The sequence below is a fragment of the Urocampus carinirostris genome, chromosome 3, assembly GCF_059441175.1.
Source record: "Urocampus carinirostris isolate Australia breed hairy pipefish chromosome 3, RoL_Ucar_1.0, whole genome shotgun sequence".
NCBI classification, from domain to species: Eukaryota; Metazoa; Chordata; class Actinopteri; order Syngnathiformes; family Syngnathidae; genus Urocampus; species Urocampus carinirostris.
Window position 1 is genome coordinate 53,476,857 of NC_142351.1, and position 144,179 is coordinate 53,621,035.

General features: G+C 39.6%; 8 protein-coding genes across 10 annotated transcripts in view; 4 read left to right on the forward strand and 4 right to left on the reverse strand.

Moving 5' to 3' along the window:
- Positions 1-13,266: 13,266 nt before the first annotated feature.
- b3galt4 (beta-1,3-galactosyltransferase 4) lies at positions 13,267-18,586 on the forward strand. The gene has a single exon (XM_088332468.1). The coding sequence runs from the start codon at positions 13,586-13,588 to the stop codon at positions 14,693-14,695; it is 1,110 nt and encodes a 369-aa protein (XP_088188594.1). The 5' UTR covers positions 13,267-13,585; the 3' UTR covers positions 14,696-18,586.
- On the reverse strand, positions 17,778-30,384 carry wdr46 (WD repeat domain 46). The gene is made up of 14 exons (XM_088332467.1): positions 30,260-30,384; positions 29,822-29,977; positions 28,695-28,778; positions 28,512-28,621; positions 28,354-28,441; positions 28,196-28,257; positions 27,855-27,959; positions 27,480-27,630; positions 24,583-24,818; positions 23,529-23,682; positions 22,695-22,842; positions 19,560-19,750; positions 19,370-19,483; positions 17,778-19,279 (listed from the first exon to the last, which is right to left on the reverse strand). The coding sequence occupies exons 1-14, from the start codon at positions 30,314-30,316 to the stop codon at positions 19,160-19,162; spliced, it is 1,776 nt and encodes a 591-aa protein (XP_088188593.1). The 5' UTR covers positions 30,317-30,384; the 3' UTR covers positions 17,778-19,159.
- A 5,240-nt stretch (positions 30,385-35,624) lies between these two features.
- Positions 35,625-45,517, forward strand: LOC148370124 (cytosolic sulfotransferase 3-like). The gene is made up of 8 exons (XM_088330062.1): positions 35,625-35,666; positions 38,352-38,498; positions 38,604-38,732; positions 41,759-41,859; positions 41,927-42,053; positions 42,126-42,223; positions 43,990-44,164; positions 44,244-45,517. The coding sequence occupies exons 2-8, from the start codon at positions 38,360-38,362 to the stop codon at positions 44,354-44,356; spliced, it is 882 nt and encodes a 293-aa protein (XP_088186188.1). The 5' UTR covers positions 35,625-35,666; positions 38,352-38,359; the 3' UTR covers positions 44,357-45,517.
- A 212-nt stretch (positions 45,518-45,729) lies between these two features.
- On the reverse strand, positions 45,730-81,289 carry LOC148370125 (proline-rich transmembrane protein 4). Its single transcript, XM_088332469.1, has 4 exons — positions 81,003-81,289; positions 62,722-63,412; positions 61,736-62,026; positions 45,730-50,137 (listed from the first exon to the last, which is right to left on the reverse strand). Exons 2-4 carry the CDS (start codon positions 63,356-63,358, stop codon positions 48,180-48,182), a joined length of 2,886 nt encoding a protein of 961 aa, XP_088188595.1. The 5' UTR covers positions 63,359-63,412; positions 81,003-81,289; the 3' UTR covers positions 45,730-48,179.
- A 17,616-nt stretch (positions 81,290-98,905) lies between these two features.
- ogg1 (8-oxoguanine DNA glycosylase) lies at positions 98,906-105,471 on the reverse strand. The gene is made up of 7 exons (XM_088332472.1): positions 105,245-105,471; positions 103,231-103,568; positions 101,487-101,666; positions 101,222-101,400; positions 101,001-101,148; positions 100,875-100,924; positions 98,906-99,214 (listed from the first exon to the last, which is right to left on the reverse strand). The coding sequence occupies exons 1-7, from the start codon at positions 105,364-105,366 to the stop codon at positions 99,002-99,004; spliced, it is 1,230 nt and encodes a 409-aa protein (XP_088188598.1). The 5' UTR covers positions 105,367-105,471; the 3' UTR covers positions 98,906-99,001.
- A 3,541-nt stretch (positions 105,472-109,012) lies between these two features.
- qars1 (glutaminyl-tRNA synthetase 1) lies at positions 109,013-118,250 on the forward strand. The gene is made up of 23 exons (XM_088332470.1): positions 109,013-109,221; positions 109,781-109,931; positions 110,260-110,366; positions 110,437-110,512; positions 110,599-110,663; positions 110,804-110,857; positions 113,053-113,113; positions 113,190-113,264; positions 113,347-113,432; positions 113,502-113,588; positions 113,660-113,759; positions 113,834-113,912; positions 113,998-114,237; positions 114,310-114,402; positions 114,484-114,621; positions 115,138-115,225; positions 115,303-115,449; positions 115,748-115,849; positions 115,913-116,005; positions 116,079-116,206; positions 117,156-117,222; positions 117,307-117,432; positions 118,039-118,250. The coding sequence occupies exons 1-23, from the start codon at positions 109,111-109,113 to the stop codon at positions 118,087-118,089; spliced, it is 2,325 nt and encodes a 774-aa protein (XP_088188596.1). The 5' UTR covers positions 109,013-109,110; the 3' UTR covers positions 118,090-118,250.
- Positions 118,251-120,697: 2,447 nt separating this feature from the next.
- Positions 120,698-134,486, forward strand: LOC148370128 (transcriptional regulator QRICH1-like). Its single transcript, XM_088332473.1, has 12 exons — positions 120,698-120,936; positions 123,524-123,806; positions 123,876-123,953; positions 124,031-124,168; positions 124,228-124,980; positions 127,128-127,305; positions 127,390-127,544; positions 127,618-127,732; positions 127,901-128,009; positions 129,334-129,482; positions 131,558-131,648; positions 133,971-134,486. Exons 2-12 carry the CDS (start codon positions 123,552-123,554, stop codon positions 134,155-134,157), a joined length of 2,208 nt encoding a protein of 735 aa, XP_088188599.1. The 5' UTR covers positions 120,698-120,936; positions 123,524-123,551; the 3' UTR covers positions 134,158-134,486.
- The window catches only part of LOC148370129 (receptor-type tyrosine-protein phosphatase V-like), a 15,151-nt gene continuing 4,354 nt past the window's right edge, over positions 133,383-144,179 (reverse strand). For all 3 annotated transcript variants that reach the window (XM_088332475.1, XM_088332474.1, XM_088332476.1), the window contains 9 exons: positions 143,981-144,080; positions 143,752-143,842; positions 142,498-142,571; positions 142,278-142,412; positions 140,505-140,627; positions 140,269-140,429; positions 140,071-140,206; positions 139,143-139,204; positions 133,383-139,056 (listed from right to left, as the gene is read on the reverse strand). In XM_088332475.1, the coding sequence (XP_088188601.1) occupies positions 138,876-139,056; positions 139,143-139,204; positions 140,071-140,206; positions 140,269-140,429; positions 140,505-140,627; positions 142,278-142,412; positions 142,498-142,571; positions 143,752-143,842; positions 143,981-144,080 (1,063 nt within the window). In that variant the 3' untranslated portion in view covers positions 133,383-138,875. The remainder of the gene's footprint in view (positions 139,057-139,142; positions 139,205-140,070; positions 140,207-140,268; positions 140,430-140,504; positions 140,628-142,277; positions 142,413-142,497; positions 142,572-143,751; positions 143,843-143,980; positions 144,081-144,179) is intronic.

Genomic DNA, 144,179 nt, shown 5'->3' on the forward strand with positions numbered 1-144,179 from the left:
AAGACATATCTTTTGGTGCTCCACAAAAGAAGTTAATTTTAAACATTATAACCCCAGCTGACAAATCTCTCACCATGCATAGTAATGTGATTGATATTGTCAAGCTGTTTAGGTTTATTTTTGTTTTGTTTCTGTTTTACTAAATATTAATTCCCCTTGTAGAGATCAAAGAGATCAAACCCAGCAGAAAAAGCTAATGTTGTGACTCATCCATTTGCAGGTAAATTGTACCCATTTTTATACTCATTATTGTTTTTATTCCTATTTTCTTATATACATTAAAAAAGGATGATGTTGGTTCAAATTCAGACTAAAGAAAAACATGTTGAATTCATTGTAAACGTTAAAAATCCACTATACGATCTCTTGTTAAAAGTATCTTGTTAAAATGTAAAGATGTAAAAATGTATTGTGATATTCTAAAATGTATTTTCTGTAAAGTGAAAAGAAAGCTCTTTGATATGCTTTGTTGTTAGTCTTACTAGAGAGAACTACCAAGAGATCAAAGAGATCAAACCCAGCAGAAAAAGCTAATGTTGTGACTCATCCATTTACAGAAACTGTAATAATAAAAACCTCATCATCCAGTCCAGCGTGAATGTGGATCTTTGGTGGGAGACGTACACCGCGGTTACATTGGTGCCGTGACCCGTGACTTCTATCAAGCTCTCCGAACCAAGGACTGTCCTACCTGCCACATCATTTCATGAAGCCATCAGCTCACAGTATTTAAAACTGCTATACAGTGACGTGTTACGCAGGCGATTTTGACTTACTTACATCTTTGAAACATGTTTAATCAGAGCACAAGTGACGTTTCTGAGGGTGTAGCTGATCAGATGACAAGTTTTATTCAGGAGATAGGACATAAATTGGCTGATAACATTTTCTCACGTATACAGTCACACAATATAGTAGCTCCTAGCGCTGCTGCCACACAAGATGTAGAAAAAACGTTGAGTAAGCCTGGTCATGTGTCAGATGAATCACAGGTTCAGGTGGTTACACAGAGAAAGCTCAAAGAACCACCATCATTTATTGGGGATGGCTCAGACTCAATAAAAATACATGAGTGGGAAGATCTAATGAGGACATTTATTAAAAAGAGTAATGTGAGACTTGAAGAGCAAGCAGAGGAAATCCTTATGCATTTGAGAGGAAAAGCTAAAGATGTAGTTAGGTTTGGCATTAGAAACAGTAATATAGACGCCTATACCCGCCCTGACATGATTTATAGTCTTCTCAGGAAACACTTTAGCTGTACCAAGTACTCTGCTGTCCCTTTAGCTGACTTTTATTCAACTTTGCCCAAAGACCAGGAAGACCCCTATGACTACTGGCTGAGACTAAACAGAGCAGCTGACCTTGCCTCTGACTGCTTGAGTGAGCAGCGCAAAACATTTGACAACCCTGAAATAGAGGTTACTCGCATGTTTATTAGGAACTGCCCTTGCAAAGAACTGGCACTCACTTACAGATCTAAAACCATCGATAAGTGGTCAGCATGTGAAGTACTAGAGGTGCTGAATGAATACCACGCTGAGAAGAGCTACAAAGCAGCTTCCCTGCAACAACCTGCGAATAGAGCGGAAATTGCCGTACACAAAGCTGAGGTGAACCATGGTCCAACCCTCATGCACGAGCCACCTCAGACTTCGAGCACACAGTATGTCCCTCTAACGGACGTTATAAGTATGTTGGAGAAAGTTCTGATACGTGTTACCTCAAACCAGTTACAAGAGAGAAGGCGAGCTCCAACTAGGCGACCTGGAGACAGAATGAATGGTTTCACTGCCAAGCCATGTATCATTTGCAAAGAAGTCGAACACAGTGCTCTCTCTCATTGCCGAGACAAAAACCCTTGCTTTCACTGCCATGCCCCAGGGCATTCTCGACGTGATTGTCCAGTGACGAAAGTTGTCCCACTGCCTCAGGGAAACTAACTGATCTGCGCTTAGGGGAGAACAGTGCAGATCAACTGAGTATACCTCCCACCACTAATGTGATGCCTGACATGCAAGATAATAAATCACTTTATGAGTTGTATAGCAACACGATACCTCCATCGAAGAAGCTGATCTTTCAGGGGTTTCAGAGAATAGCGGAGACTGACGAACTGTTTTACACACCTGTACTTGTGCAAGATGGCCCCACTTTCAGAGCGCTGTTAGACAGCGGGTCGATGGCTTGTACAGTAAGTGAGGCAACTGCCAAGTCCCTGCTGCAGCACTTCCCTGACATGATGAGTTACAAAGCCGATAACTATGTCATTGTAGGCTGCGGTGGACACCAAGTTTCTCCCAGAGACATGTACGACATTCACGTCACAGTTTACGGATGCCAAATGATAATGCCAGTAATGGTTGTGCCAGGCCAGACAGAACAGATGATCCTTGGCAGCAATGCCATCAAATATATGTTGACTCAATTGAAAAGTACTGACGGCTACTGGAGATTAGTTTCCACTCCTGACAACGGTCTGTCCGATAACCACAGTCAATTCCTGTCAATGCTCTCTAACACAGAGAGATGGAGAGGTGATTGCATTCCAGACAAGGTAGGGACAGTAAAAATCAAGAGTTGCGTGACGCTGAATCCACGGACCGAGTACGTTATTTGGGGCAAGTTACCTGAGTTGGCCGGGACGTCAGCGGGCAGCACAGTGGTCGTTGAGCCAACCCAATCTAAGGCTGGGCCCAGACAAGTCCTTGTCGGGCGAGTTGTTACTCCACTCTGGGGAGATGGATGGGTGCCTGTTAAAGTCTTTAATCCCACGGACAGAGTTGTGGTGCTGAGAAGAAACAGAAAAATTGCAGATGTGTCTCCTTGTATCGCAGCGGAAGACCTGCCCAGTGCAGAGGAGGTCAAGTGCAACATGCAGAGTGTACAGAGCAAAGAGGTCCAACCCAGGTCAGAAGAGGACATGATGCGTACATTGGAAGCTCTGGGTCTGCAAGACATTGACCTGAAGTCATGCGAGGTTTCGCTGCAGTGTAAAGACAAGCTCCTTCATATCATCGAACAATTCGAATCAATCTTTTCTCGCCATAAGATGGACTGTGGAGAGGCCAAAGAGTTTGTACATCGTATCCACCTTGTTGATGATAAGCCGTTCCGTCTACCCTACAGACGTATACCACCAAGTCAGTATGAAAAACTGAGGACGACTCTGAACGAGATGGAAGAGAAAGGAATTATTCAGAAGTCGGCTAGCGACTATGCATCTGCGCTTGTCCTCATTTGGAAGCGGAATGGAGAACTAAGGGTATGTACTGATTTCAGAAGGCTTAATGCGAGAACCATAAAGGATGCCTACCCACTTCCGCATCAAGCTGATGCTTTGGCCGCACTTGGGGGAAATGCCTTTTTCTCCACGATGGACCTGACGTCAGGCTACTACAATGTCCCCTTGCACCCTGATGACAAAAAGTACACGGCATTCTCATCACCCTTCGGGCTTCACGAGTACAACCGGCTTCCTCAGGGACTTTGCAACAGCCCAGCAACGTTTATGAGGATGATGATGTCGATATTCGGTGATCAGAATTTCATGAGCCTATTATGTTACCTCGACGATCTGATGGTGTTTGCCCCCACAGAGGAAGTTGCACTCCAACGCCTGCAGATGGTGTTTACTCGCCTCAAGGAACACAACCTCAAACTCGCACCCAAAAAGTGTTTTTTCCTCAGACGGACTGTGAAATTTCTTGGGCATGTCATCAGTGAGGATGGAATTTGGACTGACCCCGAGAAGGTGAGAGCGATAAATGACGTACAAGTCGCTGACCTAATGGAGTCTGACGGAAAGACACCGTGCCCTAGTAAAATAAGATCTTTTCTAGGCATGGTCATGTATTACCAAAGCTTCATTGAAGCATGTTCTGCGAAGGCAAAACCTCTGTTCAGGCTCACATCTGAATCTGGTGCCCAGCATAAGTGCAAGAAAGGCCGCAAACTAGTGAGGAAAGGTCAAGTGAAGCTGACGCCTGCTGATTGGTCCGATGCATGCCAGAACGCATTTGAAACACTGAAGCACAACCTCGTGACAGGTGTCACTCTGGCCCACCCAGATTTTGATGCGCCATTTATTCTGGCTGTCGACGCATCCTTCGATGGGATTGGAGCAGTCCTGTCACAGCTGCCACCTGATGGAAAAGTAGCCAGACCAGTCGCCTTTGCAAGTAAAACGCTCTCTCGCTCCCAGCTCAACTATCCTGCACACCGGCTCGAATTTCTTGCCTTGAAATGGGCGGTATGTGATAAATTCAGCCATTGGTTGAAAGGAAGACACTTCACCACGTGGACCGACAATAATCCGTTAACATACATTTTGACCAAACCAAGACTTGATGCGTGTGAACAGCGGTGGGTAGCGAAGCTAGCTGCATACAATTTTGACCTGAAGTACATTCCTGGCCCAAAGAACATCGTAGCTGACGCTCTAAGCCGTGAGCCATTTGTACGGTCATGTGTGGGTCATCGCCTTGTTAACGAGCCCTATACCTCGCTCTTGGACCAAGTCAACAGGGTGAACAACAGTACTGTGCAAGAGGTGTTCAGAGTATCCAACAATTGTCACGCTGTTGTAGACGAGAGTGCTGGGACATCAGATGAGTCAGTAAAAAGGGCAATTCCATCAGGCTCCAATGGTTCTGTGACATCAGAAGAAGTTGCTGCTGTCCTCAGTGCTCAGTCCACTGGTGGCGTGGGTCAAGTGATGGGAACGGATGCCAACTTCAATCTTCTGCAGAAGGGAGATCAGTCAACGGCACTCCCACAGAGTCAGCTTGTTGGTTTACAAGAACAGGACAACACAATAAGCAGAACCATGTACTTTGTGCATAGACACAAGAGACCTACCAGGCGTGAGAGAGCTGTCGAGTCGCCTAGTGTGATGAAACTACTGAAGCATTGGAGCAGACTCACCATACAGAATGGCATGCTCTACAAAATAAAGAAAGATTCTCACATGGCCAAGAAAATCTTCCAGTTTGTGGTGCCTGATTCATTGAAACAGAAAGTCCTTCAAGGTTTACATGACTCAGCAGGTCACCAAGGCCAGAACCGTACTTTGTCTCTGGTGAGGCAACGATTCTTCTGGAATGGCATGGAACGTGATGTTGTGAATTATGTAAAATCCTGTCAGCGTTGTGTAGTAGGAAAAACACCGGAACCACACAACCGTGCACCACTCAAGAACATAGTCACCTCTGAGCCTATGGAGTTGGTCTGTATAGACTTTTGGACTGCTGAGCAAGAGAACAAGTCTGTAGATGTCCTGGTCGTAACTGATCATTTCTCCAAGATGGCACACGCCTTCCCTTGCAGGAATCAAACCGCCAAACAAGTTGCTCGCCGTCTGTGGCAGGATTTCTTCCTTGTCTATGGTTTCCCTCGGCGTATCCACTCTGATCAGGGAGCCAATTTTGAGAGCAAACTGATCAAAGAGCTTCTAGAGATGGCAGGGGTGCAGAAATCCCATACGACTCCGTACCACCCTATGGGAAATGGTATCGCAGAACGATTTAACCGAACATTGGGAGATATGATCAGAACCCTTCCCCCTCAGCCCAAAGCAAAGTGGCCACAAATGCTGCAGCAGCTCACATTCTGCTATAACTGCACAGAGCATGAGACAACAGGGTTTGCACCGTTTTACCTAGTGTTTGGTAGGATCCCTCGTCTCCCTGTCGATGTCATGTTTCAACATGCTAATACCAATGATGCTGTTGTCAGCTACTCTGACTTTGTAAGCCATCTGAAGAAAGATCTACATGAAGCTGCTCAGATTGTACAGAGGAATGCTCTCAGAGAACAGACTCGCCATGCCAAGCTGTACAACCGTAGGGCCAAAGGATCACCCCTCGTCGTGGGAGACCGGGTGTTGATCGCCAACAGAGGTGTCCCGGGGAAACGCAAAGTTGCAGATAAGTGGGAGTCGACCCCGTATGAAGTCATATCAGTCAAGCCTGATCTCAATGTCTATAGAGTCAAGGATTGCCTGACGGGCAAAGAGAAGGTAGTTCACAGGAATTTGCTGCTCTCTGTTAGCTTCTTGCCCTGTGAGGATGATCTGGCCAGCGAATCTGAACACTCAGGGTGTGACGCTGCTATGCATGGAAGTGATGTATGCCCTGATTTACCTGACGCGGTTGAAGACAGTGATGTCCGTACAGTAAACTGGGTGATACAGGCAGGTGAAGAGCAAGTTCATCCAGAGGTGGAGGATAACTCACTAGACAGCAGATCTGATGCCCAGTCTGACTCTCTCACAGTTGATACATCCAGTCGAGGAAGTCAGCACATCCCCGAACCAGATGTTGACCATACTTCAAGTGACAATACGGAAAGCCCATCACAGTGCTCTGAAAACATGATCCCTTTGGGTATGGGCCCACCGCACACTGTCCTCCCAGACGAGACCCCATTGAACACTGACCATCCGGACACAGACTCCCCTGATACTGACTGTTTAGACTTGACTGTCCCAGACCTTCAAGCTCAGGTTATTTGTGCTCAACCTAACCGTTATGGTCTTAGGGTCCGCCAGTCCATCAGGCCTCCCAGTCGTCTTATTTGTCAGATGAATGACCAGTTTGTAGGTGACAACTCTGTGTCCGCAATATCTGCTAGTTCCTTGTTTAGGTTCTTTAGAGATGCACTTTCAGTTTGAGTAACAAAGCTTGAGCAAGAAACAAGAATTGTGCCTATGTGAGCACTTACAACTACAGGAACAATGTTTGATATTTCAGAGATGTAACAGGCATCTTTGAGTCTGTGCTTAGTTAGGAGTTTGATCGCCTCCTTTCTTTTCACACTCCTTTTTGGGAGAGTTTTAGAACTGACATGCACTTCAGTTTGTTCCTTGTAATACTGTACCAGTTTTCGTGTCCTCTTTTTCATCAGTATTTGCCTTTTTGGCATGTGATTTTTTTTTCTGTTTAGTGTAGCACTCCCATATTTAGCAGAATTTCAGGGGGGTGTATGTAACGGGTGTAATAATAACTTTTGTTTTATTGAAATTCCTGCTGAAATATGTGTATAGTTTTTGGTAAATGTCCTGCAATGCTGAGTCCAACAGTGCCATCTGCTGGTATGGGGTGGGGTTTGGTTTTGGCTTCTAACATGTGACCAGGAGGCGGGGTTTGTTGTTAGTCTTACTAGAGAGAACTACAAAGGTAAGACATATCTTTTGGTGCTCCACAAAAGAAGTTAATTTTAAACATTATAACCCCAGCTGACAAATCTCTCACCATGCATAGTAATGTGATTGATATTGTCAAGCTGTTTAGGTTTATTTTTGTTTTGTTTCTGTTTTACTAAATATTAATTCCCCTTGTAGAGATCAAAGAGATCAAACCCAGCAGAAAAAGCTAATGTTGTGACTCATCCATTTGCAGGTAAATTGTACCCATTTTTATACTCATTATTGTTTTTATTCCTATTTTCTTATATACATTAAAAAAGGATGATGTTGGTTCAAATTCAGACTAAAGAAAAACATGTTGAATTAATTGTAAACGTTAAAAATCCACTATACGATCTCTTGTTAAAAGTATCTTGTTAAAATGTAAAGATGTAAAAATGTATTGTGATATTCTAAAATGTATTTTCTGTAAAGTGAAAAGAAAGCTCTTTGATATGCTTTGTTGTTAGTCTTACTAGAGAGAACTACAAAGAGATCAAAGAGATCAAACCCAGCAGAAAAAGCTAATGTTGTGACTCATCCATTTACAGAAACTGTAATAATAAAAACCTCATCATCCAGTCCAGCGTGAATGTGGATCTTTGGTGGGAGACGTACACCGCGGTTACATATATATATATATATATATATATATATGTGTGTGTATGTATATATTGCCTAAAAGTAGAAAAAAACAGTCTTCATATCTTATTTCCCATGTTACTTCTTTTCATTGCACTGTTGTTCTCGTGCACTTGCAACTCAAGCCAGTCCAAGCATCTTGTAAATGTTTTTGCCTATAAGGTTTGTGTTTTGATCATTTTTCATTCATTTTTCAAAATTAAAAAAAGAAAACAATAATTAAAAAAGATGTTCATTGAGATTAAATGAAACAAAGCAAAAACAAAACAAGTCAGTAAAATTACCAAGGGAAATAAAGTTTTGTATGGTATGCGTTTTAGTGCTAAGTCACACCTTGTTTTTTTTCTTTCTAATTGTTTTCCAATGTTGAATTCATCATTTGAAATGTGAATGTTGTATTTCAGAAAGCAAACTTTGTAACCAAATCAATTACTGAAAAAAATGATGTGATTGAGCATTGATAAAAAAAATGAATCTGATCTAAGAAACAAAAATATTTAAGGGGACAGTATGTATTACTTAACCAATAGATGACAAAAACTAATTTCTTGACTACAAGTAGTTTAAAAAGTCAAGTCAAGTCATTTTTATTTGTATAGCCCTAAATCACGAAGAGTCTTAAAGGGCTTCACAGATTATTACACTATATTACACAGAGTATTTTTCAGCCGACGAGAAGAGTAGGTTATTCATATGCTATGGAGTAGAAGTGAGTTTTGAGTTTAGATTTAAACATTTCCACTGAGGTTGCAGATCGGATCTCAGGGGGAAGAGCATTCCACAGCACCGGTGCCCGGATGGAGAACGCTCTCGAACCAGCAGAACACTTCTTTGCTCTTGGGATAACCAGAAGACCGGCACTCGCAGATCGTAGGCTTCGAAAAGGGACGTAGGGGCAAATCAGATCTGAAAGATAAGAGGGAGCAAGTCCATGTATGATTTTGTATAATACTAAGAGAACCTTGAAATCACATCTAAGGCTAACTGGGAGCCAATGCAGGTTAGCCAAAATCTGTGTTGTATTTTCAGAGTTAAGACGCAAGAAATTGAGTGACATCCACTCTTTTATCTCAATGAGGCAGGCCTCCAAATTTCCACAGTTTAGTGTGGGAGATTCCTCCAACGGAAGATATAGTTGAGTGTCGTCTGCGTAGCAGTGGAAGCTGATATTGTACTTGCAAATAATATCACCTAATGGAAGCATGTAAATGCTGAAAAGAAGGGGGCCAAGCACTGAACCCTGCGGAACACCGCAGGTAACATTAAAGGGCTCAGATGTCATTTCACAATATTTAACACAGTGCGTCCTATCTGAGAGGTAGGATCTGAACCACGAGAGGACGGTTCCTGAGAGACCAATCCATTTTTCCAACCGTTCTAGTAGGAAATTGTGGTGCACTGTGTCAAAAGCAGCACTAAGATCCAGCAGCAGCAAAAGTGATGAAGCGCCAGAATCCATTGCCAGTAGGAGATCATTTGTTACCTTGATCAGAGCTGTCTTAGTAGAGTGGTTAGCCCTGAATCCTGATTGCATGGATTCAAAAAGGTTATTCTCTGATATGAAAACATTCAGCTGCTGTGCCACTACTTTTTCAAGTATTTTAGAGAGGAAAGGTAGGTTTGACACAGGTCTATAATTACTTAAGATTTCTGGATCAAGGTTGGGTCGTTTCAGTGTGGGTTTAATAACGGCGGACTTAAAAGCCGCTGGAACTACACCTGTGGAGAGTAATATGTTTATAATATTTAGAACTGAAGGTCCAAGGACGCCAAAAAGACTTTTAATTAGTGAACCTGGGAGCGGGTCAAACTGGCAAGTTGTCGGTTTGGCCGCATTCACCACCTGTTTGAGATCATCAAGTGACAGTTCACTAAAACCGGACAATTTTCCAGGACAGCCACCCTGTCGTGCATCTGTAGATTTCATCCCTTTAATATGTGTGGTATTAATAATTTCTTTAGCAATTTCTTCCTGCATGCATTGAATCTTCTTAGTAAAGAAGACCATTAAGTCATGAGCAGAGTGCGTCGAACTATATGCGATAGTCTGTTGCCTTGTAAGCGATGCTACAGTGTCAAAAAGGGCTTTGGGATTGTTCTTTTGAGACGCAATCACCTTCGAAAGGTAGGCCGATTTTGCAGAGGCAAGGGCCGCTTTATACTTTAACAAGCTGTCACACCAGGTTTGATCATCAGTAAACCAAGGCGTGCATCTTTTAGGACGTGATTTTAGCTTTATGGGCGCTATTGAATCCAGGACACTAGTCAGGGTGGTATTGAACTCATTCATGAGTGAGTCAATCGAGCCATTGTATGAAGGAAAGGACGAAACTGCTCCAGGAAGGAGTTCAAAGAGCTCAGAAACTGTGCCAGTGCTTATATTGCGTCCGCTAAATCCTTCAGCTTTTTTAACACTACAATTAGCTAGCACCTCAAATGTAACTAAATAATGATCCGAGACAACGGTAGTACACTGTAACACCATAATGTTTGAGGTTAAAACTCCTCGAGTCAGAATCAAGTCTAGCGTGTTCCCATCTTTATGGGTTGGTAAATCAACCAGTTGATTAAAACCAAATGCATCAATTAGAGACCTAAACGCAATAGTAAGTGAACTGAGTGGGGAGTTCATATGAATGTTAAAGTCCCCCATAATTATAATTTTGTCTGCATAGGTTACTAGTTCAGACAAAAGTTCAGCAAATTCGTCTAAGAAAGTTGTGTATGGCCCAGGTGCGCGATAGATAGTTATTACATAAATTGACAATAGAAAGGACTGCATCACAAGAGCCTCAAACTCCTTGTAATTATTAGAGGTACGAGGATTAAATTTGAGCAATTTTTCAGAAATGAGCGCGACACCGCCACCCTTTTTCAACGTGCGTGCTACATGGCTACTCGCGTAGTGAGGGGGTGAAGCATAATTTAGCGCTAAATACTCATCCGGGCGTAACCAAGTTTCACAAAGACCCATACAGTTAATTTTAATATCACGAATAATGTTATCAACAAGTAAAGCTTTAGGAGCAAGCGATCTAATATTAAAAAGACCAAATTTTAGCTTTGCTGAATCATTTGACTTAGCTGAAGTCTTTGTAGTCTTTGTAGAGATCTTCAAAAGATGCCGCCGTTGTGGCTGTTCGTGTGCGCTGAGTGTAAAGCTTCGGTTGTCCGGCGAGGAATGAATGGTGGAATTAGTTGCATTCTCGCGTCCTTCTTGCTCCTTAGACTTCGCACGCTTCACACATCTACCTGCACGGCAACCACGTTTCTGTTTTCTGTCCTTACGGCGCCGTTGTCGTCGTTTATTAGGAGGAATAGCTGTCCACAAGGATGCCGGATCTCTTTGAAGTTCGCTCGGTATATCATAGGCGGTATAAAAAGTGCCCGAAAAGTCAAAATTTAGACGCCCACCCAACCGAATAAGTTCGTCCCTACTGTAAGTATTTTTGGCCACACATGTGTCCAAAAGTGAAAGCAAAAAAAGACAAGAGAACGGCAATAAATAGAAGATTCGCTGGAGAGCAACTAGCCGCATGCATGCATCCATGCGCCGCCATGATGAAAAATGCACATCTATATGATATTTCATGTACCCTGGTTTATTATTTAAATCAAAATAGGTTTTTATTAAATTATTGTTTTACCCATGACAAATCATGGATCTCATCCTGATCTGACTTATACAGCACCTTCGTCATCTGGGCGCTGTTGTTTTTCCGTGTAAAATGTCATCCTGCTCTTCAGAGATGAGCCGGATTTTGGCATTGACGAGCAGCGGCGTGTGTTACAATACTGGTACTAGATCCTGAATCACTGGGGGGAAACTCTTTAGTGCCGAAATTTAGAGTAAGCCCGTTTTGTTCGTGTTCATATTGAATAATAAGCAATGAAAAAAGGACGAGAAACACTGCTATTTTGGAATAGTGATTACGTCGATGGTTCACGGATCCTTTCACTGCCAGGATCATCGTGGCACCACTTTTTGTGTTGTGTCTTGGGTAAGTACAGCCTGGCGGTGGCCATCCGTATGTCTTTTGGAGTAGGAGGTTACATGATTAAACATTTAAGTTTTTTTAATAACATGCTAGATATTAATAAATACTGTACATACCTGCCAACAGTGCAACTTTATGCGTTGGTCAAGTCTGTTTATTTAATCACAAGGAGTCTCAAAAGGCTGTCTAGACTACAGACTATTATTACACCATCCACTGATCTAAAACCTACAAGAGGACAAGGAAAAACTCAAAACCACAGCATGAAGATATCAAGAAATCTTGAAAAGTGCCTCACATGAGGTAATCCCACTTCCAGGATCACCAGGCTGCAATGTATGTTGTAAGGCCATCAGCAAACAATACAGTCATCATAACATGAAATTAGAACTTCTCATTGTCACACTCTCCCTACCCGCAGTGCCAGAAACACTGACCTGCACAGTGCATTCCAAAATGATAAAAGGGACAGTGTGTAATATTTAGTGCTTCTTAGTGGTACAAAAAAACACATGTTCAGTAAAAAAAAAGAAACAAACAATGATTTGAATACTAGGCAAAAATACCTGAACTATCATACCAATGTTGATTTTTATATAAAAAAATCATAGGTTTCGTTCGCATTAGACAACAGTGCCATCTAGTGGTAGAATATTACATACTTGGGCTCTAAATAGTCTTTCCACTTCACCGACGAATGAAATGATAGGGAATGGAGAAAAGTCTTTCAACCAAATACTAAACACGCTTGTTATTAATCGGCAATGTTATTGACACTCAAGTGAAGAAGTGTCGAGATTGTCTAACCACTTAAAAATGTACAAGGCAAATCAGTGCCTCCCGCCCCTCAAAAACGCTTACCAGTTTTAAAAACAAAACAAAAAACCGAAAACAAAAGTTCAAACAACAACAAATCTTGACTCGAACCATGTATTTTAGTCTACGGCTGCTTTATTTTGAAGCGAGACTAGGTCTTTGTGCATAAACAAATTCTTCCAACGAACACATTCGATTCTAGTTTTTGGTAAGATTAGACATGGCACTCACGAGTAAACAGGAGATAAAAACTTCAAAGAGAAAAATCCAAAAGCCAACCAGGATGAATAGGCAAAATATTTACATCGTAGTGCTTAGAGACTGGCCAAAGTTTTACTAATAGTGCCATGAAAAAGAATACTGCATCGTAACAATAGTACTATGAAGGAAGCAGCAGAAGAAAATCCCCACAAAAGTATTATTTTATTACAGATTTGAGCAATAACATTTAATAGCAACCACAACAACAACTGTAAAAACAAGTTGCGTTCTTCTGTTGAAGCAGTAGTTAATTTACCTTATTGTACAACGGTCAAAAACTCTGTGTTGAACAAATTATTTATGAGACAAGTCTGTTCAATATATTGGATGTACTCTCCCTGCAGTACCACAAATGTCCTCTGAGCGTGTCCAGGGTTCCAAGAATACCGTTTGTGTCAAGATGTTTTTTCCTTTCTCTTTCTCCGATCTAACAGGGGTGCATCAGACAAATCCAACACTCGGATTGGCTCCAGCTCGATAACAAAGCCTTCGACTTCCGACAGAACAATCTTCTCCGTTTCCCCCCCACCAAAGGGCGTTGGAGTGAAATTCGCACTTTGGCCTTATTCATTAAATGATGTCGCAATCGGCATTTCATTACGATCATGCTGGGCGACAAGTGAGCGTTGAGGACGCGCTGCTACAGCATCCGCAAGACCAAAGAGTAGCGCGGTGAGCGACGATGGCAGCCCGGGGGCTGTTGCCTTGCGCGCCCCGTGCGGGGAGACGAGCGGCTCGCTCCAGGATTCCGTCTTGCCTCTGCGTGATGACCGCGAGCGTGGCGTTATTTTGCTTGCTTTTCGTGGACGCCGTCGAGTATTGGATCACGTCCATGGGGATGAGCAGCGCGCTCCAGCTGCACGCCGGCCTCTTGCTCCCGCAGAACGTCCCTCCCACCAGACCCGAAGAGTTCCTGCTCATGCCCAGTCCGCTGGTTTGTCAGCGGGCCAAGCCCTACCTCATCACCATGGTAACCTCGGCCCCTGCACACTATCGGGCGCGCCAAGCGATACGGGACACTTGGGGTGGGGAAACCCACATCAAAGGACTCAGGGTCATGACCCTCTTCATGCTGGGTGTGTCATCCGACCCTGGAGTGTCAAAGATGCTCATAGAGGAAGCCAGGGAGCAAGGGGATTTGGTCCAAGGCCGTTTTCTGGACTCGTACTCCAACTTGACCCTCAAGACTCTATCCCTGCAGAACTGGGTTCGCCGCTTCTGCTCACAGGCTCACTTTGTAGCCAAAGTGGACGACGACGTACTATTCAACCCTGAAGCGCTCCTTCAACTCCTGAACAGGAGCCGCAGTCCGTACGAAGAAGCTGATTTGTATCTGGGCAGGGTACATCTCCGGGTGGCTCCAGACCGGGACCCCGACAGTAAGCACTACCTTTCAAACAAGGACTACGCGCAATCCATTTTTCCAGACTATTGCAGCGGAACGGCTTATGTCCTATCCCGTTCGGCATTGCTGAAAATATCTTTGGCAGGTTCTACGTCACCTCTACCTAAAGCTCACCCACCTGAGGATGTTTTTGTGGGTTTGTGCGCTCGAGCAGCAGGAGTGCGGCCCACCCACTCTCCTCTATTCTCTGGGGGTCCACCTGTGCCGTACGGGCGCTGCTGCTATCAAGCCATGGTGTCGGTGCACCATATCGCACCTCGGGATATGATTCAGTACTGGGCTGACGTGCACTCATCAGGGATGTGCTTTTGGTTGAGCACCAGGGCTTCGCTGGTGATGTGCAAAGTCAGGGCCCTGCTGGGACCAGCTCTAGGCTTGGGGACGTAAGCGGTAATCAATGAAAAGTCAGACAATTGCAGAAATTCAGTGGGAAACTATTGTAGACTCAAAATGTGCCAGTTGGACAGTGGACTTGTGTGACAAGTACCCCAAAACTTCACAAAAGGTTTCGCAAAAGAAAAAAGGTGCAGTTTGGTCACTTTGGCTGTCCATAGTTTGTATTCCTCTTTATGCTTTCAAAGCACTTGTTTTGGGTGGCACAACACAATACAGCGACATCTTGTGGTCAAATAATTTTTCCAATCAAACGATTTTGACATCTTTCTCGTAATAATGACTAAAGTCCCTTTTAAATGGGAAACCATTTTGAAATCTTTTTCTTATTTGAACAAAGAATGAGAAATGTTATCAGACTGTCTTGTTAGGACAAGAACGTTTGTCATCGTAATGCCAAAAATGATTGGAAATGTTTCTCATCTTAACATGATAACTTCCTCAAATGAGAAAAAACCTGACATTTTTCAGAGCGGGAGTCATTGAATAGTTAGTGAAAATGGCGGAAGTTCTGTGGGGTTCTTGCTAAAAATGACTACAATGAAACTATTGTAGACTCAAATTTGCCGGTGGAAGACTATTTGTGTGAGCCACAAAAATCTTATTAACGCTTCAGTGATTTGAGAATTATTCTTGTATATAATGTTTCTTAAAAGGACGCTGTGTAATATTTGACCATTAATTGTTGCTGCATTGCGTTGTGTAACCAAAAACAAGGGTTAGAAAGCTTAAGCATGAATACAAACTTGACCAAATCACATTTGTTTGCTCATTTTTTGCTGAGATTTTCACAAGCTTTTTGTTTCCTTTGGGAACCCGTAGCGGAAAGATAGTCAACCATCATGTCAGCTCCGTGCATGTGTATGGAAATTTATCGATTTACAAGTATTTAAAAATTATGAGATGTTTATTTGTTTTCGCCTTGTTAAATTACAAACAAATTGAAATATTTTATTCATTCAAACAAAAAAAGAGAAATCTTATTAAACGCTTGTTAGGACAAAAATATTTGTCATTGTAATTACATTTGAAATATTTATCTTCCTAACAAGTTAACTAACCTGAAATTTTGCTTCTTATTACTAATTTAGTTAACCTCATTTTTTATAGAAACAGTAAATTGCTCCTTATGTCAACAAATCCCAGGTCTGAGAATCAATGTTGAAAACATACCTTATAGGTGTTTTTGTTAGAACCACACCACGCCTGCCATCCGGGTCAATCTACCCAAGTCCTGTCTCGTCCCCTCTCAGAGGACACGTTTTCTCAGGGTTTCATTGGACACTGTGTCTCTGTTTGCAGCGTGGTGGACATTCTCCGCGTCTTTGAGCTCTTTTGAAGCGGCAGAGTGTTGCCCTACGCCACGTATTTGCGGCTTATGGGCAGGGATCTGAATTTTCCGCGGATTTGCGGATTTCCGCTGTTTTTAAACCCCAAAGGTCGTTCCCGTAAATCGTCTAAATTCGATGAGAAAATATTTTGGGGGGGTGAGGTATGATACGTGACTGTTTCATCACCCCAAGTAAGCAGTTAGAGATCGCGAGCGCATTAGATCTATAACACACAACGTGGTTTAGCTAACAAATAGATCGACTCCTACCATTGGTCGATTGGTTATCAGCGAACCTATCAGCGGAGCTTTTGTTCAGAGCATTGGCTTTCTCAAACATGGCGCTCCTTCCGGTCTTTTCAAACAGTGAAATGAGTGTTTGAAAAAGTAAATACTAAAATACTAAGAAAAGAAGACGAGGCTTTTGTCTCCAAGATTGATAAAGGAATCAAGAATAAATTTAAGTGGTCATGGCTGGAGAAGACTGTCACAGTAAACGTTAAAATCTGCGCAAAGATCGAGGAAGTTACAGAAACTTTGAGCCAGTTCATCGCAAAGTGTGATGTTCCAGGGAAAGCAAAGTGTCTGTACTGTGTCGATCTGATCAATTATGGTACGCGAGGTTGTGTGGCACTGATCGATCATGCTAAAATGAACAAGCACAAAGCAAAAATAGCTTGCCGGCGATCAAATTATGCACTCGGATCCGCATTTAAAATCGGCAGTGAAACTAACAGTAACACCACCGGTTCAACCTTATTGGCCGTTCCAAATCCTTCCACTTCAAATACTAGCAGCAGTCAACCACTGGTTCCCCTGTGTGACAGAAAATCCCAATCTGAGGTATTTATAAATCTATTTATTTATGAAATGATTTTATCTTTTGTGTTTATACAATATTTAGAACAGGATAAACAAAATTTAAAATTTGTTATAAACATGATTAAAATAAATTATTTTGTATCATGATCATGTTCAATATTACAAATGCTTTTAATGTCATTATTATTTTTTTAATTTATATGTATATATATATATATATATATATATATATATAATACATGGTTTCTGTTCTGTTGGATTTAATTCATTCTAGTGCAATTTTCACAAAGCAAATAAGATAAATGCTGTTGGCTTCAGGGGGGCTTAACCCCCTAAGCCCCCCACCGGGCTCCGCCCTGGACCTGGCCGGGGCCTGCGGCCCCTGGCTATTTCAGCTGAAAATGAAAATCTCCATTCTGATCCCTGTATGGGCAAGCTGACCTCGCTGCCAGCTACTTCTGCTTGGGTGGCTGATAGCTTTTTGGTATGCATTTCTCGAGCTGCGCATTGCTTAAAGCAGTGTCTCTGGCATTTGTACGGGACTCATAGAAGCATAATCTCATTTGTAACTTTCGCTTTTCTGCACGATAAAATAACCAGTGTTAACATTCGTAGATGTATGCATGTATTGTGTTGACTAAGGTAGTGCTAAACTGCAAACTTCCAGTAACAATCAGATTGTGATATTTGCAGGGCACAAAATATAGTCCAACCTGTTTCTCAACTGTCAAAGCACAACTTGTATATTTTAGATAATTAAAAACGTGTGGGTGTGATGAAGTGAAGGCCATTTGAAGTATTTGTTAAAAAATTGATAGACTGTAGGCTGAAGGGTAAAGGCTGTTCTGCTTCATGTCCTAAACCAGACACTCTGTTCATGATCTGATCAGAATATTGACAGTATTTTAACACTTGTAGCAAACGTCCAACATCTTGAATAAAGTTTATTCAAAATTTATTTAAATATAAATATTTCTCTAAATCACAATCTTAAATGTATCACTGCTCTCATGTTCATAAAACCAAAACCTTGGTACTGCATTGACTTTGGATTCAAACAAATTGGTATTCGACACAAAATTTAGTAATCCAAACAAAAATCAGATTTCACAAACCTGAACACACACTTCAACGTGTGGCCATGTGAGATGAGCATCTATCTTTGCTACTTGTGTTCAAACAGAAATATACAAATTCTGGTCTAGTACCAAGCGATCAATATATATAATCATCAGATGCATTATACTCATTGATTTTTTCCTGCTATAAATTAAGTTTTCTTGGGAAACGGAAAAATTGTATAGCTTAATTTCTGCCCAATAACGGGTGGATTGTGCTTTTATTTTAATTAAAAGGGATGTGATGTTTTCTTTTGTGAAACAGAAAATATTTCTTCTATTTTCTTATGCCGTTTATGATGGTTCATGTATTTTGGCTTATTTGAAATCATTGTTTTTCAAACACTATGAGCTGCTGAATAATAGCACTGTCCATTTAAATGTTCTCTACCTTTAAAATCTACAGTATTGAAGTATCAGCAGGTAACGAGTAGAATATGTCTTATTGTAAACTCAAGCAAACTAGATATAGACATAGTATTTGTATCCTACGATGAGTAAATATTGCCTGAGGATTGTGACAATTCAAACTTTACAGTTGCACCCTTTGCCACGGCACTCTTGGGAAATACTATGAATGGCATGTGGTTTTGCAATAAAGAAGTCTGAAACCTTCCTTGATGCCCAACTGCAGTGTTGTCAGCAGTCAAAGTACACTGCTTGCATGAGCACTAGACAAGTGTAATATTTAACCATAGGCAGAAAAAAAAGCCACAAAGGAGATAAGATTGAGGCTGACAATTTCCTTTTTTGTGCGACATTTTGACTGAATGATAAATTGAAGTTGTGAAGATGTATTAAAAACAGATATGTTTGGAGCTGTTTTTTTTTTTTAATTTAAATTCCTTAGCGGTTTTATGTAGGTGTGGTCTACAAAAGTATTTGTCAAGCTATAAACCACAACACCACTCCCTTTTTGAGCCAATCAGGCTGGCATTTGACTTGATCCTCCAATCATAAACACATCTTTTTAATCTCATACACACATTTGGACGTTTATTTGACCAGAAAAAAATGAGCATGAGAGAGTTCAGGAATATGTCTTTCTTAATTTTGTGTACACAGGAAATCGTTAAGCTATTAACAAGATGCATATACAAAATAGAATCAATTCTACACAAGTAATTTCTTCTTTTGGGCTTTGTTGAGTTGTTATAGGCCTGAATGTTGGATGCTTTTAGAAGCACTTTATTTTTTAAATCTACCAAGAGCCGACTTTGTGCTGGCGATGTCTGACTTCGTCTTGTCCCTCGCTTTTCTTTCTTGCTCCAGTTTCATTTTCTCTTTCATACTTTCCACTATCACGTCCTGAGTGGTGAAAATAACGACATCATGAGCACCGAAGAAACATGAACCGAAACCAGTTTGATAGGCAACTGGTTTAAAGTTGGCGCTTACCCTCATGTCAGTATTAGCCACTTGTCTCTTCCGCCTTTGCACGTTGCCAGCAGAACTGCGACCTTTTTTCTTATACTTTGGGACAAACTTTTCCTTGGCAAGAGGATCATAGCCCTAAAAACGAAAATAATATTGATATGGTTTCAGAAAGGACTTAAAAAAAAAATCATACTGGGGTTCTATAACTGACCAGGGCTTTTACTCGGTCTTGGTGTCTTTGCTCGAAGGTGCCAACATCAACCTTCCCGAGAGAAGTGGGGTCCAAGCTGATGAGCTCTGGTTGGATCTTTTCCAACAGTGCCTTAACTTCCCATTCCTGTCTTTGTTTGGCGCTGCGGTAGGGATTCGAATCCAGGCCATCAAAATTTGGCTCACCCGCTCCTGGAAATGAAAAAAAGCTGCCCAGTGTTATGATTAAAAAAATTTATTAAATAATATTTTTAACTTTTAGTACGGCAAAGCCCAGAGTACCATACATTTAGAGCACACCCGATTAAAAGCTGCATTCTTAAATTAAAGAATGAACTCATCTTAGTTTTAGTACAAGCCGCACCACATTTTAGGTGAAAGGCTTCAACTGCCGTAAAAATGAATTCATTCATGTACATTTCTTACAATAGTTTAAAAAAAATCAGCGGGGAAATTTCTCATACAGAAAAGTAACACATTGTGCCGCAACAAAGACACTTGTTTGCAGACTCTGTCTGGAGCTGTCAATCTTAATCAACTAGCACAACAGTCAATTTTATTCAAATTTGCATTAAGATATACGCAGGAATATAACAAAAACATTCTCAAATCAAAACTCAATGTACAGTACTGACTACAATTCAGAAGCTTCATACGATCACACCAGGTTGTAGATAAGCAGAACCGACTGATCTTAAGCTCTGTTATCCAGTGCGCGGACAACAAATTGAAAAAGAAGACCAAGTAATGCAACCACTACATAAAACAATTCAACATAAATGCTTGGAATCTTTCTAACAGGTATCGACGGCTGTGTGAATATTTTAGTGTAACAGCAGGTGAGTAATTATCGGGTATATTTGTCCGATCGAGCCGAAAAGTTTGACGTCATTTTAAGCTGTTATAATTCCAACAAACGTCATCACGATAATTTTCATGCACCCCCACCTTAGTTGGGATAGTATTCAGTGTTTCCAATAGACTTGTGAGACCCTGGTGGATGGACAGACTAGGAGGTTCCGGGGTCGTGCCCACATTCAGGTACAGAAATTGTTATCTGGTGTACACTATTTGAAATGATCAAAAACGTATAAAATATGGGAAAAACGTATAAGTTGATAAGTATGTTATTGTCAAACGGAACTGGGTATTAATGTCTTTCAGCTCAAATTTTGCCTTAATAGATATTCTACTAATAATAATGTAACAACATGCAAGACATGAATAAACAAAATGTAACGTACTATTATGTTATAGTAGACTTTTTGTCAAATGATGACAGATCTTAAGATCCGTCACATGCCTCTTCACGTCTAACAGGTCTAGAGTCATGTTTTTCACATTTTTTATTGTCGTACTCCTGCGTATATGTTAATGCTAATTTAACCAATGTTCAAAATGTAGGAATAAAGTAGCATCTTGTAGTCTGTAATTTAGGATATTTCAGATGTGGGTCATTAGTTTTACTTTGACTCATGGGCAAACATTTAGGATACGAGCATGGGATGGTTTCAGGGAAAAGTAAAAAAATAATAATTTTCATTGTCATTTGGAGTCACTTGCTTGCATGTCATTTTTGTTTCTCTGTTAGAACTCAGAGAAATAAAAAAACAGCAGCTACCTTCACTTAACTTTTAACTAAAATTGTCTAGAAAAACAAGACAATCCTTAAAATGAACATAGTAATTTGATATGGAATGTCATTTTCCTCTTTAAAGGGTCTTTTATTTCAACCAAAGAAATCTAGTATCGACACTCCTCACTTTTGTGAAAGATAATCTACCGTATTTTCCGCACTATAGGGCAGACCGGGTTATAGGGCGCACCCCCAAAAACTAGTTTTTGGTCCTATATCTTCCATACATAAGGCGCACCGGACTATAAGGCGCTATAATGGTAACGTCGACAAAACAGTCAGATAGTTCAGTCAAACTTATTACCCGCTTAACATTCCAAAAGCTTGCAAAGAAGCAAATACGTGTCGTAGACAAGTGCGGATGCGGTGTCCGTACGATGTCACTCAAATGCATCGTTCCAAATATCATTCTGAAGGTTAAAGTTTTGGGATTCAAGAAATGCCAACCATTCCTTAGTTTCTATTTTCTTTTTCGCTCGCAACTTTACTGTGCATATGACAAGAAACACTTGGAATTTAGTTTAATTTAAAAAAAAGACCCATCACAGAAACATCAATATCACTCTGAAACAAGATACTGGGAAAATATATAGCCGGAGTAGCTCATTGAAGTCGTTCAACAATAATGTGCAACCATGGTCCTCTTATATCCGAGAGTGTAGTAAATCCAGGAGAGTAAAATATTTACAAATACAGAATGGTAAAACATGTTTCCTCTATGCCGTAGACAACCAAACTTGCTATTCACATTCATCTTTTTCAGCCAATTGCAGGCTTTGTTTTGTCCCTTTAGCCAATGCAAGCCTGTAAATGATAAAAAGGATCCACCCCCTTTACCTCCGAATAACTTTAGCCAATAGTGATCGATTCAAGTGATAATTGACACATATATAAATCCCAGCATACATCGCGGACTACTTCGCCTTCGGGGGAAAATCTAGTCGGCGGCTGCTTGCATTAGTTGCAAGACTTTGCGACTTAATATTGATCCATATATAAGGCGCACTGTATTATAAGGCGCATGGTCAGCTTTTAAAAAAAATCAAGACTTTTAGGTGCGCCTTGTAGTGCGGAAAATATGGTAGCAGATTTTTAAACAATTTTCTATTCTTAAAATGAGCCTATTATCCAATGTCAGATGGTAGCTCATTTTGTGATTTTAAGAATTGTTTCATATACAGAGCTGCCAAACATTGAAAATCCTACTTCAGAATGGGAAAAAGGAATTTTCAGATTTTTAAACCTTTTTTGTCGTAACATTTAAGAGCTCCATTTTAAGTCGAAAGTGGTTCTTAGATGATGTTCAGTTAAAAAAACGGACAGCAAACCTGCTATTATTGCAAGTGTCCAGCAGATGGGAGTAATTCACAATAAATGATCAACGTTCAAATAACATTTCAATAGAAAAATATTCATTGCTTGATCTCTCACTGAAACGTCAACAAGCACCACCCCAGAAAAAAACACACTAATGTCATGAAGGTAAATCTGTTCACACACCTGGTACTAGCATGCTCGTGAATCCTCTTGCGTGGCTGACCCCGAGGGCATCCTCAAAAGGACAAAAAAGTAGCTCGCACGCTGCGGCCTGGGCCCTATGCGCCATGTAGGGTTTTCTGACTGGAGTGCTCCACACATCCCTGTAGACCTATAAGAGGTATTTACATTCTCAGAAGAAACCACAAAAATAGTTTTTTTAGAATATGTACTGTGGATCACATAAAAATTGGGAAACAAATCCCAGCTACCACTTTTATGTTTGGTGCAATCAAGTTTTTCTCACATTTGACATGACTCATCAGATTCAGGTCGACTTTTTTTTAATTTTGGCTTTTCTGGCAGACACAAATTGAAAACAATACCGACACAATCAAAAATGAGGAAGAGGTGACATGATGAGGGCAGAAAAAGAGTTGATGGGGAAAAACAGGACAGATATCCAGTCATTTAAATTGATTAGTCCAATTTTTGTACAATTATGTTGTATTAAATGATGTGCATGAAATTACAATCCTTTATTTTCTGATTTTAATGAAGTGGTCAAGATTATCTTGTGTGATTAGATGTGATTCATATCACAAATAATACCTTGTTATGATAATCTGATGACATGATTTTATAAGTGGGAAAAGTATTCAGACGGTCATGGGGAAAGGACTAAGATAAGCTCTGGCCTTTTCTGTCAGCTTTTTCCCCTTCTGTTTTGAAAATGGTTTGTTTGTTTATTTTGGATTCATTGTAAGCTTGCATCTGCCGACCGGTGATAAAAAAAAAAAATCAATCAATCAAAAAAGTGCAGATTCCTATTTAGCCATCCAAGATTATGTAACTGACCTGAACGACATCCCCCGTGGCAGCAGCTAGCAGCCCTCGTTGGCTCAGCGACAGACAGGAAGCTCCGGCCGGGAGGAAGTAAGACTTGAGCAGTTTGAAAGTTCTGACGTCAAATACTTTCATTTTTTTGTCCATGCCTGACGTCACCATATATCTAAAAAAGCACACAGGTATATTAAAGTAGAGTCCTCTGGTGGACGAAACAGATTTCCCTCATTTTCCTTTCCCACTTGAACGGTGTGCAGGAATGTGTGTGCAACAGTGATAGGTTGGTGTAGGCTGTCAGTATAACAGCCCGGTTGGGCAGGCACACAAGTGAAATGAAATGATCTGCATTTATATAGCGCTTTTCAAGTCAATGACTTCCCAAAGCGCTTTACAATGTGCTCCACATTTCCCAATAGCGGCCTTGCAGCCATGTAAGGCGCTAACCTGCTTATTGGGGGTCTTAGGGGTTCAGTGTCTTACCCAAGGACACTTCGACATGTAACACGGACGAGTCGGGATTCGAACCGGGATCACTTGATCCCAAGACGAGCGCTCTACCTCCTGAGCTACTGCCGCCCAAGTCAAAAAGAAACGGTTCACCTCTTCTTTACACTTTACAACAACCGTATTGAATGGATGCAAAAGATATTAAACAATAAACATGTCTAAGTTATTAGCACACTGGAGATACAGTATAGAATGTTTTCACACAAACTAGGATAAGGAACGTGGATTTCTTCTTCAGGGTGAATGCTGGGTGAGCTCTCACAGCGCCACACGCTGGTAGCGGCGGAAAGAAGCACTACAGTAATGTCCTGTGCTCGGAAAAAGGTACACTCAATACAAAATCGAACTTACAGCAATCTCCGGATATTTTTCGACATCCCCAAAAAAATGATCGTATCTACCGTTTTTCGTACTGTATTATCAAATTCAAATATGTGAATAGCCCTAGTAAACTGAGATGCACTCACTGTTAGTGATACATGACACCTGTCAGTGTTTTGACAATTATACACCGTTAAATGGATTCATTTAAAGTAAAAAGTATTGAGTTTAGACTCACGTTCCAGTTTTGTCCACAGCGACTGAGCGGACTCCCGCTTGGTGACAGAGCATTTTGGCGAGAGGCTCCTTTATACTCGGCGCCCAGAGGCTGACAGTGCCATTGGAATGGCCAAGGTGGATAATCGCGTTGTAAGCGTTCTGGCACATCACGTCTAGACGGCCCTTTTTGGTGCAAATGGCCGCCACCTCTTTCCCCACTGACACGTCAAGATATTGCAGGAAACCATTGGCGTTCTACAATAGGAGAAAATGAATCAAAAAAACAAAAAAGGAAGCTTTCAAAATGCTCATGTGACACTGTGTACTTGTGTGTACTGTAACTCAATGCTAAATGTATTCCACCCTGGTCATCCAAGAAGGGGGATTACCACTTGTGAGGCCCCTTCTCAAGGTTTGTTTTTCCCCTCACACTGAGGTTTTGAGTTTTCCTTGCCCGCATGTTGGTTTAAGATCAGGTAATGGTGTAATTGTAATCCTGTGCTGTCCTTTGAGACATTTTTGTGATTAAGGGCTTTATAAATGTGACTTGACTTGACACATCCATAATGGGAAATGCAACAGCAAATTCCAGTGTACAGATCCATTCCATGCTTTCCTAAATAAAGCTCATGAGAATAAATCTTATGTAAAGCACAATACATGCATCGGCTCGCTACAGTTTAACTGTACGGGTCAAGTGTATCGACATTTCGTTCTGTGTGCATGGTTACAAAAAATGACAATAAAAGTAAATTCTATTGTATTCTATAAATGTATTGGCATAGATCAATTCTAAGTTTTGCAAAAACTAAATGATATATGAGATTTACAAATGTTATTTTTAATCTTTCATGTACATACATTATAGATCTTGAGTAAATTTCAAATACATTTGTGGATCTAAACAATGTATTTGAGACAAATCTCTCTCCAAACAAGTGGGGGGTTAAAAATAACAGTAATATGTAGCTCACATTTTCAGTTGCAGGAAGTGCTTCCAATTACAAAATTACCACTGGGAAACTACCATATTTTAACAACAATAAGGCGTACCTAAAAGCTTACCATCCCCCTTATAATAAATACAGTGCGCCTTATATATGGATCAATAATTGAGACGCAAGGCCAAGCAACTAAGGCAAGCAGCCACTAACTAGATTTTCCCCCATTGGAGAAGTAGTGCGCGGTGTATGCTGGGATATATATACACCGGCATTCCATTTCCCTACCAACGTGTAAATCATCATTTGAATTGGTCACTATTGGCTAAAGTTATTCGGAGATAAAGGAGGTGGGTCCTTTTTAGCATTTACAAGCTTGCATAGGCTAAAACGGGGCAAAAAAGCCTACAATTACCCGAAAAAGATGTGAATCACACGTGTGGTTGCTCAAAGGCCTGGAGAAAATATTTTTGCTACTGTAGTCTGTATTTGTAAACAGGAATTTTGGGGCTAAACAGACAGCTAGCAACAAGTAACGTCCATCGATGCAGATGCTTCTAGGCGTATTTTTTCTTTTATGTGTCGGCATTATTGCGTGTTTGAGTGTGTTCATATTTTACACGGTTGGATTTACTACACTCACGAATGTAAGAGGACCATGGTTGCGTATTATATTTGAACGTGATGGCTGCAAGACGACTTTGGCGAGCTACCCGAGCTCTATATTTTCTCAATATCTTGTTTCAGACTAATCTTGATGTTTCTTTGATGAGTTCATTTTAAAACTCAACTTAATTTTTAGGGCAGCACGGCGGCGCAATGGTTAGCGCTTGTGCGGCACAGTTCATGTCATGGGAACCTGTCGTGGGTTCAAATCCAGCTCCAGACTTCCTGTGCGGAGTTTGTATGTTCTCCCCGTGCTTGCGTGGGTTTCCTCCGGGCACTCCGGTTTCCTCCCACGTTCCAAAAACATGCATTTCAGGTGAATTGCCCGGTCCAAATTGTCCCTAGGTGTGAATGAGCGAATGAGTTGTCTGTCCCTGTGTGCCCTGCGATTGGCTGGCAACCAGTTCAGGGTGTCCCCTGCCCACTGCCCGGAGATGGCTGGGATGGGCTCCAGCCCCCCGCGACCCTAATGAGGATAAGCGGTACGGCTAATGAGATGAGATGAGAACTTAATTTTTTATCGTCACACGCACAGTAAAGAACCAAGTTTCCTTGCACAATGAAATTTTTACTTTGCGGTCCACACTGTTACCAGCGAAAAAGGAAATAGAAACCAAGAAATGGTTGGCATTTCTTGAATCCCAGAAGTTTAACCTTCCTAATGATATGTGGAATGACACATTTGAGTGATTGGTGACATCGTACACACACCGTGTCCGTATGTGTCTGAGACAAGTATTTGTATCTTTGCGGGCCGTCGGAATGTTAAGGGGTTTGACGGAACTATCTGACTGTTTTGTTGACGTTCCCACTGTAGCGCCTTATAGTCCGGTGCGCCTTATTTATGGAAAATATAGGAAAGAAATACATTTTTGGGGGATGCACCTCATAACCCGGTGCGCCTTAGTCCTGAAAATAGGGTACTTTCATTTTTTGAGTGGCTAATAATAGATACGTAATCCGTGCACCAATACACTTTCATAGTGCAAAATGCACCTATCCTCCTGGGCACCACCTGTAGGAGTCAATGACTCATCATAGGACATTGCCATACAAACTAATGCCAGCTGGAAAGAACATATGCAATGGCAAAGCGGAGCCACCAGAGAGAAACATCGGAGTCATTTTTAAGCAGACCCGTTGTGAAAAAATGACAACAATTTCAAGCATTTACAATCACTTTACCCAGAATGCAAGCCCTTTTTAATTTTTGAAAACACATTAAAATTACAGCATTTTCCAGAATTTCAAACACCTGTACCAACCCTGTTAATCATCCCCAAACAAACATGTAAACACCTCTACTTACAGCTGTAGCCAATAAAAAGTGGAAAGGCAGAAACTGCATGCGAAGGACATCGTTGAACTTGCGGATGCAGTGAAGTTCGATTCCGTTTGAGTCATACATATACAGCCACTTTTTTTGAGCCACTGCAAACATGTGCTCAGTGTGGAGCCACCTGAAAGAGCAATTTTTTTGAATGAGTGCATAAGGATGGAGATTTTGGTTATTATATATTGCATCTCAATACATCCCATATTATATATATGTATATATATATATATATATAATATATTGCAATGACACGCCTAAAAAGTAAGAAAATTCAATTGTATGATCTGAATTAAGTGCCAGAAGTGAAGTTGGACACGCATTTCTGGGTTGCTATTTTTTTGAGTTTACCGGACATCATTGATGGACTCCATCACGTTGATCTCACACATCAGCTGTTTGGATTGCCAGTCCACACAAGCCACATGACCTCTCCCTCCACCGAGTAAGAGGTGCCTAAAAGACAGAAACATTAATAGGAACTAGCATTAGCTAATCTATTAACTTCAAATCCTCTGCAATTGAAATTAGATTACTTTCATATGATCGATTGAGCATTGACTGACTGTAAATGACAGATAAATAGGGAGCATTCTTATTTTACTATTCTGACAAGCAAATTGATCAATAACTGACTATCTAATGATCATAACAACAAGATCAAAGAAGGGACTGGAAAGTGGGGCACTCACCGTCCAGTCTTGCTGTAATCTAGTCGATAAGGTCCAAATTGACACAAATTCAGATCAAAATACTAGAACAAAGTTTAAAAACAAGGAATGGTATGTCAATTGTATTATTACAAATACAAGAGAAGCACTGATCATCCCAACAAGATAATATTGCTAACCTTTGTGGCAGCTGTTATATCCACAGCATCTGCAATATCTTGCTGTGAAATTGTACACGTGTCTTCATAGTCGTCACCTTCTAGAAACCTGAGGAAGTCAACAGATGAGGTAAAAATGAAGCGGCACTTTCAGACCATGCCGCGAAGCAGTATCTTACCCTGCTTCTTCTGGCAGTAAAAGGTCAAACCGGGCAGCTTCTTTTTGGGCCATTTCTGAGGCTTCATCAGAACGAGCAATGGCTTCTTTCAGCTTTACACTACTGTAGCTCTGAGAAGTAAAAGGTGCTTGTTCTGCTCAGAATGTCTATTCTAATACTGAAGAACTTTCTCAAATAGCTTACCGCTTCATAGATTTTTCCTTTTCTGGTGAACTTTTGTATCTTGGCTTCTGGAATCCTAGCAGAGCCCTCGAAAGTGTCCCGTTTCTGGGGGAGTGACAATTATTTGATAAAGCCCAGCGCACGACTAACGCCAACAGCATGGGGAATTTGGCATTGGCAACATTGGATGCAAACCGCCAACAGCGCTGTCACCTCCACACCCGTTTGCAGCTCTACTTAAAGTAGTCTGGGTCATGTGTTGTCATGATTCAAGCCACAGGGCTGAAAATCAATTTAAAAGATGAGTACGTATTTACAACTGTCCCGAAGGAAAAGCCAGTTTCGCATAAAATGTGGAGTAAAGCCCAATATTTTAGATGACAGCTTCAGGTCACTTTTGATATCCCCATATAAACTAATTGTGGAGAATAGCACTGGATTGCAAAAGAGACGAAATAAGTCTTCGTCTTGTCTTTTACTGCTGTTGTCACTATATCGGTGCAAATTGCATTAGTTTGTCATCGTTCCTTGAGGATTAAAGGGAACTGTAGCATGCAACATTCCATGCTGTTGAATTTGGACGTAATAAGATTTTGCTTGATTTTAGAGTTGAAATATCCTGAGAACTTTGTTAATATTTTTATTATATTATACTGTTTTACTCCTCTTATAAATTATATGGATAAGGTTGGCAACAACAACAAAAATCAACATATATCCACCCAGATGGGGGTCTGAAATGTTTTCACAACCTTACATTGGTGTTGTGTATTTAGAGCGCATGTGTTGCGGAAAAGATCAGTTCAACAGTTTCCCTGCGCCTCACAGAATTTAACGATCAAGCGTCAAAACTATTAAACACTTATGATTCTTGACACCTTTGACGTAGCGCCATTTTTCTCTGCTAAGTGCCCCTACAGAACTACTGTAACGCCAATAGAAAAATTCCTCTCGCCTGTAAGCATTCACAGAAGAAATTGAATGACAAAAACGTCATTTCTTCAGTTTTGACAATCACAGTACAATGTTCACGGTAGCAATACACGGAGTATATAGTTTGAAGGTGGACTGTGTTCTTTTTCATAATTAGATATTAATGAAGTTGTGCAAATGGCCCAATTGCATTCTCAATGTTTGGCATTTCTTACCCCAGATATAAAACGATTATGTCGTTCGTCTCTCGTATGCATCTTCCTCTTCCTTCCCGATATTTTATTCTCCTTCTGCGAATGTCCGTTTGCATCAGCACCAAGTTTCCCATCGTTGTTCTCATCTTTCTTCTCGTGCCAGTATCGAGTTGGAGGCTGCCAGAAAAAAAAGCGTCATTCTAAATGTTTTGATACCGGACATTCACCACCCGCTCTTTTAATCTCAATACATTTAATTCCAAGCCTGTCCCAAAACAAGCATGTTTCCCTGATTCTTTTAAAATAAATACGAGCCCTATATTGAGCTCTGTAACAGAGGATCACTGTTGAGTTGATAACACTTGTTCATAAGTTAAAATGCCGTACATTTAGTGCGAGCTCAACATCCACACAATTTCAGCAGTGTATAAATATTATCCTACAATTCTAATAATTTACCTTTTTCTTTTTACCCACGTGTGGATTTTTCACTGCTTCTACCGAGGCATCCGCCATTTTTAGTGTGTACCTCACAGCTTCGTTTTCGTGAGCGACGTCACTTCCGTCATCGTCACTTCCACGATGACGGGTAGACTGTGCCCATTTTTACAACATAAAAAAAACGTTATTATTACATAACATTTCAGCGAATTTCTTTGGGTTGTAAAATACAATAAGTAATTTTATGATTTCAAGTAAAATATTTATCCAACTGCAAATTATATATTTTATTTCTTATTATGATTTTCTCTTTCGTGCATATTGATTATAAACAACCATATTTATTTTTTAGCTATTTCTTTCTATCTTTTACAAATCCAGACACACCAACGATAGCACTTTATGTGTTGGACCAGTGGTTCTTTACTGATCCGACCTCAGGATCCACCATTGGACCCCAATTACAAGCCTCAATTTCAAATCTAACAAAAAAAATCAAATTCACAAATGTATTCACCGAAAGGCAGTTTAAACATGAGCCATCAGAATATATTCACATAACCAAAACCAAAATGACTTAAAGCACATGTGTGTGTGAGTGTGTGTGTGTGTGTGTGTGTGTGTGTGTGTGTGTGTGTGTGTGTGTGTGTGTGTGTGTGAATGGGAAAGTGTGAAACACATTGTAAAGCGCTTTGGGAGGTCTTCAGTGACTTAAAAAGAGCTACATGAATGCAGACCATTTACCATTTACCATAAAATTGGTGTCCATAAATTCCAAATATTCTACTTGCTGCCGCCATTTTCTGTCTGAAATCATCATTGCAGCATCTTCCAAGGTGCTTCTGTGGTGCGTCCACATTTATGTTTCTCTTAGACACACTCACACAAACTCTTCTTTTGTCACCTTTTTTGGGCTGGCATTTGGACTGTATTTGAAAAACTCATGTTCCTACTTTCCCCATTTTCATCCTACATTTAAAGAAAACCTGAGGCATGGGCAAAAATTCACTTGACTATTATAATCGATCCATTATCCCTGATCGCTTTCAAGGTTACATGGATTTATCTTAAACCAAATATGTATTTTTTATATCATGTTAATTTGTCTTTATTAGCATATTTTGTATTGGAGTAATCCAAAAGTAATTGGAGGTACTTACTTACTTACTACTTATTGCTCCAGCGAAGGTCGGGGGGTCCCGTCCCTGTTCGTTGAGCCGACCAGATGAACCAGGTTTTTCCAATGCTGGCGGTCTTGTGCCAGCTGTTCTGCATCCTCTACAGCAACTCCGTGTTGTTGGAGGTCGCCCGCAACGACGTCGAGCCATCGAGTGCGGGGTTTCCCTCGTGGTCGTCTCCAGCCTGCGGCCTTTGGGTCAAACTGGAGAATGGCTCGTGTCGGATGGTCTGGTGGTAGACGAAGGACATGGCCAAACCAGCGGGTGCGGCGTTGTGCGACCAAGGAAGATGCTTGGGGCTGGCACGTGCGGGCTCTGAGCTCTTTATTGGAGACTCGCTGGGGCCACCTGATGTTCTCGATGGTTCTGAGAGCCCTGCTATCAAAACCATCGATTCTTGTGGCCAGGGTGTCGTTCAGGGGCCATGTTTCTGAGCCATAAAGCAGGATAGGGAGTACGACGAGGTTGTAAATGCGGAGCTTCGTCTTGCGTGCGATGGTCTGGTGCCGCCAGAGTGGTTTCCAGAGAGACTGCAGAGCAGATGCTGCCAGGGCTCTTCTGCGGAGAATCTCTGGTTTTAGGTCCCCATTGTCTGTCACCATGGACCCCAGATATACAAAGCTCTTGACAGGCTCTACGATGTCGCTACCAATTTGGATGGGAGGTGGATCTGGTCCATCACCGACATACATGAACTTGGTTTTCGTCCAACTCACTTGCAGGCCAAGCCGCGCTGCCTCTTCGCTGTAAATGCCCAGAGCGTCTCTCAGCTGGCTGTAGGAAGTGCTGAGAATGATGGTGTCGTCAGCATACTCCAGGTCAGTCAGGTGGTAGTTGAAGAAAGACACTCCAGGGATGCGCTCACTAACCCTGAACATCAGATGGTCGATGATGCAATTAAAAAGGTCGGGAGCAGCCACGCAGCCTTGGCGAACGCCGCTGGAGATAGCAAACCAGTCGGAGTCAATGCCGTTGATACGGACACAGCTCTCTGCGTTGCTGTAGAGCAGCTTGAACAGGGCTATGATCTTGAGTGGTGCTCTGAGAGCTTGGAGGATGTTCCACAGTGAAGAGTGGCAGACGGTGTCAAAGGCGGCCTTCAGATCAATGAATCCGATATATAGATGGCGATCTTTACGGAATTCACGGGTCTTTTCTATCAGCAAACGGACGGCAGAGATGTGGTCCGTTGTGGAGCGGTTGGGCATAAAGCCAGCCTGCTGGGGACGGCGGCAGCTTCTGATTGCTGGAAGGGCACGGCTGAGCAAGATCCTGGTAAAGACCTTGCCCGGGATGGAGAGTAAGGTTATGCCTCTGTGGTTTCCACAGACAAGCCTGTCACCCTTGCATTTCCAGAAGGGCAAGATGAGTCCTCTGGTCCAGTCGGTGGGCAGCTGCTCCGATTCCCACACCTGGTTGAATAGGCGGGTTAGCCACTCCACCATGCCATCACCGCCGGCCTTGAGCATCTCGCCGGTAATGGCACAGATGCCGGGGGCTTTCTTGGTGTTCAGCTTCTTCAGAGCAGCTCTCACTTCCTCGGGTGTTACAGGGTCTTTGCAGCAGGTGTCGTTAGGAGGTGCTGTGCTCGCAGCCCCTAGGAGGGTGGGATCAGCCGGGATGGTGCTGTGCTGCAAGAGGAGGCTAAAGTGCTCCTTCCAGCGCTCGAGGCAGTTGGCTTCTGTCATGATGAGGTTGCCGTCTGAGTCCTTTACCAGGGCTGTCTTTATGTGTGGGCCGCTACGGGCTTGGCGTAGTAGACTGAATACGCGGCTCATGTTGTTGTTGTTGGCCGCGGACTCAAGCTGTTGGGCTTCTGCCTGCCAAAACCTCTCCCTATCTTCAGCAATGGCCACATTGCGCAGGCGATTCAGTCTCCGATACTCTGTGAGGTCGCCTCGGAGTCGGGCCTCACGCCGCTGGTCTATGATGTTTAGTGTCCTCTCTGATATCCAGGGCTTTCTCGGGGAGGATCGCGGGCGTCCGAGGACATTGTGAGCAGACTGGAGGACACTTTCCTTGAAGGCCGCCCAGTCTGTCAGCTTGTCAGGAGCCAGGGTATCAAGAGAGCGGCGGATGGAGCAACTGAAGTCTCTGGCGATGTTGGGGTCGCTGAGTCGGGAGGAGTCGGGGCGAGGCAGAGTCTTGTGCTGGTTGGCTCGGAGCTTTAGCTTGAGCTCGGCCACCAGCAGACGATGGTCTGTGTTGCCAAGCTGTGCTCCTCTGAACACCCGGCAGTTGGTTACAAACGACTTCCAGCGTCGTGATATCAGGATGTGGTCCAATGCCTTCCTGGTTCTGCCATCTGGGCTGTACCACGTCCAGTGATGGATGCATTTCCGGGAAAACCAGGTGTCAGCAACACAAAGGTTGTTTTGGTGGCAGAGGAGGAGGAGGCGGTTGCCATTGTCGTTTGTTGTGCTGTCAACGAAGGTGGTGCCGACAGGTGAGCCGGGGGACCGATCATTGCTGGATAGAGTGGCGTTGGCATCAGTGAGGATGATGGTGACGTCGTGTGGTGGGGCTTGGTTGACAGCCTGGTGGAGTTGGTCAAAGAACGCATCCTTCGCATCCTCATCAGCGACATCGGTGGGGGCGTAGGCGACGATCACTGTCATCTTGCCGTGATGGTGGAGGAATCGAGCAGACAGTAGTCTGTCGCTTATTGGTGTCCAGCTGATGAGGGACCTCCGGAGGGCTTTTGGAATGGCAAGAGCCACACCGTAAAGGCCGGTCCGACTCTCGGGGCCACTCCAGATGTAGCAATGGTTGCCAGCTGTTGTTTCACCATTGCCTTGCCATCGTACTTCACAGAGCCCTGCCATGGTGATGTTATAGCGACAGAGCTCTCGGGACAGCAGGGTGGCAGCTCCGGGGCGAAGGAGTGTCTGGACATTCCAGGTGGCGACACGGGTCTTATGACGAAGATCGATCCGTACTCGTTGGTCGGGGGCAGGCTGGGGTCCGTTACCGTGTTGGTCAGTCCGGCTTCTTTCTCTGGTCAGTTTCGTAACAAAGTGTGTTTCTCCTGGGTGAGTTGTTAGCCCTCCGCAGGATAGTCGGTTGGTGGGGCTGCCACCTCACAGCGTACCGACACGCTGGGGTCTTTGTTTGTCTGGAACCTACCCCGGAGACCGGCCCGCCATGGGTGACCCTACCAGGAGCAAGCTCCCGACGGTATCGCTCTCCAGGGTCACTGGAACACGCAAGCCCCCTCGCCGCATCAAGGCCAGACCCATCCGAGGGGGTAATCAGAATAAATTACTGCAATATTATGGTATTTGGATTACATCACTGATTACATGTTTTAACAGGTAACTGGTAATTGTATCGGATTACATTTTTAAAGTAACTCTCCCAACCTTGTTTACATGAATGGGTCTCTTTGTGAGTGGGCACTGTCAATTCAAGTCAAGTAAAGTAACTTTTTTACTGGATGAAAACATTATGTACCAATAAGAGGCCCTAAATATTATGCACTGTCCCTTTAAAGGCTCTTTGAACTCAGTTGGGCATTGTTAACACATTGTAGAGGTTAGGTCTGGCCTAAACAAATCCAGCAACCCGACCGACGAACTTATTTTGAAGGGTCGGGCCGAAAGTGAACTCGAAGCTCCACTCGGTGCCGTACGCGCTTCGGCCGAAGTGAAAATATTTTAAGCTTTTTAGGACACCTCAAACCATGCAAACCGCAAATATGTTTTTACTATGGCAATATTTGAAACAGGGCTGAAACTCCAGCAGTATTCTGCCGGAGGCTTTATTTACATTCCCTCCTGTTTATAAGTCTGTCAGTAGGTAGCATAGTAATGGCTTTGTAACAAATCATTTGTTTCAGTCCTTCATAATCTTAACTACAACCAGGATATCATGGGGCCCACTTGCATCCTCCCCCATAAAACAAGACTAGAACTGTTGGACTCCCTAAAGCGGTAAATTTAGAACAAAACAACACTGCCACAGTATACTCTCATTAAAGAGTACAGTTGGAAAACATATAAGAAACACCCATTCCCCTTGCGGCACCCCCAGGGTTGAGAATTTCTGGCATAGGGGGATATCCTGTTTCGTTTCTTTGTCAACAGATGGGCCACTTTAGAATCCATATGGCTTTCATGGTTTCTGGGAACTGGTTTGTACGACATTCCACCAGGGGAAAGAGAGTGACGTAAAAGCCAACCAACATAACATGCTCTCACATGCTTGTGCACTTATAGCATGTTCCGAGACATAGAAGGACCAACAGTGTGAGTAGCTCCATGATTTTCTTCTCTTCTTTGGCTCTTAAATTACTGAAAAGAAATGTTATTTTCTGTTTAGGCCTTTTTCCCTTTTGTATTACAATTAGTTGTAAATGGAAATAAATGTTTAATTGGTTTTGGGTACACTGTCATTTGCATGTTGGTTCATGAGGTACCTGGTAAGTCAGAGAAAAGAATTAACTGTAGATACTTTAGAGTACAGTATATGCGGCAATATTGATCATCATTTTACATTATTTGCATTACATAACATCTAAAATAAACTGGCTTGGGCATTATTAAAAAAAAAGCTGTCTTTATTCAAACTATTTTATATTTGTCAACGAAAATTTGCATTTTAAAATAAATTGTAGAGTGAAAAAGAAATCGTCAAACGAAGTTACTGGAGTCATTTTGGAAGATTCACATACTTTACGGAGCGATGTCAAATATTTTTCAAAAAGCACAGTGCTTGTGATCAGTTGAAAATATTTACAATATAATCCAATACAAACCACTAATTATGCGTGGTGAGAGCATAGAAGTGAAGTTTTCTAAACCTTCTCCCAATTGTTAAAGGCACAGTGTGTATTATTTACCGCCTCCTAGCTGAAGAAAAAACTTAATAAATAAACTATTTTGAGTAAAATATTAAGCAAAATTACATGAAATATCATTTGAGCGCACATATTTTAATAATCATAGGTTGAGAAGTGTATATTTTTTTACATAACGTGAGGCTCACTTGGAGGGAGATGACATGATTGTCCACCAACTTGCTGCTAAATACCAAAGACCAAAAACCCTGTGAAAGGCATGGCACAAAAAGGACAAAAACAAGTGCTTTTTGGTTACTAGTTTGTAGTTTGTATTCTTCCTTGTGCTTTTTAGCAATTGCTTTTTTGTTGCAAAATACAATACAGCAACATCTCGTGGTCAAATATTACATAGTGTCCTTTTAAAACAAAACTTTAATTTACAGCCATGCCCCATTAATATAAATATGTTTGAAAATTAGATGTGAAAAACAAAATATACTACATTCGATAAAAGGGAGTAATAATGTAATTATTAAATCTCTGCTAACGGCCAATCACGGTTCAGGGTCTAATACCTGTCAACCTCAGTCAATTGCTCCCCTTATCAATGATTGCAATATCCCTTATTAAGCGATAATAAACATTACAAACATAACACGGCACCTATTTACTCACATTAAGACGTAATATGTAGAATAAAACAAATATGATTTGAGATTATTTCATTTACAAAGTTAACAAAACAAACACATATTTGAGCATCTGTCTTAATTATTTTCTTGTTTTTTATTCTGACAAATGTTGTTGCAAGAAACTTTAAAAATATATACCTTGCGACTTTTTTGTGTGATTTTTGTTTCTGCTAAATGTTATTGCACTTCTCATCGCACTATTGTTAAATGTACTATTCTTTTTTATTCATAAACATTGCACTTTTATTATAACATAGGTCAGTCTCTAAGCACTATGTGGTAACAGTTTTTTGGTTATTTATACTAATAGTCTTTTATATGATTTTCTCTTTGAAAGCCTCATCACATGTCTACCCTAAAGTGCCATGTCTAATCTCATTGGATATACTGGTTTCACAACATCGATACCAATGACAATAAAGACAAATTCATCCCTCCATCCATCCATTATCATACCTGTCAACCTGTACGTTTTTGCCGTACAAAGTACGTTTATTATGCATTTTAAGACGTGTACGATGTACAAGAAAATCTGTACGGAAAAACGCAAATTTGCCAATTATGGGTACCATCCGGTAAACACCGACTATCACGAAACGGCAAATCAATCAAGTCTAACGAGTTTGCTGCGGAAGCCTCTATCTCTGTATCGTTTTTTTCGTTGCAAACGAAGCGATGCTATTGTGCGCATGCGCCTGCCGCCTGGGGATTTCCAATCAGGCATCATTCCGAAAAAATTGGTGTACGATTATTTTGTACGGGAAAATACGACAGGTTGTTACGGGCATGGAGCCGTGGAGGTTGACAGGTATGCATTATCTGCACCGCTTATCCTCAGTAGGGTCGCGGGGGTGCTGGAGCCCACCCCAGCTATCTTCAGGCAGTGGGCAGGGGACACCCTGAACTTGTTGCCAGCCAGTCGCAAGGCACACAAAGACCGACAACTCACTCGCCCATTCACACCTAGGGACAATTTGGACCGGCCAATTAACCTGACATGCATGTTTTTGGAATGTGGGAGGAAACCGGTTTGCCCGGAGAAAACCCACCCAAGCATGGGGAGAACATGTAAACTCCACACAGGAGGTTCGATCTCATGACCTCAAAACTGTGGTGCTAACCACTGCGCCGCCGTGCTGCCCACTTGCAATCATCCTAGTGTTATTTATCATAAATAGCAGTATATATAAATTTTTCCCCGTACAAAAATTGTTATACAGTGTCAACAATTTAAAAGGATCGAAAAACGTGTAACATACGGAAAACGTATACGTTACCAGGTATGGTGTCTTCCCAGAGCAACTTTGCTGTCATTTTGGCAAAAGCGCTGCTGCCATAGACTAAACACTGTTTAAAATGATCCAAGAATGTAAAGTTAATTTTCAACGTTTGGACCCGTAGGGGCATATTCAACATTGCGTTGTTCAACAAATCTTGGAATTTACTTTTCAATAAATTAGGAGAACTCATGGAGGCGCTACCTCGACCAGAACTGTTTGACTTCCACGGAGTTCCCATGACGAAATATTTCTCAGACAACTGGGAAAATGTCAAGAACTTTGAAGCCAAACCTGATGACATCGTTATAGCCACCTATCCTAAATCAGGTAAATGTCGGAAGAAGCATTTCCGAACAATTTGATTGTCAATAAAACTACGGTAGGTACTTTGCTTGCAAGAGATGTCATTACTTTATTTTGTTCTGAGCTCAGGGACCACATGGGTCTGCTACATTTTGGACCGCCTGTATTTTGGAAAGATGCAGCCAGAGAACGAAACATCTCGGCCTTTGTATATGAGAGTTCCGTTTCTGGAGCAAAGCATCCCTGGTCATCCTAAAGGTAGTAAAACAAATAAAGGAATAACTAAGTACGACACATTCATACCTGCTCTGCAAATAGTCAGCCTAGAGGTATGTAGTAAAATAATTAGTCACCATTCTAGATAATTTGTTTCCCTCTTTCTTGTTTTTCTTGTTCTTCTTACTTCCATAGTATTGCTCAGTTTAAAAAGGTGTGTTATAAGACAAACCTTCAAAAAGTAGTAATTCATAAATGGTTAACATTTGTAGTTACGTTTCATTGTAATTATGCACATTTTATTTTGCGTATTTTCTGTCCTACAAAATGGACTGGATTCTAAGGCCATCCATCCATCCTTCCATTTATCCACCCATGCATCCATCCATTCTCTGCACATCTTATTCACACCTGGAGCCCATCCCAGCTATCCTTGGGCAGTGGGCAAAGAGACACCCTGAACTGGTTGACATCCAGTCGAGTTATAGGAATTTCTGGCAAGATTTAGGGGTTTCATGTGCACCTAATAGTAATGAGTATATTGTAAACCTGTTTTTATTTTATTTACTTATTTAATTTTATTTTGGTGCAATTTTTCCCGATTTAAGGTATATTCTTCATTTCATTTTATATTTTCTTTAGCAGTTAGGGGTCTGGTGCACCCTCTTTCACCAGAGGGTGCTTAATGGGTCTGGAATTGGGCAGGTGTATCCAATCACCACACACCTGTCCATAAGTACAACAAGCCCTCATTAGGACATTTTGGACAGAGCCCATTGTTGGGTCATCATCATTTTCCACCATCTATACCATCATAACCTTCTTTCAATTCACCTTTGTTTCTGAGGTTATGTTTTTGTCTTTTGGTTTGGATAGTTAAGTTGTTCATTGACCATTTGTTTGTTACTTTGTTGATTGTTTTGTTTTTAAATACCATTGTTTTTGAGCACCTTGCAATGGTTCCTGCTTTCTGAGTTTGGGTCTACCACAAAGTCACAATAAGAATTATACGTCATACCCAATGTTAAGTATTTTATCGATATACCAAAGCCATTTCCTCTTGGGAAAGGTGGCTAGAGTCAAGAACACACTTGCATTCACCAAACATTCATTCCACTTGCCAACCTGACACGAAACATTGAGCCCACAGCACAACCAAGGGTGAGTTGCTGTGCCATGCAACCCTTTATCTGAAGAGAGGCCCGACAGTATACACTGGTTCGATCACACCTCGGCCCCCCAGGTGGCTGAAGCAGGCTGTATCGATATTAGACATTCTTAGTTTTGCCATTAACATCAATCTACAGCACACACTCTTGTATCAATTAAATTAACCGACCTCACATCCATAGCATGTTTCACCCCATGCATCCAACCATATTTGGCCCTTCCTCTCATGCTATTCTGCTCCACATACTCTCTTAGTCAAACAGCCTTAATTGATTATATCCATATGTCCAAACCATCTCAGAACATTTTGATCAACCCTCTAAGCAAGTTCTCTCACAACACCAGTTCTTTTCATTTAAAGTACTTTTTAAATTTAACAATAAAATAATGATCCTCAAGTGGTCAAATAAGAATTTAAAAATATATTAAAATTATTTTTGCTTATTGTAAGTATTTTTTTTTCAGATTCTAGTAGTAAACAGGTTGAAAATAGAGCGATTTTGTTTACCTTTCTTCTTTTGATACATTGCAAACTTGATATCTCCTAAAGCACTGTTTTAAATACTTTTAAAAGCTTGTTTTTCTTTTCTTAAAAAAAAACAATCTTCTTGACAAGGCAGATGGCATATGATTTTTCCCAAATAAAGTATCATTTAAGACAGCGACACTTTAAATGTAGCTCATTTTAGGTTTAAAAAAAATTCTTAAGTGGAAAAATTAAATAAAAATACTACTTTTGAAAATCACTTTGGATCTTCTATATTAGGTATTTTTGCTTATTCTATAGATTCAGTCCCACTTTGGCAGAAACCGCAGGAAATTTTGATTAATATTTTTGTTTTACTATATTGAACATGTGTTATATTACTTGTCGTCTACATACAGTCCTAGGCATATTTGCTTATTTTAAGAATTTATTTTCCTATTTTAGTATAAAGCAGTTTGAAAAAGATATTACTTTTGTTGATTACGTTTCTTATTTTACTATACTTCCAACTTTTTTTCTTTTACCTTTTTTGTGTGACGAAAACAAGTTGAAAATCCAATAAAACATATTATGTAATACCTTAGAAGAAAATCGGTTATAATTTTACTAAAATGTAAATAATACTAAGAATGAATCATTGTATTCTTATCGTTTTGCTGGAAAAACAAGTTAAAATATACAGTATTTAAATAAAAACAGTAGTATTACATACATTACTAAAATCTATAATATATTAAGCATCAATTATTTAAATAATATTGTTCTTTTAAACAAGAACCTTGCCCTCATGTAGGTTTTAGATCAGGGGATGGTGTAACAATAGTCTGTGGTTTGCAATAATCTGTGGTCTGTGCAGCCCCTTGAGACTCTTTGTGATAAAGGGCTATACAAATAAACCTGACTTGACTTGACTACATACGAGTGGAACACAATTTTTTTTTCTGTGTTTTAAAAATACATCAGATGCTGATGGATTACTTTACATACATTCAAACTTCTGGATGCTATTGTCTTTGAACATTCATCCATCCATAATCTGCACCGCTTATCCTCAGTAAGGTCGCAGGGGTGCTGGAGCCCATCTCATCTTCGGGCAGTGGGCAGGGGACACCCTAAACCGGTTGCCAGCCAGGCACACAGAGACAGGCAACTCACTCATTCGCTCAAACACACCTAGGGACAATTTGGACCGGCCAATTAACTCAAAATGCATGTTTTTGGAATGCGGGAAGAAACCAGAGTGCCCGAGGGTAACCCACGCAAGCACAGGGAGTACATGCAAACTCCACACAGGAAGGCTGGTAGCTAGATTTGAACCGATGACCTCAGGACTGTTCTGCGAATGCGCTTAACTCCCAGCTCCCGTGCCGCCTTGGCTATGAACAACTCATTTGTTTCCTTCTTCATTTAGGAAAAGACTTAGCTGACCAGCTCAAGATCACTCCTCGTCTCATTAAAACGCATCTTCCAATCCAGCTTGTCCCTGGGTCATTTTGGGAGAAAAACTCAAAGGTACAAAAATGGACACATCTTCATACAACCAATCCAGAGTCCAAGTTGCATCTTTCCTTCCACACAGGCAATTTACGTGGCCCGGAACCCCAAGGACATTGCGGTGTCCCTCTTCCATTTCACTCGCATGAGCAGGACGCACCCGGCACCAGGAGACTGGGACGGTTTTCTCCAAAGATTCATGGAAGGGAAAAGTAAGGTCAAATTGAGAATGAGGGATTTTCATCCATTAGGTTCTACATTGATGTGATCTTCTGTGTTGTCAGTGGCATATGGAGCTTGGCATGAGCACGTGGTTGGCTGGTGGCAGAAGAAGCAAACTTATTCGAATCTGCATTATATTTTCTATGAAGATCTGATAGAGGTGAAATGTTAGCGAAGCTGTTATTTTATCTGCATAGCAAAACATACAAAGAAAACAAAAAGGGCGAACATCAATTGACAGTTCTCGACTCTTATTTTGGAAATATGTTGCCGCTAATGTCAGTGATGTGCAGTGAGTTTGGTGTCGGGTGAGGCTCATTTACACTTAAATGAACCTACATTTTATTCATCATTTGATTGACGGATCAAGAAAGCAATATATGAACGGTAGCATAGAAAAATAAATTTTATTGTCTTATGTTACCTTATAAATGAAGTCTATGTGTTGATTTTGAAGAGAAGCATCAACAGATGGCAGTGGCGGATCGTGTATTTCACACCTAAGCCTTCAGTAATGTAACGTCTGAATCAAGCCAACCCTCAATAACTATTTTATGGCTATAAAACATTCACTTTACTACAGCTGCAAGGCATATTAAAAAAAAACATCAATAACAATCTTATTAAATTGCACTACTAGGAATATAGCCACATTTTACTCACCCAAAATACTTTTTATTTGTTTACAAAATCCTTCCTCCTTATTTAACCTTTAAGATTTCAATTACTCAGTCATACAGATTTTCTGCCCATTTCAGTTCCATTTAGAAGTTATTTTCTATTGCCATCGAAGCTAATGCCGAAAGTATGGCATGTCCTGTTGTATTTCTGGCACAAATTTTATTTGATTTAGGGCTGAAAATGTCTCTTCAACAGAAGCAGTTGATTAGAGGATTTTTTTTTTGTTCACACTTTCGTCTTAATACTTCCGTTACTGCCCCCTAGCCAATCATAAATTGTGAAACCAACAACATTTCCCAAGACCCGCTCTCAGGTGCTTATTCTCCAACTCGGAATCTACTTGGCTAAACCAACAGCTTTGTCGAACACTGATGTTATGCTTCAAAGCCTGCAAATCTCATTCTGAAGGCCTCTGGGCATATTTATGAGCCTGGCCACAAGTAATGGATATATAAATACCCAAATCTGTGGCACATTCAGCTGCCAAATACCTCCTTTTACGACTTGGAAAAACTGATTCAAACACTCAGCATGTTCCTGATACCAGCTTGAGCAACGCAATATAATTTGCCTCAACCTCCAATGGCTAGTTTGCCGCAAGGCATTTTCACAATGAGACATCTATTTTTTTTCTAAATTCCTTTAAACACCTACTCCTAACTTTATAATCCATCTCTTTCTTACATGCACATATTGACTGTTGTTGAGGTGCTCTTAAAGCAACAATGCAAGTATATGGATTTCTAAAATAACAATTGATCATGTTATTACTATGTTGTTACTCTGTTATTCCCTGGTTCTAATTATTAGAAGTTGGTTTAAGCTAGTCAGTAAAGCACTAAAACATCACGCCAGTTCCTGGAGAATCAGATTGATCCATCACTGGTGGGCTATTTTCAGAACATGTACATGGGCTACTCAGGTGTTCTTAGGAGGCTCCCTGGTGCCCGTGAGCTCTACGTTGGAGACCCCTGGTTTTGACTGTCTGAGCCTTGAAATTTTGGAAAAAATTGATGGACTGTTTGAAATGAGGGGCTGTGAGAAACAAGGGACTACAGTACAATGCCTTTCTTTTTTGGAGCCATATAACGAAGCAAAAGGCCCCATTCATTTTTCTCTCAGGTTTACAATTATCATATCCAAAGGTATTGCTTCCATTTATAAGACCACACGTATACCGAGCATGTCCGGTGACTTCAACTGAAAGTCTTTTAACAAATCTGATCAACCCTTCCTTGTGTGCAGAACTTGGGGCGCGAGTTTGACAAGCTATGCAATTTCCTCGGTGTGTCTCCTTCGGCTGAAGAGAAGGAAAGCATTATGACTGCTGTGAAATTTGACAATATGAGAGACAACAAACTGACCAACTTCACCAACGCCCCTTTGATGAATCTGAAGGTGTCTCCTTTCATGAGAAAAGGTACCTGACATGTTGGTCAGTGGTGTCGTATGCTTATGAATTGATCAATTGGGATTCTGTCTATTTTTTTATTTTGCAGGTAAAGTTGGTGATTGGAAAAATCACTTCACTGTGGCCCAGAGTGAGCAGTGCGATGAGCACTATCAAAGGCATATTCAATCCCCTGGATTGAAGTTTCGAACTGAAGTTTAAGTGTTGAACTGATGAAACAAACAAGTTCCTCTTTCATGATGTGAAATTTGTTATTTGGGTACGTTTACATGCAGGCAATAATCTGATTGGAAATTGAATATTGTCAGTGCAGTAATCCAGTAATCGGTACACCTTTAACGGTCGCAGAGCTTTACAGATTTTCATCATGCATTTGTTCTGCATTCTTATTTACTAATCAGTCCCTAGGAATTTAGGTGTGCATAAAACATTGAATACATGTTTACAAGTACAGTACACAGTAGTTTAATTTGTTTTGAATGAATGTTTGGCCCTGTAAAAAGGGTTTGTTCATCTGATTGTAAAATAATTGCAAAAAAAAAATGTTTGCACTTCAGGGAGTTCGCTGATCACGGGTTATTTTTGGAACGAAACCCTCATAATACAAAAGAGGTTTCACTGTACAGTATTCAGATTATGTAGAGCCACGTAAACAGGTACATAACCTGTTTAACGTCTTAATCCGAGTGAGAATGCCGATTGAAGTTATTGGAGTACTTCTGTTATTTTCCGATTACGTGTATATGTTTACGCATTGCGGTAATCCGGCTGCTTACCACACCCGCAATTTCCTTCATCTGGGAAACACACTGCCGCAAAGCACTGTTGAACTTGTATTTTAGAGACATGAGATGACACAAACTCAAGTTTAATCGCTCAGAAAAGCCTCGTGTATGGGTTGATTTTTTTGCTAAAGCTGTACCCACCTTTATATGGTGTTGCCACTCTTGTATATGTAGTGGAATTCTTTGCATTTGGCTGGCTACAGCATATCTTGTAAACACACGGGCCGCAGCATTTGATCCGATTGGAGCAGAAGAAACAATATTATACGTTGTGAATTTGTTAAATTCAATTAATTAAATAAGTTATTTAATGTCAAAAGGCAAATGGGCAAACACCTTCTATTTACTTAATGAGATCGCTCCAGCTTGGTCCATGTAATCGTAATCTTTGCAAACGCTATGTACATGGCGTTACTCGGTTTTTAGCGACCTAATGCCAAAACCGTGTATGTTGGTGTGACACCCTGACTGTAAACTGTAGTTAAGAATGATTCCTATCAATACGGAACCAAACTAAATAATGTTTGTGTTGCTCTGGCTTTGCATGTACCAAAATCCGGATGTAGTCATCTGACTAAGAAACACCACAGAGAGATGTGCAATAGATATATTTTGTCTCCGGCCATGTGTACTTATGAAAATACCCATACATGGCTCGCGAGCCATAGATTTCCGAGACAGGTAGACGATTCATTCAGATTGTTTCTGATCCTAGCCGGACTATTTCCTGCATGAAAACATAATAAAATTTAATATTTGGATTATGAAATCGAATGAATTCAAACACAATGAATTTTGATCATTTTATGCTTTCTTTTTTTATTAGAGTTCAAGCATGAAATCCAACAAAATAAAATAACACATTTGAAATGGCCCAAATAAAGCTTTGCAATCGAGACGACACAGCACCGTGGATTCAGTTTTTATGGCACGGGTTTGTTGAAAGAGCAACGCTCAACACAATAGCATGTCACACACTGATTTATGTGGAAAAAATAAGAGGGAACAACAAAAGTCTATCGGAATGTAGACCACAACACAATGGCATTGGAAAAAAACCTCCCATGAAAAACGTTTGCAGCATCACTGGGAAAACTAGACATCATATGATATATTTATTATTCCTGTAATTCTTTGGAGAGTCCCATTGACATCTGGAATAATCAGTCTGTTCACATATAGAAAACCAGGAAACAAAGGAGAATTAAGTTTTTGAAGTGGTGGAGCTAGAGCTCATTTTATTACAATTCTATATCTGTCTTGTGATTCCATTTGCTGCACATCCTCAACAAGGTTCAGTATATGCAAAAATATCTCAAACCATTGTCAAGAGAATATTGCCTCTCGTCTTTTTCAAATGAAAGATATTTAATCTTTGAGATGGTAGAGTCTAGAAGTATTTGATTACAACACTATTGGAAAATATCTCTCAAATAAAACAAATATTTAAATTTGCTAGCCAACACAATTTGATTTATTTTCAGTATGATTTTGTTAGTTAATTTGATCAAATACTTTAAAAGGGCAATCTTTCCTGCCACGATGTTGAGAATTAACTATTTCACTGTGAGCAATATTTTGCACAATTAGACAGGAAAACTATCAGTTTTACTGTATTTTCTACTAAAATTATGTACATTTTAAAATAGCCATATCAACATTTCAATTCTTGTACAACCAAGATATCAGAAGAAGACGTTTGATTGTCTCTCACAGAGACAAAAATGACTGTTTCAAATATATATTGACTCAAGATCAAATAAAAGTATTTACATTGTTCTTTTGATATAATGATTTAAAAGATATCTTAATCTCGTATAGTAAAATACTTGAGTCAAGTTCGAGGAAAAGTTAAGAGCTACATAGGTGAGTTTATGCCAGATGCAGACCCGGAAACTTGTGGCAGGTCGAAGCTCACCTCAACAACGTCACCCAATACTGAAAATCGCCAAATGCTCATCAAAGGGAAACATGCTGTAGCAAGTGCCATTGTGGTTTGGGTTGACTTTGCTACTTTAATATTACACCAGGTAAAAACAAAAAAGTGAACTGGACTTGTGCAGCCACGATCCATTCGCTTCAATTTCATAATGTATTTAACAGCTGAGCTAAATGGTGAGTTACCCTGTTCAACCCCTCATTTATCGCTGTTTATTTTAAGCGGAAAGAACGGAAAAAAGAGCTGCCACTCGTGACAAAAGTTTGTTCTCTCAGCCCCGTCTCAGCAGTCGTTGACTGGGGATAATGGATCAACGGCCGCCAGGCCTGACAGAAGTGCTTGCAGCAATAGGCAATCAGGAATAATGGATTGTGGCCGCACAAGTGCAGTTCTCCTTTTGGTGGACGAACCGGCAAAAAAAAAAAAGAGTCGCCAGGCCTGATAAAACTAGATCCTGGCCACAATTGTGTATTTCATTTTAAGCAGGCCTGAAAGGAAGTACGGCACCTCGCAACAATAGTGCCTTCTGCCGGCCCTTACTTGCAGCAATATGAGATCAGTGATAATGGATCACAGAATATTTTAAACCTGAAAGGTACTTAGATCGCAAAGTACAAAGCACGAAGTAGCAAGGGATAACAGGATACAAATAATTCCAACCCGCAAAACACATATGGCCCATTTTGACACAAACTCATTTCAATGAAAATGCCCAGGACCATAATAACAAATTTCGATATGTACAAAGAAAAAAAAAATACAACAAAAAACACGACAGAACAGTTTTCTTTCTCAACCGCGATGGCCACAGCTTTCAAAATAAAACAATACAACAATTGAGCAAAATAAATAATCACCAGAAAGTTTAACAGATTCCATTTCTCATTATTCTGATTGTGTTGTAAGTTTAGTTCTAGCTTAACGCTATCTTGGTTCAACAGCTGTAAACAACTCGCCAACAGCAGCTGCCAGTCAGCTTTTTTAGTTGGTCACAGTCGCTACTGGAATCTCCTCTGGGTCCTGCATTTATAATAGCCCATAAAAAATTATTAAATCTAAACTTAAGCACTTTTATCAAGCTAAATCAAAGTATTTAGGTCTGGTTTGGGACTAAAATGTTAGGCAAATGCAAATGTTCCAGATAATAAATCTCATTGTAAATTAAGATTTTGAATAACTTCTTAGTAAATCCTAGAACACAATTTTCATGACTTCTTGCAGCCTATAGGTTGTACTAATGTAAAATGGTGGCATTTTGATTTGAATATAGTAACAGATGTATGCAAGCTCCTGGTTTGTTTCACAAGTCAATAATCTCACTGCTCACAGAAGCTGAGTCGTCATGTCGGCTGACTTCCAGGTAACTGCGTGAACCAACAGGTCTGGAAACCCTCCCCCGCCCTCGCTCGGAGTCCGGCGTGATAAAGGGCCGCGTGTCCTCAACTCCGTCCTCCCCTAGCTGTCCTGATGACATTCTAGAGGGGTGAAGTGACACAGGGCACGACACCGAAGCGGGTACACTTCCAGCCACGTTCCCAGCCCCCCTGTGACCCTGGTGGGATGGTGTGGGTGGAGCAGTCACCTGTCTGCTGGGCACGCTGCTGAGAACGCTGCCCCTTAGGGGCATGGAGGATTCTGTCGGAGCCTCGCTGCTCTCAGAAAATGGAGGGTCACTGTTCCTGCGCAGCCAGAGTCCCGGGCTGAATCCTGATCCCGGGGAGGGTGACGGCGAAGTTTGGTTGAAAGGGTAAAACAAGCTGCCTCCTTCGAGCAGGTGTTCTCGGTGCAGGGCCTCATCAATGCTGCGAGTGAGGTTAATGGGTGACGGTGGGCGAAGATCAAACTCACACATGGAGAGAGAAGTGTCCCTTTCAGTTTCCAGACTTTCCCTGATGGAATGCCTGGGACCCAGCCCGAGCGGCTGCATTCTCACAAGGGAACTGTCAGATGCTTTGCGGTCCCCCGAACGACATCCGTGGCTCTGGACTCGGTTGCTGTCTTTGACACATTGGGGTTGGGCGGCCGCATGTTCCTGATTGTGGTTCCTTATGAGGCTCTTTGTAATGTCCACTCCAGATCGTTCCTGGCCGGCCCAATTGTTGGGCATCTCTGCTCCTACGCCGCTACTGTCAGACTTTTTGCAAGGTTTGCCAGTCAGGCTCTGGACTATCTTGGTCCAGCATGTGTGCGTGTGGGAGGAGCTTCCAGAATGTTCCGGAGATGGCATGTCCCCTGCCGTCCTCCCATCTCCTGCTCCCCTTTCGACTCTTCCTCTGCAACATTGAGGCCTCCAGAAAACCCACGAGGCCAAGAGAAGGAGGCACAATCCCCAGGCCAACTCCATGAGCCTAGCCCAAAAATGAACCAGCCACCAGCCCCAGTTGAAGCTCGCCCAGTCACCGAGAAGTCCATAAAGCCAAAGGGTGGAATGCACATGCAGCCCGCAGCAAAGCGCTCCGAAAACTGCGCAAAACGCAAGGACTTTTCCAAAAAAGATCCCTTCTCTTCTGCTCCCGGTCCAAGCTTTTCTCCCGACTTCTTCTGCCACTCTGGGGTGAGAAACCGGAGGGCAACGTATTTGAGGGAAAACGTAAAAGAGAAATCCTAAACAAATACCCAGACCCCAGCAGAGTGCAAGAACCTGCAGGGTGACAGGCACTACGGGTGACAAGGCCGGCGACAGCAGATCTACTGCCAGCAGCAGAGTGCTCTGCAACACAGCCAGCACGGCCACCAGGGGTAGACGCTCTAACGTCGAAGGGAAAATTGTCACGCCAACCACTTTCAAAGACAGTAAAGACAAGGCGGCTTGTGTCCACACCAACATGTGAAGTGGCAAGTTGTAGATGGCCGCCACTGCTGAACGAGGGATGATTTTCTGGGTCCCATAGGGGTCAATAAGAAAGAGCGCCGCCCTGAGTCCTCCGACCAGAAACAGCAGAGTGTTGGCCAGGGCCAGGGCCCCCCGATGAGGGCAGTTGGAACCCGGAGACAGGACCAGTCCGAGAGCAGAGCCGGCGAACAAAAGCAGAAAGAGGCTCGCTGACCCGTAGATGTGCAGCTCCCAAGCAAAAGTCAGATTCTTGCTCAGGTCACCCCAGTAGATCGAGCTTCCGTTGGAGGCGGGCTCTGCGCTGTGCGGAGGAGACGACTTTGAAGCCAGATGAGGATCTACTAACAATACTGAGGAATTCTTTGGATCGACGAAGCTTGTTTGGGTGACTGTTGCAACGCTGGTGGTCAAGAACCAGGTTTTATCTGCAAATGATGGGAAAAAATAGCATTAAAAGAACAACGTGTAATATTTGCCCACTAGATATCGCTGTATTGCAGAGGTTTCAAACCTTTTTCAAGCTGACAGATACTTTTTGTTACAAATCAGCATAAAGGGCTACCAGTTTTTTATGCATTTCTAAAATAACAATTTGTCAGGTTATTACTATGTTGTTACTATGTTATTATTAGGTTAATCGTTGTATGTAGGGTTGAATAGACTCAGTCAACCACTAAAAAATCTTTTCACTAGAAATGACAAAGCACTGGTAACCTTTATTTAGAACAGGTCTGCGGGCACCTAAGCAGACGTTAAAAGTGACCAGACCGCACAATTTTTCTTTGAATTTCTTCTTCTTAAATAGTCAAAATACATCTGTTTTTGTCTTATAACTAAAAGATAAAATTGAATGAAAAAGAAGATTTCTCTTTCATTTGCTTTTTTTTCTTATTCATTTATTTTCAGAACACAGGTCTGATGGGTATTTCATTGGGAAGTACCAGAGAGCAAACATCTGCCTTTTACCTTTGGTAGTTTCTGACTATTCGAGTCAGGTAAGAGTGGGAAATCTGCAGGAATGGCAAAGTTCTATGAAGATTTATACAGAAGACCCACACACACACACACACACACACACACACACACACACACACACACACACACACACACACACACACACACACACACACACACACACACACACACACACACACACACACACACACACACACACACACACAATTTCCTACAGAACACAAACGAGCAATAAGCAATGATTCTATGTGAGGAGATACACTGAGCTCCCAGAAGTAGAAAACCAAAACAAAACAGGGAAACACTGTATAAGGGCCTGAAATGACAGCAATGGTTGTGGTGGGTGGGATGTGCCATGGCGACTTCTGTACCTTCTTTGCAAACAAACCTTGTGTTCAAGAAGTCTTTGGGCAAAAGTGATAGGACTGAAGAAAAGTCTCGCCCAAGACACGGGAAAAACTGCATAGTTTGTGGTTTTGTTTACAAAAGGATTCGTCCCATGACCCCCGTACATATGAGCATTGAAGCCACTAGAGGGTGTATTTCACCATAACTAGAACAACTGAGGGCCATCTGCTCTAATCAAGTTTTATTACACTGCAAATCCATTAAGCAAAGACAATCAGTCCAGATTTCAACAGGAATTTTACCCAGGAAGTAGGTAATCTAATGAAACCTGCAAATTGGTAATAATTGCAAGCATCTTTATATAACACAATTATACACTTCACAGGGACATGAAAACATATTTTTAGACACAGCAAGGCCTTTTTTATAGTCATTCATCATTTAATTTAGGTGGAGAAGTCAACCAACAAATATAAATTTGGATTAAATCAATGTGAAAATAACGTTGTACTTGTGAGGCTTATTTTGTGTTCTAACGATGTTGTTACTTTTTTTCTTACCATGTTATTACCAATGAATTAACGCAATAATTAGAAGTACCGTAAATTCCGGACTATGAGCCTCTACTTTTTTCCCAAATATTCAGCCCTGCGGCTTATTCAGTGAAGCAGCTAATTCATGGAATTTTTCTAACGGCCACCAGCAGCGCAGGAGATTTAAAGGTAAAACTCAGACCAGTAGAATATGTGCGCCATGTAAGACTGCAATCTCTAAATCTTAGCATTTATTTTCTGTAATGTTATGGTATGTACCATTAATGAGGAAGATGCCCTTAATAGCGACAGTTATGAGGAGGAAACTGGGGACAATCTTTCACCAATTTCACAAATACGAGATGCATATTATTATCAGGTACGTTTGAAACATTGCGAGCGTGATGCTACTAGCGTATTGGTACCTTTCAAAGGCATGGTTTGGGATGAAAGTTATATTATTATTATTAAAGCTTTGAAAACTCTCTCGGTGTACCGTCTTTCTTCGTAAATATGTGTAACCATGTATAATATGTATTTGCAACTGTATATTTTTGTAATGTATTTATTTTAGAGCTCTATTCTGTTATGTGTTCTATGGACGAATCAAAAATAAGGGGCGGAGCAAACGCGGGCTGATGGGAAATGTGGTAAAGCTGAGTTACCAGTAGATCTGTCTGTTGTCGTAGCGGACAATAGTGAATAAATATTTTTCCCACCCTTAACTTTGGAAATATACATTTTGTTTCCTTGGATTACTTTCAACGGGACCCCGACTGTACAAGTCTGCATCATACCTTGATTACGGGTAAAATTTTCCATTTATGTTGTCAACCACGGCTCTAGAATTGAGAACCACCTATGAAGTCACAAATGTGGAACTTACAGCCTGGCTCTGGTTGAGCGTACGACCGTATCGCAAGCTTTACTTTGGATGCCTGTGGCCAATACATGGGTGCGGCTTGTACAAGTACAAAAGTGTCAGATCACTCAAAAAGTGGTGAGTGCGGTTCATAGTCCGGAATTAAGGGTGGGGTAATATAAGATCAGACAACCACTAAAAGTTCATTCTTGATAATATATCATTTATAAACATAAATTACAGGCTATATTTAAAGAATTGATCATGGATTTAAAGGTGGTGTCTGTAACTTTAAATGTTCTACTTGCTGACAGTCAAGTCAAGTCACATTTATTTATATAGCCCTTAATCACAAAAATGTCTCAAAGGACTGCACAGGATTACAATGACACAATTACCTGATCTTAAACCAATCTTCTGGTTGAAATTATCATTGCAGCCTACTTCAACGTCCATGTGTTGTACGTGCAAGTATGTGAAATTGGTCCAATAAACTTTTCCTTTTTCAGGGTTTGGGTTGGCATTTGGACTGTAATTCAAACATTTATTTTCTTAATTTCAACATTTTCATAATAGAACAAAATAAAACCGCAAGCAAGCGCTTGACATCACTCACATGAGCATGAGCTATTCAAAACTGGTCTGTGGGCTACTCGAGTGTTCTTAGGGGGCTACCTGGCCCGCTGAGACCATGTTGGTAAACCCGTGATGTAATTAGTATGTCTTTGTTTGTTTTTATGTGGAAGGAAAATTGAGAATAGATGGATCGTGGAGGGCCAGTTATAAGAAGAGTGTGAGGGAAGAGGTGCAAATGTGGCCACAGCATAAAGACCCTTTTTCCGGGACTGGACCTTCCCTTGCGGGCTGGGATCTGACGGTTGACGGAAAGCCAAGGACTTAGAGAATCGTGAGTAAAATGTATTCATAACATGGTGTGCATGTAGATAACCGGTAAAAGAAAATGTCTCGCGGGGGGTAGATTCTTAAAATTTAAGGATCCTCCGTCGAAAAGATAGATAACCAGTAAAAGTAAATATCTCGCGGGGGGTAGATTCTTAAGGTTTAAGGATCCTCCGTCGAAAAGTAAATGTCTCGCGGGGGGTAGATTCTTAAGGTTTAAGGATCCTCCGTCGAAAAGTAAATGTCTCGCGGGGGGTACATTCTTAAGGTTTAAGGATCCTCCGTCGAAATGTAAATGTCTCGCGGGGGGTAGATTCTTAAGGTTTAAGGACCCTCCGTCGAAAAGATTAAGAATCCTCCGTAGAAAAGGAAAATCTACGGGGGGTAGATTCTTAACAGAAAAACCCTGACAATTCTAGACTCTATCAGGTAAACAAGCGATCTAAGAACGTGATCACGATAAAAAAACAAGACGTCTGTGTGATTGAGAGAGAGCGAATGAAAAATAAAGTTGTCTCTAGGCAATTGTATTTTATAAAAATAATAATAATAATAATAATAAATACTCGATTAACTCCAATGTGAAGACTGGAGAGTCGTTTATAGGGAAGATCCAACCGCAATCGAGCCTCTGTGTTACTGGATAAGAGTGAGAAATTTAGGAAAAATATAAATGAGCTATTTTAGATGCGTTGAATCAAAATAATGCCAGAATAATACCGAAAAAGATAAAATATTCCTGTTTTCAGTTCAAAAAATTGGTAAAAAAGGACTGGGAAGACTAGGAAAAATCGAATTGAGTGAATTGGAATAGATTAATTTGAGATAAGGGCATTTTTATACAAAAACATTTTGAAAAAATTGTTTATAAATACTTTTTTTTCAATGAAAATGGAAAAAATTGATTGAGTGGAATTCAAATGAGTAAGATAACTCGTAGATCAATACATGCCATTCTCACATTAAATAGGTGAAGCTAAAATAGTAGATTTAATTGGTTTAAAGGAAAAAAACAAAAAAGAAAGAGAAACAAAGGGGAAAGTTAATTAAATATTAAAAGAGATAATTTGTTGAAAATTAAGTGAGACTAACCTTAATACAATAGATTGGGACAAATAACCTTACTTTTTCAACATTGAACTGTGTTAAAGTAAATGGGTGAGAGTGGAGCAAATTATAGAGTGCTTTTGGAGGTCTTCATTGACTTGAAAGGCGTTGTATAGATGCAGACCATTTGCGATTCATGGCATTACCTTTGTGGAAATGCCGTGGTGTATCATAAAAAGGAGTGTTTTCAGAAGATAACGAGGAACTGATTGATCCTGAGTAGGTAGGATCATAGAAATTTAAAAATAGCAGATTATTATCTTGAGACAGATCATGAGAGTTTAAAAATATATCTGCATGGATAAAAAATAATGTCTACATGGCCATTTAACTAAAAAAAAATTTTTTAAAAAATGGTTCTGTGTAAAAAGTTGTTAGAACACACACGGGTGGATTGGAGAATGACGGACGTTTGGTCTGAGATTAATGGTCATTGTGCAAGGTTGCAGGCGCAGTTAATTCGCGGGATCAAGAGTGAGTAAATCAAGAAGGAAAAGGAAGCTAAAATTTTGGCGGATCCCCGAGAAATGAAGGAGGATCTTGGTCATAGCGACGACCTTGGCAGTGATTAATTAAAAGGGAGGACAGTGATAAGAGAAGAAGAAAAAGGGAGTATTTTTCTGGGTTGAAGAATGGTTTTAGATGTAGAAGGGGAGGATTCACACATGACACCTGTGAACATACAGTTGATCGAACAGGCTGTGAATAATAAAAAAAAAAAAGGGGGGGGAAGCTGCAACGAAGTGTAGAGGTGAAAATGAGGGCGCAGGAAGTAAGTGGACACTAAATTAAGGAGAAGATAAGGTTATAGTTATAATTGATACAATATTTACACAAAAATATTTGCATGTAAGATGTTACATACAGGCAGCACGGCGGCGCAGTGGTTAGCGCTTGTGCGGCACAGTTCATGTCATGGGAACCTGTCGTGGGTTCAAATCCAGCTCCAGACTTCCTGTGCGGAGTTTGTATGTTCTCCCCGTGCTTGCGTGGGTTTCCTCCGGGCGCTCCGGTTTCCTCCCACATTCCAAAAACATGCATTTCAGGTGGATTGGCCGGTCTAAATTGTCCCTAGGTGTGAATGAGCGAGCGAGTGAGTTGTCTGTCCCCGTGTGCCCTGCGATTGGCTGGCAACCAGTTCAGGGTGTCCCCTGCCCACTGCCTGGAGATGGCTGGGATGGGCTCCAGCCCCCCCGCGACCCTAATGAGGATAAGCGGTACGGCTAATGAGATGAGATGAGATGAGATGTTACATACAGTTGAGATTTGTGTAATATGCATTTGGTAAAAAATAGTCATCGTAGTAAATGAAAAAAAGAAAAAAAAAAGTTGTCAGCATTGTGCAAAACATGTAACAGTATTTTTATAGATAAGCTATAAAAATAAAAGAGAATTATTTAAAGGATGAAAATCTATTTGAAGGCAAATGAACATAGACATAACATATTGTTTTGCTTTAGAACAAGAAATGAGAGAAATGCAAAGTATTACAATAATATAAGTTTGACTACAAAAATACTGTAGTGATACTATACAAACACTACACTATTTTGTTGCCATAATGGGAAATATTATAGACTACAGGAATATTATTAGGGAACTATCGTGAAAACACTACGAAGGAACTAAGGTAAAGTTTGATTTTACAGCAAAAGTGTTGCTCTAACGATGTTTTTGAGTCTTAGAATTTTGGTTCTTGTCTCATTTAGACTCAACAACCCGCTGAGGAGAAAATGGGATCAGGGAAAGGTAGCACTAATAACGATGATGAAGATATTACATGGGATGAACAATGGTAAGTGAAAACTATACAAAAAGGGCTGAGAACACTTATAACATATTAACGTCAACTGTAGGATAAATATATGTATATAATTCCAACAAAAAGTGTTCTGGAAAGAAGTGAAAAGAGTAAGAAATAGTGAGTCCGAAAGGAAGAGAAAGTAAAAGATAAGGATGTTAGATTGGTGATTAGTGGTAGTGCAGTCAGGACTAGATTGACTGAGTATTTTGAGGAGTTGCTAAATGTGGAGGATGGGAGAAAAGTGAGAGTCAAGTCAATCGATGGTATGGAGAGAATACCCGTGTTGGGTGATTTAAATGTGAAGCCTGTGGAAACATGGGAGCTGCAAGAGGCAGTGAAAGAAATTAAAGGGGGAAGGCACCTGGGTTGGATGGTTGTACTGAATGCCTAATAAAGGTGACACAGGTGGGATTGACTGGTTAGTACGCTTGTTGAATGTATGATTTTTAAGTGGTGTGGTTCCTGTTGATTGGTGTAGTGCATGTATGGTGCCATTGTATAAGGCTGAACGTGATAAGTATGAAAGAAGCAATTCGAGAGGTATCAGTTTGTTGTCTGTAAGCTGTATGGAAGAGTCTTGATTAAGAGAGTGAGAGCAAGAACAAATGAGGTGGTGATGGAGGAGCAGGGTGGTTTCAGGAAAGGAAGAGGATGTGTGGATCAGGTGTTTGCAGTATGGCAGGTGTGTGAGAAATATTTTACAAAAGGTAAGGATGTTTATTTGGCTTACATGGACTTGGAAAAGGCATATGACAGAGTTGATAGAGAGGCGTTGTGGCAAGTGATGGTAATGTATGGAGTGGGTGGAAAGTTGTTGGAAGCATTGAATAGTTTTTATGTGAACAGCAGAGCATGTGTAAGAGTAGGGAGTGAGACAAGTGAGTGGTTCCCTGTGTTGACTGGTGTGAGACAGGGGTGTGTGATGTCACCATGGCTGTTTAATGTGTACATGGATGGCGTGGTGAAAGAGGTGAATGCAAGAGTATTTGGCAGAGGCGTAGAGATGATGGATAACAGTGGAACGGTGTGGCAGGTAAGTCAGTTGTTGTTTGCAGATGACACAGCGCTTGTGGCTGATTCCGAGGAAACATTGAGAAGGTTGGTAACGAAGTTTGGAAGAGTATGGAAACGAATCGTGAGGTGTTGTAAAAGAATAGTGGGATGTTTGGGCGCGTTCCAAAGGATTGGCAGGGCACCTGTATGTTGCGGCGGGGGTAAACCAGTGAAAGCTGTCAGGCCCTGCTGTTGAACAAAAGAGTGTGTTGTGTCACCCTGACCCGAGTGACATGGCCACTTTCTTGTGTCCCGTTTCATCTGGAGGGACGAAAGCATGACCAACTTAGGTGCCGAGGTGCCTAACTTGTTTGGGTGTTTGAGCATTTGGGTTGGCCATGGCCCAAAGATTTTTGTGTGTGTTTTTTGCCATTTTTTCCCTTTTAATTTATTTGTTATTGTATGTGTTTGTCTTGCTGTCGGTCACCCCTCTTGAGGGATATGACCAAGGTAGATAGACAGATAAATAAATTATTTGTTGATAGCGTGTTTAAAAAAAAACACCTTTATTTTTTTATTTTCCTGCATGGGGAATTTAGAATGAGGTTTACCCGTCACACTAGTCTACTGTTATTCCTTGTTTATGACTGTGTTATACGGATCGAAACACCATGCGATATGCATGCGCACTACCAGCTCCCGCTGGCAGCAATTGCCGACCAGGGATATTGGAAAGCAGCCGCATAGTGCTGTTCACATTAAACGAAAAGGGAAAAAAAGCCGCCATGATTGACGCAAATTTGCTATCCGAGCCGCCAATCTCTCTTTTAGTTTATAGGGGTTAATGGATCGCAGTCAAAACAGTGAAGTTCATTTTAGGAATGCTACAATGGAAAGCTTCAGTATTCTGAACAGAAACAAGTGGTCTGCTGGCCCCTGCTCTAAGCAAAAGTCAACCGGGGATAATGGATGACGATCACAACCGTGCGTTTCATTTTAGCGGGCCTTGACTGCACACCACCTGACAAAAGTGAATTCTGCTGGTCTGCGTGCACAGAAAAATGGGATTGGGGATAATAGATCGTGGATGCATAAAAGCTTTTCATTTTAGAAAGAAAGACAGGAATTACACAAATTTGCTCTTAGCAATAGTCAACTGTATATTATTGCACAACCCTTACGATACCAACGGTATCACGACAACACTGTATGTAACATCCCACATGCCGACATTTCTTGTGTAAATACCATGTAAATTATAACTATAGCCTTATCCCCCTTGTTTTATAACCTTATCTTCTCTGTTCCTTTATCTTCTTGGCTCATACCTCACTGTGAATGTGTAAAACTGGAGTGTCATGCCCAATTTCGTTGTCACAATATGTTAACCCATTTTGTAACAATGACAATAAAGGTATATTCTATTCTATTCTATTCTATTCTGTACTTAATGGATTAAACAGACCCGTTCATTTTGGGAAAGCCACATTGGCACACTTCAGCAGCCCCAACTGAAAAAAAAAATGTGATTTGCCTTGCCCTGCTCTCAACAATAGTCACCAAGGATAATGAATCACGGACAAAACTGTGCATTTCATTTAAGGCAGGGCAAAATGGCATACCTCCAAACAAAAGTGCCCTCTGCTGGTCCCCACTTGGGGCGACTTAGGGTTGTCGATATTGAATTGTGGCAGCATGAGTGCTTTTCATTTTAAACGTAATTACAGTAATGGGAAAGAAATAGCCGCCAGGCCCAGCTAAAATGCACTCGCAGCAAAATGCAATTAGGGAGAATTGATCACGGTTGCATGAGTGCAGTTCACTTATTGGTGAGACGAATGGCAAAAACAGCTGCCGGGCTAAAAAATAATGCTAACAAATAATTTGACCCCCGCTAGAATTCATATACGATCAGTGATAATGGATTGCAGATTATCTTTCAATGCGCAATGCACTCAGTAGAGAGGGATTAAAAAATTTGAGACTCATTATACCAAGTTCAACATTTTTGGAATAGTAACCGGTATGGCAAGGCCCAATGATGTAGCCGTTGTTAAATTTTTCTCGAGTTTTTCCATTACTTGTAAGCTAACGTCTTTGTTTATCAAACGGTCTGACTTCCTTCCTTCAAACTTTTCCTCACAGGGGTGTGCTCACAGTCTGGACGCATTCCACAAGGCACAGCTGGGTACGCTTAACTCACCTCAACCCCGAGTTTCCCTAAAGCGCACGCTCTGATGTCAGATATATAATAATGCACACATGTGGCAAGAGACTGATTCAAAACGATTGCTGTTACCACCTTGCACCATGTGTCACACTTTGCCTTTTTCGTGTGCTTTTCCCCAAAGGCGGATTGTTTTCTCTACATCTGCTTTCCATCACCGACTTCATTCTCTTACTTTTCAGAGCTTTTCTCCTTTACCACACGATCACCCAACCCATTGCTTCTGTATTCCCAATAGTCCCTTTTTCCCCCTTAACTCACGTTCCTTTTGAGTGATTGTTTGCCAGGGATTCCAAGTATTTACCTCCCTTGATTCCACCCAGTCCCTTTCTTAGAAGTTCTCTGGGTAGATCTCAAAACAGTCTTCCCAAGCTTTTGAAGTTATTTTTTTCCTTAGCTGTCATAAAACCGGAAAAAAAAAATGTTGTTCCACTGGCAGATATTACTAAGTACCATATTTTCTGGACTATACGGTGCACCAAAAATGCCAGAAACAAAAAGTGCATCTTTAATTTGGTGTGCCTTAGAGCAGTGTTTTTCAACCAGTGTGCCGTGAGCCCTTGTCTAGGGTGCCGCTGGAATTTGCCCAATTTTATCTTTCCAAAAAATCAGGCCATTATTCAGTATTTTTGCTATCTTCAGACGAGGAACTGTAATAGTCATCTAGGTGGCAGTATATTTTTATATACTCTTTATATACTAATTATCTGCTCATAAGGTAGCACAGTACATTTAATAACTTAATTTGTTTAACAAAGCGGTCTAAGATTGCGCTGTCAGAAATAAAAACATAAACAAAGCACATGATTCTTTTTTTATTCTAAGTATTATTTTCTTCTTTTTATATACTAATTATCTGCTCATGAGGTAGTACAGTGAAATATGTGACATAACTTCATTTTCAAACATTTTTGACGGACGGTGTGCCTCGGAACATTTTTATAAATAAAAGTGTACCTTGGTTCAAAAAGGGTTGAAAAACAGAGTCTTAGAGACCCGAAATATAGTACCAGTAAATACAATTGGAAATGCATAATTACAATTAAATGCTACGACTACATGGGTGACCTTTTATGAATAAAGTACATGTATTTTCTCGTGATTCCAGATTTCACAATATGTATGTTCTATGACATATGTTTCTTTTACTGTGGTTTTAATTTAATGCACCTTATAGTGCTGTGCGCCATATATATGAAACAAATAGCTCAAAGAGAATTATTTTAAGGGTGCGCTTCGGAATCAAGTGTGCCTAACAGTCTGGAAATAAGTGTATTATTTGTTCCTATTTGACTAATATTTTAAACGTATTGTTTTTTAAGTATGTTTTGTATTATTTTTTTCACCGTTTTTCTCGTGAAACATTCTCAGTGATTATTATATGATATTTTACTCATTTCCAAACCTATTACCTATTGTCAGCAATATTATATTCTCTATGGTAATATATTATTATATATTCTTAGTTATTATTATTATTTTTAATTTTAATTATATATTCTAATACTTTTTTTCCTTGTTTTGTTATTTCATTATTTTTCTATTTAAACAAATTTATTTTAAATCCCATTTTCTACTATAATTTAAACTTGTATAGGTAATAAAACAGTTACAATTTGCAAGATTATTTTGAAATTTTTATAAATGGCTGTTATTTTATGATCACTTTTAGAAATGAATATTGGTAGTAAAAATTTAATTTTCTCATTTGATTTCTATTTATTTTTAATTTTTTTGCTTGCACTCCTTTACATCGAATACAATTTTTGCATATTTTTGGGGGTTCTGATCAGGGCGGGATTACAATATTTTGTTAGTTTTGCTTTTTTTCGCCTCTTATTTATTAATTTTCTGATTCCTTATTTATATTTCATTTCAATAAATGCTTTTCTGATTTTTAAAGTATTTATAAAAAATATTGATGTCGATATTTTTTTCCCATTGCATTCTAATTGATTTATGTGTGTATTTATTCATTCACCCACTATAATTATTTAATTTCTATGATTATTTTTGATATTTTAAAATTAACCCAAAGGTTTTTTGGGAGTAAATTCTTTCAAAAAATCCAAAAATGATAAATAATATTTTATACTAACAATTATTCAAACGATTAGTAAAATAGGAAAGATAATAGATAAAACAAGTAATTTAACCGATAGGCCGGTGGAACCAGAATGTTTTTTGCCATTTGATTTACTGATTTTTCATAGCATATGTATAAAACCCATTGGATAATTAATGTGGTTTGCTTGGAGCATATTCTTCAAGTACCTTTTGTTGTTGGCTGCACAGATGCCCTTGTTGTGTTTCTCTCCAAATGTACAGTTTTGCTGGTGTTATTTGTTGCTATTGTTGGTGTTTTCCCATCCGACTTGGAAGTCGTAAGAATACTTGCTATAATCGTTGTTGAAAGTGAAATCTTCTTGTTTCGATTGGAGACTGGTTGTCCTGCAGCATCTATTTTTCCTCTAAGGGGGCCAGCTGTGGTTGCAGTGGGAGGTCTGTTTAATGTCAACGCGGTCTTGGAGTCCTTTTTTTTGTCACCAGGAATAGCTAAGTCACCTGAGAATTGCAAGAAAACACACAATTGTGAAACAAAAGTATTGATTTGAATACAAAAATACCTTGCTCTGTCACAGTTTACCTACTGTACACGCAGTCATGATTAAAATATTTTATTGACAACGTAAACTTTGAACATAATACCAAAACAAATTTTACATAAATTTAAATTAATTTATTATTAGATACACCAAAAAGGTGTTTCCTTTTTTGTGCTTTTTTTGCATTTACTGTATATCTTTCAAGACGACTTTCTGTTTTCTCCATTCCCTAACATTCGTCTCTGATATTGTGTATAAATATAGTGTGATAATGGGATAAAATCTAATACCTCTTCACATGTCAACTGGTGGCCAAGTGGTTAGAATTCGGCACTCTCACTGCCATGACCCAGGTTAGATTTGAGTTGCATTTAAAATTTTTCAATTGTGGTCAGCGATATTTTTCGACTGATCAATCATTGCACAAATACAGTAATAAACCTCGTGTATAACACATGAGTAAATACGGTACTTTTATGTGTTGAATAAATGCCTGAACCTGTAAATTGAGTTTTTCTTCAACTTCAATGTATAATAGACTTTTAAATAAATATATGAAAGTTTTTACTCTGTGTGTTTTGACTTTCGCAAGACCTTTTTGGAACCGAACCACCACAAAATAAACGAGGTGTTACTGTAAACAGAGTTCCTCACCTGAAAATGTGGTCTTTGTTGTCGGCAAAGATGGCGTGGCTTGTAATATATTTCGTTTTGTCGGTGCCAATACTTGAGGCTTCAGAGTCAGAGTGTCCACTGATTGATTGTGCTTGGCCTTTTTAGTCTGGGTTTGTGGTTGATACTGTGCCAGTTTGTCGGTCGTGGTTGGCACGGGAACAAGCAATTCCTCCTTTCCAAGGATCAGTGTGTTGCTTCCAGATCCGAGGCCTTGCAAATCATTTGTATCCTGAAGAACGCTGTTAGCCGAAGTCAAGACTATTTTACTCTCCAACGTCCTGCCGAGTGGCGGCGTCTTGGCCCTGGAGATGCTTGTCCGAGTCACGTTAGTCCCACGATTACGAGAAGCAAGAATCGACATCGTGGAGGTGGGCAAATGTGTTCTCGGCCTTCGGAGAGTCATTTTTGTTGTCAGCCGATCCCGCTCTGAAACCTGAGCCGGCACAACGCCAGGGGACGGAAAGGACCAGTTCCCATCGGTGTGCTTAGTGGGCGGAGAGTCTTTGGGGAGATCTAGAAGAGAGAAAGCGGTCGACGTGCCAATGAAGAGCTGGGCATCTGAAGGATGGAGGGAGGAGATGATGACGCTCACTAGAAGGATTGGCATAGAAGCCATGGCCTGAGCGGACAGCAGTGCCGTGTGCTGTTACAGCATCCTCACAACGGGCTTCTGTTGACACAAAAAAGGGCAAATATTTATAAAAAAATACATGAATAACATTTGTTTTTTGAAAAACATTTATACAGGGTGCTCATTGTTTTGTAGAAAATAAAATGTGTTTGGACATTTAACAGTACATATTCAATAACCACTACAGTAGTGCCAACTACAGGCCAGAGGCTATTAGAGGCCAATCGGCCCACAGCATGATGTGTATTAACATTATATCAGGTGCCAGGCCTGACAGAAGTGCGCCCTGCCAGTCCCGGCTAGCAGCTATATGCAATCAGGGATAATAGATTGCAATTGCGCGAGTGCAGTTCAATCTGACAAACAGAACAACAAGATAAAGCCGCCACGGCCCGACAGAAATGCGCTCTGCTGCACCCACCCGTAGCAACATGCGATTATGCAAGCAAGAAAGTAGGGAAGGCAAGCATAGGAGATGTAGGGGGCAGAGTGATGAGATGAAGTTGACAGCAGAGGTTGGATGCAGGGCTAAATCTTAGCGGGGAGAACAGGAGGTTTAAATTTAGAGCAGATAGTTAGGGGCAACATTGGTGCGTGCCAACAGTATAATGCAATACAATATGAAAATACAGCTGCAGATATTTTTTCTACATAGAATTGTCTTTATTGTAAATTTTTAACAAAGTAGTGAACATTGTGTGATTTCACATGGCAATCCTGGATAAACATGCCATAAAAAATTAAAAAGTTAAAAATAGTGCAATGATATTAATGGCAACATCTTACCAAATTAAGAGTCGAGAAACAACTATATGAAGACTGATTTTTCTATAGATAGGCAATGACTAGTTACATACAAAAATATTTTTTAAAAATGTCTACAGTAATATAGATATATACATGTAGTATCATGTGGCCTAAGGTCTCAATTCTTAAGCCTTAACTCTAAAGTAAATGCAATATTGTTTTACTACAAAATCAATAAATCAATAAATAATAATACTACATTAAAGATAGCTGGACAGCTAGATTGCTAGCTTGATTGCTAGCTAGATTGATAGCAAAATACTTGGATAGATAGATAGATATTATGTAGCGTGGGTGTAACCAGCGCGTCTCTGGGGATGCTTAAGGATCACCCAATTCCACCCAAGCACCCCCAAAAATGATAGCATTTTTAAACCTCTCTTCTCCTTAGTAAAAGGACAGGATAGGCTTAAATATAATGAAAAATGTGAGCTAAAATATAAAAAGAAGTAAAATAAAACAAAAATGTGAACAACACAGTATTGGAAATACTCCAGTGCCTTTAAACGGTTGAGTCTATTTTAATCCCTAACACCGCTCTCACTCCCTCCCCAATCCTCCACTCTGCTAATGTCACCTGCGGCAAAGCGGCGGAGTCTGTGGAGGCTCCGGCGTGTTAGGGTTAGACAATGTTATAATGGAAGCCCAAGGGTGCTATAATTCCATTTTAAAAAAGAAAAATCAATTAATAAAAACAGCTTTATACCAAACATTCAATCAATAAAAATGGCCTATAAAATACAAAACCCTGTTAGCTTTTAAAGAAAAAGGGGGCCTAGACCTACCCAATATTAAATATGACTATTGGGCAGCTCAAATTAAAGCACTTATTTTGTGGATTACTACAGACAAAGATACAATATGGGTGGACATGGAGCAGCGATCTTGTCCAAATATGCCTGTGGATTCGTTACCATACATATCAGTCATGAGGTGGAAGAAGTTAAAAATGCAGAATGAATGGATTAAGGGAACTATTAAAACTTGGTCAACAATACAAAAAAAAATAAAAATATCAAGATCTGTGAATAAGGCTACAAAAATAGCGAAAAACCCAGACTTTAAACCTGGGGTTATGGAGGTAGGATTTAAAAAATGAGCCCAAAAAGGAGTGATGTTGATTACCCAAGTATTCGAAGGACAGGCAAAGAAATCATACTCATATTTCTATAAGGAGCCGATGCCTCAATTTCAGGCAATTTATTAAAAGGACCTTCAAAAGTATTTGCACATCTGGCCAATGTACCGCTACACATAGAAGTGAAAATGTAAAAAACTTTAGATATGATGACCAATATATTTTTCCCGTATTTTATGTTCATTGATGGGTTTTTTTCATTGTGTAAACCCTACATTATGTTTATAGTCCAACCCGAGGGTCTCCATCTTGGTGCCCCCTGAGGACAGCTTAGGTGCCTGCGGACCTGTTTGAAAAATAGATCGCCAGTGATGGGTTTTAAAATGTTTAGGTAAAGTGTCTGTAAATGCTTGAAATTGTTGCCATTTTTCTGAGGTCAGGTGTTGGGCTAATGTTAGGAGCTAATGTTTGAGCTTCAGAACCGGGCGGCAGTAGCTCAGGAGGTAGAGCGATCGTTTTAGGATTAAGGGATCCCAGTTCAAATCCCGGCTTGTCCGTGTTACATGTCGAAGTGTCCTTGGGTAAGACACTGAACCCCCAATTCCCCCAATAAGCAGGTTAGCGCCTTACATGGCTGCACAGATCACAGCCGCTATTGGGAAATGTGAAGCACAATGTAAAGCGCTTTGGGAAGTCATTGACTTGAAAAGCGCAATATAAATGCAGATCATTTAATTTCATTTCAAATCAGGGTTTTAAACGTATTTAACAGTTCCAAAATAGGATTGGGTCTAGGGTTAGAAGCTAAGGTTTAGGCTTTTTATTAGGATATTAAACTGAGATTAGGGTTCTGAAATGGGGTTGTGCCTGGGGTTAGAGCTAGTTAGGTGTATGTTTAGAGTTGGGAATTAGGGTTTGAGCTCCGTATTATGGTTAAACTGAAGGCAGGAGGCAGGGTTCCAATATAGGATTAGGGCTGCGTTATGGTTTGAAACAGAGCTAGGATTCTAGCTTGGGTCAGGTGTAGGGCTATAGTTAGAAGCAAAGGTTTCAGCTGCAAGTTAGGGTATTAAATCAATTTTACGGTTCTAAATTAATGTTGGGCCAGAGTTAGGGTTAAAACTAAGGTTTGGTCACCTGATTTTTTTCAGCGGTTGACAGAGTCTGTTTAACCCTACTTCCAATAATTAACCTGGTAATAACATAGTAACAATGTAGTAAGACTAAGATAATTTGTTATTTTTTGAGAAATGTATATTAAACTGGGTGCCCTTTACGCTAACAAGTAACCAAAAAAAAATGTTCTCAGCTTGAAAAAGGTTGGCAACCTCTGGTCTAACACAACAGTCTGAAATATTGAATGCAATGTTTTTAAATTTATTTCTTATTTTATTGTGTAACTATGCTGAAAATTACCTCCCGGTTAATTGATAAAAAGAAAATGCATCCAAAGACTTCTGACTGTACTGTATGTTGCTACAAAACAAAAAAGTTCCATTTCAACCTTCCACTTAGCTGAAGTTTCCATTAAGGTACACACGGGCAGACAGCCAAACATAAACAGTTTCACCATTGAAAAGGGGCTTTTAATAAAACCATCAATGTTCAGCTCCAGCGCACTCAAGCTTGCACTAACCCACATATAATAAGTACACAAGCGAGATAAATGAGTCTTGAAAGAACAAAGCTTCAAGAATAACAGACGTGGACCTACAGAATGTTTTTGTCTGGATTTTAGCAAACGTATACTGTAAAGCCCTGTACACTCTTGGCGCCATTCTGTAAGTGGCGATCGGCATTTTGCTTTTGGCACTTTTTGAAGGACAACGGCACAGCGCCAAAGGTGTCAAGTGCCAGACATGTTTGATCATTTTGGCTTTTGGTTGCTAAATTTCTATCTTGTGCGGGCACAAGGGTTAATGGCGAGCTGCTCTTTTTTACAATGCCTTAGCTGTAAATACAAAACGCCTTCTTGCAGAAAAAAAATACTGACGTTTTTGTCAACATTATTCACATAATTTATAACAGAAGCAAAATAGCCGGTTTTACAGTACTTTATTCAATATTTACATTGTGCTTACGATAATTCAAGTTTTTTTCCCCATAAATCAAGCAAAATCCTCAGTTTACACATCTGAATTGACTAGAAGGAGAGGTCAACACGCAACAATTCTCTTTCGTTTTTTGATTCTTTTGGTATTAAAAACTGAGAAAGTGTGTGAGATGAAAAAGAGATCAAAAACAGGATGCAAAGAAAGAAAAATAATTTATATCCATATATTGAATTTGTTTTGTCTTTTTTGCGTGATTGTGTTGAATCAGACGCTGTGATGAGACATGAGAATCTTTATATTTTTATTTTTCGCCCCCCAAAAAAGTCGTCTTCGGGTTCCTACGTAAATGGTCTCCTTATTTTCCTTATAGTCTATCCATGTTTCCCGTTTAACTATGAATTTAGTCTCCTGTATTCTTAAACGAAATGGTTCTCTCCATTACAAATATTTCCTTTAAAGAGCACACCCACTGCTTCACGGTGGAGAGATCTTGTTTCTGCCATAATCTTGTTGTTCCTTTTTGCTAGCTGTCAGTAAATTTTCAACCAGGCCTTTCTCTGTAATATTTCTCCTGTAAGATGGCCTAAATAGAGCACTTTGAATGTTTTAGGTTATCCATATCCCAATATTTTCTATGAAGCAAACCATAATTTTTCCCAGTGATCTTGAAATCTTTGGCAAAGCCAAAATATATGTATGTGGTCAACATCTACCTCTCTACATGTTCTCCAGCATGGTTAAACCTGGGAAAAACCTCTCCTAATTTTGGGGTTAATAAAAAAATCTGACGACATTCTTCCAGTTGAATTTCCTCAGATTCCGGGAGCTAGTGAGTGTGCACAGTGTGTGTTTTACATATATTCCACCACTCATCTTCTGTTATTTTTTAATCTCTTTCATTTTCCCATTTTATTTTGATATAAAGGGATGAATGTCCCCTACATGCTATCAAACAATTATACATATAGGAAATTTATTTATGTTTTACCTTTATAGGGTCTTTCATTTCAAATATTGATGACCTTAGGACTAGTCCCCAGTTTTATTTCTTTGTAATAGTAGTCTTTTAATTAAATGTAACAAAAATAGTCACCTCCAGGTAACCCAGATTTATTTTTCAGTTCCGCAAAACTCTGCAGCTTGCCATTTTCAACCATCATACATACTGCTGTAAAACCTTTGCAAGCCCATTTTGGGATTTTTTTAACTTGGTTGAACGGAAGAAAAAAAATTGATGATGAAAAAACGAGTATGGAACCTCACATCGGCTTCTTTGTGTCACCAGAAGACGCTGTAGCCAGTCTGACTATTTTTATCATGTTAGCCCCTCGGGGGCCAAAGGGCACACCATTCTGCTCATGCCCATTCACTTGCATGATGTGCAGATGTCGTCACTCTCCCTTGCACAATATGTTCTTTCTCCCGAACAGGAAGCGCTTAAGGACAATGTGGAATAGTATAGAGGAGAAAGACAGAAGACTAGCAGGTGCTTATCTCTGAATCAACATAGTAATGATTTCATTAACGGGAGCAATCTATGTGGGTTCATCTGCTAGCAAAACTGCAGACAGGGTGATAAGGTTTGTGTGGAAAATGAAAAAGTGAAGAAAAAAAACAAAACACTTCAGTATCCAGATGGCCTGGCAGCAAAATGTATTTTCCTTTTCCTTGAGAGAAGGTTTCTTAGGACGCGCATCAAATGCACTTAGTAAATTAATCTAAACTGTAATTATACAGCACTTTCTGGTATTTTTCACTTCATCACTGAACACAAAACATTATGGGTAAAACAATTTGCAGTAACCCTGTGCATAAAATTGTCTAACTGCCAAATTTACTGCATGTCAAGACATTTTTGTAATCTTTCTAATGAAGTAAACACCCAGGGTTTTGTGTGTAGAACTTCTTGAAAGGGAAGGAAGGAATTTGAAAGCCTACATCAATCAGCAGATTAGTGATTTAATTTCCACTTCGTGTCACATTTCTAGCGAATAAACTGTAAATTGATTGGGGAATCTAAACTATCCATGGCCTAATGAAAAAAAAAAATGCATTACTTTTCTGTATCATCATAAATTACAGGACTGGTTTTAGTGATACATTCAAATGCTGTTCTCTGTAATAGGATATGCTGTAATCGCTAATTTATCACTGTTAATGGAGACAAAAGTCTCCATGATATGCGAAAATCTACAAAGTAGCACCCCCCTTTATTTCTGTCTCGCGCTCTGCTGACCACTGCTTATAGCGATAATAACTGGGGATAATGGATTGAGGCTCCATCGGTGCTGTTCATTTTAGGTGTAAAGAATGGGGGAAAAAAAGAGGCACCACGCATGACACAAATTTTCTCTCAGTCTTTTCTCTTTAGCAGTAGTCAACCTGGGAAATGGATTGCAGCCAAAACAGTTAAGTTTATTTTAGAGGGACTAAAACGGCACGCTTCAAAGGTTCGAACTGAGAAAAAAAAAGCTCTGATGGCAATTTTCTCAGCAGTCAACTGGGGATAATGGTTCACAGCCACAAATGTGCATTCCATTTTAGGGCCAGAATGACACATTTTCTGACAAAAGTGCCTTGTGCCCGTTTCCGTTCGTAGCAATTTTGGATTGGGAATAATGGATCCCAACCACACGGGTGCAGTTCATTTTAGGCGGTAATACAGTAGCAGCAAAAACATTTTCCTTTTCTGAAAATGTATTTGTTCTAGAAAAGTCTTAACGATTGCACTGATTTTTCCTATAGTAATTTTCATTATTCTTTTTTTTTAAATTTATAACAGGTTATTGTGTATAGTATTATTATGCCAACGGCGTTCCTCCGACCTATTCTACTCTAGTTTTGTTATTTACATATTATTTCTTTTTAAACTATTCTATATAATTACCTTGTATTATACGCTACAATATCTTTTTTACTCTATTCTTTTTATTCTTTTAAATCTATTATTTTATCATTATTGAGTGTTCACGTGTCAAATGATTTCTTGTATATATTATGTTTATGGTTTATACTGTCTGAATAAAATAAATACAATACAACACAATACAAATATTTCAGTTGCATAATGTAAAATCAATTTTTTTAAATCAATCCTGTCAGTTAAATACTGCATTTTTAGATGGTTTCACAGACTATTTCAAAAAAGGAAATGTTGGATTATATAGTATGCTCCATTTAACACACAGAAGCAGATGGCTGGCTTGATTTATCCCATGAGAAACGTAGTTTCATGCGCTAGTGAACAAATGTCTATTTGAGTCAACCCCCCCCTTAACACTGTATTCAAAACTGAGCATAGCCATGTTCATTTCTGAGCTATGTGTAATATTAAATTGAACGAATAGATAAGAATTGCTGGGGAAGACTAGAAAAGGACCATGTAGGTGTTTTAAATGGGAAAATGTTATGTCCCAACAGGAAAATTGAATGAATAAAAAATTCCTACTGGGCCTTCCACTTTCCAGTCTTCACACCAGTATACTGTACAACTTGTTTGGATTTCCTTCGTAGGTGGACTTATGGGGGAAGGGGTGTTGGGGGGCATTTGTGCGGTTATCTTGGTATGCGGAGTAGTGGGAGGAGGGGAGGGGTCGCAAGTATGACCGTTAAAAATTCCCCACCTTGGAATAACATGTGGATTGCCTCCATGATATTTCCCTTCATGCTATGCTGTTTAAAGGGACAGTGTGTATTTTTTGACCACTAAATTCGCTTTATTTTGTAGTGTTAAACTCATTTTCACTAAGGGCCAAATTAGCGTAATGGCTAACACCAAAATGCCTGATGTAACTTATAAATGTAAAATGTGATTAAATAGTACTGTATGTAAAATTAAAAAAAATACTTCTTCACAGCTTATAAAAATGAATTACTAATTCAAGTCACAAATATTAATACCATTGGAAAAACTGTAGCTACGAATTTATATATTTTTTTAATAAATTTAAATTAAAAAACTAAAGATTGACTCAGTTCACAACTAGTTCTGTTAACTCTTTCGTAATTCTAATAGGAGAAGTTGCCTGTCTTTGAACAATAAATACTTTTTACCATCCTTTGATTGTGCTCTGAATAAAACAAACAAAAACAAAATGCAAGCATTGTTATTTAAAAGAATGTATTCTTCTTGATTAAATTACATTGAATTACAGTGCCTAGCAAAAGTATTGCCCCCCCCTGAATATCTTTTTGTCAAATTGCCACATTTGAGGCTTCAAAAAAACTGAAACTATTTTAAGAATCAACAACATGTGAGGTACAATAAATTTCCTAAATCACGATCAATTATTTAAACATTCTCTACTCGACGCCCCCTACTTTCGAACAGTCAAATTACGAAAAACGGGAGATACGAAAATTTCTTTCGGAATGTCCAAAAAATAGTTGAAAGTTAGATTTTGTATTGTGTGCACCTTTTCCGAGTAAAGGACATTACTGTAGTGCTTTTTTCCGCCGCATGGCTCTGTGAGAGGTCACCGAGCATCCACCCCCAAGAAGAAATCTGCTTCCTCTTCCGTTCTATACTGTATCGCCAGCGCGCTAATAACTTTGACATTTTTATTGTTTAATATGATGTGCATCCATTCAATATGGTTGGTGTAAAGTGTAAAGAATAGGCGAGCTGTTTCATTTGAAATGAAATTGGAATAAGAAAACTTGATGCCGTTGAGAAAATGATTGGATTGCTTTTTTCCGGCCACTTTTTACCACGAGGAGGAAGTAGCCAAACTCTTGAAGCCCATCTTCCAAAAGTAAGTTAAACTTAACTTTACTTATCTTTATAGGGCTTATTATTTTACAAAATGTTTATTTATTTTTTTTACAAAACAAAACACGGTTACTTATACAAGCCTTAAACGTACTTATATAAACCTTAAACATACAAAATATAGCACTGAAGCAATTTACGAACAAATTCAACTTACGAACGATCATCCAGAACTTGTTTGTAAGTAGGGCAGCCTCTGTATATTCACAACTACAAACCTGAAAAAAGGTTTTGCAAAAATACTGACCTCCTGTTTTCTCAGTTTAGCCAACTGACTCCAGAAGTTCCTAGTCTGGCCCCTGTAAGAATGTTTTCTTCTGCCATGTGGCCCCCAAGCTAAATGAGTTTGACACTCCTGCACTACGAAATGTTAAATTATACACACTGTACCTTAAAATCAATAACAACAAACTTGGATGTAATTGATACAACTGATAGCCAACTAACCCCAAAGCTGCTCGCTGAGCTTTAAAAACGATCCAAAGCCGGGTAAAGACGCTTTCTCGCATCCTAAGCAGGTGTTGTATTCTTACCCTGTCGACCGGCAAGGTCATTGTGTACGGTAACCCCAAACACGAGCTGTTGCGGTTTGTTTTCGAGCCTGAGCCAGAACGAATGTCCAGCTTAAAAGTGCTGAGCCCTACGACATCTTTTTTGACTGATGTTGCGCTCTTGGATCAAATGTCATGGAGGGTGAGGGTGTTGGTACCCTCAGAAGCCCCCCTCTCATAGCACAAACTACATGGCTTGCAAATATTGACTCATGACAGTGGCCACACAACGTGTTTCTAGAACCCTTCATTGTCTACTGGGAGGGGTGATAGGGGGATAGGATCAGGTTCTGGAGTGGACCATAATGATCAACTCCACTGTATAGTGGCCAAAGGACCAAACGAGTGGGGTTAAAACACCACAACAGTAAACCCTTTCTGCATTTTATAAGTATAATCAATGCAATATAAATAAATAAATAAACAGAGGTGGCAAGGTGGGTGACTGGATAGCACACTTCACATATTCGAGGTACAAGATTTGATTCCAGTGACTCACCTCTCTGTGCAGTTTGCATGTTTTTCCTGTACCTGTGGGTTTTTTTTTCGGGTTCTCAGTTTAATCCTAATTCCAAAAACATACCTGGCAGGTTAAATGGTGACTCCAAAATGCGTGTGTAAATGGTTATTTATATGTGCCTTGTGATCGTTTGGCAATCAGTTCTGGGTGTCCCCTGCCCTCGAACTGGGATGGGCTTGAGCATACACGTGACACTAGTGAAGATAAGCAGTTCGGTGAATAAATAAATGAAACAAGAGATATAGGCCCAAAAAAAAATCAGATCACTGGCTGAAATGTGTCATCATCTTGTGTATAATCTTTCTTCATTCAATTTATTTTAATTTATCTCTCGTTAAAGCAACACTTAACAACCTTTAGTTCAAACTACGTTATAGCAGCACAGTATGGACAAAGGCATATATTTTACAGTGTTTTTGATCACATTATTCATTTGAAAACCTTGAATAGAAATCCTGAGTGCTCAGGGAAAACAACCTGGAAGAGAAGCTGCTCGTGTCCTTCTACAGAGCCACAGTGGAGAATATTCTGGCATACGGATCTAGGGCAAATAAGGCCAGCACAACAACTACGACTCTATTCTTCTTTTTTTCTCCTTTTTTATTTTGGCCAAGGATCTGAAAGCCTTTTCCCCTTTTTCTTTTAAAGGATTCTCCTTTTTTTTTACTGGATTATTGGACTAGTTACGAATTTGTTTAGTCACGACCACGTTTTCCCCTTTTATTTTTGGTTGTGTCTTTTTGGTACCAAAGACAGAACTGAACATCCACGCAATCCACACCAGTTTGAGGAACTCAGGTCTTTGGGATGGGTGGAATGACTGAGCATCCTGATAGACAGTTCCTGAACGTACCCAGATCTCCCAAAGAGGATTACAATAAAGTCTGATAACATGACGATTGTGATTGTAATTAAAACATTCAGGACTAAGTATAAATCATGACGAATGATCGGGCAAGGATATTCATCCTGCCAGCTATTTTAATCGTTTTAATCGTCCGCCCCCTATTGGCTCCAAAACAATTTGGGGTTCACGTTTTTATTTCTAAATTTTGGTGACTGCTCCAATAAAAAGTATTTCTTCCTAAAAGCTGAAATAAATACAAATGAAAGGAAACTCCTTTCATGGAGCACGGCAGCAGACAGAAAGAAACTTTTGGAGTCAGGTATTTTCTTACTTTCACCAGTTTAATACGGCACTAACAAAAAACTGTGGTGACAAGCAAAAACTTACTATCAAACTACCCCGCCCTCCTGCTTTCCTCCAGCCATAACACCACTAATAAAAATATGATAAAGCAGATGGGCGCGGTAGAAAAGAAATGATGAAGACCCTTTGCACTCATTTGGGCATTGTTAACACACACTTAATAGAGAAACTATAATACTTTCAAAGTTTTAAGACCATCTCAAACAACGCAACTGAGCTTTGACAAAAAAGTAACAAAAAACCCAACTCGTTATTTTACGCACATCAGTGGGGACAGGAAAGCTGACATTCATGCTTCGTCCATTTTGTTTCGCGTCTAACCCTCACCCAGTCGTTATGAAAATCGACACTTTCTCGCATCATGCAAAAGGTATGTTCAGGTGTCCAAATAGTGGCCTCACATTCATATTGATGCACCAGCGCAAGTGACACCTGCTAAATTACCATGTCGGGAAAAGACATCACAGCTCCTCGGGTTTTAACTAAAAACGGCGTCAAGTCAGTCTCACTCAATTACAGCTGGATGCAATAAAAAGTGTTAACTCAAGTATTGTGTAGCTGACATTTGCCATTGAAAGATTTGTAATGCTGAAACGCAAAAAAACAATGCATAAAATATTAGGTTAAGTGCGAAACAAGATTGAGCTGTGTTGGAAAACTGTGAATGTTTTTATATTCAAATCAAATCAAAATGTATTTGGATAGCACATTTATGGACAAATTCGAACATAGAGTGCTGTGAAAAAACAGTTAATGTACAATAAGAAAATCAAATCCCCCCATGTTTCCACAACTAACAACTCGGAATACATAGACACACACAGAACACATCAACAAAAATAAACTAGATAAATAAATAGAATTAAGGAAAGGCACATCATTCAAATGGACCATTCTATGCATCCATGCTACTTAATGTTGACACACGAACCATCACAAAACATGAAAATAAGACGATGCTGGAGTACAAACTGATTCAAACTAAACAAAATATGAAAGAATGATGATGCAGGGAGCATAGTAATGCGTGGATAGAACAATAACATAAGGTTTTAACCGCAACCACCTCTAACAGAAACACAGAATAGGTCGGAAATCTAACTACTGTAATACCTTGCTATTCCACACTTTGTACTGAATGGCATCAGTGCATTGCGGGTTGGAAAATATTATGCGATCCATTATACTCGATTGCATATTGCTGCGAGCCGTGGCCAGCACAGCACATTTTTGTAGGGCCTGGCGACTCTTTTTTTGCCGTTAGGTCCACCAAAAAGTGAACTGCTCTCATGCAGCCATGATCCATTATCCCTGATCGCATATTTCAGCAGGTTGGATGCAATTTTTTTCCCCTTAGTTTATTTCCGCCTGAATAAATTGCACTCGTGGTGCAGCAATCCATTATCCCTAATCCCATATTGTTGACAGCGGAGACCGGCTCAAGATAATTTTGGCTTTTACGTGTGCCGTTTTGGCCCTCATAAAATGTAATGATCGGTTGTGGCCATTATCGATTATCTACGTCAACTATTGCTGAGATCTGGTTCTGGCAGAGGGCATTTCTTTTCAGTTTGGGAAACTGGTGTGTTCCATTGTGGGCCGTCTAAATTGAGCTGCACTGTTTTTGCTGAGACCCATTATCCCAAGTCATCTATTGCTAATAACCGGGGCAGAAAGAGCTAGTTCATGTCATGCGTTGACTGCTCCATTTTTTATTCCTTTCCCCCTAAATTGAACAGGACCCGTACGACCGCCATCCATTATTCCCTGTCGACTACTGCTGCTGCAAGCAGGGGCCGCCAGAGTGCATGCTGTTAAAAATGGGAGGAGAACTATATCACAGATTTCGGCTTAACACAGGGGGTTATTGTCCCCATTAACTGCAATAAACAAGGGGTTTGAGTAACTCAAACTAAACAAAAACAGGATAGCAAAACAATGCAAAACATCTAAGTAGCAAAAACAAAACACAACGTGAAAGCGAGACGAAAGACGACATAGAACATATACCCAGTTGTAGATAGGACAATAATGGGAATTGCATGATGGCAAACCCCTAAAACCCTGATTTAGTAGACATGAGGCGTGATGTGATTAACATTTAGGAGAAACAGCAAACGTGAGGAAACAAGTTGCAGAGAGAAATGTCTTCATTTTAAGATTGTAAGTTCAGCTGTTGGACTCTGCCAGACATTATTGAAGCACACTGCTTGTTTAAACGCCTCCGAGGAATATTAGTGAAAGCAAATGTAATTTAATACAAACGCACTGCTGCTTTGCTTATCTTCCGTCCTCTTCACAGCCTATAAGAAAATACAGACTTGCCGATGAGACACAAGCCGTAAATCTCGGCTGAACTCCATTTGAGGAGGGACGAAGCCGTTTTGTCCTGCCAGTGGTTTAGGGTGTGTTGTTTTTTCTTCTGGATTGAGTTCATCTGGCCTGGCCGGTCGGTTCTGCTTAAGGTCCAGTAGCACGTTGGCCCATTTTGCCTTCCGAGTCTGATGTGTAAAAATATTTGATGAGGTCGCATACTAGGCTTTGCTGATATATCTTTTTATTATCTTTTTAATTTGTTTTATTAGATGGATCAGGATTATTTGATTCTCTCACACTTTTTAGGATTGTTAAACCACAATAATCATTTTATTAAAGTAAAATGTTTGAAAAAGCAAAATTTGAGTCAATTTTTTTTATGTTTATTTCATTGTATTTTATGGATTCACTTTTACAATCTCCTTATTTTAAGAAATAAAGCGGTATTGTTTAGTAAAATAACTTATGTGCCTGATTAGTGGTTGCTATCATTAGTGGCGAACCTGGACAATGTGTTCAATAACATTATAGTGACGGTTGCTGATTTGTTGGCAAAATGTTATCTACAAAATGGAACCCTGTTGGTTGCTTATTACCAACTATAATGTTTCTCTTCTTTTTCTTCTTAATTATACCTTGTATTACAATTGAAATGCAGGGATAAGAATGGAGATTTTCATTTTCAGCTGAAATAGCCAGCGTCCAGGAATAAACCAGGGCGGAGCATTTTTTTGCTTTCACTGTGTTTCCGCTTATAATGAACTGCACTTGTGCGGCTGTGATCCATTTTCCTCAAATCCGTATTGCTGGGAGCGGAGACCAGCAGGAAGCACCTTTGTGGGGATCATGCATTCTGGCCCACCTAAAATGAATTGCACAGTCGTGTACAAGATCCATTAGCCCCCGTCCACAATTGCTGAGATGAGGTTCCAGCAGAGACATTGCTTTTCGGTTCGAACAACTGAAGTATGCCGTTAAGTCCCGCCTAAAATAAACTGCACTGTTTTGCACGCGATCTATTATCCCCTGTCAACTTTGGCTGATAGCGGGGGGGCGAGAGGGAAAATTTGTGTTATATTTTTCATTCTTTATGCCTAAAATGAACAGGTGCAATCCATTATCCTCAGTCGACTATTGCTGCAAATGGGGGGCATTAAAGGACATATTTCAAATGGGAAGGGACTACTTCCAGGATTGTTGCCTATTGTGGAGGTTTCTGGTCCCTATTAACCGTGACAAAGAGGAGATCACAGTAACTGAATTCCCATTCTATTATGGGAAATATTTTAGCTACAGCTGTTATATTGCACTATTGTTTTAAAATCTGGCCACATAAGCGCACTATGCAAAGTCAGTACCATTTAATACGTGTTACCATATTAGAAGAAATAGTTTAAAAATTGTAAATATTTGATGAAAATCAAAAGTGGATGATTTGAGGACCGTAAGCTGCAATGTGTTTAAAATTGGACACAAAAATGCGACTGTCAGCATAAAACAAATGTAGAGGCAACGCTCCACCGCCTGCTGGTTCAAATGAGACAGCTATTTCCATTCTCCGTGCTATAAGGCGGATTCAATTTCCTGACCTATTATTTTGCCTCATTTGCTTGCTCTGTCAAATGACACCCGAAAACGTGTAGGGCAAAACGAAAAATTGGGACGAGATTCGACAAACAAAACCGACTCTACGATTCCAACTAATACATTCCTTGTTATCCTTAACTGCTTGAAAATACATTATTTGCCTACAATATATTTTATTTGACTCAGATCTTGGAAAACAAAGGTTCTTGGCTGCACTTGGGCAGGGCTATGTTTGACAGGGGATTGGAAGCCAAGTACATTGAAACAAGCCCCAGCATGACTAACATGCAAAGCGAAACCCCTCATAAATATATTTTAAAAAATGGAATAGCATGAGAAAAAAACTGCTGGTGGCAAGATTGTAATAATGCCCCAACAAACACAAAATATCCTTTGCACCAGTAAACGGATAAATAATTATATAAATAATAATTCTGAGTTCACAACATAAATGACCATCTGTTATTAAATATCTTGCAGTATTAGCACCCTTAGCTGGCTGGTTTATGAACACACTTTAATGTGATGTTGTACTCCTAGGACACTTTGTTGCTTGAAGCTCTTTGAAATCAACTACTCACGCAAGATTTTTTTAAATTCTTTAAAAACTTTTTTTTTATTGGGTCGAACGCTGCATTCAGATGCACATTTAAACAAATCAGAGGACATGACAGTAACATGTGATGACTGATCCTATTTATGTGTAGGCACTACTGCATTGGAAAACATTATTGTTTTCTTAAAAAACATTGTGACTGGTTTTAGAGTCTTTTGACATTTCTTCCCGCAATGTTGAATTGAAATGACTTTATTGTCATTGATATCTACATTGGGAAACATTGTATATCGTCACCTGACCCGCAATATTTTGATAATTATTGTATTATGAGCTCCATCCATCCATCCATTATCTGCACCGCTTATCCTCAGTAGGGTCGCGGGGGTGCTGGAGCCCATCCCAGCTATCTTCGGGCAGTGGGCAGGGGACACCCTGAACTGGTTGCCAGCCAGTCGCAAGGCACACTGAGACAGACAAATCACTCGCTCATTCACAAATAGGGACGGACAATTTGGACCGGCCAATAAACCTGACATGCATGTTTTTGGAATGTGGGAGAAAACCAGAGGAAACAGAGGAAACCCACGTAAGCACGGGGAGAACATGCAAACTCCACACCGGAGGTTCGATCCCATTACCTCAGAACTGTGCCACACACAAGCTAACCACTGCGCCGCTGTGCTGCCCTATTGCGAGCTAATAGTGACATTATTGTTGATAGAACGTTTCATACTTTATTATTTAATTTTTGCCTTACTGGGTTTTTTTTTAATTTTTAATTTTTATTTTGCACAGCCACCTTGAGCAATCACGCCACAGATTGTTATTTCAGTTACTTATGAGTATAAATATATGATTTAATAAAAGTCAAATTCATTATTAAAAAAGTAATACATTTAATGATTGAAACTGTTGGCTTCTATGATGATTGTTAACGTTATCATTATCACATTGTCCTTTAGACATCTTCTCATCCCTACAAAGTTTTAAATACTACATACTTTTAGCAATATGTGAAGTGATATCTGCCAATTTAGGTGTTTAAGATGTGGTAGAAACCTTAAATAAGTAATAAATAAGCTCTATGTTTTATTTAATTAGGATATATAACATTTAGAATCTTAAATTTCCAAAAAGTTTGCTTTTCAATTAAAACATAAATTATTCTTTATGTTCATGTTAATACTAACAGTTCAAAATTCACACTTTGTCTCCAAAAAATCTGAAAATAAAACTGGAACCAAATACGTGTTTAAGAACTTGCCAGTACCCTTTAATAGGGCAATGTTGGAAAACACTAAAGTAAGGGCAGACATATTGCTGTATGATAGAGAGATGGATAAGACAATATTTTGAATTTTCACCGGTTTCTGTTTGAGACCATTTTTTTCTCATATTACTGTAAAAACATTTTGAAGATATATCGTAAAATACTGAGCAGTTGTTGGACTACTTCTCCATCATTTTATGAGAGAAACAAAATAAAAATAGTAATAAAATTTCAAAATATATACCTGAAACTAACATTTTTTATGTGCATCAGAGAAGCGAAATACCTTAAAATATAATAAAATAATATTTTCTAGATCAGGGGTCTTAAATTCTCAAACTAGAGATAGAGTCTGGTTGAAGTAAAGCCAGATGAGGTTAAGCACAAAAAAAACCATAAAAACATTCCGCTATTTTTAAATATCTTTTTGAAAAGGTCCCAAACAAAATACGATCTAAAAAGAAATAAAACCATTTAGAATATGTAAGTAAATGAATCAATCTGTAATGAATTAATCTGTAATTCACTTAACAATTGGCTAGATAGATAGATAGATAGATAGATAGATAGATAGATAGATAGATAGATAGATAGATAGATAGATAGATAGATAGATAGATAGATAGATAGATAGATAGATAGATAGATAGATAGATAGATAGATAGATAGATAGATAGATAGATAGATAGATAGATAGATAGATAGATAGATAGATAGATAGATAGATAGATAGATAGATAGATAGATAGATAGATAGATAGATAGATAGATAGATAGATAGATAGATAGATAGGAAAAGAGAACTACAGTGGAGGCGTCACGCACGATCACCTTCGTCAGTGCGCAAAAGTGACGTGACGCAGTCTCCCTCACAAAATGTAAAAAACAATTAAACATGTAGTTACCTGCAAATGGCGCGGCTCCTCTTCAGCACGACGACAGTTAAGACGTGGGATATTCGTGGAAAGTAGCCATAGTGTCCGGACGATTTTCGTTTCGAGAAAGACAGCGAATGTTCGTTTTTGCGTCGCTGCAACCAACCGGCTCTACCAAGAGCTAATGAGGGGGAATGGAGAGAGAGAAAGAGAGAAACGCCCCCTACGCACTACCTCCCTCCTCCAACTTCCACTAAACCACCGCCGCATCCCTCGCCACATGTCCTACTGTCCTTTGTCCACTGTCCTCGAAAATGCCCCTAAGGGTGAGCACATTTGCTCTCCTGGAGCCTTACACATGACGCACACTGACTCACCGCGCATGTGCGCTTATCACTGGTTAAGGGCATTCAGGTTTACGAATTACAATTAAAATTTGAATTAGAAATGTTTTTGTTGCCATTTATAACAAGGTAGTGAATATTGGTTTAAAAAAGATTTTATATATATATATATATATATATATATATATATATATATATATATATATATATATATATATATATATATATATATATATATATATATATATATATATACTGTAGTTCATATATTTTTCATTGTTATTCAAATCAATATTGTTTTTTTAAATACCGTATTTTCCGCACTATAAGGCGCACCGGGTTATAGGGCGCACCCCGAAAAAAATAGTTTTTGGTCCTATATTTGACATACATAAGATGCACCGGATTATAAGGCGCTACAATGGGAACGTCGATAAAACAGTCAGATGGTTCGATCAAACTTATTACCCCCTTAACATTCCGAAAGCTTGCAAAGAAGCAAATACGTGTCGAGAACACGTGCGGATGCGGTGTCCGTACGATGTCACTCAAATGCATCGTTCCAAATATCATTCGGAAGGTTAAAGTCTTGGGATTCAAGAAATGCCAAACATTCCTTAGTTTCTATTTTCTTTTTCGCTCACAACTTTACTGTGCATATGACAATAAACACTTGGAATTGAGTTTAATTTAAAAATAGACACTCCATTCCATCCATTATCTGCACTGCTTATCACAGAAACATTGAGTTCAGTCTGAAACAAGATACAGGGAAAATATATAGCCAGAGTAGCTCACCGAAGTCGTTGTGTTCAATAATAATGTGCAACCATGGTCCTCTTTTATCCGTGAGTGTAGTAAATCCAGGAGAATAAAATATTTACAAATACAGAATAGTAAAAAATGCTTTCTCTATGCCGTCAACCCAAGGTGCTATTCACATTCATCTTTTTCGGCCAATTGCAGGCTTTGTTTTGCCGCTTTAGCCTATGCCAGCCTGTAAATGATAAAAAGGATTCGCCCCTGTACCTCCGAATAACTTTAGCCAATAGTGATTGATTCAACTGATGATTGACACATTGGTTAGCAAATGAAACGCCGGTAAATAAATCCCAGCATACACCGCGGACTACTTAGCGTTCAGGGGAAAATCTAGTCGGCGGCTGCTGCATTAGTTGCAAGACTTTGCGACTTAATATTGATCCATAAATAAGGCGCACTGTATTATAAGGCGCATGGTCAGCTTTTGAAAAAAATAAAGGCTTTTAGGTGCGCCTTATAGTGCGGAAATTACGGTAAATTACTTTTTTTACCACGAAGAGGCAATAAGCAATACACAGTGTTCCGTTAAGGGACCCATAGCCTCTACCTCGGCTCGCTACAGTTTAACTGTACGGGTCAGTTGTATCGACATTTCGTTCTGTGTGCATTGTTACAAAGAATGACAATAAAAGTAAATTCTTCTTCTTCTTCTTCTTCTACCTGAGGACAACAGTTTAAAAAGGTGGTGGCTAGAGTGACTACGCGACCCTGTGGAGGCTAAGCGTTGAGTCAATGGATGGGTAGCCAGGGTGAGAGGAGTCCTTTATGATGTTGTTGGCTCTACAAGTCGGCAATGTCCTCGAGACTGGGCAAGACCAGCAGGTGATTTTTTTTGGAGTGTTGCTGACTCTCTGTAATATTTTTGTTAACAATTAAAGAAATGTGAGGACTTACACAAACGTTAACAAAAGTCTACTCCAAACAGTGATTTAAAAACAAGCAGATTTGAAAGGCCAAAGGCAAAAACTTTACATAAAAGATAAACTTAATTCCATCCAAGTGGAAATGTAATTTTCTGAAACATCATTCTATACCTAATGACTTTGACGCTTTCTTGCAACACAGAGCAAAAAAAAAACAAAAAACAACACTCCGAACACACAAAGGAGATGACTCATCATGAAAATAGATCTCTCGGGCATTCAAAAGGAATGACTGTACCACATTGTACAATACCAACATCATTCTGCAGTACTGCAATACACTGACAAGGTTCATAAAAAAAGTTCAAGAGAAAAGAAAGAGGCTGCATCAAAATATAGTATCTGTTTGGAAGGGAAGAGTTAGCTAATTCTGTTGGTGTGCATCACAAGGCGGAATGTGAGCTGGCCTCCATCTTACTGCTTCATCATGGTGCACCTCGGCTCTGTTCCAGTTTTTCAGCCTCCACCTGCTCGACTATTCGGGTGCAATAACACCTGTCGGGACACACTGATCTTGCGGTGGCGACACATTCACACATAGTGACTTCATTATGTAATGCTTAATGTGTCCGATTTCTCGTCTTTTTTTAATCTGTATTTTACAGGTGGCTACAGTTCTCAAAGCATGCACAAATAAGCATTAGGTGGTGCTTTAGCCAATTACCTTACATGTTTAATTTGGATTGGTTTATCAAATAAAGGCATATCCCTCCATTTAAATTATTGGTAGTATTCTAGGTGGTATGGCGGTTGGGTGGTTAGCACACAAACCCACCGTGCAGAGGTCTGGGGTTCAATTCCAGCTACCGCAGCCTCTCCATGTGGAATTTTCATGTGTGTGTCCTCCCTTATTCCAATAACATGCGTGAAATGAAATGAAATGATCTGCATTTATATAGCGCTTTTCAAGTCAATGACTTCCCAAAGCGCTTTACATTGTGCTTCACATTTCCCAATAGCGGCCGTGATCTGTGCAGCCATGTATGGCGCTAACCTGCTTATTGGGGGTTATTGGGGGTTCAATGTCTTACCCAAGGACACTTCGACATGTAACACGGACAAGCCGGGATTCGAACTGGGATCCCTTAATCCTAAGACGATCGCTCTACCTCCTGAGTTACTGCCGCCCCCAAAGTGTCAGGCTAGTTGAGCAGTCCAAATAGTCCAGGTGGGCAATTGAGTTGTATGTCTCTATGCTGGCTGGCAACCAGTTCAGGGTGTCCCCTGCCCACTGCCCAAAGATAGCTGGGATGGGCTCCAGCACCCCCGCGACCCTACTGAGGATAACCGGTGCAGAAGATAGATGATTGTATAGTTTTGCATACCATTAAGTTTTACAAGTTTTCAAACAGCAGTGTTGGGACGCCAGGGCCTGCAAGGGCTTCTCTAGAGGTCTAAAAAATATCCCTGTCCCCAGGCCAGCCAGGAGACGCAGTCTCCAGAGTGTCATCTGCTGGGGCCTCCTTCCAGTAGGACATGCCAGTAACACCTCCAGAATGAGGCGTCAAGCAGCCATTCATTATCAGATGCCCAAGCCATCTCAGCTGACTCTTCTCAATGCAGAGGAGCAGCGGCTCTACACTGATTCCCTCCTGGATGACCGAGCTTCTCTCACTTCTGGTTCACGTGATGCCAATTATATTTTGTCCATCAATACATAAATTAAATAGAATAATTACAAATTGTCAAATTGATTTCCCCCTGGTTGCGCTTCTTCCAGATATGTTTTCATATTTAAGCATTTAACCAATCGCATTTTAGCCATAAGTCGACGGCTCAGAAATCTCTCCGAAGGCCGTGTACCATAACATCGGTATTCAATAAATCTTTTGGTTTAGCCAATCAGATTCTAGGTTGGAGTGTCAGCACCTGCTAGTTTGCCATGGGAAACGACAACGGTTTTGCAAACAGTGATCGGCTAGAGGTGGTAATCCACCAAAGTTATCTCAGCAACAGCCATTAGACTTAAAAAAGAACAAGCTGCACAAGGAAATGGATTGTTGTGCTGATTTAATAGCTAAAGGTCCGACAACTCCAAAGCAAGCAAGCTTTTCACAAGTGGAAAAAAGTTTTGTTTGCCACTCTCAGCCAAAAAGTAAGATCTGAAGCTTGAGCCCAAACCCGACCCGATCCAAATTTTGGGCTGGTTCAGGCCTTAAATGTAAATCATTACATTCGAATCAGGCCCAGCTTCTCTTTTACTGAGAGTTGTGTTTAACTTGGATTTGGTTACAAATGATAACGTTACGTATTGTGAGTCTGTGCCACATGCGGCTGCGAGCCGTAGTCTGGCAACCTCATTACTGAAGTTAAAAAAGTGATCTCATTATTATTTTCAAAGGTGTAGAGCAGGGGCGTAAAACAAATTTTAGCTTATGGGCCACATAGTGGAAAAAAGCAAGACCAGTAAATTAATGGCATAAAAATGTGCCTAAGCTGGAGTGTTGGGGTTCTTTTTGGAGGCTCACATTTAAATTATCTCATCTCATCTCATTAGCTGCACCGCTTATCCTCAGTAGGGTCGCGGGGGTGCTGAAGCCCATCCCAGCAATCATTAGGCATTGGGCAGGGGACACCCTGAACTGGTTGCCAGCCAATCGCAGGGCACACGGGGACAGACAACTCGTTCGCTCATTCACACCTAAGGACAATTTGGACCGGCCAATCCTCCTGAAATGCATGTCTTTGGAATGTGGGAGGAAACCGGAATGCCCGGAGGAAACCCACGCAAGCACGGGGAGAACATACAAACTCCGCACAGTAAGTCTGGTAGGTGGATTTGAACCCACACAGGAGGTTCCCAAGACCTTAGAACTGTGCCGCACACGCGCTAACCACTGCGCCGCCGTGCTGCCCCATTTAAATTATGATTCAGGGATATAAGATTTGTTTGTAAAACGACTATTGGGGGTTTTATTTCCTCAATGTATTTTATTTTATACAGCTTTTCAACTGTGCATTTGTCAAAAAAAGAAAAAGAAAAACAACAATTGAATTGTCTAGCATCTTGCTGCTATGCTGAGCTCTTGGCACGAGTTTTTGTTTTTGTAAGACAATAAAGTGCCTACTTGAGGTCAAATATTTCACCTTGGGGCTTTTCTTGATTTAAAAGTATTTCTGTTTTTTTCGTTGTTGTTGTTTTAAGAAAATGTTTAACGGAATATGCTAACTTAGAATTTATATATATTATAGAAAGAAGCAAAAGCTTCTTTAAACTTCTGCAAAGGCACCCAGGGGCAACTTTTTTAATTCTGTATTTTTCGTAATGGCTTAAACAGCTCGGCGTGACTTTTTTTTAGTATCATTTTCACTGAGAGGGGGTTCTTCAATGTTCTGTGGTTGAATAAAGGTAGTCTGCAAAAAGACAGTGTGTTCTCTGCGAGTGACGCCTGACTTTGGAGACATTCAATGGACATATTTAAAACTGCAATCAATTGTTTGGAGTGATTTTTCTCTTGTGCTTCCCTCAGCATTGGCTCACCGGACACCTTTAATCATGTGGCGGGCCACATTTGATCCGTGAGCCATGAGTTCGAAACTTGAAAATTAAAACGGCAACAATAACCCCGTTTGTCACCGGTGTCCAAGTGTCTTCTTTCTTGTTGGCAGCTTTGCCTTAAAGGTACAGTGTGCAGTATTCTACCCCTAGAGATCTTTGTATGGTTTTGTGCAACTGAAAACGGGTGCTAAATGTACAAGGAAGAATACAAATCACAAAGACTCAAAATGGCCAAACAACATTATCTTCCTCACTTTTTTTGCCAAGCCTTTCACAAAGAACAAAAAAAGGAAAGGAAAGAATGAAGGAAAAAGAGGAAAAGAGGAAAAAAGAACAAAAGAGGAAAAACATAAAGAAAACATAATAAAAGAAAGGAGGAAAAGGGGAAATAAGAAGAAAAAAGCCACATAGAAGGGGGAAAGGAAAAGAGTAATAAGGGAAAAATAAAAGAAAGAAAATAGTGAATAAAAAGGAAGAGAAAAAGCAAATACAGCACGATTGATACTTTAAATAAGCAAAAATGATCTTAAAGTAGAAGTTTTTGCCGTTTTTGCGTTTTTTAAGTGAAAAAAGAAATAATTCAAATTATGCGCAAAAGAAAGAAGTTTTGAGGGTAGCCTTGGCAGCAAAATGGATCATCTTACGTCAAATAATTTCTCGACTGCCAAATAATTCAAAAAATGCATGTTTACATGATGCTTCATTCATTTGCTTATAATTTAAATCAATATTGTTTTTTCCAACAAAGTTTTTTTTTCACCGCCAGGAGGTGCTAAGTAATACACACTGTCCCTTTAATTTGCAGCCTCCGTGCAGCGTGCAGTCAACAGCGTGTGGTCCTGAAATAACCCACACGCGAGACAGGATTGCAATAATGCTATTACGTTGTAACTGAGCCAGCAGTAAGCAGGCAAAAGGCTTTAAACACAGGAAGCGACAGCTCATCTGCTTTTGAGGCACTATGAAAATTGAGAGGCTATTTTATTCACTGGATTCGAGTGCCAAAATTATATAAATGAATACAAAGAAATGATAAATATAGGATGTAAAAAAAAGCCATCACGTTATCATTGAATTAAACGTTGAACTAGATATTGAAGTAAAGGGACACTGTGTAATATTTGACCACTAAAGGTTACTGGGTTGTTTAGTACAACCAAAAACGTGCTAAAAAGCACAAGGGAAAATACAAGCTATGGAAGCTGAAAGTGAACTTAACGCACCATTTACTTTTCCATTTTTTTGCGACCCTTTTTGTGTTTTTTGGCGACCCGTAGCAGCAAGATGGCAGCAAGTTTGAGCGTTATCAGATGGCGGAGTTAAGAGCTCCTGGCTTGTGTGATCATATGGCGCAATTAGGTCCGTTTCTCTAGGTCAAATAAATGATAAATAAATACGTTTCTCAAGTCAAGTCAAGTCACTAAACATAAAATGCATGTTTATTTTATAGTTCAAGTATTGTTTATTATTTAGATCGATCGTTTTTCAAATTTTCACCATAATAAATAACAATTGGTGTCCCTTTAATTGCATAAAATGCACCGGTGGTTTTAAAATGTGTCATTTATCATTTAAATATGGGCTTCAACAAATCATTGATTTTGAGTTTGACAAGTAATTATGATTATTTTAAAATATATAATAATGTGCTTCACGGTTCATTTTATAATACGTTTGTTCAGTCCATCAATGTTGAAGGGTGGGTTTAAAGCTTAAATAAACAACCAAAATAATACATAACTCATGACATATTTATGTATTTATTTATTTAGTGGTGCATTATCAAATATTCAAACGTTTGTGTATTTCATGACAACTTCATTCAGTTAAATCTCTAAGAATACATTCATTTATTTATGTAGGGTTTTGTTTTACTTAATAATTTATAATATGTACATCTAAAAAAATAAAATAATTCACTTTTGCGGGTAAATCGTGTCAACTTTATTTAATTAATCTTGTAACAACATATTCATTTATTTTGATATTTTGTGCTTAATTTTACATGATTATATATATTTTTACAAATTAAAAGAATATTCAATTGAATATTTTTCCTATTAATGTTTGTTTTTTATTTTTTTTGGGGGGTGCGTTGCGGGTTAAAAAATATTTTCAGACGAGCGATTAGTGATGGGAATTCCGTCTCTTTTTCAGAAAGTGGTACTTTTGACTGGGCTCACTAACAACCGCAACAACCTCACCCAAGGAGAATGCCAGGCAACGCCTGGCCATTCTACTTGTTACAGTATAAGACTTTAAAGCAATTACATTGTGCAAAAGGGAGATCGATACCCCAGGCCCATATGGTGCTAATACAGCCTTGTGGCCACTTTGATCTTTGCACAAGTCAGTAGAAAAAACATTCCCTTTAGTTATATGAATTGATCTGAGGTAACACCGACCACAAATGTGAACTTCAAAACTGTAATTGATCCGTATTGGGCCCCTTTTTCAGCCCGGGAGTTTTCTACCCAAAGCCGGCCCAATGAGCTATGGAGGAGGAATTTGAATGAATGGAACAGGAGCAAGCCCTTATGATGCATTTTTATCAGGAAGTAATATAATAATATAATAATTTCCTTTGTATTGTCATTCTTTGTAACAATGTACACAGAACGAAATGTCGATACATCTGACCCGTTGTAGCGAGTCGACGCAGCCGCAGCCAGAGGGCGCCGCCATTATACCAATTAGGTATGTCTCGGTCGAGGCGCGAACCAGCGACCTCCCAGTCTCAAAGCGGGCACACTACCATCTAGGCTACTGAGCTGGTTCTAGGCTACTGAGCTGGTAATTCAGGTAATGTTAATAATAAGTTAACAGAAAACACTTGACCATTTCAATCCAAATGCTAATTGATACAGATGAAAACCTATGTAAAGGAATTAGTCAGTTGAAATGAAAATTGCATTTGCCTTCCCAGCAGATTTCCAGGCTTTACACTAAACTCATAACTCCTATGAAGTAGCATCACTACACACATTTTAATTCGGTCACTAAAACATCCGAAAAATCCTCCTAAGCAAAGCACTTGTCTCTCCAACTTTGTTTATGACATTGTCTATAAACATGAAAATTTCCTTTTCAGTGTACATCAGCATGATGACAGTGAGCGTCTTGGCCTAGTTTTCACACATTTTAAAGAAGAGAAGCTCCGCTCACATGCTACCAGAGTACAGGAAAGGCTCAACAGGAATTTATACGCCAGACCAATGACGTGGTAGGCATCTGTGAGGAAATCATGTTGTGAGACCTGCTTTTTTCTTCTTTTTCATTTTTTCCATAACTTTTTCATCTATTTTTTTATCATTTTTCCTCTTGTTCTTATTTGTTCCTGTTCTTCCTTCCTTTTCCCCAATTCCCTTGCATTCTTTTGAGTCTTCTAGCCTTTTACATCTTTTTTCTTCCTTTATTATTGTTTCTTCTTTTTTTCTTCTCTCTTTCGGCCTTCATATTTTTTCTTTTCTTCTGTTGTTTGTTTATGCATTCTTGTCTTTTTTCCTTTTTAGCTTTATTTGTTCCCCAAAAGTAATTTTGTGCATACTGTTACATAATAGTTTTTGATATATGGATAAAAGCAAAAAACAACCAGAAGAGGCTTCTCAAAAAAAATTGCTGGGAAATAAAACGAGGCCTCACTTCACCGACAAAAGACAAAATATTCATACTCACCCACTCAACTTTCCTTGTAGGTGTCTAGACTGTGAAGATAAATCGGTGTGGGGCCCCCAAAAACTGACTTCCATATGAGCGCTGAATTGGGTTCTACCACATCTTGGGTTAGACCACATCTAAGATGAATCAACACATTTCCCTCCTTTAACCATCTTAGGCTCCAATACATATGGTGCAATTCAGAAGTAATAACATTCGTTGGTTTTGAAACTAGAGGGTGGATGTGTTTCCGGAATCTTTGGAGATCTTTGTTGAGTAGAAATCCCCTAGCATAACGTTTCACTCAAGATATTTGTAATTTTGTAGTTTAGGTTTTCAAATTGTTTGTGCAGGATTGGATTGCAATTAATTACTTTTAATAAAATGAGATTATGTAGTAGAAAAATGTTTATACTTCAGTGGGCACTCAGAATTAGGAGAGAAGACATTTATAGAATTTGAACTTGCAAAGAGGACAGGGAGGGAAGCCTTCTGAAAAGAAGGTCCTTTTTTATTGGTGGGAGAGGCATTAAAGGGAAACTGGGGACAAGAGTATCACCAAAACAACGGTAAAAAGGTTGATGAATTTGTATTTCTTTTACTTAGTGGTAACCCTGCCTAAAAGTCGCCACCATGTTTGTCTGGGGTCTCGCTGCTACAGGTACCCAAAGTGCCAAAAACTTCTTAATTGTTTGGAATATTGAAAAATAAATGCGCTAAGCTCCCGATTCGTCCGCAACTTGGAGATACTGCCCAAAAAAAATATTTGGCCAAACTGGTAAAAGTGTTGTTTGTTTGTCGTTTTGAAGAAAAGATCATGCCACGTTGTTTTATTCAACTCACGTTTTGACCATTGTTTTACGACTGCTACATATTATTGCTTCGTGCTTCCCAATGAATGGAACTCACAGCCACTCTTGACTTATTTATACTCCGCTGGTAAAAATAGTTTGTTTGAATTTTGGAAGAAAAGATGATACGACTTTATTCTGAGACGATTTTGTTTTCTTCGTAGTCGTTTTTGGCAAAGCTCAACTATTTGAGCTAATTGTAAGCTTTACGCTGCCCATGAATGAATTCATTAGGGCACCCTTGGTGTTTGATCTTGATATTGCTTTTGTGTTACATGAACACATTCCCATTGACAACATAATCTAGTTATTTTTACCTTCGTATGACAATCAATTGTGTGTGTGAGATTGTGATGAATGTGGTGATATGAACTGAGTTGTTAATTTTTGATGAGTTGTGTGTCAAGAACCGAAACTGGATCAGGACCCAAATGCGTGATGTTTCTCACACAAGCTTTATTTTACGGGAAATGGGGAGTCATGCACGTTAGGCAGCGGTCTGGCGTGGAAAGACAGGAAGCCAGAGACAGACGAGATCGATTCTAATTGCCCGAGTAGATATCGGACAGATGGGGTCGATACCGGACACGACAGGACAGACGGTATTGATAATGAAACAGGATATCAATATTAAACAGGACAAACTAGATGGAACGAAAACTGGAGAGAGTAATTAATAGGACAAAAATAGACGGGAACGAAACTGGAAACCGATATTAAACAGGACAAAATAAACGGGAACAATACCGGACAGGAAACACCAACAGGAAAACAGGACCGAGTCAGAACCTACGTCTTGCGGGGCAGAGGTTCGTTGACGAGCTTATATAGGAAGAGTAAGAGCGCTGATCTCAAATAGGAGGGAAGCCAATCTGTCAACGAGCCGCAGCTGGTGCACGCAGGCGGGGCCAATTAGGCGCCATGGCAACATTAACATTGTGAGAACTTGAATGTCAAGCATTTCCAGTGGGACAAGAAGGCTAATTTTACTTCATACTGTATTTTACCCCAATAAGGTTTTATGGAATAACTAAATAAGTGTCTTGTCTTCCCTTTCAGAGATGTCTGTCGAGGGGAGGTGTGAATCCTCAAATCAAAGTTCTCGAGCAGAGGTTAGTTTGTGATTGAACATATGTAACATGACACAGATTCTTGTATTTCTATGTAAATGACAGACACTAAAACTATTTTCTTCCGTAGCTTACATGAGATAAGCATTGAAGAGGAGACATAATGACCTCAGGAATAGTTTTTAAGTAGAGGTCTGTTTTGGGGTTCAAATACCATTCCAGTAAATATCGTTAAAATATTGCTTCTGCGGTATAGATTGGGCAGAGATCGTTTTACAATATATTCAACTGGACACATTGACAAGGGCCGCTCAGATGAAGACTATGTGCCATTGATTTCATTGCGGTATATAAATACTCAAATACTACTATGGCATGTTTATATAACGGTGTAACATTTAGTTAATCTGTTTGCTAAACAGAATGAAAGGTGCATTAAAAAAATCAAAAGGTCATTGATGAGCTTCCAAGTAACATGCCAGGAGGTACACTCCGTATGCATTGAAACAAGGTATATCAAACAAGCACATCATATCATTGCAAGAAAAAAAACATCAATGAGACTGCAGCTTATTTCTATAACTTTTGGTGAACAATTTGTTTATTAATTTTTCGATATCGATCAAATTTACCACACCATCTTGAGCCCTGAATCTATCATCGTATTGACAATTACCCCTTATGCTTTATAAGTAGATAAGGACACAGGACGACAAAGCTCATTGCAGTCAATGCTACTAGGTAGCTAGCTAGCCTGTTGTAGGAGCATGACACTACTTTGGATTCTCTATTTCATATAAAAGGTAGGCTCCAAATCAAAAATTGGAGCAGAATGAAGACCTGACCCACAAGAACTTAGTATTTGAAGCTCAATTTATACTTACTGTATACTCTAAAATAATAGTGTGTGCCTGGGTAGCCTATGGAAAAAATATACAAGAAAATTTTGGAAAATAGGGAACCCAGTCAACATACAATGTTTACATTAACGAATAATACTTGTCGTTCACAGGGTCAGCTAAACGGGGGTCTGAAATCATGGAGCCATCACCGTCCATCCCAAGCCTTTCCCTGGTGGAAAGTCGCATAACCACTTCATTCCAAACAGTGGTGCATTCATAAAAGTAAAAGCTTTTTGCTAAAAACTAGGCGAAACAGTGGAGTGATTACATTTGTCTCGTTACGGTACGTCCTAAAAACATTCATTGTTTTGCCTCAAAGATATTGGAGTGTGGGTGAAATATGGAGTTGTGGGTCTCATCCACAGTGTCCATTAGCACAATGTATTACACAACTGCCACTGTGAATATGCACATATTATATATCCTTAATATAGTGTGTCTATAAATTAAAGTACACCAGTTCCCAGTCGATTGGTTACTGAAACTACAGTGAAGCTTATGTGCATGAAATGGATAATAATTGTTAGAAAAAAATAATAATAATGACATATCTCAGACCCTATATTGGCAGATACTTCAGATCATTTCATTCAATCATTATGTTTTTCTTTTGGCCTAGCTCCTCTGCAAAATTTTAGAGGCCAATGCGGCCCACAAAAGTTTACCCAGCCATAAAGTAAACTATACAATCAATTTCCACAATTTGTTACAGTTCAGCCAACATTTTAAAGGTTTTTAAAGACTTTAATGGGATCATAAAGGTTTAGAACTGTGACCTATGTTTCCTGTTGACAATATCTGCATATCATTTGTCATTGCAACGTCCATTGCAGCCTGATCATCCTGCAAGGGGAATTACCTCAAGGTTTCTTCATTTTCCTGTTGAGGTTTTTGAGTTTTTCCTTGCCTTCATGTAGGTTTTAGATTAGGGGATGGTGCAGTAATCTGCTGTCTGTGTAGCCTTTTGAGACTCCTTGTGATTAAGGTCTATACAAATAAAGATGACTTGACTCGACTTGACGGGAAGTTAGCGTCCTTACCATTCGTAACTGCAGAAGCGAAGTGTGCATCCAGTAAAGTTATGCTCCCCCTGTTGTTGACGTAATGCAGCACAATACAACAAATATGAGAGGAGAGCCAACACTATGGAGGCTGAGACCCATCAGTGACATAACGCAGCGTGCTTTCATTTGTGGCACGTGGCCTTTTCTTTCAAATTCACGTGGCTGCTTCCCCTTTTGGTTTTACTTTTTACTGCTCTCTTGACTCCATTCTCACTCCACTCCCTTAATTTCTTGTCTGGCTCTACCCTGCAGCAGGGCCCCAGCTTGTATTCAGCTTAAATGGAGTGGGCATGAGCCCTGACTCACATATTCTTTTAATACACATGGCTGCACACTTCAGCACGGAATGGTAGTAGGACACACACATAAACATAATTAATATCGGAAACCGGCTGCATAACCCTCGAGGGGGCGTCGGGCCTTAATTTGTGAGCGAATGAACATGTTCCTACTTCATATTATAAATGTGACTCAAAGACTAATGCAATGACAGACGAAGCAACGATCTCTATTGTAAAAAGGTCAGCAGACACAGTCAAATAAACACTAGCATGCTTTCACATTTTACACGGGCACACAAACATGAGATGCAGACCACAGTGCTGGTCGATGTGTTTCACTTAGCAACACAAAAGCCATGATTTATTACTGCAGAAACTGGAAACCACTTAAAGAAAGTAGGGTCATATGTTTTCACGTTTAAGCAAGCAATGCATATATGACATCCGGGGTCTCAGACTCACAGCCCACAGAGTCAAGTCAAGTCATGTTTATTTGTATAGCCCTTAATCACAATTAGTCTCTAAGGGCTTCACAAGGTATTACATATAAAAAGTTTAGGTTATTCGTATGCTATAGAGTAGAAGTGAGTTTTAAGCCTAGATTTAAACATTTTCACCGAGGTTGCAGATCGGATCTCAGGGGGAAGAGCATTCCACAACACCGGTGCCCGGATGGAGAACGCTCAAAGCAATTGTAAGTCGCGTGATTATAATTTGAGGCCCCCTCCTTATTATGAAAGTTTAAAGGGACAGTGTGCAATATTTACAGGGTTCTCTTCAGCTTAAGGGAAGTTAAATTCAAGACTTTTTAAATGCCTTTTGAAATGAAATTCAAAGTTGTGATGTGTTTTGTGGGTAGACCGAAGACATGACTGAAATCACATCACCGTTTTGATAGTTCTGTTACTGTGGTCACGTGATGTTGCCGCAAAAATAAAAAGGTAAATTATTAAAAAAGACAATTCATAAATGTTACTTAATCTTTTTAGTTTAAACAAATATAAATCCTACTAATGTCTTCATATTTTCAAGACTCTGAAAACTGGATTCAAGACATTTTAATTCCAATTAAGGCCTTATTTTTAGAATAATTAATTCAAATCATTTTAAGACTTTTCAAGGATCCACGGGTATCCTGTATTTAAGGCAGGAGTCATTCGAGTATGGCCACATGCAATATCCGGCCCACAAGCCAATGCTGAGAAAAACATTGAAAAAGAATCAGCTGCTTTTAGTCAAAGATTGACCTGAAGTTTTTCATTTTTTATATTTGAAACCCATATTTTTAGATGCACACTTTTATTTTTTTGTATAGTTTTTCTGACAAAAAAGACGAAAGAAAACTTGCTGATATTTGCTGTTGCTTTTATTCATTTGTATTCTACCTTATTATTGCATGTTTGCACATCAGGAAGAGGATGTAATTAATTTAGTGCTGTATGTTATACATATATAGCAGCATATTTTACATATATATATATATATATATATATATATATATATATATATATAAATATTTGTGTGCGTCTGTGTGGTGTGTGTTCGTATGTGGCTTATAGGTTCCAGAACAGCTGAACCGATTTTTAAAGAAATTCACATAGTTGTACTCTAGGCTTCTGGGAAGATTTTCAGCTAGGTTTTGTGTCAAGGCACCCCCAACAAATACCAATACCAAAAAAAATAGCATAAACCCAAGGTCCCACCTTACAAGGCAGGCTGTAGAGGGCAGGCAAACACGCCCTTTTTTATTGGTGTGGTTGTGAATCACTGTTACCTACTAGTGCATGCCCTGCAATCAATTGGCTCCTGAGAGGTGTCACACCTCGGGCCAATCTATTAATAACCGAGGGAGCTGTCCAAAGAGAACAAGAGATCCCCTAGCTTGGGATGAGAGAGCACCAGTGCCTCCAAATCTCTGGGGTAAGCGACCAAGTCTTATTTGGGAAAGTAAGAAGAGTAATTCCTCTTTGTTTAGAGTGAAGAAAAGTTGGGACTGGCTTTTCGGGAAGCGCTGGAAGGCAGGCCTGATTTGATTTGAAATGTTTGCTCTCTCTGCCACCTGCCACAGGAAGCCCACCTCTGATTGGAGAGGAACCTTTGTTTTTTGGACCTCATCCTCAATTTTTTTTGAACCGTTTTGCAGTAGTCAACAAACTTTTTTTTTTTTTTTTTCAAATCTGGAAAGCTGTCTCTTGGTTGTGTGTTTCCAAGTGTAAAACCTGCTTTTGGTCCGTTCCCCAGGTGCCTCATCATCATCATCATCATCATCATCATGTAAAAACACTTGGCACTCCCAAATGCCCCCCTGGCGCTTTTTCAACAACCTCGACCAAGGAGAATGGCCAGCAACGCCAGGCAAATCTGCTTGTTGGACAAAAACGTTAAAGTAGAATTGAGTTATGTCCACTGGATGTCGCATTAACCACGGGCCATTCCACCCACTGTAGCTGTATATGCTTACAACCATTTATTAAACAGAAGACATTTGTGATAACGCCCATCCAAATGTTATTGGATTTAAAATAATATCAATACGATCGCACTCATCTGAATGTATTTGTGTAGCGCCATAAAAACTACATTTTTATTGTGCTCATGGCTAGCATTCAAACAGTTGCCTACATTATTTTGTCTTTTATATCAATTTTATTTATCAAAAAGTTTAATTTCATGCAAATTAACACTTTCAAAGCAGACCTATTGCATCAAGTTGTTCAATGCCAATGATAAAATCTAATGCTTAAAAACGGAAACATGACATAAATTAATATTTATATATTTTGTGTGTTTGTAAACAATTTGGACAAAATGGTCCCTTATAAACAAATGGACAATGATACACAATTGTGCAGGTAAAAGCAAACGTGAAAAAAAAAGTAAATTATATGAAATGATCTGCATCTATTAAGCGCTTTACAATGTGCTCCACATTTCCCAATAGCGGCCTTGCAGCCATGTAAGGCGCTAACCTGCTTATTGGGGGTATTAAGAATTCAGTGTCTTACCCAAGGACACTTTGACATGTAACACGGACGAGCCGGGATTCGAACTGGGATCCCTTGATCCCAAGACCAGCGCTCTACCTCCTGAGCTACTACTACACACTACTGTATTGATTTGAATAAGCAAAAATTCATGAACTATCATTTGACCGTGCAATTTTTAAAACCTCAAAGGTGGAGAAATTTGTATTCATTTTACATGGCATAAGGCTCACCGAGATGGAGTGGACAGCTTGCTGCAAATGTACCTAAAAAACAAACAAAAATAAATCCTTGAGAAAATATGGAAGAAAAATGCTGTGGTTTGGTCTCTGAGTCGCTGTAGAATGTATTTTCCCTTGTGCTTTGCAACACTCATTTTCGGTTGCAAATCATGAACAAATACACACAGTCCCTTTAACATAAAATATTAAAGGAAGTGCAACCCATTTTTATATACTGATTTATTCTCCTATAATCCTTATTTATTTTGTGTAGAAATGTGCCCAATTACTTATTTGCTGAAATATTGTAGTAATGCATTTCATCAGTGTCTGAAATATCGTCTGCCCGGACGCCCAGGGCGTGCATCTTTTACGTCGGGCGTACAACTTACAAAACGTCTCCGCCAAGGTGGCCGACAACTTTTTCAAGAAAAAAAAAGCAAAAGATTTTTTTTTTTCAAATAAAACTTTCCTTTATTCCGATTTCGAAATCTTCGTTCGGTTTGGAAATTTCGGTTCGTTTGGCAATTTGCATACTCGGCAGCCGATCAGAAGCTGCATCGAATAACTTCGTGCATTCGTACTCTCCCGAGCGTTATAAGCTCATGCATTTGCATATCATTTTCCAAAGTAGACGCACAAACAACACAAAAAAATGGAGAAGTGGTTAGGAATCAAGCCAAAACCTCAGCCCCAGAAGAAAGATTCAAAAGAAGCTAACAAAATTGATGACGCTAGAAAATGTAAACGTACATTAAAAGCATCGTGTAAAGAGAAGTTCAAGTGGCTTGTAGCAGAAGAGGCAACACAAACATTGCATGAATCAAGATGAGTAAATACAGGTACATACTGATGGCAGATGGAAAACAGTGATATCATATTGATGCAATCAATGTTATAGGTAGATTTATAATAAACTTAATTTTAAAGTGTTGTTCTGTTATATATTCTGATTATCAATAGTTAATACTTTGCAACAACAGGTTTTTTAGTCGTCTTATTATGTTTCAAGTTGTGAAAAATGGGGAGGGCAACTTTATGGCTGGGGAGGCAACTTTTAAGAGTTGTCTGCCCTGGTGTCCGGTAACTTTTTGTCATGAGTTTCAGACACTGATTTCGTTATTACAGACTAATTGATTTTCTTACTTATCCTAATACTGTTTACTTTATTTTTAAAATTTTATTTAGCGAGAACAGTGGGAATGTTTTTAGCACAGATTTTTTGCGGGGAAAACCCAGTTTAGGCCCACCTCACCCAGACTCTAGCACCGGTGACCCCCAATAAAGTTGAGTTTATGACCCCTAGTCTAGAGAATTGAAGGAATGGGACCAGCCTTTTTTCATTATTTTTTCGAACAGAGAAAAAAAATGTAAACAACAACAACTTTACTCTTTAAAAATTAACATTATGCTATCCAGTCTGCTCCTCCTTAAAGGATTTCCTTTTCTTTCCTTGACACGCTGATTTCAATTTCCTTTTTTTCCCTGTACCCTTTTTCAAAGTCGTCGCATTTGGTCTCTTGCATGTAAGCATGCTATCGCCGTTTGACTCTTGCTTTTCCCTTTTCAGATGTGGCGTTTCTTTCAACTTTTGGAATTTCTTGAGATCGGCACAGAACAACACCTATAAAACAGAAACATGCTCTGTGATCCGAAAAGACAAAATTGATGAAAATTTCATAACAGTGTCCCCTCTAAATGTCGTGACTTGTTCTCAAAAACTGCTCTGAACATTGACAAATGTAATATCACCCAGAGTGACTCAGTCAAAAATTTAGGTGTCATATTTGACCCCGATCTGTACCTTTAAACACATGTGAAGAATATTACTAGAACAGCTTTCTTCCATCTCCGCAACATTGCTAAAATTCGCCCTATGCTATCTCAGTCTGATGCGGAGATTATAATTCACGCGTTTGTTACCTCCTGTCTCGATTACTGTAATGCACTACTCTCCGGTCTCCCAAAGTCCAAAATAGGAAGCCTTCAGCTAGTACAAAATGCTGCAGAGAGGCTTTTAACTAAGACAAGAAAGTTTGATCACATTACCCCGATTTTAGCTAACCTGCATTGGCTCCCCCTTTAGCTTAAGATGTGATTTTAAGGTTCTCTTGGTATTATACAAAATCATGCATGGACTTGCTCCCTCATATCTTTTAGATATAATTTCCCCCTATGTTTTGGTCCGGAGCCTTCGCTCTGAAAACGCTGGTCTACTCGTGATCCCGAGAATGTTCGAGAGCGTTCTCCATTCGGGCCCCGGTGCTGTGGAATGCTCTTCCTCCTGGGATTCGATCTGCAACCTCAGTGGAAATGTTTAAATCGAAGCTTAAAACACACTTCTACTCTAAAGACTATGAATAACCTATATTTTATGTTGACAATATCTGTGTATTATTTGCCCTCATGTAGGTTTTAGATGAGGGGATGGTGTCATAATAGTCTGTAATTTGCAATAGTCTTTGATCTGTGCAGCCCTTTGAGACTCTTTGTGATTAAGGGCTACACAAATAAACATGACTTGACTTGGCCCCTCTACATATGAAATGTATTTGTTCCTGCATTGAGTTTGTTTCTCGAATGCCTCATATCTCTAACAAAATTTCCCGATAAGAAGTAACTGAAAACCAAATAATCCATTCCCGGTCTCCCAAAATCATCCAAGTTAATCCTTAATAGCTATAAAACATATCTTACTTATCACTATAAAACATAAAGTAATGACATCAATAAGATATTAACAAAATAAAAAGCTAGCTGATTATGAGCACTTTCCATTGAGGAAGTCGGCAGTTGCTAATGGAGGTGTATGTTTGGTGGTGGAGGAGTGAGGGAGCATGAGAAACTGTTAGTAGTACAAAAGCACTTAATGTACACTTAAAATGAGTTACTGTAATTTTAAAATAAATCTAACTGTTTTTGTTTAAACTGCACTAATTTCCTTTGCTTCTCTTCTTTCTCTTTTTTTGCTATCATAAGAGTTTCATAATTAACATGTCTTCTATTTCTTTTGCCCTTTCACCTGGACTTGCAACACTTACTGTCTAAAAAAAACTATCCAACGAGATTTGTCTCTGAAACCCCTTCAAAATGTTACGGAAATGCGTAAGGAAGGAGTTATTGAAAAGGGGCTGCCACTTTTTAGGTGTTTCTTTTTAACAAAAGCAGCAACTTGGATTTTCTGTTATGTCGGACAGGAATTTTACTTAAAAAACATTTTGTAACTCGAAATTCTAGTAACTAGAGTAGCTCGTATGCAAAGGGGTCACTGTACATTTACTTACCGACTGTGCCCAACCGGCGTAAGGACCCCATAGATTCCTAAAGAAGTCACCTGTAAATCATCAAAGATTAAAGCTGCATAGATACTTCCAAAATATGATGGATGAGGCATGTCAACACATACATACCAATCTCTCTGTGAAGCTTCTCCGTGATGCTTTTTGGCTCATTGAAAGCAGCGTATTTATAGTCTCGCTTGGCAATTTGCCACACGTGTGTGTCGATTGGCACCGCCTCTGCTTTATCTAGTGACATTAGGCACACACAATCAGCCACCTGCAGGAAACAAAAGTCCATAAAATCAGAGATTAAATCACGTTTTAAAAAGTAGTCATTCAACTTGCTATACCTTTGTGCCCACGCCAGGGAGGGCACGCAAAGCGTCACGGGCCTCCAGATAGGGGACACCACGTAGACCCTCGAGCCATCCGTGACCATGGTTGTCTAAAATCTGCTTTGCACTGTGTTGTAAGAACCGAGCTCTGTATCCAAAGCCAAGTTTCCTAAGGCATGCCTCGACACTGCTGTCTAGTAAGTAGAAAAATGAATACGCAACATTCTCAACTGAAAGAAAATTCCTTTAAAAAGAAATGAAACAATCTCCCAGATGGCACCTGCCAATGCAGACAGCGAAGGAAAATCATAGTATGCGGTTTGATCGAGCTTGCACAGCAGCTTGCCTTGGGCCTCACACAACCTTTCCACCATGCCTTGGATTCGAGAGATGTGGTTGTTGGAGGTGCAAATGAAAGTAAAGAGGCATTCAGTGGGGTCCTGGCGAAGCATTCGCACACCTGTGAGAGGGAAAATGTGAATATGGGACATTTGTTGCTGATATATAACAGCATGCACAGATTTCCTAATCCCTCGTTTATGGCGATTATTGGAGAACAGAACCCCCGCAATATGCAAAATTCGGTGAAGTAGAACTCCCATTCTTAACATGTGCAGACCCCTGCTTACAGCAAAAGTCAACTGGAGATAAGAGATTGCGGCAGTTCATTTTAGACAGGCAACAATGGCATGTTTCAATGGGCCAAATCGGGAAAAGGAAAGCGCTCTGCCGCCTCCTGCTCTCTTCCATAGTTGGACAAGGATAATGGATCGTGGCTGCGCAGAAAGAACATAACAAAAAGAGCCGCCATGACACAAATTTGCTCTCTTGGCCCCAGCTCTCAGCAATAGTCAATTGAAGATAATGGGTCTTGGACAAAGCCATACATTTCATTTCAAATGGGCCAGAACGGCATGCCTCCCGACAAAATAGCCTTCTGTCAGTCACCGCTCGCAGCATTATGGGATTGGGGATAATATATTGTGGCCGAATGAGTGTGATTCATTTTAGGCAGAAATGATGGCAAAGGACCACTTAGGCCCCAAAAGAGAGCTCTCTACCGGTCCCCACTGGGAGCAATATGGGATTAAGATTAATGGATCACGGCCACACGATTTTAGGTCATTTTAGGCAGAAATACAATAGAATCTAATTTCAATTTAATATTTATAGTGCACATTTGATCACATTACCCCGAGTTTATCTAACCTGCATTGGCTCCCTGTTAGCTTAAAATTTGATTTTAAGGATCTTTTGGTATTATACAAAATCATGCATGGACTTGCTCCCTCATATTTTTCAGATTTAATTTCCCCCTATGTTCCGGTACGGAGCCTTTGCTCTGAAAATGCTAGTCTATTAGTGATCCCAAGAGCCAAGAAGAGATCCGCAGGTTTGAGAGCGTTCTCCATCCGGGCCCAGGTGCTGTGGAATGCTCTTACCCCTGAGATTCGATCTGCAACCTCAGTGGAAATGTTTAAATCTAAGCTTAAAACACACTTCTACTCTATAGCATACGAATAACCTATATTTTATGTTTATAATATGTGTATTATTTGTCCTCATGTAGATTTTAGATGAGGGGATGGTGTCATAATAGTTTGTAGTTTGCAAGTCTTTGATCTGTGTAGACCTTTGAGACTCTTTGTGATTAAGGGATATATAAATAAACATGACTTGACTTGACTCAATCAAATTAAAAAGTGGCATCCTAATGATGAAAGAAAACTTAAACACAAGATGAAATATCAGTTAAAAAAAAATAGTTATGGGTAATAGTATAAAAATGACCAGTGTTTTATTTTGCAGCGTTGAGGGTGATTATTGCCTTTGGAAAAAAGCTATTTTTGAATCTATTATTTATTGACTTGATGAAAAAAAAGAGCCGCTAGGCCCGGAAAACATATGCTCTGGCTGCCCCCGATTGCATATTGCTGCGATCGGGGATAGTGAATCACAGAAAATTTTGCACTAAGGCCGTGCAGCATAAAGCGCAAAGTAGGGAGGAGTTACAGTGGACTAACCAGTGAAGATGTTTGCAATTTTTTTAAAGTGAGGGTCCGCTGCTCCCCACTTTAAGTACAGATCTCTCAACTCGACATTCAACTGGAAATAATCTCTCAAGAGTGCCTCATCCTCCTTTTCGTGTTTCAGGTTAAGAGTCTCGACTTCCTCCTTCTCCATCTTCACGTTTACTTTGTACTTTACATCAGACTTATTTTTCCCTGTTACGATTCCTCGTATACGATGTCTGTCGTTGTTTTTGTAAACGTGGTACCACAAAGTGTCCTCATTCTGAGTAAGCGTCCAAACTCGTCCTCCCATTACTCCAGTCCAGTGGCCGTCAAACGTCTCCCGCCACCTGTGGACAAGAAATGAACGTTAACCTTGGTTTAAATTCAGTTTGAACGGTTGCTAGTTGTAACATTGAAATATGTCACTGCCTATATTTAGTCATGATTATATAACTTCTTCATGTATTTCGTTGTAATTATGTAACTTTAGTTGGGTCTTATTTCGTAGCCAGAAGTAGCGTTGAGCGCCATTGTTAGGTCTGTTACCATTACTTATTTGAAAAGAACACACAATGAGAGACGGGGAACATCAATTTTAGCTTATGGGGAGATGTGATCAGCTCAACTCCTGAATCTTATTCGTGTAGTGGAGGGGTGGAAAATTAAGTCAGGCAAAAGTTGAGTTGCTTGAATGGCTTGGGTAAGACTTCCCCCAGGGGTGATGAAGCTAGTCAGTAGGACAGTACTCTATTACACTGTGTAACTAATATGTTTAACTTTGCAACAGATTTGTGATGAGCTCAAGGACCACTCTTTAAATATAATTAGAATTTCCTTTTATGCTATTTATCATACCATAGTCCACATTTTTACCATGAGATTAGACCTGGCACTCCAGGATAAACATAAGAGAAAAATAAAATAAAAAGAAAGGAAAATTAGGTAAATATATTTACAAGGCGGTGGTTAAAAAGGATCAAAGTTGGAAGTGCATTGTCACAAGAGTGCAATCACATTTAGCAGCAACAAAATCCCCAACCAAAATAATAAATAAGCAATGACTATCCCTTTTTCTAAACATAGGCAAGATATATATTTTTGACAGTCTCGCACACTTTTAGGGTCTAGGAAGGCCTTAGTCCTTTTTAGGGGACCTGTAGCACCTATCAGAGGGAGAAGGTCGGGGAGGTGGTGGATGGGGTGATAGGGGACCTTCACCTTAAAGGTGGGGTGCATAGTTTTATGTGTCCTTGAAACGTTTAACATTAAATATTTTCTCTTTTATGTGTTAACAATGCCCATCTGAGTTCAAAGAGCCTTTGTATTTTTTTCACTGCGCCTAACTATTTATTTTACTTTTATCATCGATGTTCCGGCCACAGAGCGCATTAGAATGGAGGAAAGGAAGCGGAGGGATTGGGGGGGTATGATGTCACACGCATGCTTAAGGTTTTCTTTTGAAATAAAACTGTTGTACAGTAATTAAGAAAGGGACTGTTTCAAATACTGTCCAATCACTAACCCAAATCCCCCAAAAAGATGAGTTTATAAAAGTGGATCTAAGAGAGATATGTTTATGCAAGCACCATACAAGCAACTTGGCAGAGGCTGCAATGATTATTTCAGCCAGAAAGTGGCATTAGCAAGTAGAACATTTTGAAGTTACGGGAAAATGGGACACATCCTAAATTGAGGAAGATGGTGAGCAATCTTAGTGTTTTTTTACAGCCAATATATGTAGTTCCTTTTAGCCCAGAATATTCCGTAAATAAACATTAGAATGAGCTGCTAATCCTTTTTTAGCTTTTGTTTTGAAAACCTACCTCCTTGGTACCCGGAATCAAACAACACACAGAAGAAGAAAGACAATTTACAACCGTGGATACAGACAATAATGTTATATTTGTTAACTGATCCATTGCAGCATCATACAATGACAGGTAAGCAATATGATACTTTATAATTGGTAAGGGAAGAATATTTAAGCAGTTTATCTCCTCCATGTTATTCTTGGGCATCTTACCGGAACGATTGTCCACAAGCAAGCGTGAGATCAAGTCGTAGTTCTGACTTTTTGCAGGGCAGAGCTCTCCAAGGGTACACATCTGAAGAAAGAAAGCCACACGTTGCCATAACTTTACGCATTTGTTGACGGAAGGTAAACGTGTGAAATAAGTGCAGGGAAGCTCGAATAGCCTATCTTGTGTCCCTTGTTTACATCCTTGTCTTCTTCTTTTAGCTAATTATAGATTACAACCAATGTTAAAATGCATGGCGCCATCTAACGTACGACAATGCGCAGCATTTATGTCACAACTTCTAAACTACAGTATATTCCTTGGATCAAAGCATCTAGAACAGTGTTTTTCAACCTTTTTGAGCCAGGGCACGTTTTTTTTTTTACATTGGAAAAATTTCGTGGCACACCACTAACCAAAAGTGTTATAAAAAGACACTGAACAGTATGTTTAATTACAATATATGTTATAATACCCCCTGTTTTTACAGCACAGACTCTTGACAATTACATAATATTTGCAGAAAATGATTCATAAATGTTTTATGAAATTTTAAATTTTAAAAAGTGACATTGGATGCAGTGGTTAGCGCGTGTCTTGGGTACCTCCTGTGTGGGTTCAAATCCAGCTAACGGACTTCCTGCGCGGAGTTTGTATGTTCTGCCCGTGCTTGCGTGGGTTTCCTCCGGGCACTCCGGGTGCATTTCAGGGTAATTGGCCGGTCCAATTTGTCCCTAGGTGTGAATGTTGTCTGTCCCTGTGTGCCCTGAGATTGGCTGGCAACCAGGTGTCCCCTGCCCACTGCCTGATGATTGCTGGGATGGGCTCCAGCACCCCCGTGACCCAACTGACGATGAGCGGTGCAGCTAATGAGATGAGATGAGACATTGGATAATTTCTCACAGCACACCTGACGATCTCTCACGGCACACTAGTGTGCTGCGGCACAGTGGTTGAAAATCACGGATCTCGAAAATACTTTTCTTAGAATTAATATTGTGGTCAGCCACACAGCCCATTCTTCCATCTTCGTAACATTGCTAAAATCCGTTCAATACTGTCTCAGTCGGATGCGGAAATTATAATTCATGCGTTTGTTACCTCCCGTCTCGATTACTGTAATGCCCTAGTCTCTGGTCTCCCGAAGTCTAGAATCAAGTCTCTTCAGCTGGTACAAAATGCCGCAGCGAGGCTTTTAACTAGGACAAAAAAGTCCGATCACATAACACCGATTTTGGCTAACCTGCAATGGCTCCCAGTTAGCCTTAGATGTGATTTCAAGGTTCTCTTAATATTATACAAAATCATACATGGACTTGCTCCCTCTTATCTTTCAGATCTGATTTCCCCCTATGTCCCGGTCCGAAGCCTACGATCTGAGAGTGACGGTCTTCTGGTGATCCCAAGAGCAAAGAAGTGTTCTGCTAGTTCGAGAGCGTTCTCCATCCGGGCACCGGTGCTCTGGAATGCTCTTCCCCCTGAGATCCGATCTGCAACCTCAGTGGAAATGTTTAAATCTAAGCTTAAAACTCACTTCTACTCCATAGCATATGAATAAGCTACTCTTCTCGTCGACTGAAAAATAGTCTGTGTAATATAGTGTAATAATCTGTGAAGTCCTTTGAGACTCTTCGTGATTTAGGGCTATACAAATAAAAATGACTTGACTTGACTTGAATATTACCCGATGCAATTAATTAAAAAAAAAAAGAAATTAAAAAAAATAATAATAAAAAATAAAATAATGTTTTTTAAAAAAATAATAAAAAATTAAATTGATAAATACAACAACGTCAAAAAATGCATGACTAATACAACCAACCAACTATTTTTCCAAGATGTGAAATGACTTCCAAGTTTTTGTCCAGACACTTAATAATACGGTCTTCGGTGACTTGAAAAGCGCAATATAAATGCAAAATATTTACAATTAGATTTGCACATTTAAATCTTGATTATTTCTGTTGCTAAACCCTAAAGTAAAAACAATAGGCTTTTCTCTCTAAAATGGGATACTCTTATTTCTTAAACCACTTGGCAGGTATTTTCAATAAAGTGTCAATAAAAATTGTTCAAACCTCATATTGTTAGAATATGATATAATGAAATTGTGAATGTATTTAATTGCTGTTAAAAGAGTCGATAAAAATTGTTCAAACCTCATATTGTTAGAAAATGATATAATGAAAATGTGAATATGTTTCATTGCTGTTAAAAATGTCGATAAAAATTCTTCAAACCTCATATTGTTAGAAAATGATATAATGAAATTGTGAATGTATTTAATTGCTGTTAAAGGTGTCGATAAAAATTGTTCCAACCTCATATTGTTAGAAAATGATATAATGAAATTGTGAATATGTTTAATTGCTGTTAAAAGTGTCGATAAAAATTCTTCAAACCTCATATTGTTAGAATAAGATATAATGAAATTGTGAATGTGTTTAATTGCTGTGAAAAGTGTCAAAAAAAATTGTTCAAACCAAAACCAAAAAAAGTAGTTGAAAAAAAGTAATACAATAAAAACAACGGAGGCACGGTTAGCGCGTGCGTGGCACAGATCTGATGTCATGGGTTCAAATCCAGCTACCAGCCTTCCTGTGAGGAGTTTGCATGTTCTCCCCGTGCTTGCATGGGTTTCCTCCGGGCACTCCGGTTTCCTCCCACATTCCAGAGACATGCATTTCAGGTGGATTGGCCGGTCCAAATTGTCCCTAGGTGTGAATGAGGGAGTGAGGTGTCTGTCTCTGTGGGCCCTGCGACTGGCTGGCAACCAGTTCAGGGTGCCCCCTGCCCACTGATAGCTGGGATGGGCTCCAGCACCCCCGCGACCCTACTGAGGATAAGCGGCGCAGCTAATGGATGGATGGAATAAAATCACTGACTAAGAAACTGCACCACTACAAAAATGTAATCGTGTGTACTCTATCAGCAGGGTTGGGTAGGGTTACTACTACCAAATACACTAATAAAAGACAAAAGAAACTAAATATGAATAAAATGACTAAATTGTGTGCAGGCTTGGGGAGTAACGGAATACATGGAACGGCAAAAATGATGTTGGCAAGCTGTTTGGATTTATTTTCATTTTGTTTCTGTCGCATTTTATGTTAGTTTTGCCGGAGATCAAAGAGATCAAACCCAGGAGAGAAAGTTTACCGCATGTTGTGAGTCATCATTTTATTCATATTTAGTTTATTTTGTCTTTTATTAGCATATTTGGTTGGTATTGGAGTAATCCAAAAGTAATTGAAAGTAATCAAGTTAAAGTAACCCTACCCTGTCTATCAGTAAGATTTTTTTTAATGCTAAATATATGATTAGAGCATTTAAAATGACCTGGGAACATTTTCTGACTAAATATTTCACATACAGTGGTCTGTTGGGTAGTTGAAATAAACAGACAAAAAAACTACAATTGAAAAAGTTGCATCACGAAATAGGGTGACTTAACCGACGGCAAGGCACAAACAATATTTTCATCATGACAAAATTTGTCGTGTGCTGTTGTAAAATCACGTGTAATTTTAGTATTAGGATGTGTATTTCCAAATTCCTAATTAGAGCATTGGAAAAAAATGCCCGGAATGGTTTTCTGACGCAATAATTCGCAGACTATGGTGAGATGGGCTCGTATAACAGGAACGTCGCGATTGGTTATATTATTTTTTCTGGGAGGCGCGTTCACGTAACACCATAATCTCATTGGCTACATTGCTTAACCCTCCGCTTCCAATTGGCTCATATTTTAATTTCTCTTTCCTCCTTTGAAGCAAACAGGAAGTGTTCTCCCTCTTTCTGGCCGTAGCGAGCTGGCAGGGCGGCGGTGTTTTGGTTTTCACTTGAACCTGTTGGAGAAAAGTGGGGGGAAATGGACGAGACGTCGACACTATTCCTTTCCATTGGACTGAGTGAGCAAAAAGTGAAAGAAACTTTGAAAAATGCTGCGTTGAGTACAACCTTGAAGAGCGCAATAGTTCAGGTCTGCCCCCTCAACTTACCTTTTCGTAGAACCCACATTGTGTGGACAGCTGTGACAGGCACAGTGATAGTTTTTTGGTTTGCAACAAACTTGCGGGGGGGGGGGGGGGGGGGGGGGCGATGCTTTGCGGTCAGGGTCACATTACGTTTAGTCCCACCTCACTACTTTTTAATCTGCATTTGTGTTGGGTTGACTAATGCATTATATATGCACGTTTCTGCCCCCCTCCCTTGTGTTTTTTCATCTTTTTAAAACTCTTAACCCATTTGTCAAAGCCCCCGTGTGTTATATTTGACCACTAGATGGCATTGTGTTCGTAGCGGCAGTATGCCATACAAACATGGTAGCGACCTAAGTGGGAAGCCACTTTGTGGAAAAAAAGAACATTAGTAGGATAGTTCATGTTTTTTTGCCCTGTATATAAATAAATGTGTTTTATTTTCCCTACTGAATGATTTTTTTGTGTATCACTGGTAGGCAATAAAAACTATAAACTATCCCTTTGTTGAAACTTGTACTTTCCCCTAATATTTTTGTTGTCTTTCAATCGATCCTGTAGGCTCGTAGTGTAAGTGGAGCAACAGAAGTAGAGAAAGCAACGGGGACATTGTTGTACACCCTGGCCTCTCGCCTAAAAGACACAAAACGTCTGGCATTCCTTGTTGAAAACATAGCTCTGCAAAAAATAACCACAGAGGCACAACTCGCAGGTAAGTTGTGATCTGATGCAACAACACTGATGCATGTAGGAAAGCAAAATACTTAATAGAAAATTTTCCTGCTGTCTCAACACAAACAGCCCAATTTGGGTCGTTTTTTTTTTTTACATTTGTCGAATAATGCATGTATTATCTTTCTCAAAAACATGGGATTTACCCAAAAGTCATGACAGTCCTTTCAGAAGATAACATGTGAATAATTCTGATATTATTAAATACTGTAATCCCTATTTTATTCTAAATAATGGGGACCAGAAGACCATGCGACATGCCAAAATCTGCTAAGTAAGAATGTTCTTAAGTGTTTCTGATTCCACAGCTGCTTTGGAATTTTTAAAGACTCGCCCTCAGGACTTCAACCTCAGTGAGTTTAATGAAGCTTGTGGAGTGGGTGTGGTCATAACACCAGAGCAGATAGAAGATGCAGTGAGTATGCACTCACATGAAAGTTTTTGAAAGTATGTGCACTGCTCACTCTTTGTAAATCATTGCACAGGTCGAGTCTGTGATCAAGAGGCACAAAGAAGTGCTCGTAAAGGAGAGGTACCACTTCAACATGGGCCTGCTAATGGGTAGGATCTGTCACCTAGCTGGCCAGATGTTTCTAAGACGAGTGACGCTTTGTATGCTGAAATAAGGGTTTTGGTGTTTGGTGCAGGAGAGTTGCGCTCTTCTCTAAAATGGGCTGATGGAAAAGTTCTCAAGAATGAGGTGGACATGCAGGTCAGTCTGAAAAGTAGAGTGTTGAGACTTACAGTACAGTATGCTAAATATTTGCACTTTTTGACGTATGAGATGGAATGTTATTACCTTCCTTTAACTATCTTAAATACCATAAGATGACATCAGCTTTTCTTTTTAAGGTCCTGCATCTGTTAGGCCCAAAGACAGAAGCTGACCTTGAAAAGAAATCTAAGGTAACTCCTCAAAAATTAGAATATAGAATAGCCTTTATTGTCATTTTAACAAAAAGCTAAAACAAGTTTGAGCATTTCAATTTTGTAAATTTAAAACCTTAAACATAATATAACATTTGTAACATAGCATACAAATAAAAAATAAGATTAATTCATCTTGTGTAAATCAAAGAGTCATGATCAATGTAAATTAAGTTAGATTTGGCCTAAGATTTGATGACCATTTTTGTAATATTGAAATGTGTCTCTGAATATATGGTATTAATTGTAGTTCTTCATTCACAATAAGTCAATTATTTCAGTCATTTATATAATCTTTTACTCTTTTAGATTTTAGTGTAATTATCTTCCACTTTGTATGTACAGTGCATACATACAGTGTTATTCATGGTTTAAACTAGGGTTTTTAGTTTGTAATTAGGAGAAGGCTTTGAGTTTTATTAGTGAATACCAGATCCTGTCCAGATAAAATGCTAGTTTTAATCATTGTTTTTCTTCTACCTATTAAGGTTCGTTTTTGTGTTTTCCGTCCCATGGTATAAAAGTGATTGTCTGCCAATTTGACTTTTTATTTGTGAAACCATACAACGGGAATGTCCAAAGTCCAGCCAGGAGGCTAATTATGTCGCTGATCAAATTTTGCTGGCCTGCGGCCTCTGTCACAGAAATGATTATATGTGGCCCGCCAGTAATGTTGACCGCAGAATAAAATACATTTATATCAAAAAAAGGAAAAAAAATCATCTGTTCACAAGATGATGGCAATAGCCTTAGCCACCTTGCCCTTTGCTTTCTGTGAGAATTTTAGCCCAGCCCATTTCTGACAGGGCAACTGTAAATAACAAAAAGAAAAGTTGACAGTCAGGGCAGCCGCTTCCTGGACAAGTAGGAATTGGAGTGTTCTTTCACCGAAATCCGAAACAACTGCGCCTGCCTACATTGTCAAGAGACTGGCTTTTTTCAAAGAACATAATATTAAAAGGCACTGCCCGACCAAACATGCTGTCGACAAAAAGCTAACTGAAAACGAATGCTGTGAAAAGGTGGAGCAACTGCAGTTTTGATTAACAAATACGTGTCCATACGATGTCACAAGTCACTGAAATGCATCATGCCATATGTCATTGGAAAGCTTAAACTCTTCGAATTCAAGATATGATTACCGTTCCATAAAATACCCATTACAGGAACATCAGAATCAGTCTAAAACAAGATACCTGAAAACTATAAGGTCGGCGGAACACACCATTACGTCCCCTGGCTGTCTTCAACTTCTTTGAATATCCGCAAATATGGCTTCGATACATCCAGCACTATCCATAGAATCCAACCGTGTAAAATCATGAAAGAAAATAACGTATGCAAGGTGATCATTTTTGCACATAATAATGGTGCGCACAATTATCGATTTGGCTTCTGGAATAGAAGTCAAATAAATCTTTAGCCATTTTTTAAATTTTATTTTTAAAGTAAAATACAAATTTGCAAACGTTTTAGTGTAGTAAAGTGGTCGTCTAACCTGTTTTCCAGGTAAGATCCTCATGCTACACTCATCTACAGGCATTTAATTGCGAAAAGAAATTTAGGCGAGAATAAAACTTTCTATATCAGTGTGTTCCAATGCAGATTACTTAAAGTTTGTATCACTTGCAGTGATGATTTCCCTTTGGGACAAAACTTCAGAGTCATATCTTTCAAATGAGACCATACATATTCTCCAAATGGTTCAAGAACAGCATTCAATTTACTTTGGGTATATTTTGGATTGGGATTTTAGGTCAAAATTGTACAGGAACGGCAAGGGGTTAAAGAATGTTCAAAGAATACCAGGCTGAATAGTCGCCCCTCACATATTAACAGCTTACCAAATCGGGCCCGCTTTCTGAAGTTTGGACATCCCTGCCATACAGCCTGTTTTTTTCACTAATAAACACAGAATATTTTGTTTAATAGTGTGATTATAACACATACTTAAACTGAAATGCTCAACTTGAGAGCTAGTTTTACCCGTCTCACAACTCTGATGTAAACAAACAAGCAGAGGACAAAGACCCATTTCAGCCTTTTCGCACATTCCTGTATAAAAATGGAACAAACACACACATTTACACAGTTTTTGTTATCTCAAATTTGTTTAGATGAGGTGACGCTAATATGAATATTTCACTAAAAGTTTTTCTCTGAATACCATGCAGCCCCAGAAAATTAAGGTTGAGAATGACATCAAGACGAAAAAAACAGAGGTGGTAATTAACGGTAAGTTATCTTAAGTTGTTTTACTGCAGTTAAATGTGATGTTCATGTGTTTGTGCTTATCAAATGTGTTGTTAAGGTGATGCCACTGGGGCAGAGGGCAAGTCCTTAATGGAGCAGCTAAGGGGAGAATCTCTGAAGTTTCACAAACCAGGTAACAAAGGCAACAACCACAAAACGAGATACAGTGCATTTATTTTCTCTTGATTGAGCATCCTTCTTACCAAAATATAAAGGGGAGAACTATACAACTGAGGGCTATGTGGTCACACCAAACACAATGAACTTGCTCAAAAAGCACCTTGAGCTGTATGGTGAACAGGTGAAATAATACATCAATAAGAAGTTGGAAAAACACACACACAGTTGACAGATGTCTTAATTGTGTTAGATACGCACCCGTTTTCCTCCGGAGCCCAATGGAATCCTTCACATCGGACATGCAAAGGCCATTAACTTTAATTTTGGTTATGCAAAGGTAATTTTCTCCGCTGATACTTTTCTATACCTTGGACTTACGGGCTTTTTACACAAACACGTTTCCCACAGGCAAACAATGGAATTTGTTACTTGAGGTATGATGACACGAACCCAGAAAAAGAGGAAGAAAAATACTTCACTGCTATCAAAGATATGGTGGAGTGGCTTGGTGAGTTGGTGACAACAAAGATTTTTTCTTTTCTCCATGCAAATAAATTAACCTTATATTACGGTGTTGCACAGGCTACACTCCGTACGCAGTCACGCATGCGTCAGACAACTTCCAGGAACTCTACGATCTTGCCCTGGAACTCATTCGAAGGTTGGCTTATTAATGTTTTTCTGCTAGACATAGTTATAACTAGGATGGATGATTCTTTAAATAATGGCCATTGTTTATCACTCAGGGGTCACGCCTACGTGTGCCACCAGAAGGGGGAGGAACTGAAGGGCCATAATACCCCTCCATCACCATGGAGAGACCGTCCTATTGAAGAATCTCTGATTTTATTTGAGAGGATGAAAAACGGGATGTTTGCGGAGGGAGAGGTCACGCTCAGGATGAAGACTGTCATGGAGGACGGGAAAATGGATCCTGTAGCATATCGGATAAAATACACGCCACATCATCGAACAGGGGATGAATGGTAAGCAAATCGCCTCAAATGCTGTTTTTTGTCACATATTTTTTACGAGAATACTACTATACTTGATTACAGGTGTATCTATCCCACTTATGACTACACCCACTGTCTGTGCGATTCCATTGAACACATAACACATTCATTGTGCACCAAAGAGTTCCAGTCCAGGTAGTTTTTGGTTAATTTTTCTATAGTTACCCTATTTTGAGACATGGTAAATATATAAAAATGTACTCTCTACTTTTGCAGGCGGTCATCATATTACTGGTTATGTAATGCCCTGGACGTTTACTGCCCTGTTCAATGGGAATATGGTCGCCTGAATCTCACCTACACTGTGGTTTCCAAGAGGAAGATCATAAAATTGGTGGAAAATGGGGTGGTCAGGTAAAACGGCAGAATGTGTTACATTGTTTTCTTTCTTAGTTTGTTTAATTTAATATCAGATTTTTTTTTAACTACTATAACCACATCACGTGTAGAACTGTACATCCCGCAGACAATCTGAGTTATAATTTTTACCTAAAAATACTGTATAAAGGCATGTGATGGTTTTAGTCATGTCAGATCTATAGTAGTTAAGATGTTTCCCTAAACAATTAATTATATTAAGTACATGTACAAAGGTTGGCCTGGAAAGTAAACGGTTTGGGCATGTTACTGTAGTTTCTAGACATATATATAATTTTTGCAATGCAACCCTAGTTTTTACAGTACTTATCATTTCATGCAGCTTATCATTCGATTTGCCTTATGTAAAAAAGGGCAACTTTTGAATGTGCGCCTCATATTCCAGGGAACTTCATAGTCCAGGAAATACGGTTACCCTTTTTTTAACCTCAATTTCATGATACATCAGTGTACAATTTTTATTTACTGATTTATCATGTTGTCTGATTGCAGGGACTGGGACGACCCTCGACTCTTTACTTTGACTGCACTGAGGAGAAGAGGCTTTCCACCGGAGGCTATTAACAACTTTTGTGCTCGGGTAAGAACAATAACTGTCTTAATGGGGAATTCCCAAGAACTTTTACAATATTATATGTTTTCCTGACCCATTTGAAGGTGGGAGTCACAGTTTCTCAGACGACAACTGAGCCGCATCTTTTGGATTCGTGTGTTAGGGACGTGCTCAATGAGACGGCCCCGCGGGCCATGGCCGTGTTAGAACCTCTCAAAGTCACTATAGTAAACCTTTCGGAGGGTGCCAAGGTAAGTTTCAAAGTCAGGATATAAATGTGTTTCTACACTAAGACCTTATGGCCAAATCATCGCTGGGATAATCTGTCCTATTTTGTTTATATGACTGTGCTAAAGTTATACATACGATAGTTGAGTGGGTAGGGTTTGGAAGAATGAAATATTCACTCTACTTTTTCCTGAAAAATTCTTGAAATGCAACCTGATTCAACATGCCAGTTGGCCTAATATTGTAGTCTATATGTTGATCTGCTTATGCGTCCAAGTGTGTCCTGATTACGCAATTACTGTCCTATTCTCTCTGTTTCAGTCAGAAGTACAAGTGCCAGATTTTCCTGCTAATGAGGCCAAGGGTAGCCACACCGTGCCATTCAAAAGCACCATCTTCATCGAACAAAGTGATTTCAGAGAGGTTTGTCTTACACACACTCAAAGAAATCACCCATGTCTGCGTAAACCCTTCCTTTTTTGTCAGGTGATGGAGAAAGGCTACAAGCGTCTGACACCAGAACAGCCTGTAGGCTTAAGGCATGCCGGATATGTCATCTCTGTAAAGAAAGTCATTAAGGTACGACTCCAATTAAGCATTTTTGTGGTGGTGGGTGAATTTGCTTTGATTTTACGTTTATGCTGTGTTGCAGGACACTCAGGGTAAAGTGGTGGAACTGGAGGTGAACTGTTGCAGCTCTGATACAGCAGAGAAACCAAAAGCCTTCATCCACTGGGTCAGCGAGCCGCTTGTGTGTGAAGTGCGCATCTACGAAAGACTGTAAGCGCTCATTTCTTTATTCACACACAATAAACCGCAGTCCATCGTCTATCGCAGTTAACGGGAACCAGAATATATATACACTAATTTTTAGTATGTGTTCTGCCAGCCCATGCTCGCAGCAATAATCGGCAGGGGATAATGGATCGCGGCTACACAGTTGCTTTGTTCCTTTAAGTGGGTAGAATAGAGGAAAAAAGCAGTCAGGCATAACAAAAATTTGCACTCATGGACCCTGCTTTCAGCAATAGTCGACTGGGGATTGCTGCTAAAATATTATAGTACATATTAGGCGGGATACAATGCAGGCTTCGGTGGCCAAACCTTCCAAAAATGTGTTTTGCTGCCCCATGCTCTCAGTAAGTCAAGTGGGGGTAATGGATTGAAGCCAAAACCTTGCATTTCATTTAAGGCAAGCTGGAACAACACATGCACTGACAAAAGGGCCTTTCTCCTGTCCCTGCTTACAGCAGTATGGGATTAGGGATAATGGATAGCGGCCCAAAAAATCCACCAGGCCCGACAAAAGTGCACTCTGCCATTCCCTACTCGAAGCACTATGGGTTTAGGAATACTGTATCGTGGTCGCACAATCGCAGTTCATTTTTTGGTGGTGCCGAGGGAAAAAAAAGCTACAAGGACCTACGTGAATGCAGCAATACTTGATCAGGGATATTGGGCCATGGCATATTTCAACCTAGGCCACAAAGCACGAAGTAGCTTCAGATTACAGTAGATCATTTTTACCCAATATTTTCCAAAATTCTCAAATAGCACAAAATTTCAAAGCTTCTCTTAGAAAGTAGGAAAATCTGAATCTTTTTAGGTTTAATAGAGGCACTTGAATTGATCACAAATACATAATAGATAAACCAAGATGCGCGGAGTTTACTGCACACAATTAAACAAGGGTGTTAAGACTATTTATATCCACTGTTTGTGTTTTTAGATTCCAACACAAACATCCTGAGGATCCAGCTGAGGTACCCAATGGCTTCCTGAGTGACATCAACCCAGTAAGTGCTGGATATAGTTCTTTCTCTTTTTTTTGGGTGAAAAACAAGAATTCAAAAAACTAACATTCACCCCTCCAAATGCAGGATTCTATGCAAATTATCTCTAGTGCCTTCGTTGATACCTCCGTCAAAGGGGCAAAGGTTTTAGACAAATTCCAGTTTGAAAGAGTTGGCTACTTTTCTCTGGACCACGACAGCACTGCGGAAAAGGTACGTTGAAACAGCTGTATATTAGAAAAAGGAAAGGTTAAGTTTTAACGCTGCTTTGACTTAGCAGTTAAAGTTAAAATGCTTCAAGGGACAGTGTGTACTTTCAAGGGTCTCCTTGTGGTAAAAATAAAATGCTTTCATTACAAAAAACAACATGAGTTTAAATCATAGACAAAATATACTAAATGGGCATTTTTACAAATGCTTGTAGGTTGAGAAATCTGCCCTTTTTTTACCTAACATGAAGGAGCAGACATCCTGCTTCTACTGGTATCCGAAAAACCAAAAACCTCACAAAAGGCTGGGCAAAAAATGAGTAGAAAAATTGTGTGGTACTGTCACTTTGAGTCTCCGTAGTTTATATTCTTACATGAGCATTTCAGCATCCGTTTGACTACACAACACGGCGACATCTAGTGGTCAAATAATATATACTGTCCCTTTTTAAAATGTTCTTGAACGTTAAAGTATAAAAGCTGCTACAACTAGGTTCCCAAGACATGAAGTTTTAAAGATTTAAATTTCTACAGAGCAAATTGTATTTGGAGAAATTGAATAATGTTTTTTTTGTGTGTTTATGTCCTTTTAATTTCTTTTTTTTTGCAGCTTGTCTTCAACAGGACAGTTACTCTCAAAGAGGATCCAGGGAAGATCTAAGTTTCTGCTTGAGATCAAGCACCACGTCCCGCTTCCCATGAGCCCAAGGACACATTCTAAAATCAATTGAATAACATCATGCATTAAACGAAACAAATGTTTTTGTGAACTTTGAAATAAACATCACAACTTTGGGGAACTGTATTGTTCCTCAGGGAATATTTTATTTTCCGTTTTATAATGCACAGCATTATGCTGGAAGTGTTTTAAACTGTGCAACATTAGTGTGAAATTACGAGTATTTGTAATCGTTCACCATGACCTCATTAATTTTTAAATATCATATATAATTTCATGTCCTAATGTTATGTATGATGCATGGTGGATGCTGTCAAAGCCACGACAATGTTGCCAAGCATCATTTTGTTTTTGTCAGACGGTGCTCTTGTGTATCAGGGAAAATTACAGTTAATTGTAAAACAGCTGAATTGTCTAATTTTCTTTTAATTGAAAAAATACAACTGTGAGGTTTACAGGTCTATACTGAAAAAAAACTGATGATTTTTTTTAATTTTAATTATTTTAATCTAACCTAGAGGTCACTAATGCAGTGCCCAAATATATACGTGTGTAAGTTATATATATTTATAAAATATATAATCACGGATGATAGGGGATCTTTTCACAGCACAACACAATTATTCACAAACAATGGAAAAATATGATTTTCATGTTTGGCATTGAATGTGGTGAGAATTAGTTTATTTTAACAGTTGAGTACCTAAATAAAGTTTTACATCTCAACCAACTTACCACAAACATCCCATACATAAACAAGTGGGATCCATGAACAAAAAAATATGCCTGAGTCAATTGTCATACTTAAAATGTAATTGAATTTATATAGCAAAGCGCTTTACAATGTGCTTCACACTTTCCCTTTTACAAACTAACATGCAATGCACTACCTGCTCATTGTGATCAATAGGGAGTCACGGAGGAGCCGGGACGCAAATTTGCAACATCTTAGTCCCAACACGAGTGCTTTACCTCCTGAATAAAAACATAAATTAAAAAAACAAGAGATTTAGCAGTGAACCGACAATAACATCAGATCAAACTACAAGGCTGGGACTTCTGAAACAGAAAAATACTGAACACTATTGTCTTTCAAATGCAGCCGGACTGGATGTCAGACCTCTCACATCTCTACTGTCTTCTACAGGGCTGGGTAGGGTTACTTTAACTGGATTACTTTCAATTACTTTTGGATTACTCCTATACCAAATATGCTAATAAAAGACAAAAGAAACTAAATATGAATAAAATTACTAAGTTTTGTGCAGGCTTGGGAAGTAACGGAATACATGGAACTGGCAAAAATGATGTTGGCAAGCTGTTCGGATTTATTTTCATTTTGTTTCTGTCGCATTTTATGTTAGTTTTGCCGGAGATCAAAGCCAGGAGAGAAAGCTTACCACGTGTTGTGAGTCATCATTGTATTCATATTTAGTTTCTTCTGTCTTTTATTAGCATATTTGGTATTGGAGTAATCCAAAAGTAATTGAAAGTAATCCAGTTAAAGTAACCCTACCCAACCCTGGTCGTCTACTGGAGAGAAAAGGCGCTTAATTAGTGTTAATCTTAAAAACAGATATAAGTTGGAGACTTGTATTTTTTTAACATACATGGAAATTTATGGCAGTATGTTTGACATGCCTGGTTTTTACAGTATTTTATTTGTTAAGTGCTTGAGCATTTAAAAAAAGAGTTTATTTGGTTTCAGTGTATGATAGAATATTAAAGTTATATATATCCATCCATTATCTGCACCACTTATCCTCAGTAGGGTCGCGGGGGTGCTGGAGCCCATACCGGCCATCTTCGGGCAGTGGGCAGGGGACACCCTGAACTGGTTGCCAGCCAGTTGCAGGGCACACAGGGACAGACAACTCACTCGCTCATTCACACCTAAGGACAATTTGGACCGGCCAATTAACCTGAAATGCATGTTTTTGGAATGTGGGAAGAAACCGGAGTGCCCGGAGGAAACCCACGCAAGCACGGGGGGAACATGCAAACTCTACACAGGAAGGTTCGATCTCATGACCTCAGAACTGCACCGCCGTGCTGTCATATATATATATATATATATATATATATATATATATATACATATATACATACATAAGCTCCGTGAGACACAAGGGAAAACTAAAACTGGTTACTTTTGCACCTCCAAACCATGTGAAAATTTAATTGTCTTAATCGTCCTTGATATCAACGTTGTGAAACATTCTATGCGACAAAATTAAACACGGCACTCATTTCTTTGACAATTTATGTATGTGCTTGTGTGTATTGTAGCAGCGCAGTTAAACTGAAAAATGTACCATTCGTAAAACTAATAAAAAAATCGCGCACAATTAGCCTCCATTGGCCACAACGCACAATAACCGCACGGATAAATCAGCCATCTCAACGAGACGACCTTAAAAGCACGAGAACCCAATGAACCACTGAGAGCCAGTGTCTGCAATAACTGGCTTTTAAGGTGGACTTCTATCTGCATTCTCTCTAATCGCGCCAACCATGATGCAGCGCCTTTAAAAAAACACTCGCCTCGCGGAAGAGCTCACGAGAAAATGCGGTCAAAATCACGCGAGAGCATTGTAGGTAGACAAATCGTGTTCCCATTGGTCTGAGGGGACTGTCGTAAAATGGCGCCCAGCGAAATATAAGTAACCAAAAGAAAAATAATAAGGTATTTAGAGTTTTAAAAAGCGCCGGAAGGAGGAACCAAGCCCCACAGAAAAGGAATACAAAACATTTGCTTCCTTGACGAAAAAGAAGCGCCGTTTGGCTACAGAAGTGGGCGGCAGGAGACTCGGCACCTTTGAGGAAGAGGTAGCTAATGCTATCGAGTGTGTAAACCTTAACATGCTAGCTAGGATGCTAACAGTAAACACAGTTTATTATCAGAATATCTCGAACAATTGTATGCACTGTCTTCTCAAATTGGAGCCAGCTCTTGATATCCTCTGAATACATCTTCTATTCTTATATGGCTGTCTGTAGCAGACAACATACGGTTAGTTAGCAGTATTGACGCGTTGTGTTATCGGCTGCAAGACTAGATCTCAAAGCTCCAATAAGTACTTTTCCACTGACAAAATAACTGCCCGGTGAAATCGTTACTTTTAACGTGAATTTCCGTGGATGGTGTGTGCCCGATTTGGAATGTGAGCGCGCTTTTTGTGTTCGACTCGATTACACGCAGTCAAGATTAACCCTTTCGTATTCTTGCACTATCACGAATGAGACGCTGCAGGACATCGAGCTGGGAAACTGATCTGAAACGGTCTGAATACTCAGTTTGATGTCCTAAATAACTAGATGGAGTTATTTTGATTTCTTAGCATGGAGAAAATATACCTAATTTAATTAACAATTTAACTAAGTGCCCTCCATAGAAATCGTCCGAATTAGTGACGTTGGAGTCTCTGGGAAGCCTTTTTTTGAAGTCCTTTAGCTTTCTCCTAATGGCCATCTTCTCCCCTCATAATGGTGTGCCGGTTCCTCCCATGGGCATGCCAAGGACACCCCCACTGGGCTTCACCATCTCGTCGAAGAGCGTTACAATGTCTGGAATAGTCAAAACAACACAGAGCGTTTCTACATCATCAGGGCCTTTCTGCATCTGGATGCGCTGATTATCTTAGCAACCTTACGTCCCGTTCCTGTAAACAACATTTTCCATCAGGGTGCCCTGACCTCGCACCACAGCCCAGCCAGTGACTATCCTTTGCATTAAATGTAATCTGTATTCGATCGTATAAAATCCTACATAGTCAAATTTATAAAATCCTTCAGCATATAGCTTGAAACTTCTGTATTTCACTCAGTCTTTTATTTATTTTTTACGCATTTTGAAAATCAGCACCTTTAAGTCAGACAATGGTTCTCGGGCGCAAAAGGGTGGAATGCCCATTCTGAATATGGCATGAGATCCGGCCCTAACTGGAGGAGCTCAAGTATCTCATGGTCTTGTTTATAAGCGAGGGTTGGATGGATCGGGAGATCTTTAGATTGATCGGTGCACTGTCTTCCGCCATGCGGACCCTGCCGTGATGAACACGTTAGCTGAGCTGAAAGGCTCAGCTCCTGATTTATCAGTTGATCGAGGTTCCTACATTCATTTATGGTCACGAAAAAACAAGATTTCAGATGGATACAAGACGCTGACATAAGTTTCCTCTGCAGTGATGCTGGGTTTTCCCTTAGAGATAGGTTGAGAAGCTCTGTCATCCAGGAGGTATTTAGTGTATACCTGCTTCTTCGTCATGTTGAGACGAGCTTGCGTTGGTGGCTTGGTGACTTGTTAAGGATGATTCTCTTAGAATGGGTTCCAAGCATGTCTCACTGACAGGAACCCATAGGGAATACCCAGGACACGCTGTAAATTAACCATTGACATCATATTTTTGACATTGCCATACTTAAACAAAATCAAAACACTCAGTAATCAGCAGAAATACCAAATACTAAGAATCAAGCAATGTTCATTTTGTTATCGAAAATGGGGGTGGGACAAAAAAAAATCGATTCATGTATATAATGATTTTATTTTCTGCGGTTGTTTTAAATCAACGTTTCTCCCTAAAATGGATTTTTGCCATGCCAAAAATGTGCAAAGCAAACTGAAGTGGAAAATGGAGGAAGAAAGCAGAAAACAAAAATTTTAAATCCAAAATATGGACACATTTTGGTTTTTGTACAGTTCCCATGAAGACTGTCCTGTTGACCACAAATGTCTGCAGACTTTGTCGCAGATCCTTATTCCACTGCTGTTATGTTCTGATTGTTACTGTTGAAATACATTTCCCGAATGACTGACGGACTGACATGCATTGTAAAACATCATTCAAGTTGCTTGATTTTTAGGAAAGAGAATTGCAATAATCATCTCATCTCATTAGCTACACCGCTTATCCTCAGTAGGGTCGCGGGGGTGCTGGAGCCCATCTCAGCAATCATCGGGCAGGGGACACCCTGAACCGGTTGCCAGCCAATCACAGGGCACACAGGGACAGACAACTCACTCGCTCATTCACACCTAGGGACAATTTGGACCGGCCAATTCACCTGAAATGCATGTTTTTGGAATGTGGGAGGAAACCGGAGTGCCCGGAGGAAACCCACGCAATCACGGGGAAAACATACAAATTCCGCACAGGAAGTCTGGAGCTGGATTTGAACCCACGCAGGAGGTTCCCAAGACATGAACTGTGCCGCACATGCGCTACAAGGCACCTCATCTATCTGGGGAGTATGTCAATAAAACACTCGCAGTCAGAGCAAGGGGTTGGTCAAATTTATCATACCCTCTTGTTAAGTTTTAACAACACATTTAAATGTAAACTTGATTATGATGTAAAAATGAAATAAAATACTGGGCCTATAAAGATAGTCTTTTCTCTCATTCTTTGAACAGATTCTCCTTCATAGAAGTGTTGTAAAAAATGAATAACTCGCTGGATGGCGCAGGCTCCTACGAGGAGCTTGTACGGCAGAAGGCCCGCAGTATCCCCCAACATCGTATGAAAGAATTCCTTGATTCCCTGGCAAGTAAGGGTCCGGATGCGCTGCAGGAATTCAGCCAGCAAAATGAAGATGTAACAACCACCACCACCACCATGGTCTACCAGCAAGAGGCAAATTGTATTTACACAGACAGCACTGAAGTTGCAGGATCGCTTCTGGAACTCGCTTGTCCGGTAAAAACAATGTCGAGATGGAGAACACTTGTGCGTGAAAGAACCATAAAAACTTTGCTTTTGGCACAGGTCCAGGTACAAGTTCAGCCACAGCAGCAGATCCAAGATTCAACTCAGGAGCAGAATGAGGATTCACAAATTGTACAGGTTTGTTACACGCACTTTTTATTGTTTTTTTGCTGTTGTGCCATACCTCCTGCCGTTATTACACTATCCTGAATCAGGTTCAGATTGGTGAGCAGACCAGTCACATGCTAGGTCAGGTTCTCCAAGTTCCCACTGCAACAAATCAGCAGCTACAAGGCGTTACTACGGCACAGCTGATTCAGTCAGGCGATCTCACAGAGGAGCAGCAGCAACAGGTAGGAGCAACAAACTTTGGATTCAGCAGATAAATTGAGATGTAATTTGTTTGTATTAGCTTCAAGCCCAGTTGGTGGCAGCTGTTGCTGGGGGACAGCAGATACAAATACAATCAGTGGGGGCCCTCTCCCCCACTCAACAGCAAGATAGCACCGAGAGAAGAGTACTGGGAGGAACATCCCAAGGAGCAAGTGTCCTCCAGCCCGCCAAGAAACGAAAGGTGGACATGCCCATCACTGTGTCTTATGCCCTACCTGGCCAGCAGGTGGCGACAGTCCTTGCCATCCCACAAGGACAGGGTCAACAGCAAAGTTATGTCTCTTTGCGGCCAGACCTCCTAACAGTGGACAGTTCCCACCTTTACAGTGCTACGGGCACGATCACTGGCCCCACGGGGGAGACCTGGACTATTCCCGTCTATTCTGCTCCTGCGGGGGCCGGCGGTCGGGAGCAGGTCACGCACATTGCCATCCAACAAGAAGCCTACGGAACTGTGCAGGTGGCCGGGGCCAATGCCATGCCGACCCAAGTTACGGTGGAAAATGACAAGGTGAAAAACTCCTCCAGTCAAAGTCAGACCGCCCAGGCTGTTTCTAGCATCACCAGCAGCGCAGGAATGGGAGGGCAAGAGGAAGTCGTGCACACGTTAGCTGCAAACACGCTCTTCCCTGCGCAGCTGATGAACGGAAATATTCACATCCCAGTTGCAGTCCAGGGCTACTCTAACACTACACAATCTCTCATCTGGGACCCTCAACAGCAGGTTCTGCACACGCAGGGATTAACTGGGCAGGATGGACAGCCAATACAAGTAAGGGCCCTCGATTTTATTACTGGTACAGCAAAATGAGAAGTTTGCACACTCTTCAAAAGCCATGGTGTGTTTGATACCAAAAATTAAGCCACCATTTTAAAAGCAACCTAACAGTTTGAGCCTTTGACCTGTAGTCGATCTATTAAGATTTAAAAAAGAAACTATACGATGAGCAGTAAAAGGTAAACTCATTACAATCAATATTTTACGGGAGATGGCAAACAGCTGAGACAGCAAAGGGTCCTGTAGATCCTTGAAAGGTCTTAAAAGGCATTGTTTACATTATTTTAAAAGTAAGGTATTAATTGGCATTAAATGTCTTGAATTCAATTTTTGAAAGTCTTAAAAATGTGAACACAATAATATATTTGTTTGAATTAAAAAACATTGTGTGACCACAACAGCAGAACTATCAAAACAGTGATGTGGTTTCAGTCTGGCTTTTCAAAGCAGATGAATGTCTTGGGTCTCCTTACATTACATATAGCAACTCTGGACGGAAACATTTACTTTGAAATATGTGAAAGTGTGACTTTAATGAGAAGTGGCGGTCTGAGGGAAGTTTTTCACCGTTGCTAAAAGCTGTGCCAGGTAATGTGTGCAGGATACTACTGTATGTATTATGTGCAAGAAATGTTTGTGGTATTTTTGTTTGTTTTTCATTTTTTGTGTTTCAATTGTTTTTGTTTTTTTTAACTTGGTTTTAAATTTGATTTCAAAAGGCATTAAAAAGTCTTAAAAGGTATTCAATTGAACCTGAGGAACCCTGAGACAGGCAATTTTGTGCTAGCACTGCATTATCAGTGTTTCTCAAATTCTTTCAATAGACATGCCTCCATTTTTTTTTCTTCAGTCATGTCCCTCCTAACCAATTTTGTTACAATTTAAAAATAATTTTTTTGGGCACAATTATTGTCCAGAGAAATATTAATTTCGGAATATTTCTACTTCTGGAAATTAATTAAAAATTTTGTATACGCTTGAGAATTGCCTTTACAAATGTTCCATTAACCCCTAAAGGGGGACAAACTGTCCAAGGCCTCAAATGACAATAAAGACTGTAAATACCAAACACCGAAAAATGTTATGGTAACCATCACGCTTGAGGTTTTTTTTTTTTCTGATGGGTAGTTTCCTTTGTAATCACATCCTGGAATGACAAAAGCTGACCTTTGGTACGGTCCAACTTCTTTAATACAGCAGTCAGCGTTGGCACCAATTATGAGACGTCTATGAAAATTAATTAATCAGGGAGGCTGTATATAGGTGGGGTTAATACTGAAACATGATTATAAAATGTATGTTTTTAATAGTCAAGTCATTTTTATTTGTATAGCCCTAAATCACGAAGAGTTTCAAAGGGTTTCACAGATTATTACACTATATTACACAGACTATTTTTCAGCCGACAAGAAGAGTAGGTCATTCATATGCTATGGAGCAGAAGTGAGTTTTAAGCTTAGATTTAAACATTTCCACCGAGGTTGCAGATCGGATTTCAGGGGGAAGAGCATTCCACAGCACCGGTGCCCGGATGGAGAACGCTCTCGAACCAGCGGAACACTTCTTTGCTCTTGGGATCACCAGAAGACTGGCACTCTCAGATCGTAGGCTTCGGACCGGGACATAGGGGCAGATCAGATCTGAAATATAAGAGGGAGCAAGTCCATGTATGATTTTGTATAATACTAAGAGAACCTTGAAATTACATCTAAGGCTAACTGGGAGCCAATGCAGGTTATCCAAAATCGGTGTTATATGATCGTACTTTTTTGTCCTAGTTAAAAGTCTCGCTGTGGCATTTTGTACCAGCTGAAGAGACTTGATTCTAGACGTCGGGAGACCAGAGAGTAGTGCATTACAGTAATCGAGACGGTAGGTAACAAATTATAATTTCCGCATCCGACTGAGACAGTATTGAACGGATTTTAGCAATGTTACGAAGATGGAAGAAAGCGGTTCTAGTAATTTTCTTTATATGCATTTCAAAGGATAGATCAGGGTCAAATATGACACCTAAATTTTTAACTGAGTCACTCGGTGTGATGTGACATTTGTCAATGTTCGCAGCAGTTCAATAGCCACCCTATAAGTACAAAAACTATTTCTTGGCACCAAGTAAAATGTTTTATTCACATATTTAGGCTCAAGCCGTTGTTACCGAGGTAGACGGACAAGGTCAACAACAAGTCCAAGTTCAAGAGCTTCTGCTGCCCGCCTCGCTGAAGCCAGAAGAAGGCTTGGATGTGTGGTGTGCTTGGGCTCAGCGAAAAAATGCGGAAATGGACAAAGCTGATCTACAGAAACTGGCTCCCATTGGTCGTGAGTGCTTATTATTGTTCACGTTAAGTATGTTTCATTAGGTTTTTACCTCTGCTAAGTCAGGTGCGTGTATGGTTGCTTAAGGACGGCAGGTTCTACGCTTCCAGGAAGACTTGGTGTCGTGTGCTGTCGCTGAACTCTGCATGGGTCTTTCTCTAATGACAACAGAGGCCCGTGGTCTGGAAGGGGAGCCCTATGAAGCTGATGTCCTTTATTATATTTTCCTGTGCATACAAAAGGTATGGAAGCCCAATGAGAATATTTGTTTGCAATGACAAGTTACTGTATTTCGTTCCTTTTCTTTTCTTGCAGTATCTGTTTGATAATAGTCGCGTAGATGACATCTTTTCAGACAAGTATTACACTCGCTTTGCTAAAAGTTTTCACCAGATTCTCCAACCGTGGACACCATCTATTCATCCGCTTGGTGAGAACAAAAATGTTAAACACAGATTGCTACTAACCATTTTTGATGTAGGACATGTTCAATATCTTGTTGAATCTCATTTGAATTCAAATTAACCTATTCCCTTTATGAACTCCTTTTTTGCTTTTAAAACTCATGTTCATTTAAACATCTTGTATCTCTATCTAGGCTATATTATCCCCAGTCATGTGACCGAGGAGATGCTTTGGGAATGTAAACAACTTGGGGCTCACTCCCCATCAACATTGCTTACAACGTTAATGTTCTTTAACACAAAGTGAGTGGTCATCCTTTTTTGTACTAATATACGCACCAAGGTTCGTACAGCAGCTTGAAATGCTTTTATTTTAAAGTGTTAAGGATTAAAAAGTGCTTATATTATGGATGAATTTAAGGTAAATTCTTGAAATTGTCCCCATGTTTTTCAACAAGTGTGCTTAAAAGTGACGCCCACCCTGCTCTCTAGTGACATTGCTTTGCCATTTGGGCACCATTAAATGTGTATTAGTGCAAAGATTACGTGGTAATAATAGTCTTTCATTATGGGCCAGGCAAAAAAAATTAAGGTAGCGTATCCCAATGGTAAATTGAGGTAAGTTGTCCTGGGAAGAACTTCTTGTGACTGAAAATGTAAGCTAATGTAATTTCATGTTTACCCAACACCAATGTGGGGAGAGATTTGTGTCAAACATATTTACACACGTATTGTTCAGATCCTCAAATATATTTGCGATTTACTCGAGCTCTAAAAATCATGTGTCTTGATGAATACCACACAAGATAAAAAAATTGCCTATGTAAATCCCACATATTTTTGTGGATCTGAAAAATACATGATTCACACTGGATTTCTCCTTTTAAGGGTACTGTACTGGAGAAATATAATTATTGGCTTTAAGAATCATTTAAAAATGCTCGGATTTTTTGTGAAACGGGTGTTCGAACCCTGACACACCCACAACAGTCATTTTTTGGCTCTGGTTGTAAAAATAGCATCCAGAGCATATTAGGATGTTGTTCGTATTGATCAAGGGCAACCATCTACGCCGAACAACATCTGTGCATCTCAAGGCAATTGAAAAGTTTTGTGACTAATGCATTAACATTAACGCAGTTCTCTTTCTGCTACTATTTTGAAATTGACAGGGTGAGCACTGTGGCTCTCGGTAGCTAGTTTGACTTATTCTGCGGCTTGAACTCAACAATAACCATTCCTACATTGTGTTTTATTTATTGATAACAACAATCCGGTATTTGGTGAGCTGGTAGATGCATTCAAATGCAGTTGGACATTTAAATCTTAACATAAAGCCCTTCGGCAAAACTATACCACACGACACAACTTTCAGTGCAATTTTTTGGGACGCATGATTTCAAGCCCTAACACACTATAGGCCAGGGGTTGGGAATCTATAGTTTGCGAGCCATATACAGTACAGCTCTTTTTATCAGTACATCTACAGAAATACAAAAATTGGCTTTAAGAATCATTTAAAAATGCTTGCATTTGTTCGTGTACCAGGTGTTCGAGCACTGTCACACCCACAACCCATTTTTTTACGTATGACGGTGAGTCAATTTTTTTTTTATCCTTCAAACAGGTACTTTCATTTGAAGACAATAGATCAGCATCTAAAACTCGCCTTTTCCAAAGTGCTAAGACATACCCGGAAAAGTCCAAGTAATCCCAAAGACAAGAGCACAAGCATCCGTTTCCTGAAAACAACAGAAAGAATCATTGGACAGAAAGGTAAAGTATACTTATTAGGGCTGCACAATTCTGGATTAAAAAAAAAACTAATTGCAATTTGTCTCTTTCAAATTGGATGCAATTTTCGATTTTAAAATAAATTGTTTTCGATTTTAAAAGGAAAATTGCATTTTCTGTGCTAATTGTTCTTTTCTGAGTACTTAACTCTACGCATTACCGAACAGTCAGTACATACACTGGGCTTGAAAATTAGTGGGGGAAAAAATAAAAATACTAACGGCATTAAGTCATGAACATATTTTATGAAGAATACCTAAAATATGACAATATTAAAAAAAATATATCTTTAAAGATTTTGAAGAATAACGACCCATGCGGTCATTTTTGATCCCACTCATGCATCTAAGGGTTAACACTAGTGAAAGGCCCCTTAGACTGTTCAGAAGCAAAGAGGTGTCTGTATGATGTCACTAGTAACTGGTCCTTTGTAGTCTCCAAATGGCCACTTTTGGAAACGCCTAGACATATCCTCGGACAAATGTGTAAAATACTAATGTTTAGCTTTTCTGATTGTGATCTAATTTGACAAGGTACTAGATAAGCTTCAAGTTATTGTTTCACCTGTTTTCCAGCTTAGATGCCGATGCTACACTCATCTGCAGGCATGTGATTGCAAAAGAAATAGGCTAGAATACAAACTAATTTCTGTGTGTTCTAACTTAGGCTACTCAATGTTAGTAGCACTTGCAGTTATTATTTCAGTTGGGGACATAATTTGAAAAGAGACCAAAACTGTTTCGATTCTCCAACAGTTCAACAACAGCATTTTACTTTGGGTATGCTTTGGATTGTAATTTATGTGAATTTTACCAGATTGTCAATTTGGTTTAGAGGTAAGATGTTTGGCAGTGTCTTGCGATTACACAATTGCACTACGTCACGTTGCAATCTCGACTAGATTTCTGTGAATCGTCCAGCCCTAATACATACAGTGCATTCTAGGGATTCACTGAATTTTCGACACCAAAGTTATTCAACTGATTAAAACCAAATTAACAATGTTAATGTGACATCTAAAGTGAGGACACCGTACAAAGCTGTTTTTTTACTTTGGAGGAGTATGTGCATGATACGTTGAAACAGGAGCTCTGCCAACGCTTTTCCAACAAGACATTTTCCCAAGTTTGCATGTTCCTTTGCTTCCACATTTTTACTAGGTTTTTACTTTGGCTAATTTTTACATGCATGCAACACAGAGCTAACTAACCTCAGTTCAGCCGTTTAATTCATCAACACGTACTTTGTGTGTGACATTTAATCAGTTCACCCTGAAGTCGACTGGCTTGCGCCGACTTATGTACATCGAGAATTCAATTTACTATATTATTTTAGTATGGAGAATATGAGAGTGTGACTCATTTATCGTATTAGACTGCACCAAGTACAGAACCATCAGTATCATAATCATTTCCCTTCACTCGTTTTTTTCTCACAATTTACTTCCTGTCCCTTGTGTAATATTTAGTGCCTCCCACTAGTACAAAAAAAACTTTAATTTGTATTTCTTTTACAAAGTGAAATCCCCACTTAGGTTGGTGCCATGTTTGTCCGACATCCTGACACCACGCTGTGCCTTGTATCACTGGCACTCGCTTGTACCAGAGACCAAAGTGCCATCTACGTTAGGGCTTTAAAAGCCAAAATGCTCCTAAAATATGTATCTATTTAAAAGGAAGCTATTGACTATGCAGTGCAGCAGCTAAAACTATTCATTTTTTTGTCATAACCAGCGACTTTACTCAAATGACTAAAGTAAAATGAGTTTGCTGTGTTATTTGCATTTTGATCTCTCAGCAGTTTTGCTTTATTTCTTATATTTTGTTGTCTAACAGGTTGTTTTTATAAGAATATTTAAATCAGCAGCTAATAAAATACCAGTCAAGTCATTAGTCATGTCAAATGTCATTTCAAGCAACTTGGTGCTATTTTTTCTTCTTTTTTGTGCAGTTTATCATGTTTTCTTTCCCAACATTTTTATTTGGTTGCATCCTTAGTACATTCAGATTAGTTGTACACTCTTTTGAAGATATTTAACAATGTTTCTATTTGTCCAGTCACAGACGACATGTATGCAGAGCAGCTTGAGGACCCGGAAAATCCTTTGCGATGTCCCATCAAGCTGTATGATTTTTACCTCTTTAAAAGGTAACGAAAGAAAAAAAAATCAACAAAACCTTTGTTGCATAATAATTACATTGTTTCTATTGAAATGACCTGGTATACTTTATACAATCCTATTAAAATCCAGTTCTATACTTTATTATATTAGACCCCCGGGTTACGGCGACTCCACCTTATGATGTCACGCTACACTGTGGATATTAAATGTAGCATTCCCCTCACTCAACAAGAAATGATTTTCGGTGCCACCAAACTCAAGTCTGTGATGTTTGTACTTATGTAGGGTTATGACTTTAAGATGCCTGCCTGCAATTGGTCAACGTCATATAAAATACCGGTCTGCTGTTGGTTATGATATGTTATTGGCTCAACAACCCCCCGCCCCACAATAGGATTCTCTTCATTTAGTTAAAAATCTCGTGTGGTTTGTAAAATTCAATCAAGATGGCAATACAATACTGCATTTTTAGTTCTGTATTCATTTGCTACTGGTCCCAGGGCTTGCAGTGATTCTAAAGGGGGAACATACAGTAAACATGATAACCATGGAATGGAAGCTAGTGATAGTCCAAAAATATGAAGGGGTCATGGAAATGGCCACACTCACCTGAGCTGCATGGCCGTAACCAATTGAGACTATTACCATTAAAAATAAGGTGATTATGGCTACATGCATGAAAATCCTTCGAAGTGGAAGTTTTGAAATAGGTTTCATTTTTATTTGGTCGTTGCCTTTTCCTCCACCCCCCTCTATCCTCCCACTAATCCCCTGCTCTAGTCACGTCAAAGGTAAATCAAATGTTATTTTTTACTTTAGATGTATATTTTGTTGACCAACCCTGCTCAACACCACCTTTGGAATGTTTTTTGTGTGTTTTTTTTTTTTTTGTACCTTAGATTCAAACACATAGATCTGGTATTGATCTATGATAGTGTGCCCTTTTAAACTCTAGAATCATAAATACACTAGTAATAAAAGGCAACGACACAGCAAACAAATCACACCCACAAAGCATGGTAAACAGGACAGGAGTTTAATACAAAATATATCTGCTCGAAATCTAATGACACTAAAAATAACTAGTGTGGTTCCGAAGCTGACTGTACTGTTTTTAAGATATTGTATCAGCAACTAAACAGACCAAATCACTGTTATGAAGTTTTCATTTAATTACATTTTTTTAGTAAATTATAGTCTTATACATCAGTACTGCAGCTTTTGTGATTGCTGCTATGACAGGTTGCTGGTTCCTCTTAATGGTTTATAGGAGGTTATTTCTTACATGTCAACCTCAGCCAATTGCTCCCCTAATGATTGTGATTCCCTTATTAACACTTATTTATTCACAGCAAGACAGATTATGTAGAAAAATCAAGTTACTTTAAAAAAAAATCACATACAAAAATTGTTATACAGCGGACACAATTTGAAATGATCATAAAAGCGTGTCAAATTTGGGGTAAAACATAATGTTGACAGGTCTGATTTTGTGATGCACAACCCATCAGGGATTGGAACTTTGGGTGTTTTTAAAGACGCAGCTCTTTCAACTCTGCTAATAGGCGCTTCAGATATTTGTTGTTGCTTTAATTGATATACAGCTACTACTAGTAATGATGTAACATTATGCATGAAATAAATGAATACAATTTGTGTTAGCCTTTAGTTTTTCACTCTACAGTTAACTTTTAAATAATTTATACGTCTTTATACGAAGCAACACAGAACTCCCAAAAAACTAGACAACAAAATAAAAGTCTGAAATATCAACTTTACTGCAATTAACATCTTTTAAATAGAAGAACTTTTAACTATTTACAATTCAACTTCAAACCAACGTTGACTGAAATAACACAGAACCTCTGAGAAACATGCAAAAAATACAAATTAAAATGTGTATAACAAAAACAAAAAATCATTATTCTCTAGTGAATATTGGCATTTGGGAACACAAAGTGCTAAACTTTTAGGGACTAACAACACCCATATTAACCATTTGAACAAAACTGAGTGAGAGGGCAAAAAAATATATATGTAGAAGTTTGAGACCCTCCCGGCGACCCCCCCAGGGATTTTACATGGTATGGGAAGCACTGAGATCCTTTATATGACGATGACATACAATATATTTTGTCAATGTTTTTATCGGCGGTACAGGGGCATTGTAATGAATTTGCTACGTGTTACCATAGGTTTTCTATCCCCCACATACCACAAATTCACTTTGTGATCCCAACCTCAATAGATTAATGTGGTATCCTGGGGGTTTATTGTCGTGAATATATCTTGCTGTCAATCTGTCACAGTCATAATTCTACTTGTGACGATCGCATCTCTTTCCTCAGTCCGCAGAGTGCCAAAGGACGTAGCGACACCTTCTACCTGACGCCGGAGCCGGTCGTGGCCCCAAACAGCCCCATTTGGTACTCTGTTCAGCCCATCCCTAAGGAGGAGTTGGAGTTGATGCTGAGCCGCATCCTTGTCATCCGGGAAATCCAAGAAACCATCAACTTGACGGAGAGTGTACACTAATTCCACGAAGGAGAAAAAAAAGCCACTTGGACTAGACTGCTTCCTTGTCTTCATCCAGCCTTTGATTGTGCTCATTTTGTAGTTTTTATTCCTTTTCATTTTCTCACAAGCATGTACAGTATATGTCATGTTTCGTCAGCATACTCACCCTTTTGTACATGACATAATATGTACATACAATCGTTTGTCTAACTAAACTCTTATTTTGTTTGGCCAAAGTATATTCGGACCTGATCTCTGTTATCATTTGTATATTTTAACTTGTCCTTCAGTTGTTTATATGCTTTCCAGGAACAAAACTGTAATATATGTCTGTTGCTTTTCTTGGACTTCTTGGATCTGACTCTCACTATGGTCGCAATTAACACCTTGGCATCACTGAGGCCAGGTTTTTTTTTTTTTTTTTTTTTTTTTTTTTTTTTTTTATAAAGCGTTTTGTCTGTTCACTTTAGGACTTTAAAGACTTGGAGATGCTGGTAGCACTACAACAGCTCATATAATTGACTTTTAATGTAGTCTGGAGTATGGTGTTTCAAGCACTGTGGATTCTGGACATTTGCAAGCCTAAAATAATTCTAAGGAATTGATGAATACGTGAAAGACTCTTATGAGTGGCCTGCCCTGATGTTTTCTAGCATAGTACTTCATCTATTGAAACTGGTTGTGCCTGAGGGTTTTCAGAAACACATTTTTATTTTGTATTATTCTGTACAGCTGCAATACCATATTTTTGCCTTTCTAGTATGACCAGTGTCAGATCTGCACCTACATATTTCAGTACTGCATTGTGGTATAATAAAACGCTGCACTATGCTAATGGAAAAAAATCATTGGGGGGAAGAAAGTCACAGTGTAAAGCTAACAAAAAAGAGCATGTTCTAGGATTCTCATTGCAAATTCAGCCTCCACGATTTACATCTCTGTGTCCAATTAGTATTCATGACACGGCTTCTATATTACAATGATTTTACCTGAAAATACAGCACATTTTCCACCCTCTGGTAGTAAAAATAGCATCCAGCGCATATTTGGATGTAATTCGTATTGATCAAGGGCAACCATTTATGTCTAACAGCATATGTACATCTCAAGGCAATTGAAATTTTTGTATGACTAATGCATTTACATTAACGTAGTTCTCTACTAATACGGTATTTTGAAATTGACAAGGTGAGTGCTGTGGCTCTAGGCAGCTAGTTTGACTTAGTCTGCGGCTTGAACTCAACAATAACCATTCCTACGTCATGTTTTATTGATAACAACAATCCGGTATTAGGTGAGCTGGTAGATGCATTCAAATGCAGTTGAACATTTAAATCTTAACATAAGCCCTCCTGCAAAATATACCACACAACACAACTGTCACTGCAATTTTTTTGGGATGCGTGATTTCAAGCCCTAACACAGTATAGGATAGGGGTTGGGAACCTGTGATTTGCGAGCCATATACAGTACAGCTCTTTTTACCAGTACATCTGGCTTAAGAGATAAAATATGTCTCACTCAGACATTTTCTGCATCGTTCTAATCATTTGAGCACAGCCAATTTTGTAAAAAGCCAGATCATCACTGAAGAAATCACTGCTTTGGTCCAGCATTTGTAGGGCACGTCTCAACTACAGCCCAAGTGTCACACTAACAAACCCTGTTTTGGCTGCATGTCGCTAAAGAATCCTACTAATCTCATGAAACAATCTTCACTGTTGAAACACTTAATGATAAATACCCACAGAACAAGCTGTAAACACCAGAAAACATCAACAAACCACTCTGAGCAATGTGATTGGGTGAGCGGTATGGATAGGTGCTATAAATTGCGCACTGCCTTCTACCCCTTGCCCAGTGCTGTCTGTGCCGAAGATAAATATATCTCATTTGCCATATTTTCTGACATCACAAAAGAACTTAGCTCGCACCTCCTCTTGAAACCATTATTAGGGAACAAAATGATCAATATGAGCCTCAGCGCTCTTAAGTAATTGAGAGGGAAACAATGTTAAGTAATATATTTCAATGATATGGGACACAGACTCTGGCGTTATTTCATAAAGTCAAATCATCAAACGTCACACATTGAAATAAAATGCGCTGAAGAATTAGCTTTTGTCTGAAAAATTGATTTGGCGGTTTAGTTGAATTTTGTCTTGAAATATATGGTGTGGCTCCCCTTAAAAAAAAAAAAATCAAAATATTTTGTCTTCCAAGGCTCTTTGGGTCAAAAAGGTTCCCGACCCCTGCTATAGGTATTAACACGATTATTTATTTATTTGTCACTTACAATCACACAAATGCTCCAAAAAATTTCTTCAGCTGATAATGTCTCATTTAAAAAAGAAGCTCATGTAAATTGAGACATTTTTGTCTGGAACAATCCCCAAAAAGGCCACCAAAACCCTTGTGGTTGGGGGACTGGTTTTACGCTCATTAGCTACCAAGATATTTGGTAGGCCCTGGAATATAGAAAAACCCGCCTTGTGACATTGTCACCTCACAGTGTGGAATGAGATTGTTTTTTTTCCGGATCCTCTACGTTCTTTTTCCCACTACACGACATTAAGAGCAAATTATATCGCATGCCCCAAATTTTTTAAATGTAACCTTTAAGGTTTTGGTGCGTATGTAAAGTTACATCTATTAGATGCCTGTTTACTATTGGACTGTTTTTGGTTTGTGTCATGGCATCATGAAAATGCTGATGAAATATTGGCTGAACTACCTCTCACAATGCCTTTCCCTTGATTCAGTGCAGAGTTGTCTGTGCTTTGTAAAGACTTTGCAAATAAGTAATATGATACAGTATTATTTTGTACTGTAGTTACTCCCTATGGGTTCAATACTTGCAGTAATGCTAAAAGGAGAAGTAAAAACATGTTAACCATGGAAACAAATCATCAAGAAATAGTAGGAAGGTATAAAAATTTCTACCCTGTTTAAGCTGCATGACCATAACCAATTGACGACAAGTACTGTTTTTGAAAATAAGTAGGCAAATAAAACATGCAACTCTTCGAAGGGCATTTTTTTCTCGCATATTTTACCAGGCAATTGTCTACTTTAGATAAAATTACGGGTCGGCCACAGCACCAACTCAACGTGGATCCAGTTAATAGGGATGTCTGCATATGTCAAAGGTAAGACAACATAGTATTTGAGGCAACATAATGTCACTTTTCTGGAGAAAAATATAAAGTTCTTTAAAACGTTAACATCTCTAACGTTAGACTGACGCCAGCTAACAGTAGCTTTTATCTTGTTGACTGGGAGTTCAGTGGCCTGTTATTTTCTAGTTTTGTTCGTTGGTAGCGATACGTGGTTGTTAGCTGTGGTCAAAAACAAACAAAAAAACAAAACAGAACTGAGCAAGAATGCTATGCTGAACAATTCAACATGAATACTGTAGCACCAAACTAACAGAGAGGCTGTTTGTTTACAGATGGCAAAAAGGCTTGTCCTGGGAAAATATGCAGCTTAGACTTAGACTAGCTCAAGCTTTTAATTGAAATGTTCAACAATTAAATCAACAACATAACCCTCGAATGCATATTCAGGGACTTTTGTTGACTTTGATATATGTCAGGGGTCAGGAACCTTTTTGAACCAAAGAGCCATAAAAGCAAAAAATGTTTTAAAAATAAATCGGGAGAGCCACATTATATACTTTCAGACAAAATTGAAAAAACTGCCAAACACGCTCTCTAGACAAAAGCTAATTCTTCAGCACATTTTCTTTCACTGTGTGTCATTTGATGATTTAATCAAATGTATGAAATGATAATAATGCCAAATCCTGTGTCCCAAATCAATGTAACTATGCCATTTACAATTTGTCTTCCACCTTCAGTTAAGAGTGTTGAGGCAATTTTTTTCCATGAAATTTAATAACGGTTTCAAAACAAAGTGCATGCAAAGTTCTTTTGTAAAAAGTTCACAAATGACTGCAAACGATAAGCATATCGTCATATTGACTTTCGTATAGACTGCACTGAGCGAGAGAGAGAGAGAGAGAGAGAGAAGGAAGTGCCTTGCGCTGTGTGCAGGGATCCGCCCACATGTACTGCTCACCCAATCAAAGTTGTTTGCCAGCGTTTTTATTTATCAGTTGAAATGGTTTCTTATCGAACTTCTGCATTAAGTTGCTTCGGCTTTATATGGACCAAAATCGGGATGAAATCACTTGACTTTGGAACGCCACAGAGAGATGTGCAATAGTTACATTTGATCTCGGAGCCATATGTACTCATGAAAAGAGACATATATGGCTCCCGAGCCATAGGTTCCCTAGCCCTTATATATGTGATACTTCTGGGCCAAACAAGCACCAATTGCCTACTGCAAAATCTCTCCTCCTGTGAGACTTGCCATTTCATTCTTCACAGAATGTTAAATGTTTGTCCAAGTGAGTAAAGGGGGCGGGGCTTAGGCATAGGTCAATTGTGATCCCCACCTCAGAACGGTTTAATGTCATATCCTGGGGGTTTACTGCATCAGCATTCTTCACTTGAGCATAGTCCGGAGACAGGTTTGACTTGCCCGGCAGGTTTTTCTCACCTCTTTCCCCGTGACGAGTTTCTTTGTTTTCAGTTTGTGCACAAAAGTGCACTTACTGCATTGTATTTCTCAACTGCAACGTGTGCATTCCGATACGGAGCCGGATGTGGAAAATCGTGATTAAAAAACAAAGCCACTTAGTCAGTCCTGGTTCTTTGTCCCTTACAAGGTCAAGAAGCATGTGGGCCTGGATTTAGTTGGGATGAAGAGGGCAGCATCCTTCGCAGAAGCTTCCCGGGTTGTAACATCTGCTGCAGTGTGCTCTGGGCTTGCTCGTGCGGTTTATGTTTCTGTCTGTGGTGGCGGTTTCTCCTTCGCAATTCTTGGCTCACGTTTTCTAATTGAGTAAAGCTGTAAGGACAGATAGGCCAGAAAACATCCCCTTAAGTTTTGGAGAAGAGATTCTATGAGGTTTGCTACTCATTTTTTTTGCTCACCCAGATGACTTTCCACCACTCAGCCAATATAAAAGACACCGGTGAACAAATATGTACTGTTCCTGTCACATAAAAAGAAGAAAATATGAAAGTTAATTCGCCTTTACCAGGAAGCCATAATTGAAAAATATATATCTAATGCATCACCATGCTAACGGCATAATAACATCAAGGTCAAACCATATTTGAAAACCCTGCTTGGAAACCCCAGAAAGGCGTTAAATACCAATATCCAGCCCAAACCCTAGTTGGAAACACTTAGCTGGACACCATACAGAAAGCCCAAACCTTGTTTTAAAAATCTAGTTGTAAATTCAGAGAAATGATTTAAAACCGTAATTTACCGGCCAAATCAAATTTAAAAACCCTTCCTGGAAACCATAGCAAGGCTTGAAAACCCTACTTTCAAGGGCTTGATATAAGGATTTAAAATCATTTCTAGGGTTTCAAACTAGGACTTGGGCTCGATATTGGAGGTTAAAAGCCTTTCTAGGGTTTGCAAGTAGGGTTTCAAATTAGGGTTTTAAAGCTTTTTATAGGGTTTTGAACCAGCAAGGATTTCCAACTAGGGTAGGGGTTGACATTAAGGTTGTAACTCCTCTATAGGGTTTCCAGCAAAGGGTTCCAAGAAGGTTTCGGGTTTGATATTCAGGTTTTAAAGCCTTCATATAGTTTTAACCCAGCTATGGTTTCCAACTAACGTTAGGGCTTGTTATTAGGTATTCAAAGCCTTTGGCTTGTTTGAAGCCAGCTAGGGTTATAGATGGAAACTTTAGAATTGCTTTAAAACGCTAATATGAAGAGCATTAACGAAGGAAAGTAGAATGTATAATAAAGGTTTTTTTTTTATCATCCCAAGAGTTTATCGTTTCATTTTCAGTAAAAACAGAGAATAGTTGGGCATATATTTTTAAGCCTGCATTCTCACCAGCATCTGTACCATCCACATCCGATGCAGTCGTAAGTCAACCGCGACAGCTCGTACGTCGGGCCGGACCCCCCTCACACACAGCTGCATAAGCCACAGCAGCGCCACAAAAGTCCCCGACCGACCCACACCTGCACTGATAAGCACAGCTCCATCTTGGCACGGCTGTACATTGACTCTGCATCGTAGAGTTCAAACCTGCAGTGCACGACGGTCGGACCCAAACGCGGAATGACCTCCAAATGCTGCCGCACAAGATCTGTGAAGGCGCAAAGCGACGAAGGGTCTCTAGGGACGCCCCTGTCCGGCCAGGACGGATAGTGGAAGTGGGTTACGATCCGATCCTTCGGGCAGTCTCTCTGAAATGTAGAACGTAAAACGCATCGAATCAACATAAACCGTCTGGGTCACACAGAAAATGGATCGTTTCTAACCTGCCTGAGGTTAATAGCGGACGTAAAATAGTCTGGGCCTTGCTTCCGAGCCATTGTCGTGACTTGGAAAGGTCCGTGATAAACGGTTCCTGGTTCCAGAGACCAATACTCGTCGCACAGCACCTGCACCCAGGGGAACATTAAGCTTGATTTATACATTGCGAGAATAGTTGTACAGATCGATCGAGGCTGTCCGATTGAAAATGTACACCGTTCTCCTAAAATGTACCTTTAAATCAGCTAGATTGTACGACTGTTATCCCTCGTTTATCACAGTTAATGGGGACAAACCCCATGCAATATGCGAAAATCCGCATAGTAACCCTCTTTCAACCCCCCTTTTTAAACCTGCACCCTGCTTGGCACTAATGCTGGCTTGCATTTGTAGTTGCCTGAGGATAATGGATTGCAGTTCCATGATGATGTTTATTTTAGGCGGAAAGAACTCAAAAAATATCCGCAAGTTTGCTCTCCATTTTCTCAAATCCATTATCTCTAGTCGACGATTGTTGAGAGCTGGGGCTAAGGACATGTGTCGTGCGTAGCAGCTCTTTTTTTGTTCTGTCTGCTTTCAACAATATCCATCAGGCAGCAATCCATTATCTTCTGTCGACCATTGCTGCAACGTGGACAGGCAGAGTGCTTGTTAGAAATTAAGGAGTGCACTTCGCTGGAGGTTCTAGTTCCCATTAACTGTTAAACGAAGGACACAGTAACATAATAAATTGTTATTTTAGTAAACGTATCACACTGGTAATTCATCATGCTTATAAGCAGTATTACCAGTTACTTAATTTAAAAAGTAATTTGGTTTAGCCCGCCCCTCAGATTACTAACACCAACAAATATTGAGAACTTGGAAAATGACTATCTCGTTACAAATTACCTTTCATGCTTGTGTAGAAGCTGACCCACTAAAGCTGCTTGAAAATAGACAAATAATAAAAAATAAATGTAGATGTGTTTGTTGTACCTGTATAAGTCACATATCTCTGCCCACGTGCTGCCTACCCTTTGCTACTGGTGACACACAACCAAATCTGTGCAAAAAGGTGGACCTGGTAAATTTAGAATTTTATTTTATAGTTTTGAATTTGGCTTGGATGCGAGTATATACGGTAGGGAGAGTATCTCGTTGAAGAGAAATCTGCACCCTCTAACTCTGTGCTTAGAGGGTGCCACCATAACTATTCATCCATCCATCCATTCATTATCTGCACCGCTTATCCTCAGTAGTGTCGCGGGGGTGCTGGAGCACATCCCAGCTATCTTCGGGCAGTGGGCAGGGGACACCATCAACTGGTTGCCAGCCAGTCGCAGGCATAACTATTCAGTTGTACTTTAAAGGTAAATATTAACATGCCCATCCTTCAATGAATGTTACTGGCGAATCGAGGGTGGTTTGTGACATTGTGAGTGATGCAGAATAGTTCACCACCTGGAGGAGATTGCAGTTCATTAGCTGCAATCAATATATAGCGCAGTTGTTAATAAAGCATTATATTACGTCTTACCGAGGAAGGTAATGGTGTTGGGGTAATGAAAAAGTAGCTCTCAGCTTACAAAAAGGTTGGTGATCCCTGGCATCCAATCAGGGCTTGACAACAGACAAAAACTGGACACTTGCATAACATCTTTCTCACAATAAGAAAATCTCTACCATAGCATTTATCCTGCACCAGAGAGTACTGTACTATAAAAGGGCAAAACTGGACAGGCCCTTATCATAATTAAAGCTCTTGATGCACACAACGCAAGGAGAGAAGATCTCACCATGTTCTTGTCTCTCAGTGCCGTCACCATGACGATGGTCCTGACGTTCTGCTCCCACGCCATCCTCCAGAAGTCCTCCAAAGTGTGGCGCAGGGGGGCTTGAGTGCAGATGAAGTCTCTCTCTGAACTGCCGCCCTGCACAAAATTATGGACGGAGACAACCCAAGTCCAAATTATGAAGGCCGCTGCAGGAAAACTCACGGAGTGAATTCATTCTTACGGGGACAAAACTGGCGTTAATGTAGTCAGTGTTGGGGAAGTTTTGAATGGACAGCCGCACACGGCAGTGGTCATCTGCACGGAGAGAAAACATTCTATTTTCTATCATTTGACCACTAGATGTCGCCAGATGCTGTAGTACAACTGCAAATGAGTGCTAAACACCACAAAGAAGAATACAAACTACAGAGACTCAAAGTGACCAAAACACAACAATGTAGTTCTCATGCTTTTGCCCAACATTTTGAAGGATTTTAATAGATATATATAGGAATAGATATAAAATATATAAAAAATTGATAAAAATATGTTATATTATGTTATATAAATATTTAATTGTTTTACACTATTTTATATTAATTTTATCATGAAAAAATGAAAATAAATGAAAATAAATTAAGCTTACAATAAATATGTACAAAATAGATCTAGGAAGTAATTACACTCATTTATCTTTTTATTTTAGTAAACTAAATTTTATGGTACGTGTAATAAAGACAAAAGCATTCCCGTGGAACAAGATTTGACTTGGGAAACTCTTTTTAACACATATATGAAGTACTTTTTTATTGTCATAAAAAATAATTTCTTAAAAAAGTTAAATAATAAAAAATATATTTAAATGAGCATAATTAACTTTCAGGCAAAGAAAAAAACACCTTAAAAGCGTATTTTTGTTTTGTATTGTTACCAACTGGACCGTTTTTATAAACAATGTTCTATTGTTGTTGTTAAAGACAATAAAGACAATTGTAATTCTAAATAACGGTGTCTAATCTTGAAAAAAAGTTATATTAAAGGTGGGGTGTGTATTTTGAAGTGCCCCTAAAAGGTTTAAAATGAAATGTTTTCTCTATCAATTATGTACTGACAATGCCAAACTGTGTTCAAAGAGCTTCCCTATATTTTATTTTGCTTTTATCTTGCTGATCCGGCCATAAAGCGCATTATGCTGGAGGAAAGGAAGCGAGGAAGGACTGGGGTTAAGAGAGCGATTTCACACTCGAGGTTTTTTTTTTATTCTTGGATAAAATGGTGAGAGTAAGAAAAGGACCATTTCAAACACAGTCCAAATGCCAACCCAAACCCCCCAAAAGATGAAAAAGGTAGATTTCTCAAGCACGTCTAAGAGTTTCACATACTTGCACACGCGGCTTAAGGAGCTTGACAGAGGTTGTAATGATAATTTAGGCCAGAAGATGGCATCAGCAAGTAGAACATTTTGAATTTACAAACACCATCTTTAATTACTCACATGGCAAGATGTATGGGTACCGATTCTTTACTCTATTTTCCTCCAAGAGTGCCGCCTTATTTGGAAGATCTTTCCCGACATCCTTAAGCTCCTTCACAAAAACGTTAATGTCAGTGCTTGATAGTTGTCAATTAAATCCAAATGTCGCAATGTTTGACTTGTAAAGCACTCGAAGCAACTTTTAGCATCATAGCAAGAACAAAAAGCAAATGTTAGGGGGGACGTTTACCTCAAATTCGTGCTTAAAACCTTGATTGTCAGATGCCGAGAGTCCCTGACACTTTGACTCAAATTCGCGCAGGATCTCTGCTCTTGAGGCGGTTTGCACTCTGTAAAAAATGTTTCAAGCGAAGACACACCGGTTCAAATACGGTTTCGTCTTCGGCCAATTTGACCTAAGACCTAACTAGTCTCTCTCTAAAAAGCAA

Excerpts from the sequence above, each read along its gene's own strand:
- LOC148370125 (XM_088332469.1), bottom strand. The coding sequence starts at position 63,358 with ATGGCTTCTATGCCAATCCTTCTAGTGAGCGTCATCATCTCCTCCCTC. Across the intron at positions 62,027-62,721 it reads AACAAAGACCACATTTTCAG|GTGACTTAGCTATTCCTGGT; the intron begins GTGAGGAACTCT and ends TGCAATTCTCAG. Across the intron at positions 50,138-61,735 it reads TGTGCAGCCAACAACAAAAG|ATAAAACCTGGTTCTTGACC; the intron begins GTACTTGAAGAA and ends CATCATTTGCAG.
- LOC148370128 (XM_088332473.1), top strand. The coding sequence starts at position 123,552 with ATGAATAACTCGCTGGATGGCGCAGGCTCCTACGAGGAGCTTGTACGG. Across the intron at positions 127,306-127,389 it reads GAAACTGGCTCCCATTGGTC|GACGGCAGGTTCTACGCTTC; the intron begins GTGAGTGCTTAT and ends TGGTTGCTTAAG. Across the intron at positions 127,733-127,900 it reads ACCATCTATTCATCCGCTTG|GCTATATTATCCCCAGTCAT; the intron begins GTGAGAACAAAA and ends ATCTCTATCTAG.
- LOC148370124 (XM_088330062.1), top strand. The coding sequence starts at position 38,360 with ATGGAGGCGCTACCTCGACCAGAACTGTTTGACTTCCACGGAGTTCCC. Across the intron at positions 38,733-41,758 it reads CATCCCTGGTCATCCTAAAG|GAAAAGACTTAGCTGACCAG; the intron begins GTAGTAAAACAA and ends TTCTTCATTTAG. Across the intron at positions 42,054-42,125 it reads AAGATTCATGGAAGGGAAAA|TGGCATATGGAGCTTGGCAT; the intron begins GTAAGGTCAAAT and ends CTGTGTTGTCAG.
- wdr46 (XM_088332467.1), bottom strand. The coding sequence starts at position 30,316 with ATGGCGGATGCCTCGGTAGAAGCAGTGAAAAATCCACACGTGGGTAAA. Across the intron at positions 28,779-29,821 it reads ATAATCGTTTTATATCTGGG|AAACGGGACACTTTCGAGGG; the intron begins GTAAGAAATGCC and ends TCACTCCCCCAG. Across the intron at positions 19,484-19,559 it reads AAGACCGAGTAAAAGCCCTG|GGCTATGATCCTCTTGCCAA; the intron begins GTCAGTTATAGA and ends TTTCGTTTTTAG.
- ogg1 (XM_088332472.1), bottom strand. The coding sequence starts at position 105,366 with ATGCGTAAAGTTATGGCAACGTGTGGCTTTCTTTCTTCAGATGTGTAC. Across the intron at positions 101,149-101,221 it reads TCCCTGGCGTGGGCACAAAG|GTGGCTGATTGTGTGTGCCT; the intron begins GTATAGCAAGTT and ends TGTTTCCTGCAG. Across the intron at positions 100,925-101,000 it reads GAAGCTTCACAGAGAGATTG|GTGACTTCTTTAGGAATCTA; the intron begins GTATGTATGTGT and ends GATGATTTACAG.
- qars1 (XM_088332470.1), top strand. The coding sequence starts at position 109,111 with ATGGACGAGACGTCGACACTATTCCTTTCCATTGGACTGAGTGAGCAA. Across the intron at positions 110,367-110,436 it reads CAGAGCAGATAGAAGATGCA|GTCGAGTCTGTGATCAAGAG; the intron begins GTGAGTATGCAC and ends ATCATTGCACAG. Across the intron at positions 110,513-110,598 it reads CAACATGGGCCTGCTAATGG|GAGAGTTGCGCTCTTCTCTA; the intron begins GTAGGATCTGTC and ends TGTTTGGTGCAG.
- b3galt4 (XM_088332468.1), top strand. The coding sequence starts at position 13,586 with ATGGCAGCCCGGGGGCTGTTGCCTTGCGCGCCCCGTGCGGGGAGACGA.